The sequence below is a fragment of the Microchirus variegatus genome (assembly GCF_963457635.1).
Source record: "Microchirus variegatus genome assembly, chromosome: 1".
Lineage (NCBI taxonomy): Eukaryota > Metazoa > Chordata > Actinopteri > Pleuronectiformes > Soleidae > Microchirus > Microchirus variegatus.
Window position 1 is genome coordinate 20,394,989 of NC_139802.1, and position 144,179 is coordinate 20,539,167.

A 144,179-nucleotide genomic window follows, 5' to 3' on the forward strand; every position below is an offset into this window, starting at 1 on the left:
TCCTACCTTTCTCTTTCTTCTTTTTTCCCCCCTTTTACTGTCCACTTCTCAGAGCGCGTTGTCCGCGGCTGTTGTCCGTGCTGAGCATCTCTCCGTCTGTGTCGCCTCCTGTCCGCGCCTGCAGATCCACACAATCGGTGCGCTGCGCCCCCGGGGTGCAACGTTCACCAAACCCAGAGCGCAAAAACCATCTGCGGCGATTACACGATCCTCCTGCCTGCGTTTTTTTTAACCCCACTCTTTTGTGTGTGTGTGTGTGTGTGCGTGTGTGTATTTCTCCACCTTCGAAAGCGATCTCCTGCTCTATACGGTCTCCTTTTCTTTTTCCTCTCCTCTTTTTTTCCCAGCGCTCTACTCTATCGCAGCTCTCCTCTTCTTCTTTTCATTATCTCGTGAGATTTTCCTCCTCCTCCTCCTGCCTCACTGCCTGCCACTTCATCGATCTCACCACCAACTCTTTCTCCCTCTCCTCCTCATCCCCCCTCCTCCTCCCCTTGCTCACATTGACTCCCTCCTTTCAGTGCGTCACGGCCTTAAAAATCTGACAGATGTGCGATGAAATTCCTACTCCAATTAACCCTTTCTCTCCGGGGGTGGGGGGTGGGATGGAGGAGGGGGATGGAAGAGGAGGTGGAGATGCTCCCTCTCTCCTAACCCCACAGGTTAAAGCCTCCTTCTTCAGCTGATTGCAGCGCACACAACTTATGAATTGTACGTGGTCGTTTATTGTGGCTGATCAATGGAGGCTGCGGCTAATGTTCAGTGTAACAAGTGATGCCTTCACTGCGCTCATTGTCACCCGGGAAAAATAAAATGTAAAAAATTCTGCAACATAGAAATGAAGAAAAAAAACGTGTTGATTTGTATATTTCTTGAACAATAAATAACATTAACCAGGCCCAGAGACTCTGAAACAGCTGCATACATACAGGGTTAATATGCAATTATGCGTATCGCCTCACTTATTTATTGACTTTTACAGGCTTGAGTTTCCCACTCTGCTTTTCACCATTTCCACACCATGCCTGCGTGTGCACTGTACGTGAAGGCAGCACCATACGTTTTTATTCTCCCTGACGCTTGGCTGGAATTACAGAGATTAAAGACAATCCCACTTTGCAATAATAATAATAATAATAATAATAATAATACACACATGGATGGATGAATAATTAATTGAATAAATTAATAATTTACAGAACAGTGCAAACATACATTAAGAGATTTGGAGAGGAGACACTATGTTCTCTGCTGCGTGTGCACGTGCCTAAATGGAGGCAGTTGCGACGCGTGCCCACAGCTTTAATAATTATAATTATTACTAGTAGTAGTATTATAAATGCTGTATAAAGTGGGGGCTCTGGGCTTCCTCTCCAGCTCTTAATCAGCACTCACACATCACCGACACTCGAATCTGGAAAGTCCCCAAACCAGATCAATCCCACCTCACACACCCCCACCCACTCCCACCTCATATCCACACCTCAATCCTCCCAGAAAACACCGTGGAGCTGCTGCAGTCAGGCCTGCTGGGTGCGCGTGCACGCCTATATATGTGCTTTAAGAATCCAATATGCGCGCATGATTGTGTGTGTGTGTGTTTTTTTTTTTTTTTTTTTTAAAGAAGCATGAATGCATGCATGTCGTTATAGTTTACGTGGTCAGGGCCGTGCGTGCGCGCGCGCAGCCGGCCTCAGAAGACAGGAGCAGGGACTGAGGCAGAGCGCGCATACTAATCGCATCTGTCTGTCAGTTTAATTTTCAGAGATGAGCAGTTCTTGCGTTTGGAAACAGCGGAGCTGCAGCGCGGTGTGGGACCGCGGGCTTCCCGGAGCAGATGCTGCCCTATCGATCCGCCATGCGCGCGCTCACGCACGCACGCAGCCATGGAAGGAAGGGGCGTGTGTGTGTGTGTGTGAGGGGGGGGGGGGGAGTAGCTCGAGGTAAAATGGTCAACGGCTACATAGTGAAAAAAAAAAAAAAAAGGAGGTCGGGGTGAAAGTTCACCTTCTGTGGCTGGAAAAGGAATAAAAAAGAAAAGGCTGACACCCGAGCTGCAACTTTTCCCAATGATGACACCCGGTGGGGTGTTCAGGTGTTCAGGTGTTCAACAACACCCTCAATTCTCCATCATCATGATAAAAAATTATGATTACAAGCAGGGGCTCAAGTGAAAAAGGGGCACCTCCTTCGATTATTAATTGTAAATAAATAAATATCTATAGATATAGATATATATCTATATATATGACCCTCTAACCCCCCCTCGCAAACACATTTTTACTCATTTATTTTTACTACTTTGACACACATTTATAACACACATATATAATGTGTGTAATAATGGCATGGTTTTGAAACAGTCATTTCGCAGAATCTTGTTGGATTAAACATCTGCATAAGTGCAGCTTATATGAATGTTATAATATAGTATTATTTGAATGTATTTATTTATGGAGATATTCCACATGAATGAACATCAATATGGTTCTTAATATGTGTATGTGTTTGTGTGTGTATGTGTATATATATATATATAGCAAGGCCAATCAATCATGAAATAATGAGTATAAGCCCTTACTTACATGGGTACAGTGGCGTGCACAGATGTTTCATGGGTCAGGGACTCATGTGAACAAAAGGACACCGATAATTATAAAAAAATAAAAAATGACTCAATAAGTTTGTCTAAATAACCACAGATATGTTTAATAAACAGAACAAAAACATAATACATTCACACGTAATTAACTTTCATTCAAACCTCAGTTTAAGCTATAACCGTGTCACTTTATTTTAAATGAACTTTATTCTTTTCCCAACTGAAGTCATTTTTTTCCAGTTTGTAAACACAGACCCTGAACATGAATATGGACGACGTGCCCTCTCTCTCTTTTTTGTGGCTCATGAGAAAAATCAATTGTCAGTTCAAAAAGTGTAATAATGGCCAGAAATGATGATGATAAATATGAAGATTATAAGCTCCAAATATCAGTTTCCATGTTAAGGATTTTAGCCAGTGGTGTGCACAGACATTTCATGGGGACAGGGTGAAAAAGATGGCACCACACTTTTTTAAATTATGAATAAAGAAAAATAATAAAAAAGATACAGAGGCAAAAAATATATATATTTCAATAACTGCACACAGTAGATGTTTAATATGCTGACTCAGCAAGTTATTGTTTTAAAAGTCTAAAAATGTACTAACAGAATATAAACAATCATCACATTTTGCATTATAATGCTCATTATGATCAATATGACCACGCATTTCAATTTTCTATTTCAAGGATGTAGCCAGTGGCGTGCACAGATATTTCATGGGAGCAGGGTCTCAAGTGAAAAAGGGGGCTCCACACTTTTTTAAAATAGTAAACCAAAAAAATTAAAAGATATGGAGACTATTTTTTTATTTAATTTTATTTCTATAACTGCACACTCATGCCGATGATTGATATGCTGACAAAACCATTATTTTTTATTATTATTATTGAATATATATTTTAACAAAATTAAAGTCTAAACATTTTCTAACGTCTCTCGGAATTTAGAAACATAATATTGTGATAAATATATCATCCTTCTTTTTTGAAATTATTTGTTTCTATTTCAAGGATTATTGTACACCAGTGGCGTACACAGACATATCATGGGGACAGGGGCTCAAGTACAAAAAGGGGGCACCACACAACAAAAGACACAGAAACAAATGCACCTAAAAAATATTTTTATTTTTTAGTAACTGCACACTCACACAGATGTTTAACACCCTGACTCAACCCTTCTTTTTTGTCTAAAACTTTACTCCTATCTCTCAAAAATTAGAAACAAGCATCCAGGTCTGCATAATAATGATGAATATGACGATTACAAGCTTCAAATATTAAAATACACAACATCCTGCATCTCCACAGTGAGATGACACTCAGAAAAACACGGGCCATGAATAAAGTGAGGTAAAAACTCACGTTTGAGCCATTTAGCTGCAGCTCTTATCCAAAGTGACTGTGGCTGCAGAATAAGCTTTTAATCTAAAGTCAATATGGAGCGTGTTTAGATGTGAACCATTTAGCTGATGCGTCCCCATCCTGTGGGACACGCATGTGTATGTGTGTGTGTGTGTGTGTGTGTGTGTGTGTGTGCCTGTGGGGTCAGAGGACACGTGGCCAACGCGTGACCTTAAAGGTGACCACGCAGGAAGCAGGATTATTAAAGATGGAAATTATGACGTGGATTGAGAATTAGGAGAGAAAGTGACGTGTCATGGTTAAACAAAAATCAAATTGTATAAGACTGTGGGAGAAAAAGCACGGGTGTGGATGTTCGTGGACACAGTGGGTCCCCCACGCACAGGCCTGCAGACACGCCACTGCTGCTGCTGCAGTCACGGAAATACAGTGTCACATTATTCATCCCGCATTCACACTCGCCCCTCAAATCTGCTCTTTAATCAGCGGCTAAACGCGATCACTTGTTGGTAAATGATAATGGATGGAGCGCACGCACTCAGGCAGGCACGCGCACATTTGAATGAGATATCGACTCCTTGTTTTTTTTTTTTTTTGCATCTGAGAAGAGGAAGAGGAAACAACAAGAAGATGAGGAAGAAGAAGCCTATGTGACGGTGTGAGGAAGAATCTAATCTGAGGGATTAAAGAGGCAACAGCTGCCTCCTCTTATTCTCATGTGTGAAGAAGGGAATTATAATGATAATGCAAATAATAATTGTGAAGAGACTGAATGTGGTGGTGTTTCACTGCTGCAATCCTAATCTGGTGGTTTTGTCTTAATCTGATTTGGATGTACACACACACACACACACACACACAGGAATAAACACAAAACACAGGTATTTTAATCTGAGGACATTTATTGTCATATACATATACAGTGGATTATAGTCTGCTATGGACATATTGGTCGGCCATTTTCTTCTTAGTCTCTTATTTTGAAAGGAAATGACGCTGCAGCAAATTTCAGAATTGAATAGTGAATCATTGTACACACAGGTAATATAATTATAAAAACAATAACGTGTAGATTAAACGTGTTTCCTCTTTACTGTGGCTCAAAAAATCCAAAGTTTCCAAAGGGGATAATATTACATAATAAACATCATCACGGTAATCGATAATAACCGCGTGATCAATGCTGTTGATGAACGTAATCATGTCTCCACTGTCGTTCTTCTCAGTGTTGTTGCTGCAGCCTGTCAACATGTCGTCTCGTCACAAACAGCTTTACGGCAGCAGTGGAGTTTCTGTATCGAATATCGACTCATTTTACACTAATTTGTGTCTTTTTTTTTTTTTCGAAAAAAAAAAATCGAAATTTGTTTGTGTTTGTGACGCAAAAACAACAATTATTACAACAACAGGGAAACACACACATACTGAAACTGATATTTGCTCATTAAAACCAACAAAGCCAGTAATTATTGTGATATCAATAACATTACCAATATTATTATTATTATTATTATTATTATTATTTACAGTGATAACATTTAAATTCGCCCATTAAATACCTGGAGAATATCAATAAATAAAACAAATGTGTACATATTTTTTTTTTAATAATAGCTTGCTCTAAAATATAACTTGGCTCAAAAGTCAAATATTACAGCTGTGATATACATGTATTATTTAACTGTTTAAACACAGTGTGTCTATAAGTAAAGAAAACACAGTAGTGTCAATGCAACAGGCACCATAATGAGGATAAACGAGGAATTATATTTATAATTAAAACAATATAAATGGCAATGTTATATAAAACATACAATTGACTTGAACACATTTTAATTGTGACATTTAAATATTAAACTAATTGTAAACAGTGACGCCGCTGTTTTTCCTCTTGTCAAATCACTCGTTTCCTTCCATCCTTTTTTTTTCATTTCTCTCTCCCTTCCCTGCACGAGCAATCGATAAAATCAATTATTACAACGAGACCCGGTGATGCAGAGATCACAATGTGAATAATCGATAACGGGATTAATTTCACCTGATTACATCTGCTGCGAAATAATGAGAATAATAATAAAAACAATACAGTTGTAATACATCACACACACACACACACACACACTATGTGTGACTTAATATAATAAAAACATAAAATGGTATTATTAATACAACAACAATAATAATAATAATAATAATAATATTCTTATAATAATAATAATTGTAGAATTCAGGTCACATTTCAGTGTCAGTGATGCAAACACATGATGATGATGATGATGATGATGATGTTAAAAATAGGTTTTTCGTGCGTCTAATCTGATCTGTTATGCAACATATACAATAATCCAGTGATTAGCATGAGGATTACACACACATACACACACACACACACACACACACACACACACACACACACACACACACACACACACACACACACACACACACACACACACACACACACACACACACACACACACACACACACAGACACACACACACAACCTGTCTGTACAGTTAATCGAAATCAACACAATGTGACCTGCTATATGTGTGTATATATATATATGTAAATATATATGTAAATATATATATATATATGTATATATATAAACTTTTTTCTGTAATAATGAATTACTGAATGGGACATTATGACAAATGTTTGTCAGTATAATATTATTCAGTTTAAACGATTTTTCTTTGTTAAATTGAACAAAAAACGAGAACATGTTTTTAATCTGTACTAATCTGTAAACTAAGAGCTTGTTTAAAATAATTAAACATTTAAAAAAAATTAAAATAAATATCAAACTAGGTGACGATTAATTCAGTCACCTACTTTGACCCCCCCCCCCCCCTCCCACACAAAAAAACAGATGCAATTAAGGTGAATTCAGCCGTTTCCACAGTCAAAACTGTCTCCACCAGGTCGAACATGTAAATATGTAAATGTAGGCAGCTGCAGCTGGAAACTTTGTATCATCATCATCATCATCAGCAGCAGCAGCAGCAGCGAGTGCATGAATGATAATCACATCACCCCCCCCCCCCCCGTCTATAATTTGCAGATTTAGTCGCAGTAATGATGGTGCGCGCACGCGCCCCCGACGACGTGACAGAAAGTCGACTCCGCAGCTTGAATAATGTCGTTATCGATCAAAATCTGCTTTCATGCAAATTCTCCAGATGAGCCAATAAAAGCAGGAGGAAGAGGGAAAAGGCCTCAAGTGTGTGTGTGTTTAAATACATATATTATGTACAAACTAATACCTATACCTGCAAACTTTATATAATCATTGAAGGTAAAGGCTTAAATATTTTAAATACTTTATTTACTTTGGTGCAAAGTTTACTTTTTTTTTTTTTTTTTTAAATTATAAAAACAATCCTTGAACAATCACTGCTGCAGGGATATTTTTATTTCTTTTTCTCTCCCACAAACAAAAGCTTTTATTTTAGAAAGTTCTGCAATTAGAAGAGAGGGTGTGTGTGTGTGTGTGTGTGTGTGTGTGTGTGTGTGTGTGTGTGTCAGTATCGATCCGTGCATTTTAAACAGCCCTTCATTTGCCCTGCAACTTTTTTTTTCTTCCTTTTTTTCATATAAAATGTAAATATGCAGTGCTGGTAATTTGACTCGGCTTCTTTATGCAAATTAAATTATGTGGCAGCTTGAAACCGCAAGAGGGGGGTGAATTTATGCAAAATGCTTTAAGATAAATAAATAAACAATTAAATAAATAAATAAATGAATGAATAAATGAAGACAACGCAGCTCAGGGCGGAGCAAAGGTCGATAAGATGCAACTTAACTGTCTGAGTTTATTTATTTCCTCCCTCCTCCCTCTCTGCAGGGTCAAGACAAGTTTTTTTTTTTTTCAATTTATTTATTCAAAGTTTAACAATTAGCTTCCTCCATCATTAGTCACTCAGCAGCAGCAGGAGGAAGAAGAGGAGGAGGAGGAAGAGGAGGAGGTGAAGAACTCTTATACATCTGCTTATACAAGTGGAGTATTAATGTGAAAATATCCAGGTGTCACTTCCTGTGGGGTTTTGTGTGCTTTTATTTTCCAAACCAAAAAAATGAAATATTCTGTTCTGATTTGTGTCTTAAACACTAATTAGATCCGTTTCGATGATCAAATAAACTCAAGTTTTCAGTGATCTCGTCTTTACCTTGTCAGATTTTCCTTATAATCAATGAATCTGTCGATGGTTTTCCTGAACGTCCTCAAATGTCTCGTTTAGACCCCCCCCCCCCCCAAAAAAAAAAATCAGTTAACTCTCACAGAGGAGCAAATAACATAGAACATGTTCATATTTAAGAATCTAAAGAATCCCAAACCAAATACATGCAGAAATTACAATTTTATTTTTTATGTTAAAGGGCTTTTTTTGCTGCTCTGTAGTTTTCACCTTTCAAACTAAATATAATTATGATAAATAAATAGATTTGGAGTCACTTTAGTGAATAGATCATCAATTGAGCTTGATTTTGAAGAATAAAATGTTAGATTTGCATATATATATATATATATATAGGATATTGGCTTTAGATTTTTTGGGGGTAAATTCTAATTATTTCAACAACAAATGAATGTGACAGAATATAAACCAGATTTCAAGTGTTTATAAAGTTAATTATTTTGAAGTACGAGAGTGAGACATCTTTTTCGGGTTTAAGTGTTGAATCTAACCACTCTTGAAATGAGCTTCTGCCTCATTAGGACCAGGTTTTTGGGTCCACAGCAGAGTCCTAGTGGGGACATAATGTGTTCCCTAGACCCTTATCCTTACCTTAACTATTACAACCCTTAAGCTGAACCTAATTGTAACCCTAAAACCAAGTGTTTTACCCTTAAAAACCCCTTAAAAATCAGCAGGAGCAGCAAAACTGTCCTGTTTTGACACACACACACACACACACACACACACACACACACACACACACACACACACACACACACACACACACACACACACACACACACACACACACACACACACACACACACACACACACACACACACACACACACACACACACACACACACACACACACACACACACGGGCCTTCAGGCTCCATCACAACCACATTAAACACAGCAGGAGTCACAAAAGCTGCCACTGAACCACACGGCGACTGGGTTATTTCACTTCTTCATATGATCATAGTATCAAATTCAAATTCTGATTATTGACATCTGGATTCGAGTCTCATATAAATGAATGACCTCCAGGTTGAAGAGGAGCAGCAGGGGTTTGTGCTGTTGTTATTTTTGATGTTTTCCTGTATCTTCTGGAAGTGACGGCGAAACAATGACACTGTGCGGTCGCTGTAACACATTTACATAAACAGCTTTCTGATCCTGCTGCATCAACGCTCCTCCTCCTCATCATCATCGTCCATGCAAACAAACACGCAGACACACCCACTCGTATACAAAGCACACACAAAAAACACACACACACACAAATAAACAAAGTCTGCGTCCGCCTGCGACCTCTCCGTCTCCCCTCATCCTTCCTCCTCCCTCCATCTTGCCCTCCAACGCCTTCTTCTCGTCCCTCATGGAATTAAATAAACACATAAACAAATGAATTCCTGGCGTGCATTCCTTAAGAAATCCCTCAACGCCGGCTGCTTAACACGGCCACAAAAAAAAGAAAAGAAAAATCACCTTTCAGGAAGCATTTACATATTGGCCACACACACACAGGTTTGCACAGCTATTCTTCTGAGGACACTGCATTCACTTCTCATTCATTTGGACTCGTTCATGATAATCTTAGCCTAACCACAATGTTAAGATCTGAACTAGTTCAATTAAGAAATGAGGTTCTGCCTCATTAGGACCAGGTTTTGGCCTGCAAAACCAGCAAGGTCAGTGTATATGTCACATGACACACACATACACATACACACAGCAGTCTTACTGAAGACATAATGCATTCCCAAGCTTAACTGTCACAACTTAGCCTAAACATAATTCTAACCCTTAAACCAAGACTTAACCCTTAAAAATCCCTTTAAAAAGCAGCAGGAGCAGCAAGAAATGTCATTTTTTCCTCAAAATGCTGCAAATTACAGTTATTGTGGTCTCTTCACACACACACACACACACACACACACACACACACACACACACACACACACACACACACACACACACACACACACACACACACACACACACACACACACACACACACACACACACACACAGAGCTATTTCCTGGTACAGTAATGCAAGCATTAGCCTCGGCGGCCTGCCAGGCTTCAGTGTGGGTGCAGGTGTGTGTGTGTGTGTGTGTGTGTGTGTGTGTGTGTCAGTCTCTCCAGCTGCAGTTAGGCCACTGTAACTCAGTGTGAGATCAAAGACAACAGGGTTTTCCCTCTGCTTCTTGCGTTTTCCCACTCAGGTTGTTGCCCTCCCCTTCTACCTTCTACCCCCCCCCCCTACCACCACCGCAACCGCCCACCCACCCTCACACACCCCCACCACCACCACCACCACCACCATCCTCATCCTCACCCTCCTCCTCCTCTTCTTCTTCTCTTGCATCTCCTCCTCTTCCCAATCACTTCCCTGATTTTCCTCCCCTGCTCTCGGCTCTGTTAAATCCACTCTGCGTCGTCTTCCTGCCGCTCGGCCATGGCTGCCGCTTCCCTCTCCGTTCGTCCGAGGCGAGGAGTGTGTGCAGCCTCGTCTGCCTCTCCTTCACTCCCTCTGCCTCTCTCTCTCTCTCCCTCTCCCTTCTCTCTTTAATCAGCATGTTAATAAGAAAGGTAACTAATCAATACATTCAATGGCCTGGCTTGGGCGATTGATACCATCTCCATCCACCTCCCCCTTGCTCTCCACTGCCTCACACACACACACACAGCTGCAGGACTGTCGTGGATGCTGGGCCCTGAGCTGTAATTTAGTCGACTCACTTTTCTTTTGCACGCATTAAAAACGACAAGTTTGTGTTTTTAATAATGAAAGGGAAGGAGAAGACGGTGACACACGATAACAAACACGAGACAGCGCCTTGTTAAAGTCTCAACTCGTGGAGGCCTTTGGTCATATCTCGGCATATCCATGACAGCAAACACTGGGATGCAGTGAAACCGGTCCGTAATAGAAAGAATACACACACGCACACACACACCACAGTGGTTGTTTAAACACCAGCAAAGACCCACTTAACAAGACAAGGACCTCTTGTGGCCACGCTACTTATGGCTTTAGTCTCCCACAAGCAAATTTATTGAGTAGAGCCACTTTTGCCACTAGAGACGAAAACACACACACTCACACACACACAAATCTGGCTTTTATCGGCAGCATTCTTCTCAGGTCCATCTGGCTCTGCTTAGCAGTGATGTAAGAATGACACCCAGGTGAATGTGAACATTTTAAATCCACACATTCATTCTTCAAAGAGGGATCCCACAGTGGGGAAAATCTCAAAATACCAACCACAACGCTACTTTGGGGGGAAATGGCGATGATGATGTCATAATCCCGCCGTCTTTCTTTATTCGCATTACGATAACCTATACACTACCAAAAGATTGAAAAGATTCGGGTCACCTATCCAATTTTGTGTGCATTTTCCATTAAAAGTCACACTTTTATTCATCAAAAGAGTTGCAAAATGAATAGAAAATATAGTCAAGACATTGAAAAGATAAGAAATAATGATAGCCTATTTATTCAAAATAATAATATGCTAACATCATTGCACAAGGGTTTTCTAATCATCAATAGCCTTCTAACACCATTAGCAAACACAATGTACCATTAGAACACTGGAAATGGGCCTCTATACACCTATGTACATATTCCATTAAAAACCAGACGTTTGCAGCTAGAATAGTCGTTTACCACATTAACAATGTATAGAGTGTATTTATGATTCATTTAATGTTATATTCATTGGAAAAAAGTGCTTTTCCTTCAAAAATAAGGACTAAAAATAAGCGACCCCAAACTTTTCAACAGTAGTGTATTGGGAAGTATACTCTAATACTACTAATAAAAGCTTGCACAAGACTTCTTCTGTTTTTGGTGCAGCAACGTTACAGCACCACGCACAGGCCTGGCATATGTACTGCAGCATTCGTGTGGATGACAGCATTTCTTGAAATGATGCCGTCAGTGTTGGAGTTAGACTTTTATCTTTGGGCTATTTCAGGGGGGCGTCCACTGACTATGACATATATGAATTTGAACACAAACATGGTTTTAAACAGTGACTCATGAGGTAACAACCAGAAAACTTACTTTAGAACGAAGATTTCTCTGTCCATTCTTCTTCATCTTCTCCTTTCGATAAGACGTGCAGTGCCGTGACATGTCAATCGTCTGTTGTCTCCCCTCGAGCTCCGCCTCCGGATGCCATGTGTATGGAAAACCTTTTAAAAACAACAAAGACAAAGATAATTTAGGGAAAGTTCCTGTTTCCAGCGAATGTGAGTTAAGTTGAGATTCTGAGTTTGTAACCATGGTAATATTGTCCCCTATTGTGTTGTTGTTGTTGTTGTTGTATTATGGCACATTTGTGACAAACATGATAAAACGGAGACCGACCGCTGACTGCAGTCCATCTCCTACAAGGCAGTTGACGACACTGACGATTATTCTTCAGGGACAAAAATGACTGATTTGTTTTTTTTGTTTGTTTACTGAGGGAAGAGTTAACGTTCACACCCGAGAATGTGAAGCAGCATCGGGTCACTAAAAAGACTTCAGAGACCACTCGAGGAGATTTGAAGATTTGAAAAGGTCAGAGATGTAAGAAGAGGCCAACTCGCCTTTAAAACAAACAGAAAAAAAAGTACAATTTTAAAATCAATTCTATCCTTCACTGTGAGCTGGTGAAGAAAGGCCAGTGTAGAGTGAAGGATGACTACTTATAATACTATAGAAAGAATTGTAACAGTGATGCACTCATTATAAGCAAACCCTTTGCTGACTGCACTCTTAGAAATAAAAGTGCTAAGTAGAACCATATAAGGTTCTTCGGCTTGTCCTCATAGGAGAACCCTTTTGGCCGACAGGGGCAAACGCACTGCAAACTCCAAAACACCGGCAAGAAACAAAATGTCAGCAAGTAAGAAAACACCAGCAAATAAGAAAACACCAACAAATAAAACACCAGCAACTAACAAAACGTCAGCAAATAAAAAAAACAGCAAATAACAAAACACCAGCAAATAAAAAAACGCCAGCAAATAACAAAACAGCAGCAAGTAACAAAACGGAAGTTCTCCGGGTCTGTGGAGGCGCTGTCGAGCAGGTCTTCACTTACCATCACTTACCGGAATTTCAGTTTGGCCCAACACTGCGATCAACAGGTTGAAGACCTGCACGACAGCGACCCCAAAGGCCCAAAGGAGTTCAGTTATTTTTCGATAATGATTTTATCGAAAGAAATTTCTGTGTGCCACTGCCACGTCAAAATATTGGTATCAAGTATCAACCCAGAATTTCAAAATGTGTGCCTCATAAATAAAAGTCCTGATGACGATGCACAAATGAAGATAACCTTCTCCAGATTACTGGGTGATGAAGTAATAACTAAAGGTTGGGTACCAGTTCCAGTACGTGGGATTGAATACCGTTATCCATTGGTGCCTTTATCGCTACCTTTATCATAATGTAGAGGTGAAAAGAATGCTTTCCAATGATCATGTGAATATAATAAAACCAACTTCACAAAATGTAACACTCTGTCCTCACAGAAACAGAACTTCCCTGAAAGCAACATAGATGTGGGACAATAAATGTTTTCACCAAAGTGTTTCTCAAACTTTCTATACACCTTTCAAAGATGGAAATCTATCTTGACCCAAGTCATAACGTCAGTCGTGAAAAGATTATTGGTGAATGAATTAAAACTGTGTTTGGATAAAGCAGTAGAAGATGAATGGACGGATGTTTTATGCCTGCTATTCAAAATGTACACATGTAAATCTGAACTGAGGTTTGGAAAGACCTGACCCAGTGTTTTCTGATTCACTGGCTTACACCAACATTTTAAATGTTTTTACTCTGGGACTATGCCTAAGACCCTTTTCTTTCTTAATGGTCAGAAACTAAAACCTTTTCCAAAAGTAGCGAACATTGGTTCCATGTGGATAACATTAACATTAAGAAGTTTAAAACCACAATTAACTGGTTTCTTACTTTCTTTCAGGAGCAACCTGGCATTCATCGTAATTATTATTATTTGTATTTACACATTTTTATGTTATTGGGATAACTGGGAAGCCAAACTGTCAGACTCATTTGTCAAAGCTGACGCGAGGATCCCGATATGGCCCTAAAGATATCTGGCGGAGGATTTGAACACTCTGTTTTTTTTAACTTGTTTGTAAGACTTGAGAGTCAAAGATGACAGTCTCTTGTAGTCAACGACCTCATCCCGAATGTGTGGAACATGACTCAGTTTTACGTCTTTGGTCTGTTCCCTTTTTCCTCCTCTTTCAGCTGCTGTTAAAGGTATGTGGATATTTGGCCAGGGAGGTCTGTGCAGCCCTTTAGGGCAAAAGATAGTTTGTAGTCACAGGGGAAGGGAATATTTAAGAGCTGAGTACTCGCACAGCTTAGGGCTGCAAACAGAGAAACATCTCGCCCTTGTACCAAAGCAAACATCCACTTCCATCTCCCCACCTCACTCTCTCTCTCTCTCCCCAATATTATTAATAGATAGAAGGGAGGAAAACGCACCAGCACGCACACACACACACACATAAGACACATAAGTCGTCCCTCCTCAGGATATGGAACTCCAACAGACATGAAAACGTTCAGTCTCCTTCTGAGAAGGACATGAGAGGCATGGCACAGGATGAAGGGAAATCCTCCATACAGGAAGAACACAAGCAACAGCAAGAAGAACGCGAGGAGGTGGCCTTTCAGGGCCCGACGAGATGGGTTTCTCCCCATGACCTCTCAACCCGACACACAAACGCACAAACCTCACACACTTCTTTTCTCTTTTTTTTTTTTTTTGCCTTCTGGTAACTTTTCTCTCAGTGCAAAGCCTCCAGTGTGATGTAGTTCCTTTTACATTTGTCTCCCAGTTTATATCCACCCTCCTCCTCCGCCTCCTGCTGCTGCTGCTTTCCCTGCTTCTTCTCGCTTGCCCTCCATATCATTTTTCACTCGCACAGTGGAACAATCGATATGTAGAAAAGCGCCAAGGTATCATGTATCTTTGTGGAATATGTGATATAGATTAAGGCCAGTTCATGTTTACAGTATTTTTCTTTTGTACCGATCATATCAGGGAAGGTTTTTTAATGCTTTTTAAAATGGAAATCTGTGGCAGGAAAATATAAACATATATTATTTTATGAAATAAGGTCATGTCATTAGTCATACTGGCAGAAAAAGCCGTAAATGTTCTACTTTATCAGTTTAAATTATCATGGAATACCTTTGTAATACGAATACAACACCTTATTGCATTTTACTTTACAATATGAATGAACAAACATAGACGAGAAATTGTCTGTGATTGACTGAATTGCACACATCTCAGAGAATTGCTTTTGTCCCCGTAATGAAAACGGCACCGTGTGCTTATACTGTGACTGTGAAAAAAACACGACAATCCCTCATCTTCAAATTTAGGCAATATGTTTTGGACAATGACTATTTAAATAGCCCTGTTTTTAAAAAAATCAATATTTTCATACGGTCAACAAACCGTTGACCGTATGGTTTGCTTTAAATCACTCGGGTGGTGGGGGGGGGGGATCCATTCCTTACAGAAAATTCAACATGAAACCTGAAACCCGCCATAAAACTGAATAAACAGCTCTTTCTAAAATGTTATTCATCTACAGCGTACGTCATAAACACACAGCTAGTGGAACAAAGATGGCGGACGTCGCTCTCTCTGAGATTGTCTTTTCCTATATTCCCGCTCCACACTTGTCTTTCCCTGTGAGGCCAGGTCCAGTTTCATTGCATTATCTGCATGTCCGGAGAGCGTCTCCCAAAGGGCCCGCAGAATGACCAGTGGCCCCGCTGACCCTCAGAGCTGCTGTCACCCTTCATCACGCTGCTCTCCATCTTGGATGGTGTGGTCACCTAGCAACCGGGGCCAGGGTTCGCCGCTCATGGACCAGAGGCTATTGGGAAATCAATCGATACACCTCGGCCCAACCTAGTGAGCTGCCTGGCTGGCTGACTCCCCCGTCCCTCCCCCTCCTCACTCACCTCCTCCCCCTCTCCCTTGTTATGGCCAAATGAAGACGATGCAGTTCTCACTTTTCCACACCTCGCCGTACGTGGATATCCTGTTACAGGATAAGAAATGCCTCTGCTTGCCAGGGGCTTGTGGCTCCCGAGGCTGATGTATCTGTCCTGTCAACCCGGCCTCCAATTCCACCAATGTTTGGATTGAGAGGTGGAGAGATGGCAATTAATCAAATTTCAGATGAGGATTTCTTTCCCATCACAGTATCGGCCGTGAAGAAGTGCTGACCGAAGATTACACCCGTGCACAATTGCAGCCCACCCCACCCTTTACACCACGTTTATGAATTTCTTTCAGCGCGTTGGAGAGGTCCAATAACTCCACCAACCACGTTCCACATGGGTCCATGTGAATCTAATTAGAAACCTATCAGACATGAACGCAAAGATCATTTTCATTAGCAGAACAAGGATAAATGTTTGCAGGATTCCCAAAAAAATCAAGACAAAGACTTGCTGAACGTGTAGAAGGTCATATCAGTTCAGCAAGGACCTCTGTTTATTATGGAGGTTCCCCTCCACAGCCTTCACAATCAGGCTGGGGTCAGCAACCTCTGATCCCCTTCCGACCACTTTGGGAGGATGGGCAAAATTCGATCACCTTAAACAGTTTAAGATAGTGGGCTCGGGGAGAAGGAGAGGATGATGAAAGGATGGGGGGTGGACAGAGGGGAGGAGGAGGAAGAAGGAGAAGAAGAAGTGGAGGAGGGGGTGACTTTAGCACTGACAACAAACCAGCGCTAATCTGTTCTCCGATCAGAGCCGTCAAACCGAACGGCTCAGCTGAGGGAGAATCTGGTGGTCCATCTGGGCTGCTGAGAGAACCCTGGCCCCTCCCCCCTCCAACTCCTCTGCACTTTAGGGGATGAATTGTATCTATAATCACCTTTAACCTTTCACATACGCCAATTGAGATGTACAGTCAGAGGGATATTCAAACTGTAGATTAGTGTTATTCACAAAAAATTGTCCAAAAACAAATACTGTGGTTGTATATTGTTAAAATGAGGTTTTTCTGTATTTCTAGGTTTGTTCTGCCATCCTTGGAGGGCGGACTATTGACTGGCAATGTGACATCACAGTGGGCACTGGGTGGATTTAAAAAACGAAAAAGATAAGAAATGAATCAAAAGGGTCAGATCACGTGCAAACATTGCACTACATTGCATTAAACAGCAGATGCACACCACACTTGATGCCAAACAACAGGCAGCTGCTGTGCCCCCTCCCACTTTTTCCTCCAGATTAGGCTGACAGATTTCTTGACTTTTGTTGTTGCTCATGCCTGCAACTAAGACGACGACGCTCTTGTGGAGTTTGGCCGGATCCCCAGATGGTCATCCAGCACGTGGCCGGAGGTGGGCCATGAAATGACGCCCCAGCTGGACACTGCGGCCAGGTCACTGATCTCTGAGCCTCCCTTGACCCCCCACCTCCCTCTCCTTCTTTGAGGGCCAGCTGCCATCGCAGCAGTCCTATCCTAATGGTGTTGGATCACCCTCCCCTACAGCACCCAAATTGTGAGTGGCCAGGCCATGGGGAGTGTCCAGCTGCCCTCTTCTCCTCCCTCCCTGAATCCACTGGCCTTTCACTGGACACAGGAGAGCCCGAGGGGGTGGGTGCAGAGTGTAAAAGGATGGTTTGTCACCCCCCCACCCTTACCACACACACACACACACATGCACGTACACCCCAGTAAAAGAGAGGAAGAGGAGCAGATGAGAGCAATAGCCACAAGGATGAGCCATGGCCATAGAGGCATGACATTGACACACACACGAAAGAAAAGAAACCTTTTAGCCATAAAAGTGGTATAGTCGCCTCTGGAAATCGGAGGCGACAGTAAATGTGTTTGTGAGTGCCAGGGCGTCGCACACATTGTCCCCATTACACGTCCCATGGAGTGCAGGACAGACGAGGGGAGACAGGCTGAAGCTAGATGGGTCATGGGTGGGGGGAGCTTGGGTGGGGTGGGGGGGTGCTTAAAAGCATTCTCAGTGACATGCATCCACAGAAAAATACAGTTCAGTTGTGTGCAGCCAATGCGCTGCCTGTTTCCACTGAGCCCAATACAGTTGGATGACTTGGCATGGGCCCACCCGGCACAGGGGGAGATAAACCTTTGCTGGGCTGGAGCCTGGCTGCCTACTGAGAGAGGGGGGGGCGGGATTCTGGGTTCGCTTGCCTGGAGTAATGTCGATAAATCAATAGGACACACGTCACTGCAGGCCCAGAGAAGCCACATGAAACTGTCATTGATCGGCATAAGGTGGAGTGTGTGTGTGGAGGCAGAAGGGGGTAAAAGAAAGGGGGGAGGTGTTGGGATGGGAGGGGTGAGGCAATGGGGGAGGGAGAATCCAAACACAAGGAGCTCAAGGGTCATCTGTGTGCCCCCCCTCATCCTCCTGCTCTTCTTTCTTCCTCCTCTTCCCAAAACAATGAAGCAGGGGCATGGACGTGGTGTCAGAGGTCAGAGCGGTGGCCAGTGGCCCCTGAACAACACCGCAGAGCCACGTGCCTGTCAATAGCTCGCTGTCACAGCTCACAAAACACACAGAGTGCCTCTGGTGCTAGAGGATGACCGCTGTGTCTTCCAACAGTGGTGCAGCATCCCACTCAGCGACATGCTGCGTTCATGCTCGAGTTTCTCTCTGCAGGCATCGGGGGGAAAAATCCATCGCAGTCTGTGATTTGTCATTCATGACTGCTGCATCAATGAGAATGCACCGCAACACACCAGGGCTAGAGAGGGGGGGACCACAAAGAAATGGCCAGATGCATTGCACTCATGTCGTACGCTAGTCTTCGAAAAATTTCCCTCCACTGCAACATGTCAACAACCACAGGCGCCTCATACAAGGCCACTGACCGTAGCACGAAGCCACAGCTGACTGCCTTCCTTCCCACCCACACACGCTCTCGCACTCATTCCTGCATTTTCAGCAGCGGTTTCGATTGGAGATCAATACGGCACATGATCAACATGGGCCCCAGATCATGATATCCATCCCCTTCACTTAGGGACGACCCAGCTCTGTGCCACAGCTTTGGAGCCAATGAGCCTCTGGTTCAAAGGGGGCTGGAAGTTCAATGCCCACAACACTCAGACAGACGGAGATTCAGAGATTGTCTGGGTGTCAAGTTCTCCTGACAGTCTGTCTGGCTCAGCCTGCTGGTTTTGATCTGAAGAAAGCTTCAGCTAACCTCGACCAACAGCGCTGCTCCCTCTCCTCCCCTCCCTCCCTCCCTCCCTCTGCCTGCCTGCCAGCCAGTCGACGTTCCTCTCGCTCTCCTCTCCTGTATCTGCCCTGCTATATTTCTGTGCTCTTGTGACTACGGTTGCTCGTGGTGAGCTAATGGCCGGCACACATTGATCACGCTCGCTCCCTCCTCCCAATTGGGGTCAACGTTTAAAAAGAGGCCCCGTCTCCAATGTCAGGAAAACAACTGCCAAATTCATCTGTGCATGTTTTTCCTGTAAGTAAGCCAGAACCAAGGTGGTCGGATTGGCTGCGACCCGTGTGTCCTTCGACCCAAGCAAAGGAGGCCACTCAACAAATCCCCCCCCCACACACACACATAATATTTCACCTCTCTTTTTCAGCACACTATTAACCTCCCTGTAATTTCTTTAATTGTGGAAGTTGACTCGGGGCTGGAGCACCACGTCAACCTTTGCATTCGTTTCCCTGACACTTTCATTATCACAATAGGTATATGAAATAGACAGGTGCAAAATGCATGGCAGCCCTCTGTCCTTGCTCCGCCGGTTGCCATGGAAACGGCTGATAGAGTAGGTTATCGATCGCTGTGTCCAGTCCCCCCCTGCCCCCTCCTCCTTCTTCCCCCACAACCCCCTGAACCGACTTTTTTTCTGCGGTGATGGGCGTGGATCAATAGCCTGTATATTGTATGCTTTTCTTGCCATTCGTCCTCCATAATAGCAAAAAGAAAGAGAGAGAGAGAAAAGAACTGTACAAATGTAAGCGATAGCATTGCGGGGAAAATGAGATGATGAAATTAAAAGGGAAAAGGCCTGGAGGTGAACGACATGTAAATACAGCAAGGGTGTTTTTTGTCAGAAATAAATAGGGAAAAAAAAGGGATTACGTTCTATGGATAATGATTGATGGGGTTTGAGCTTGTTTTATTTACTGATGTGATTACTGTGATGTTTACAGAAATGTAGCCTCGCTGGGATCATAATTAAAATACCCCATAACACCTTCAGCTGGCAAATAATGACATGTGTGAGTGAGCTTATATATATTATATATATATATATATATACAGTATATATGTAGGTATATATACCTACATATATATATATATGTACATATATGAACAATGAATTGAGGATTGCGCCACAAGCAGAATACCCACAAATAATAAGAACAATGATGGACCATGTCCATACAAAGGCAAATGTGTTTTTGTCAGAAATAAAATAGGAAAGAGGGATTCTCTAAAGAAAGAAAGAAAGGGGGTTGGGGGTTGCAGGGGCCCTCAGCATTCCTTCTGTCGTTCCATGACTCACTCACACACGCCACATTTATCATACATGTCACGCCACATTTATCCACATATGTACAATTTTATATCAAATTATCCAAATCTTCCCCTATTTTATCCAAATAAATTCTACAATCAGCCATCAGAGGCGGCCAATTCACGTCTTTAAAAATGCGACGGTGAACAGAGGAGCCGCGGCGGACCTGGGGGAGCTCGTTTAAATCTCGCCTGAGGGAACCCTCGAGCGTCGGGGTCATGGTTGAAGTCATGGAGCAGCGGATTTAAAGGTGGGCACTCCTCAAGGTGTCTCTGTCGCCCCGAGGCACGGTCATCACAATTCCAAGAGAGGTGGAAAATAAAAGTGCACTGAGGACACAAAGGCTTTTGGACACTTCTGGAGAAATTAGCCAGCCACCTCACTGATGGTCAACAAGCCGGGATTAGCTCCAAACGGCCCCCACCCCCCCACAGTCTACCCCCCTCTAAACGACTCCATCCCATACATCACAACTCATCCCACCATTTCTCCATATGATACTGATATTACCCAGACAAATGAATGTGAAGCAAACACTTTAGCCGCAATAAAGTCAGGAGGAGTGAGCGACTCTAAAAAGAATGCAGGGGAGCAAAAAATAAAAAAGGGACAACGCATACATTTTGTCTCAAGTTCTCCTTACATGTATCATCGTTATAGCCCCATTCAGGGAAATATAGGAGACACGACATGTGCAGGCTGAGGTCGAGTCTATATGGAGAACCACATTGTCCTTCTTTCTGCCTCAGCACCAGCCTGATATTATATACAGTCTCTCCCCCTACACACATATGTCAATATGTTTGGTCTTCACTGGGAGGAATGTGCCCTGAGGCTCCCATATAAAATTAGCAGACCATTCCCATGTTGGCTCCCTTTCATGCTCCCACTTGCAAAGCGGCTGACGCCACTGTATCAATAATTCAGCCACAATTTAGTTGTAGTTGGGCCACATGTTATGGGTCAGTTGTAACCGGCGCTGTTGCCACTGAATGCCTGATCTGTCAGATGGGCTTGCTGGAGGTTTGTGGTCCTAATCGTGGTTGTTGACTACGAGGACTTGCATGGACCGTAAGCCTGTTGAGCTTTGAGAAGAATATTTCAGGATGTATCTAAAGCTCAGGTCTGTAAGTTGTTTCTGAAACATTTATTTTATGCCCCGAAATGTGTGGTTTTCCCACCCTTGTGACATCATACGATGAATCTTTCAATTCAGTCTCTCTTTGAATCTATTGTTTCAATGAATATAACATTAAATGAATCCGAAATACACTCTATACATGTGTTAATGTGTTAAACGACTATTCTAGCTGCAAAGACCGGGTTTTTAATGGAATATGTACATAAGTGTATTTGTGCCCATTTCCAGCAACCATCTCTCCAGTGTTCTAATGGTACGTTGTGTTTGCTAATCGCGTTAGAGGGCGATTGGATGATGAGAAAACCTTTGACAACCCTTGTGTGAAGTATATGTGAGGAAGAGGAAGACAAGTCCCTATAGCTGACTTTTGCTCGGCCTAGAAACCTCCATATTTTCTGAAGAAGTTGAAGAAACACTGGTTTAGATGATCCAAGTGATAGAACAAATTACATTGAGCACCGTCCCAAAGTTTAATAAAGTAAATATCGCTACAAACATTAATGCGAACAGCAATGCATGCTGAAAATGGTGCATTTCTGGCAACATTAGAGTAAAGGAAGACAAAATTACCTATATACTCAGTATACTACACTCTCCCACCTGCTAAAACCGAGTATTAAATGTGTTTTTTAACCAGTGAGAATCAGCTATAATAATAAAGCGGACCATTTTCATTCACACCACCATCATTGCAGCCAACATTTGTACAGACAATGATGTCCAGTATTTTGGGGGCAGAGTTCAGATCAGTTTTGCGCAGTCTACTATTTCAAGTTTTTCCAGACTGTCAGAGTCAAGCATTAACTGCAGATTATATTTGTATAGATCTGGGCAGTTATTTCTTGTACGCGCTCTGTTGCATTAAATGAACTCAAAAGCGTGGCTGCCAGGGTCAGTTTACTGTTTACCATGAATGCTGTGAGGTATTGCCAGCTTTATAGCGTTTAATTTGCGGACGTTCTTGAGACGTCTCCATGAGATTCTCAGTGACACGCCGCGATGTTTATGTTATTCAAATCTCTAATGAGGCTTTTGTAGAAACAAAATACAGAACATCATTAAAACTACAGAAGAAAAAGCCCTTGATAAAACTGGTGATAGCGTGTTTTTGTTGAGTAGAAATGTTAGAATCAGAAAATGGGATTATTGTGATGAAGACATTTGCAGAAATGTAACCTCTCTGGGATTACAATTATAATACCGACAGCACCTTAAATAACAATGCATAAAGGTAAACTCTGTGACCAGATGTGACCCTGTTGATAATTAAGACTTGACAGATGTATGTCTTCATGTAGCGAAGACAACAAAGAAAATCCCCCAGATTAAATGGCTTTCTCCAATATACGCCTGTAAACACAGAAGACACTTAATTTATCTTTTTTCCCCCCTTTGCAGTGCAGGGCTAACTAGATGTGAGGCCATCAGGTTGACAGCAAACTGACTGACACTTTCACACCACAGCTCATCCTAAACAAGCGCGTGTTTCGAGGATTCATCCATAAAATCCGCCGCGGCCTCAAACAAGTCTTGGGGGATCCTCTCCCCCGCATGCATCCCACCAACACTGCTGGTTGTCTGCCCTCCTGTCTTAAGCCAGCCTTGGGGTGGAGGAGCTGCTAATCTCACGCTATAGCTGAGATGGAAATCCACAGTGCGTATGTGCATGCCGGATGGGAGGAAAGAAGCTGCTGGCAGAGTGGAGAAGTGGCTGCCCTTGCACCTAAGCGAGATGAAAAGCCCTCAAAAGCCTGGAGAGGAAAAAAACACTGGCAGGGCAAAAGTCAAACTCCCAAGACCGTTGGAGAAAGACAGAGAGAGAGAGAGACTGGACCAAACTTTTTTCTGTTTTCCCTCTGGCAGACTGTGTACGTGGTCAAACTGTAGACCTGGTGTGGAAACTCTAAAGTTCCAGTAAATAAAACGTACATCCAAACTTATGGCCAACTTGTGATTGACTGCAAGACATGCAAGGATTTTACTATACGTCACGTTTTCAGACGTGCTTTACTGACCTGAGGGAAAATAAATACATCCATCACATAAAGGAGTGCTTTTTAAAAAAAAACTTAAGTGAAGTCAATAGTGAAATGTTTACTGTCTTCAATGCAGGTTACCCATGGTTCTATCAGCATCTACTACCCTAGAGCTGCAGCTAATGATTATTTTCATAGTCGATTAATCTGTCGATTTTTTCTCCAGAAAATGTCAGAGAATGTTAAAAAACATTGATCAGTGTTTGTCAAACCAGGAAATGACGATGTTCATGAATGTCTTGTTTTGTCTGAAATGATTCAGTTTTAATGATTTCTTTGTTATGTGGAGCAAAGAAACGAAGACAATATTCACATTTAAGAAGCTAAACCAATCAGGAATCTTGTTTTAATCATGAAAAAAGCTTCAAACAATTCATTTATTATCAAAATGGTTGACGATTAATTTAATAATCAATTAGTTTTTTCAGCTCTATATGAACCTGCCGTTATAGCTACAGAAATAACATTATTTACGATTTGTCATGCAGTTGTTTCAGTCCCATTATTTAAAAGTCTTCAATAAATTGCCTTTGTCTGTACTTAAAAACATTCGATTAAAGTATTAGGGCCACACTGACTAAAAAATTAAAGTTTTTGGGAATAATGTTGTAATATTATGAAAAAAAGTCAACTTTTTTCACTTTTTTAGTGGTAATGACATCAACATGACGTGGCTGCTAATTCCATTTTACTGCAATAAATTGCAACGCCATATGGCGTCAGATTATCAATGTGCCGTAAAGCGCTGGCTCTCTGGGTGACGCCCGACTATAAAACCTCTTTGAACAGCATTTGGATAGATATAACCAGCGGTAGCCGGACACTGCCAGCCATTTCCTCCTCCACAAAAGAGAGGATTTACTTTTCCAAGCCTGTGTGATTCTTACTTCGGAAGAAATTAATATTACATCTTGTTTCTCATTTTAACATCCCGACTCGTCTTGTGTTCTGTTTCCTGTTTTATTTTGAAATAATGACCATTGCCTCTCCTTTCAGAGTCTGCTTCCTGTTCTTCTGAGATTACCTGCCCCACCCTGATGTGTTTCACCTGTCCACCATTATCCCTCCACCTGTGTATTTAGCCTGCATGTTTCCTGTGTCTGTCGACCAGTAAGCATTGTTGCCCTTATCGAAAGATAGTTACTAATAGCCTTTTGACCGCTTGCCTTTGGGAAACCTGTTTTTGTCAGAGACCAGTAGAAGGTGTCTTCATTTTTCTTCACACAGACTGTTGGTGAGTTGGGCTTTTGAGTCCACCTCCAGTGTTCGTTCAGCCTGATAGGATTGTCGCCGCACAATCAGATCTGTTCCTGCACTAAATGTGCCCCACTTTCCAGCTCTTGGTAGCGCACATGACTCTGCCAAGGCCCAACAGTCTCTTCAAAGTGAAAAAAAAAACAGTTCTTCCTTCCTTGGCCAATATCCCATCCTTCCAATGATCAAACCATCAGACTGACACATACACTGATTTCCCTGACTGAGGTAAATATCTGTGTATACTAAAGTGTCACGAGAAAGACTGTTTCTCTACCACTGTTTTCTCTACCCGATAAAATGTTGTTTAAAAGGCAATGAAAATGCCCATGAAATGTTTTCTTAGGGTGTATTCACACCAGCTGCTTCTATATCATATCTGAGTTTGTTTGCTCGGAAAGTCCAGTTTGTTTGCGGGAGGTGTGAATGAATGCGCAACCGAACTCTGATCCGCACCAAAGAAGTGAACTCCGGACTTCGCTCTCGGTTCACTCTCGGTTCACTTCAAGTGAACCAAATTCAAGAAGTGGACTACAACTGAGGGCATTGTGGGTAAACGCAACCAAAAATATGCAAATGTAGAACGATGGCTGGGAGATATTGTTGCAGTGTACATATGTGTCGTACGTTGATTCAGCTCCATGTTTTGTTCTGCGTTAAAACAACAGATGAGCGACTTTTCTTGTTCATTGTTGTCTTGTCTTCTCCTGCAGTAATTATTGACACAGCGCCACCTCAGATGAGGATGGGAACACGTTATTGAAAAGGTTCAGTTCGTTTCACTAAATTGCGAAAGTGTGAAAGCCAACTCTGGACTGGCTGAGTGTTGCAACCACCAATCATATGGAGTCTAGCGGACGATTAGGTATGAATAGTCAACTCAGATCAAGATGAGACCAAGACTGGAGTGTGCCAAGACGAATACAGTGTAAGAATACAACCTTTAGAGACTGAGACCAAGTCCAACATAAGACCAAGAATCTGGTGGACTAATAAGTGTGAAAATGACCTAAATCTGCTGCAACATCAAGGCTTCTTCATGAACACACGGTTAGATCCATACTGGTTATATGACTGAGGGGACGTCTGTATTTCTGTTTTAGTTAATAAGTGAATCATCAGTAGTGTTGAGCAGCACCAAAGCTGTGGGTACATTTGTATGATGTGAAAGAAGAAACACTGTCTACCATTTAGCAAAGCCCTTACCAGAATATCAATACTATATCACAGGAGACCACACCATGACATATCGCATTATTGATTATTTGTCACGCCCCTTTAATAATTAGGGTTAAAGACGCTTAACTGAACATTGAACAATGACCCTTACTCATTTCCAAGCATATTGTACATATTTTAAACCTTTTTTACAGTTCTCTTTTAGTATTTCTTGTCTTCAGTGAAGCTCTATGCCTATGGTCATACCACTTTCCTCTTGATTGGGTCCCGCCCACTGCAAGAATTTCATCTTAGTTAAACATCTGCCTAATGTACCTGACTGTGCCAGAGAAAGCACTCAACGCCACATCAACATTCACCAAGGTCACTCCAGTTTTTCCCACAGTTTAGTACTCACTCCCTTATCTTGCAAAGTTAGCGCTTTTCCAAAGAAAATCCCGATCACCCCTCAAAATCTAATCTTTTCCTTCCTTTGAGCGATAACTTGTTGTTGTGCAGATGTTTATTTGTGGCCTGTAAGTATGATGATGATGATGTAGCATCAACTTTATTTTTCTCCATGCTCCATTGCTTGACTAATTCATGATACAAAACAACAGAATCACAAATGAAAAACCAGGTAGAGTTCGAGTTCCTAAGTTAAGTTTCTGGGATAACTTTATCGCTCAATCCAAAATCAAAATGATTCGAACAGGAAAACTTGAGAGTTAAACTTGAGAGTTAAACATGCTCATGCCTTAAGCTTTGGCAAAGCTGACAGTAAGAATATATGTCTTTTTTTCCCCTCCTGTTTTTCAGAAACTACAGTGAATTCAACCATTTGCGATGATCAATACACGGTGGGGGAGAAAAGAGATGCACTGTAGATGCCTGAACAGCTGGTGCTGGAGGTTAAGTGTTCCTGAGAACACACATAGCTACATAAACCCAAACAAATATGAAGCTCAGCTCTTATTTTTTTAGCATCAGAGTACTTTTCTGGTGTTCCTGACAAGTTGCTGCTGTGACTGGGTGGAAAAAAACACGTCTAATTAATCTAATGTGGCCTTCCAATCGCGTGACCATGTCTGTCATCGTAGGGCCCTTGACAGGGCCATCTTCGCGGCACGGCGACATATTGCGCAGGTATACGGCAGTGAGTAGTTATTCATCATCCGTAATGTTAACGATCACAGCATGTCGATAACAAACCTGCGAGTTAAATGAGTTTGTGCACTCAGCTACGCCTGCGCCGAGGCGGTTCAAGGTCACTCCCTCCCCGTGCCTGACAGGAGGGATGATTCTCGGGCCAGGCTGCAAGCACACACATCTTACCTCAAGGTCAAGTGTGCCACTATTTAGAACAAATAGATACATAAAACACTCAATCTTGTGGGTGGGTAAAGTATGGACGAGGACCTTGGGCTGGGATAAACTTGGCCGGCAGCTCGTATATTTCTTCCTGTACTTGTATTTCAGCTTGACACTTGGCCACCCCACCGCACACACCTCACACCCCCCCCCCCCTTTCTCCCTCCCCCCGTTTTGCTTTAACATCTTGAAGTCCCTCTGATGTGACTGAACACAGAAAAGTTAGCATTGATTTTTGTCAGCTCACCGGAGAGAGAGAGAGAGAGAGAGCGATGTGGACGGATCTGGATCGTCTCAGGATGACAAACTGTGTTTATCGTGCAGCCCGGTAGACAGCTGAATGTGGACTCTGCAGCTTCCTTTAAGCTGCTCTGTCAAACATGCCATGACCGGCCGCTGCTATTCACCTATGGATGGGTGAAGAAATAAAAACACAGAGGGGCCTTTGTGTTTGCGCAAGAGCAGGACAAGGCTTGGGCGCGTGGCGAGAGGATACACTTGATTTGGAGTCAGTTAGCAGCTCATGCCTATCGTTATGGACAATGGGGCAAGGGCAAGTGTCTCCCTCCCCTTAGCTGTCCTCTCTCTCCCTTTCCCTGTTTCTTGGCGTGCTTCCCCCTGGAGACACGAGCCGGGGGCTGGTAGCTCTGATGGCCAAGCGTGACATTTAAACCCCTGCCCTGCGGTTGCTTCAGGGAGGCTTTGTGGAGGAGATGGGGAGGCGGAGGGGGGCAAAGAGGTCCATCTGAGTAGAGAAAGAGAAACGGGGTGTACGGACAGAGGCTCACCCTGTCCCTCGATGCACATGCACCCCCCCCGATTCCCCCCCACACACATACATACGCCCTCCCCTCCGTTGCTTCCCCCCTGCAGAAATCCTAGTGTGGTGGGGGCCCCATTGTGCACAGGCCTGGTGCTGAAGAAAAGGGCCCTTTGGTGGTAAACAATTCAGCTGTCCACTCTGATCACAATGGGGGCACATCCCATTGCTTTGAGCATCTGTTTCGAGTAGGTACTGGTCCCCTCGCCACTCGTCAGCCGCTGACCGTAAATACCCGGTGAGCGACTAAATCCCTGAATCTGCTGAACCCACTACCACCTGCTCTCAGACTCCCCTCCTTTTATCATTCCTTTTTGCGTGTGTGTGTGGATCAATACTGTTGACTCCACTGCAGTTTTCTCTTTAAAAGGTGATCTGAATGGCCTCTCGTTGTCTGTCGCATGAGGATCTCGTGCTCTTTTGAAATTGTGTACAGTGTTGGAGGCTGAAACTGTACAAGGCTGATTAAAGCTTGCATGAGAAAGGAGATGATGACACCGCCATGAGTTTTCTGTCCAGGCCTCGTTCATGCAGCTCATTCCATGGCTACTTATCGCCCCCTTGTGGCTATTTTGGATATTGGATTCCTGCTTGTAAATTTCTGTTCTGCTGATGTAAACATACTGTGGAAAGGTGGAATGATACTAAAAACTTAAATCTAAACATGTAAGAAAAACATATATGACTCCTCATCATTAATGCGGATTTGCAAGAATTGTATTTTTAAAATTTGTTTTAATCAATATTTTTGCTGTACACCCTTGTGGCATTATGATCTTTGTTCTATGAATATATTCCTTATTTTATTGACTATATCTGATGTTATGTGGTGACCTGCTGTCATTGTTATTAGCTTCACTTGTAGTTTTGTTCTTTCGGTTTCTGTTAATTCTGTCGTTCTGTCCATTGGTAGGTGTCGTAGTGGTAAGGTAAGTCATTGATTTTTTTTAACATTATATTCTTTTTTGTAGACCTTTCATTTATGATGTGCTCTTTAATTTTTTTACATTAAGATGTAACATTTACTTTTTGGACCACTGGTTACTAATTTGGTAGAGGCTAATGGTTATCAATAAAACAAAAATAAATAAGCAAATGCTCCTCTTCAGGTTACAGGCCATATTCAAATTTTATTCTCGGCCTATTCCTGCAATCTGAGTCTTTTAACAAACTATATTTTTCAACTATTTATTATTTGTGCTTGGCCATATTTTAACCCTGCCATTTAATCCATCTTTTGCACATTTTACTACAACTCGTGTCTTTTTGCTCATTAAAATAAAGGTAATCTGTTTTACAGACCATATCATGTACCTTAGGTTGAGATTCAGCTGCATGTACTGTACTCACCCACATTTCGATTTTTCCCTGTTATTCTCTGCAAAATCAAAGATGCAGATCATCCGCTGTGGCGACCCCTAGAGAGGGAGAAGCCGAAAGAAAAAATAAAATATGACATATTATTGTAGTATTTTTGGAGACAAATGCTTTTGAAATCAATCCCATCTTCGAGGCATATTATCTTCTCTGTCTGAACGTATCGATTTGCGCGTCATTTCTGGACGTATAAAGCACAAAATAAATCCAAAGAAGATGTTTACATAGTCTAATCTCTACTATTATATCTTAATTAATACATTGATCTGTTGTATTATGACTACCACTTAAACAAATGTAACAGAGTGAAAGTATTTCGTGAGTTTGGACCCGTCGTAACACACAGTGCAGTGTGTTGCTATTCTGTCTGAGTGTGTGTATAAGAATGTCTAAATCTGAATTTACTCCAGGCTTGTTATGGCCCCCCACTCTATATTAGTTTTCTGGGAAAATAATAAGCAAATGACACATTTTGAGGATTTTTTTTTCCCTCCTCCAACGCCTCCGCTTTGAGCCAGATCCTCTGCTGGGGAAGCTCTAATCAGCTCGGAAACATTTGCTTCCCTTCTGGCAAGGTCAAATGGGTCACGGTCCCTGGGCTGGGTGTCCACTCCTGCCTCCGTCCTCCCCTCCCCTTTTTTGCTGTAAAGCCCAGCCCCACCCCCCTTGGGGCCCATAGGCCCTGCAGGCACAATCACCGCACAGCGACTATAGGCTCACAGAAGCTGGCTTTAATCTATACAGAGCCCTGGGATGGACTGCGGCTGTCTGTCCATCAGTCTGTCAGTGGGTCTTGCCTTGACCGTACGCGGGCAACCCTGGACCAAACGCTATCGACTCAGACAGAGCGAAACCCAGATTTGTGATTGGTCTGCAGAGGCGTCCGGCGAGCCTCCTCCTGCTGTTTGACCAACTGATTGATCTGTTAACACTGGCCACTGGCCGTGTGTCCCTGAATTTAATTTCAGAATTCATTTCTGGGAGATGTGTGTGTGTGTGTGCGCAGAAATGATGTAGAGTCCCAGGATCGGAGTGGAGGGTAGAGGATGGAGGTGAAATAAAAATGCAATTTCAATTCCTTTTCCACATCTATCGTTGCATATTTGGAACATACTGTACATACCTGACTGGTCTGCCCTTAAAGCTTATTCTTCTTCTATTGATTTCATTTTCAACTGAGAAATAATGGTCCTTACTCAGATCTACGTGTATCCGTCTTTCAATATCTGTGTTCTCAAATGTACATTTCTTTTAATTTTCCATGCCACTGGAGATGTTTTGCCTTTTGGGCTCAATGTATCGGTTCATTTCTGTGATATAGCATCGGTGTAATGTCTATGCCGGAGATATATGTTATCTGCAGTACATGACTGGACCTGTAAAAAGGTGCCTTTACTGTCATTGCATTTTATCACTTATCAATACCCGAGAAACCCCGGCGCTGTCAAAATAATAAAAAAAAGTGTTAAAAAATGCCACTGGAGTCGAGGCTGTGCAGGTTAGGTAACCCTGATTAATTTCACAGCTCATAAATAGCGTCGATGGTCTGATGTGTGGGTATTGTCCACGGTGGATTTCCCCGGTCTATTCTGCTTCTCTATTATCAGAAATATCCATAAAAACACACAGAGATGGTGAAATAAAAAGGAGCGGTCAAGACAATGGCCATGTTAGGAAGTGAGGGTTGATTTGATGGAGTCTCTCTCTCTCCCTCTCTTTCCTCTCCCCCCTCTGGCCTGCTGCAGACACAGGGAGGGGGGTAGTGGTGTTCAGATATGCATCACAAAGGCTTCCTGCAGTATTGATCCGCAGTGGGTTAAGGCAGTCTATCAGCAAATGTCCCTCTCTCTGGGAAAAACAATGGGAGATTAAAAACACACACAGCTTGCTGGGTGGGAGGCTGCTGATGGGCCCTTATCTGGGCCCAAAGGTCACTGTGTACCGATATAATCCACTTTCACTTAACAGCTTCATTTAAGAAACCATATGCAAATGGTGGCATTTCGGGATGTTTATTTAAAGATTGAGGTTTGTTTTTCGAGAGGCAGGTGAGGGTTTTTCCTACACAAGGACAGTTTTTGAAGGACGGCAAACTATAACTAGACGGCATATACTATACAATCTTGAATGGGTAAAAAAACAATTTCCAAGAGAGGTTTAGTAATTGAATTAAAACGTGTTATTTAAAACATGCTTATAAGTCTTACCTAAAATATTGGGATGGTTCGATTCCAAATCTTCTCCTGTGAATCAGTCTTAGGGAATCACTGTACAAAAAAGAAGAAGAATCAATCGTATGACATATACATTTACTTTGTATATTATCATCATTTAATGCAACTGTATTGTACCTGAATAAAGATCACCGAAGTTTGATTCAGATCAGTATCCAGCTCCACGCCAAAATCTACGTATTAGCTCTTCCTATACAAGTATGGTTTTTTATTTAATGATGTCTTTTTTTAGATGAAGATAATAAATCCTCAATTAAAACCCAAAAGTCATTCGACATAAACGCAGGTTTGCTTTTTTATTTCGACTTTGCTGCCCTGCTTTGTACACAACTAATAGAACTGTTGAAGAAAACAGAGAGAACCTTTTAAAAGTCTGAACACATTTTACATCTGTTTCTCGTAAATGAACTGTTAACTGAAACGACGTCTAAACCGGTAAATATGAAAGTGTTTCCAAAAACCACCACCAAAAAAACCCCCATCAGTGTGAAGTGAGGCAGTGCTGCTGTGTTAGCACGGTGCTGTGAGGTCAAAAGCCTTCCTTGGGCTCGCTGAATTTGCGTTTCTTCTGAGTTGCTGACGTGGACCCTGTTTCCTGGCTGTTGGTGATGTCGTACTGAGAAATCTGACAACAACAACAAAGGAAAAGGAAACAAATATCAGGCACATTTCTGTCTGAATGTCATCCGCGCTTAAGTATCTGTGAAATGGCGCAGCATGTGTTTTCTACCTCAAATTCAAATCATCCTAACATTCTTTACTCATGTTTAAGTAAATACAAAATCATTTAAAACACAGAACTCTTATGTAAATGTGTTTTCTTCCCACTGTATTTAATACACTTCTCAAACATACTGTATATTCTAATTCTGGAAAACCTGTTATTGAATAACACACTTCCGTTCAAAAGTTTGGGGTCACCTATACTATTTTTTGGTGTTTTCCAGTTAAAGTCACACAAGTTGCAAAACGAGTAGAAAACTTTGCTAGAACCAGCATAGAACCAGCAAAACAGTTTTCATCTGTGCTAACATCATTGCACAAGGGTTTTCAAGGGTTTTCTAATCATCCAATAGTCTTCTAACGCCATTAACAAACACAATGTACCATTAGAACACTGGAAATGGGCCTCTATACACCTATGTACATATTCCATTAAAAACATTTGCAGCAAGAATAGTCATTTACCACATTGACAATGTAAAGAGTGTATTTCTGATTCATTTAATGTTATATTCATTGAAAAAAAGAGCTTTTCCTTCAAAAATAAGGACTTCTCTAAGTGAGCCTAAATGGTAGTGTACATGTGGCTTAATATTGATAACTAATTAATTTCTTACCTGTTTTTCTGCTGATTTGTTTACGACGACACTTGTTTCCTGCACAAACACATGGTAAGACACCCAGTTATTACTGAAGTAATAAGCATCACTTTCATTTCTTTGCACAAAAAAAAAAGCTTATCGTCACATTGATACAACATGTATTTGTTACAGCCCTTAAAATCTGCTCTTAACTTGTTTTCTGCAGGCAAATACAAACTCTCAGTATCTGTTTTTAACAAATAACTAGCCTACGCTGTCGGGGGCCGACAGCAAGGGGTATATCCGAGAACTTGTCCAATCCTCAACTTTCCAATATACCCAAGTATACGCACTCGCACCTGCCACTAACTGTTTTAATTAATTATTAATAAATTCAACAAAATAACTGTTAAATATTATGATATAATGCTGACTACACTTTATACATGTTCAAAGTATCCATATAAACCCCGATATTGAACACAGAATACCTGAACTCATAAATTTCTCTCTAGTTTTTAATAAAACTAGTTAACCTATTATACCTTGTTAAATATTATGAATATTAAAATGCTAACCACACCTGCCATATCTTCAAAGTGTCCAAATTTCATGAAAAAGCATACACTATGTTTATTAAATGTCATGAAAAAGCATACAATATGTTCAAACTTTCCATTCAATGCATTAATAAAGAAATAGAGGCTTAACTATTTTTTATATGATAATTAATACATTTATATTATAATGTAATAAATATTATGAATAAGTGCTAAATACACCCATGATATCCTCAATGTGTCCAAATGAGCTCAATAATAAAGAAAAAATGCCTTAACTACTTTTTCTGTGTTCACTAATAAGTAACTTATTATGTAACTATTACCAATCATAGCCAAAGTAATAATGATTGTACTTGTAGATAGTTGTTACATGAATCATTGTACAACATTTGAAGGCAATATCTCTATCAGTCTGGAAGATAAAGCCGAAAATGTGTTTTTAGCATAATAAATTAATTAATTTGCTAATTAATAATAAACTTACAGAGATAGGGATAATTCTCAGGTGGTATGTGATGCCCATGCAAAATTTGAAGCCAATACCTGCAATCCTTTGGAAGATACAGGCGAAAATATGGTTATTATATCATTAATTAATTAACTAATTAATAATAATGGTAGACAGCTCAAAATCAATAGGGATCATCTACAGGTGGTATGTGACCCATAAAAAAATAAGAAAATTTATTCTCAAACGCCTTTTCAGTTATCGCGTTAACGGCTAAAATCTGCGGACGTGGACGCGAACGTGGACGCGGACGACGACGCGTATGACGACGCGGATCTCGCGGATATAATTAGTGCATTCCAGTTGGGTCAGAAAACTGGGAATGACATCACACCCAAGATAGGAAAGTGTCAGATAACACGTGAGTTGAATTAACAAGCACACAAGTGCTGAAAAACAGTAAAAAGCTAAAAAAAAATTCAAAGTGGATGTTTCAGAGCAGAGAGTTTGAATGAGTTGACGAATTCTGACTTCCAAGAACAACTGGAACACACTAATATATAATATTGTGTTGTATTGAATCCTGGTCTAGCACATTTCCATAATAAACACGTAAGAATTCAAACACGTAGCATTGTGGGTACAACTGGTGCTATTTCAGCCACAGATAAAGACATTCTGTTTATGAGTGCATATAGACAGGGCTTCTAAGAGCGACGAGGTTTAAGGTCAACAAGCTGTAACGGTAGAGCAGAAAATCGGTGGCCGTTTGGTGCTAAGTGGTTGACTGACCATGGTGGAGGAGATGAGGCGTCCACTTCTCATCCTCTTCAGCCCAACCTCCATGTCAGAGGTCCTCTTCACCAGAGTGTCCACCTGAGAGAGGAGACATATGGTCCGTAATAACACCGACCTGACCTACGCATGAAGTGGCTCTTTTCTCAAGGCCAACAGTCACTCTGCTGCTGATTACAGCTTCTCTTTGGATATTTTAAAAACGCAAACAAAGGGTTTCAGCACCTCATGATGAAAGAAAAAGGGAAGTATTTAAAAACTTCCAACTATTACCCATCAGATATTATAAATATATAATCTGGGTTAAACACCTTAGTTGGTATATGCACCCATTCCCCCTTACCTTCATCCCTTTTCTATATTCCCACTCGTTTAACACATCTTGTTTTCTTTTGCTTTGATTCACCGTCGACCTCCACTTAAACAACGATGACCCGAGCTAATAGGATTAGTGAATTTTAATGTGCGAGTCGTGCACTCGGCAGCCTGACGGGATCACGTGACCACCTACCTCTGTGATGTCCTCGCAGCTCTTGATCTTCTCATCACAGATACTCTGGATCTCTTGAAAAGAAAATGAAGATGAAGAGTCTTTACTGTCATGTGCAGTAAAAGTCTTACTTTGCCCGAACTACAACGATGAAAGGATAAGATACACAAACATATACACTTACTAATGTAACTAAATGTGCCTTATAACTTGATGCCATTTGTTCATACAAATAACTCCCAGACTGTTTAACTTGTTTAAAGCTGGTGTAGACGACATATTTTCATCATTACTGATCAATAATTCCATAATAAGCTTTCCGCTTGACATAAATCAAGTGATCTGAGTGCAGATAGACCGGGTGGGGCGAGTCATAAAAATTAATATTTCAGATTAAAAGCATGTTCAGTAAGGCATTATTGATGAGGAAAATGTTAATAATTGCTTACATAATCCACGAGTAGATTTGTTGTGCACCATTTGCACAGATCAAGGTCTCGAAATGTAAGAAAATAACTGGTGCAGGTAGATATTTAAGGTGAGAATGTTTCGGAGATTTGTTAGGGCTGGATATTGCTCATTATTTTCTGAATAACATGTGCATTGATATCCTGCATTTTTGTGCACAGCCAATAAAGGAGATGAGAAGTCGTTCTGGACATACCAGGGTTATCCAAGTCTGTGTTTTCAGTGTCACTCCGCTCCACGTCTTCAATCACATGGCTCTAAAGATTTAAAACAAGTTATCAGTTAACACTGGGATCGAACATAGTCAAAACGCTGACAACAAGAACAAACAAACAACACCTCTGATAAAACCGGGTGAACTGAACTGCAGCCTCGCTTGCTTTTTGCAACATCGACCTTGATGTCAGCCACGCACGGCAGTGGCTAATGTGAGGAGATGTTTTTGCGATAACAAATTCTTGGCATCATCATCATCATCTGTCTATGAGAAGAGCTCCAGCCATGGCATTAGTGAGGTCAGTGTGATTTACTGTACGTGCTCAATAATTCACTGAGGCTCCGAATGGATGTTATAAAAACTGAAATGGCCATTGACAGGAAAAGGGTTCCCTGCCCCTGATGCCGAGCACACGTCCTTTAAGCAGGAATAACCTGATGTAAACCTGAACATCAATTTGATTATGACTTGATTTATGCATCCGTACGATAAAGTGAGTCAAAAGCGCAGCTGTGTATGAACAAATCATGACAGAAATGGCTTTGTCCCGCTGCAGGTAAATAAGCTTTATGTCTCCGTTGTTTGTGTGCTGACCTGTGAAAGGACGCCCTGCTCCTCCATCTTCAGAACCCACTTCTCTGTCACCTTAACACTCTCCTCCACCTGCAGAGATTGAGCAAATGGACAGAGTAAATGTGACTTCTTACAAACACTCTCGAGTTCACTTCACGGCCTTCAAGACGCACATGACTTTAGAATAGAATGCCTTTATTGTCATTATACAAGTTGTACAACGAGATTTACTTGTACAACGAGATTTACTTCGTAGACGACCAACAAATATCAAATAAATCAAATATCAAAAGACAAATGAAAAGAGGAAGACAATATTTGACAAAAAAGTATGACATTACATTGTCAACTATTCTGATCATCAAGTTCCCCAATTTTTCAGCTTATCAGATATACATATTTTCTGGTTTCTTTGACCCATATAACAAAGCAATTATTAAAGCTGAATAATTTTGGTTTGTGGTCAAAACAAGACACTTTGGAGGTTTAAGAACTGTCTTCCACCTGCTCCAGTCTGTGTCTCTCTGTTGCCATGTCCATCTTCAGAGTGTGGAAAGGGGTGGAGACTTCGCCCATGGTCAGTTTCACTGGCTCTCTCTCAAACTCCATGGTGGCGCCGTCGGCCTCCTTGAAGCCTGGTGGCTGATAATCCTGAGGGGTGACTTCAAAATAATCAGACAGACAAACACAGACAGACAGATTTTATATCCTGACTCAGTGCAAGGTACATGTGAGGACGTGTTTCTACAGTCTAACTGAATCTAATCCAGCAAACAGAGGTGGATTAATCTGCAGATTCTCAGAGATCGGCACTGTCAATAATCCCAGATCCCAGAACAGATACAACTTCAATGAATCAGTCTCAAAGGACAGTAAAACTAATTTGTGTAAAGAAATGCTTGTCCACATGTTAAACACTAGGGGGCAGAGTCTGTGAATTACAGACACAAAACTCTTTGGAAACAAGGAGTGAATTTCAAATTGCAACTTGATGTCTAAAATGTGACGTGTGCACAACTTCATCAGCGCTGTGCTTTTATTGGCTCATATTCACCTTGTTGACTGTCAGCAGTGAAATGACAAGATGACAGACACTGATGTTTATCTGGGCCATGTTACTGCATAAGTGCCTCTAATTGAGTAAGTAGTTATATAAGAGGCTAAAGACACTCTAACTATTGTTGTTTGTGATAACATCCAATACGCAGACATATCAGGAGTGCCGATAACCATTTAGTCTCTTCTGTAGTGAATTAACATATTTTTCATGTCACAGCCAAAAAATGTATAGTTAGAGAAGAGTGCAAGCATACAATTCAAGGAGGTAGCAATCTATTCGGTCTATTGTTGACTATTAGTCATATTGGTGGATTTTGGCGTGTTTGTCAATTTCCAAAAATACATTTTAAAGCCTATATTGGCCAATATCATGCCAGCAACATCGTGCAGCCCTAATTGAAATATATTGAGACTGTATGAAGACTTAAATGATAAAGATTTCTTTGTGTTCAAAAATGACAAACAATGTCCCTTTCAGCTGTGGGCCATATTATTATTTTAATTTCATTTTAATTGTTGCGCTACCGTCATCATAGTAGGCTAGCTTCATGTTGAGGAAGACGTTGTCCGGCAGAGGACCCAGGTTCTGCATCAGAGTGTAAAGCTTCCTCACCAGGAGGATGCTGGCCTTCTTAGTGTCACCGCAGGACATTGACGTTTCACTGTTGTTGTTGTGACTGAAACAGACGTGAGGTAGCGACATCTGTTCAGACATACAGTACTAACAGAATCGGAGATACTTAATCAATCCCCGGGAGGAAATTGTGTTTTGTTAGAGCTACTCCTACTAAGAAGAGGGGGGGGAACCCATTCACAGATTCATAGCCACATAACTATAAAAGACTTGTATAAAAAGAGAATATTAGCTGAATCTAATAAAATACCAATGTACGGTATATTTTAACGATAAAGAAAACATGTGGAACATCGGTCTAAAAATAACAAGTGAATTAAAATGAGTGAGTTGGGTTTTAACCTACTATATACAAGAAATGTACACATGCACATTGTATACAACACACGGAACGTACAGTAATTTAAATGACTATGCATAAGACTGTTAAAGGCACATAACACAAGTACCAACAATAAATGTAGACTGAGACAAGACCACATTGGAAATCTATTGTTGCAGCGTTCCTGTTTAAAATGTGGTAACAACACGATACAGGAGTTGCCTCACAGAGCAAAGGTCTCCAACGCGTGGCCTGCGGGCCACATGCGGCACCCTAACTGATGTAATGTGGTCCACCACTTCATCTCTAGTTAGACACAGAACATGTTGCCAAGATGAGGGAGAGACAGCACTAATTATTTAATTAACTAAAGGGTTAATTAATGTATTCATATAGTCAATTAGTCAAAAGCATAGTAAATAGAAAAGTGGGCATAGCCTCCCAAAGCCAATCGCAAATAAAACATAGAGAACTGTCACCAGGGGGTGACTCTGCTGGTTGCAAACGAAGACTTGTTTGAATGGAAGTTATATATGATATTTATTTATTTAGGAATACATGGACCTTCGGTCAACATGGTGCTGGTCAAATCGCTAATCTTGTGGCTTCGAAGCATGAGATTGTGTTACTTCCTGATGTGTGCAGCGATGATTCATAATATGTTGAGTTTTCCTACTGTTGCTGTGCCTTGCACTGATAAGAGGTTTGTTCAATATCTTGTTATCTAACAGTCAAGCACGGTTTACTTGCACCTTTCAAAGTCCATCTGCACTCCTTGTGCGTTGTACAGGATCCTGAAGTGGTAAAACTCGGTCACTTTCTGGAAGACAACACATGACAACTGACAAATGTGAAGGCATGGTTATTATGTACAATTGTCCCTGGCTAATTTTCACCACAGGGACAATAAAAGTATATTGTAACCTATCGTATCTACACGTGAATCAGAACAGTTATATACACAGCTCATAATCTGATGAATAAAAATCAACAACAGCAGGAGGTAACGTCTGTCCATTACCTGGGCACTGTCTCGGTCAGTGTAGATCTAAACGGAATGAAAACATCAGCAGCATGAACATTTCTACATTTTTAATATCAACATAATTATATCTGTAAAATGTTACACCCTTACTGTGTACAGTATATTAATTTGAGTTTAAAAAAAATGAGTCACTGTCAAAAACAACATACTCACAGACATAACAACAGACCGGAGCTGGAGGGGAAAAAAACATTAATTTTAATAACATTACTCACAATGACACACAAAGGATGATGTGAATCAAGAGTCACGTTGCTGGTTTCGTGAAATCTCTCATGACTATCTTTCATGTTACAACAGATTTTCTGTCTGGTGTGTGTGTGCAAAACTGTGAATATGACTCACGTATTTCTTCTGGATGGCTTCAAAACATCCCTGCATCCTGGAAGAAATTGACAAAAACACAGCCATTACGCACATCCATCCGTTATCTGCAACCCCTGTGCTTTGACGGGTCACGAGTGGAGCTGGAGAATCGCGTGATGTGATTTTCTGACAGTTATTACGTTTGTAGTTTGATTTTACACTACACTTTTTTTGACATCAAGTTTCAGATTTAACAAAATGAGACACCATGGAAATATGAAACACTCCAGAAGATGAGATTTACAAATATGCTTCTGAGATAATTATTACACAATTAATTACCATAGAACATAAAACAATCAAAAGGAGAACATTTAGTACTTAATAGGACCTTTCTGTTAATAATTTTGGGTCATATGTGCTGCATAGCGCACTACATCGTGAATTGCAGCCTTTGAGATTTGCCAACTACATTTTTTCAAACTGTGATTTAGATTTGTAAACAATTGACTGTTAAGTCCTAGCATGTGCATATGTGCAATATGATATAGTAGACGGGTTGAAGACTGTTCACTTTTACAACATGTGGAAGAATAAAGAACATAGTGAGACAAATTGAATAAATTTGGACCATTTTCTTGGTTTCTGAAATTTCTTGACAGGCTGCGATTCTTCCTGTAAGTTTCGACTGTATCTTATGACTCAAAGTTTCGACAGGAATTACATCCTCTTTGGCAATCAAGTATTTAGTAAGTTAATTACCACTGGACAATCTGACTGGCCCCGGGACAGCTGCGGTCCTCTCTAAGGATCATCACTTTCTGATCTGTGAAAGGTGTGAAAGGTGAAATCACAAGTAAGAATCTTCTTTGTAAACATTTCTTAAACTTTAAATGATGTGTAGACAAATATATTTCCAACATCTACATCTAACCATCAACATATTTGTCCCCATATGCTTTCTCTGGGAAAAGGCCTCGGAGGTATGTGATGCCAGACACTGCGATTGCCAGAAGCTTCTTTATAACGACCAGGGACTGCTGCTCTGTGAGAACCTGTTGAGGCAACAGCTGAGTGTCCTGCAGGAGAGAATCAAATGAATCATGCATCTGTGTGAGTACTTACTCATCACAGTTAACACAAACAACATCGACAGCTAACAGCTGTGTTTCTACAGTGAGACTACAACATAGTTCATCACATATAAAACACTTATGAGAGGGTAAATCAATGTTTGCACGTTATAAAATGTGGCCTCAGTTAAGTCTATGATAAATAAAAAGCATAAGAGTATTCATAACAAAGCTCCACCATTTTATCAGCTGTACTGTGATCAGATGGTATTCACCGGTGTGTTGACTATCACACCAATTATCAAGCCTCATTGCAAAAAGATGGTTAAAAGGGGAAATTAACTGCTGTTTTTTTGTGGTGGATAATGGTATTAAAGGTTATGTCATAGATATGTGTGATTACAATTGTCTTATAATATGGGGATAACGATAGTAATCCCCATATAATAATGATAGTGTGACGAGCTGAAAGAATTCAGTGGATTTTTATGATTCCTTCGTGTTACCGTCAGAAAAGAACAACGTATATAGCAACACAACATTTTGATTTTATTCAACAAAATATTTAAAAATGTTCCCTTGAAAACAACATCATTGAACATCAATGTGTCATTAATTAATATATAATACTGATGCTTTTTTCATTATGGTTTTCCTTGTGTTTGCATATTATATTTTCTTTAACCCTCTGGTGCATAGCGGTCACTACAGTGGACAGCTACTAAAAAGTTACTTTCTCTTTAATGCATTGGTTTCCGTGGTGTAAATGCATATCAGCCTCAGGAGTGCTCTCTGCTGCCATAGTCCATTGAAGTAATTTCAGTGGTCAGTCGGTGTAATTGCAGGTATATTTCCTCTGAATCCGAGATGGCCAATAAACGGCTATACCTGCCGACCACTGCTGGCATTTCATGTCAATCCTTCTATACTAGAAGAGCCCCAGTGGTAAGAAAAATATGATGATATACAGTAACATCTAGGGAATGATATTATCTGTTTGGAATATGAAATTTTAATGTCTAATATGTAGAAAATTACAATTAACCATGTGTCCAATGAAGTGGACATCATGCATCACCCAGTATATTTTTTAACACAAGTGATATAATTGCTTCACTGTTTCCTGCGACTGTTTTGATTATAAGTCAGTGTATAATTGTTATATTTATAAGCTATTCATTTAAAATCTATATTTTTGTGCAGATTAGCTGTATTTATCTTATTTTGTCACCCAAGTAGCCTGTGGGGTCAGGTTTGCAACAGGATATCACTGGCCCCAACTCACTGAGGTGAAAAATACAAACAAATGCAATGATGCTGCATGCACACAGAAGACCAAATGCATCTGCATGCAATGCTGTCTGCCACTGTGCCCTGGATGCTTTGCGAACTTTCATACAGCTGAGGTGTGATGAAAATAGAAGTGTTCGGAGATGCAGAGACTAAAATATCAGTTTGTGTTTTCTTCCAACAAGGGCTTGGTAATACTGTCCTGCATCCTTATAGAACTGTGGAGACTCACAATAATGTTTCTCCTGTTGGGGATGGTTTGACACATTTAGGTGTAAGATTCACAGCTGTGAGTGGCATTGGTTTTCTTATTCAGGCCTAAACATTGCACCTATACAGTGTTGAAATTTCCCAAAAAAATGCTGAAATGTTTTTCAAAACATAAAAAGAAACAAGGGTTTGTATATTTACAATAGAACACAAGTTAATTAATTTTTACAGTAAGTTCACAATGTTTTATGTTGAGTGCTCAGGCGTATGTAGTCCACTGGATTGGACATGTCTGTAACTTTATGAAAAAAATCATATTTTTGTAAAAAAAAAAAATCATATATATATACACAATTCATATCCTGAGAAGAACATAATTTATTTATAATTTATGCATCAGAGGGTTAATGAGCATTTTGCAGTGCTATCCAGAAAAAAAAGGAGCACCAATAAAAGTAAGTAAGAGTCAAATAAATAACTAATAACATCCCACCACAGGATGAAACATACTTGGTACACCTATTTCATATTGATAAAGAGGTACAAAGGACCCTGAAACTGAAATGCTTGAAATCCTTGGCCTGTAGCTAATCAGATTGTTTGCAGAATTTTAAATCATTTAATGTACCTTTACACACCACATTATTACTTTCATTACTACTTACCTGTGAGGTTCTTTGACGTTGTACACAGGCCATTGTTTTCTAGAGGAGCCACAAACAAGGAGCTGCAAAAAAGCAAAGACGAGTGTAGTGAGGAGGTTTATTAAGGCACTTCAAGCTAACCCTGGCTAGTTTAGCACACTTACATTACTCCACAATTATTGTACAGCTGTGAACAGCCATTGCTAATTGTCCAGTTAATTTACCTTTAGGCGGCCACCTGCTGCACTGACACAACGAGCTGGTACTTACCTGGAAGTGTATTTTACCATAAAACAGACTAATCACTTTGTACTGATGACGTGAGGTTAAGCTAGCTGATGACGTAAACGAATCGTTCCCGCTAATTATTTCACTGACAGGTCAGAAACAAGAAGCTCATATCAAAAACTGACTGAAAAAAACAACAATATTTGCCGATGCCCCCCTTAAATTAGTGTTGGGAAGAATGTTTATTTACTGTAATATACCTCATTACATATGTGTTTCCCAGATGATTTTGTGATTGATTTGGGTTGATGCAGTGCGGCCTCCGCATCGCCCCGCCTTCGCACTGCAATATGTAAAGTCATTTGTCAATAGCCTGTCAGTCGCGGCCAAGCAGCGCCTTGCACGGCATCCTATTGGCTTTATGTGAAGCCTTGGTGCTTTACTATTGGCTACTGTACATGTCAATCACAAGTAAGTGCCACCTATCTCTCCTTCCAGTGGTGATGTCACACCTCGTTACGCCATTTTTGTTAGGGAGAGCAGTCGTGTTCAGAAAAGGAGGATAAGGGAACTGAGCACAGGTACAGCAATCGGCTCCTCTAACATCACCTCGTTCTGAGTTGTCTAGGACAAACAAGACACTTGCTTGTCCGCCACACTCGTATAATGTCGTCAGAAAACCTGGACCCGGACACTCAGGTGGACTACGAGGACGAAAAACAGGTGGGTTGCTCACTGCTGTCTTGATGTTGTTGGCTAACCCACCGAGCGTGCTAGCAAGAAGTGGCTAACGTCAGCTAGTGTTCGCGCTGGGCTCAGCGCTGCACCAAGACAGAGGGGGACAACCCCCGGGAGACACGTAGAGCAGAGAGGAGCTGGTGCTTTTTTTCCCCAGTCGCTGCTGTCACAACACACAGCCAGTTACCACTGTGTCACTTTGTTTTGTCTCCTGCCTTGTGTCATTGGCTGGTGAGACCACAGCAGCTCGGGCCTCATTGGTCTGTCCTCTGGGGGTGGGTGAAAGTGTGCGTGTGTGTGTGCGTGCGCGTGTGGGGTCTAACAACGCAGGGTTCGTATACAGACACCGAAGTTAGTTATTTTACTGAGTACGTCCTGTGCAGGTGGAACCACATGCAGTGACATAAACAGTGTTTTTGTTCCAGATGCCCCATAGTCAATGTTCTGACAGTGGCAGCATCTGCAGTGGACCTCAGTGCTTCAGATTTACAGATTTGCAGATGCTATAGCTCCAGCACATGGACCAGGATCACAGACTGTGTCGTTTTGTCTGCTAAAATCACCGTGGGTCACGTTTTTTTAGGCCCGGTAGTTTGTTTACACACTAGTTAGCAGTTCAGCCAACACAAGAAAGTGCAACAAATAAATGTCATAACCAGAAAAATAACTCACCAAGGCCCACAGTGTTGATATACACTCTACATCTCACAAGATTAACAATTGTTTAAATTAAATCCTGTATCTGAATTTGTGTCAACAAAGATTGCAACAAAAACATATTGAGTGCGTTTACATGCACACTAAAAAACTGATTACTGGCAATAATCAGGTAACTGGAATAAACCGTTTATGGTGTATACATGTCTCTAAGAAATCAGATTATTGACAGAAACCTAGGTGTGTTAAAAATCAGTTTATCGGTTTTCAAAAACCGATAAACTGTCCGTTTACATGAGCACTTGAATAACCAGACAACTACAAAAACTGGACAATAATCAGTTTTTTAGTGTGCATGTCAATGCACTCAGTGGTGACAATAATAATCACAACTTATTAAGGCAGTAATGTTGATCACATTACAGCTGCAGCAATTGATTGATCAGTGACGTAGTAATGAATGATCACCACCTGTTTTGGTAAGATTTATCGATTGAGCATTTATAAACAAGTTATGTGAGTTCAGATTCTTATATATGATTACTACATTCTGGTTTCTCTGCTTTCACTGTAAATGGAATATCTTTAATTGAGGCTATTTTTTAGGTTTGGGAAGGGGTTAGGTATAGGCTTCACAACTATTGGTTTACTTGATAAAATAATATAGTAAATAAAAAAAACGACTTAATGCTTGGAGCAGCTATCTGGACTTGGGGTACTATGAGTTGATGACTTAAGGGGAGGTTCTAAACTCTTGCCTAATTTTGCAGTCGATTTTCATTTAGGCCAAACCTAAACCACATGTAGACAAATTCTGAAAATGACAAATTACGACAGCACCTCAACCCACTGACCCCGAAACATAGCTACCACAAAAGTTTATACATAACTTTCATCAGTATTTTGCAATTTTTATCTATACTTTCCCACTGGCATCATTAGATGCCCTACATTGTTCAGTTTGATCCAGTAGATGCATTCAATACACAGTAAAAGGGATATTTCAGCTTTTCCAAAGTGTGTTTATATGCGGTATTGATACATACTCAGCTGTAGACTTTGTTTTATCTCACTTTTAGATCGCAATTTCCAGCAGGAAAGTTACGATTGTGTGACTGTGAGTTTGTGAACTGCTCACTCTCCTGCACCAAAGTTCATCGGAAAAAAATAACAATTCATCACACCACACAGGATTATTGAGAGTTTGAGTTTCAGTGGTTTAAATAGTTCGGATTTACCTAAAAATACAAAAACTTGTCAAACGAGGCAGCACCAGTTTCCTGCGCAAGCTAATTTAAATTTCAAAAAACTTTATCTTTGGTGTGGGAGAGTGAGCAGTTTACAAAGTAGGACAAATGTTGTCTCACAGTGGAATAATGCAATGAATATATTCCTAAGGCAGTGTAAGCTGGTGTAGAATTGATTAGGTGAGCCTTTTGTTAAGTGGCTTAAATCAGTTATTCCTGCTGACAGCCATGTTTTCACCAAGAGCAAAACTGCCAGGTCCTAGGCATGGTGGGCATGCACAGCACAGTCAGCCATGTCTATTTTCAGTACCGCATGCAGCCAAACTTCAAAAAACCTGATCTATCCCTTTAAGTGGCATCCAGCTTCAATATGGCTATGAAACAAGCAGGTACAGTAGATCTCCCTGAGGGGATTTCTACCTTGCAGGTTATGTACCATTGGATTTGCAGTTTCCCTGCTGAATATAGTGGCTCATAAAATGTCTCTTCATGGATTCAAGTGAATCAGCACCCTCAGTTCTACATGAGGGGGATCTCTTCATTGGGTTCTGTCAGTGTCCTGAGTCACATTTCATCCTTGCCCCAGCAAGCTTTGCAGGCCAAGTGCCCGATCATCCTTCTGTATAGTGGAAGTAGGCCTATGCTGCCCACTGCTCACTCCAGGTGTACGTGCAGGGAGTGTGCAAGTGATCTTTTTGTAGTTTGTGCATTACAGAAGTACATGCACTTTATACACATTACTTTGTGGGTTATTTAGCTGAAGGACTTGAACGACAGGTCTCTGACAAGTTTTGTTAGTGTTTAGTCTGTGGCAACAACATGAGTATCCACCTTAGGCTTGTGTGACCTCCTCTTAGTGACATAGTAACGAAAAGGTGTTGTCAAGTTATTGTTTCTAGATGTAGAAAAGACAGAACTAGAAAATGGGATTGTCAAGATATATCATTTAAGACATTGTGATTGTCGTTTTTAAGATGTGAAATTTATTTGACATTATTGAGTATTAGTAGTAGTAACACACTGAAACACCACACATTTGCCAAATGTGTGCAGTAAAAGCCCTCCTTGCTGCAGCAGTGAGCAGGATTCAGTGTTACCTGACTACTCGTGGGTCTGCATGATCACGTGACCTCTCACTGGCATCCTCCCTGCCACACAGGTTAGCCGTGTGCGGTGATGCTAGGTGATGGGTAGAAAACATTGAGACAGCAGCCTCCACAACTAAGTCTTTGAAATTGTTTTATCCTTTGCTCTTGCTTGTATGTTGCACAATTTACCTGTCTGAGTGTTTACCCAAGTAAAACAAGAAAAAGCTTGTTTTCCCTGAAACATTTAGTCAATTTTGTTATAATCTGGCAGCAACAGATTAATGAGTTTTGAGCAGACAATTAAAAGCAAATGCTTTAAGGATATCAACTATAGCCATGTAATTATATTTATTGTCATAAATCCCCCAAAATATGGTAATAGTGTCAGTGTTCATCTCCATTGTGAAGGTTGTTTATAAATGTTATTTATCAATATAAGAGTCACATATCCCAGCTCTTTCCACTTCTTGAGTTCCTTTAATTCAAGCTTTGTTGTTATATTAGAGCCTGGATTAGAAAAACCTTCATGCTGTGACTCATACTATCAGAACTGGCAGTTTCAGTTCCCACAACCATTTTTCTAGAGCAGTTTTAATGTTTTTGTAGAGTGAAGCAGCCCTCGAGCTGCACAGTTCTTGTGTTTTCTGCAAAATAAGTCGCATTTTTGTCCAAATAAATGAGCCCCTGTCACAAAACCAGCTGTTCCAGTTGTGTTTAAACCTGTTTAGTGCAAAAACAAGGTTGTTTATGTCAGTTTGTTATCGTCTGCTCAGGACTCCCAGGAGAAGAATGCAAACCCGGTGAAGGCGGAGGAGGCCAAGCTGAAGGCCAGATACCCCAGCCTGGGCCAAAAGTCCGGAGGCTCAGACTTCCTCATGAAGAGACTACAGAAGGGGGTAGGTGGCTAATGGTGGGAGATGAAAACAGGTTGAAGACATGGGTGTATTTCATTAAAAAAATCACATGTTTTATCCCCACTTAAGATCATAGAGCCCACACCCTGCTCCCCCACTTTTCCACTATCTGTTTTATTTTGTATTTGTACTTTTTATTTTTTTAGCCTGGCTAACTTACAGTCTAGAAGTGGATTGACTAACTGTGTATACTGGATGATCAAAATTGGATAGGCCTACATACAAACAGACCACTGATGTGGAATTGCGTATTCAGAAAAACAGGTTTTCTAGGAAAGATGGCTCCTAAAATTAGTTTCCTGACATTCAAGTTGAGTATTGCATCTTAAATCTAAAAGGTAGACACTTGTTTTGACTTTTTTTTTTATACCAAATAAACCTTTCTGATTCCAGTTTTGTTTTTCCTGTTGTCAGTTGAGCTCTGGTGAATCACTGACCCTTAAACAATCCACTGGTAAAACTTAAAAGACAGCTGCCCACTGCATACCTTTATTTCTTTCCCCATACCCTGTGATCTGTTATGTATTTTTTCTGTATCGTGCAAATAAGCGACCTCATGCAGGCGTATAATGACATGTTTCTACTCGACTGCAGTAGATTTCACTGTGGAAAATAGTGTATGTCACTCATCCGAAATATGAAAAACACAGGTTTCTTTTTTGAGCCTCCATTTGTTGTTCATTCTCCAGTCCTATAAGGCTAAATGCATCCAAGCAGAGAGAAAAACTCATTTCTGTCGTTCGCCAATGCAGCCAGATCCATAGCATCTGAAATACAACAGCCTGTTTGATGGATTGTTTTTATTTGTAATTTGTACAGCAGGACAAATCACACAGAAGCATCAGTCTTTCTTTCTTTCTCTCCTCTCTCACTTTTCCTCAACTGGAGAAACTGTTGCTCTCTCCACCTACATGTACTGCGTATATGCTACAGAGAGCTTCCACCTCTGGAGACTGCTGAAAGTCATTCTGGGAAATCACTGACAAGAAGTAGGAGTCGTCGAGGCAGGAGGAGGCTAGAGCCAAAGAGCAAATTGCAGTACTTCATCATCAGTCCCAGAATGAAAATCAACAGAGAATGATGATATCGAGCAGTTTGAGGATCTGAGAGTTGACTTTGTGTTTTGGTGATTTGAATCAGCACAAGTATGATTCTCAGATTGATTATTTCATTAACTGGTTGAAAATAATCATATCCCAGTCCATCTTTTGCTGGTCATTTTGTCTCTCCTCCCTCCTGTATTCCAGATTAAGAAATGCACTGTATTTAGAATGTAAAGAGACAAATGCCTGCCACTGTTGCTTAACTGCAGAGGCTTGCACTAAAGGTAAATGATAATAACACTCTTTATTTCATGACATCTGTTGTTATGCTCAGGGACGCTCAAATCCATCATATAAGGCACACTTGTACACAGGATTTTGTCCTTCATCTTTTGTGCCAGGATTTGTCTTTTTTTCCACGTTCTCAGCACTGATCTACGCAGAAACTACGCAGACTCAGTGCTTCTCCAGTTTGAGTCCTCACAGGCACAACACACAACACTTTCCAAATCCACTGGTGGCTACACGTGCACATTCCGTCGCTCAAATAATACAAGGACATTCAAATGAGGGGGGGGGACATCTGCAGAGAAATAACCACAACTGGAACTGAACACTGAAAGTATGACCTTGCCTTTAGAAAACACGCACAGGAGTGATATTTGCCTCTTCTCTCTTTTCCCACACAGCAAAAATACTTCGACTCCGGCGACTACAACATGGCCAAAGCCAAGATGAAGAACAAACAGCTTCCCGTTGCGGGGCCTGACAAGAACCTGGTGACTGGCGACCACATTCCCACACCGCAGGACCTGCCACAGAGGAAGTCCTCCTTGGTGACCAGCAAGCTAGCTGGCTAGCCGTCATCATGCCAGAAGCAGCCTCCCCCCACCCACCTACCCATCCCTCCCTCACTCCCTACGGGGCTCCCAGCAAAGGCTTCCCCGCAAAAGTCCTCACCCGTGTCCCCAACACATCCACCTCTCCTCCCTTCTCTCTTCCCCTTACATCCCCAGGCGCCACTGGCTTTAACATGACAGGCAGAGTTGTATAAGTTAAAACTCCATTTGCTTGTATGTAGGTGGGGTGGGAGGAAGGGAGGGAGGGATGGATGTTCAGGCGGCCCACAAGGTTGCAGTCTTCTCTACCTTCCCACAACGCACCGCTCTGCGCACTCTGTTCTGCCGCCTCCCTCATGTCTTGGTGTTCGGTGTTCCAAGATGCATCACAGTAGGTGTGTGTCATCGGGCAGGGGTTGGATGGGGGTGAGTTAATGCACTTTGTATTCTGTATAGTTTGTTTTTGTCCTTTTTGTTTGTTAGTTTTTGCATCCTTGATGACACCAAAACAATGTATGTAAGGGAAATAGGAACCATGATCGCAGTGTGTTCTTTGATCTTCGCTGGTGGCAGGCTACTGTGGCAGGTGTTGGAGGACACGTGTGAATAAATGCTTGCATACCAAATCTGTGAGGGTAGCTGCCTAGATAAAGAGCTGTTGAATGGAGGCCTCCTCACATCTCATCCTCCATTTACCTTGTGTCGAACAAAACCAGTGGTCACCTGCTACAGCTCAGCCAAAAAGGGATTTTGAAATGCCACCTTTTCTTTTTCTCTCTCTGCCCCTTTTGCTTTAATTCTCAACTCCTTTTGCTACTGTTCTCTCTAAATATGCTGCATGATTGTAACATGTAACAAAAAAAAGACATTTAATATGTTTTCTAAGGGGAGTGGGGCACCTGCTTAGTAGTAGGATGCATCAAAACAAACACAAGAAGCTCTGAAATGTCCGCAGCCTCACTTCCTTGCTTTCCTTTTTGCTGTCCTGACAATCCATGTGCACACAGTCTTGTTCGCAGCCCAGGACAAGAGCCAGCTGAGTACGTCCTCGTGTCATTTTTAAACGCTGGGACCCCCTGCCAATCTCTGACTTCAGTCTGAGTTTGGTTCCTGTTGAGTTGCATTGAGATGTGTGTTTACTAAGAGCCTAAAAAGATTTTTTTGTAGGGGGGTTGGCGCCCCTTATAGAGTGTACGCTTCTGTAAATAATACTCCAACAAACAAACACATTAGTTTGTGATAAGCTCGGCGCTTTTAGGACCGCTAGCATGCCTGAGAGAAATGGTAGTGCTAAATTGACCCACTTTGGATCAAATACTATGATTTCTGACTTGTACTTTACCAACCAAATTTTACCCTGCAGCTATCCGGCTCAGAGACGGCAGATGTGTGCGTTAGCGTCTAATCCTCATACTGAGCTCATAGCGTGGTGAGGCAGGCTGCAGCCCGAGCTACTCTGGCTCACACTGACGTGAACGCCAGCCCCGCGACGTCTTACTTTTCCGTAGTCTCTGAATGCAATTTAAATGTTTGTGGTTCCCCGTGAAGTGCAAACATGTTTTTCAATGAAACTGCCCAATCCCAGCACTAGTCACAATAAAAAGACATTGGTAGGTAGAGTCATAGACTTTGAAGTCATAGTTTCCATTTTTGGTACTGTTGAAAACAACAGCTTATTGTTGCAACGACTTAAGGATAAAGAAAAAAAATGGATGTTTGTTTCTCATTTGACACTTTCAGAATATGACATGCAGACAAAGTGGTTCCCTTGACATCAGCTTGTATAAAATACTAGATCTTCGAGTATAGGCCTTAGTATGTCCTTGGAACACAACCTTTCTTTTTCCCTCTCAAACTCGCACACAGACTGATTTTGTGTCAGAGACGGTAAACCGGCAACCCGATTGGTGCAGGTGTCGGTGCAGCTCTCCGACGATGTCACTTGCAAGCTTAAAGTGGGACGTTTGCATGCATGTAGTCATGTGCTCACTCTAACACTTGGCAAAGCAAAAGAGATTGTGTAATATGCGGTGAGGGGGCAGAGTACGAGTGGGTGCTCCGCGATCGAGTCCCCACCTGTTAATGTGGTTCAACCTCTGAAACGGGTCACTGGAGCGATCACCAAAATAGCCAAATTAAAACCTGCGCAGCTCCACCCACGTGTTCAACGGTGGAAAAAGTGGATCCTGGCGCTCGCTGAGATATATACTGCTTCAGGGAACCTTCACTAATGCACACTCCACCACACAGACGAGGTGATAAAGTGCACGCACCATCACATTTTCAGCCTTGTTTGTTTTTCAGTGAGATTTTAAACGTGTCAAATTAGCGGTGGGGTGAAAAAGACCTGACCTGTACATGTTTGTGTGTGTGTGTCACGGTGCTGTATGACTGCACTGCTTTTTTCTGTTTGAGCTGTTGTAAATAACTGGGCAGAATTCTGTGTGGTTTTTTTCCCCCCGCCGCCATCTGCTTTTTACTCTTTCATAGCCTGAGCTATTTTGGATTCAATGGTTCCTCTCCTTTAAGTTAAGTAAGTAACACTACTTCTGCTCTATGTTAATGTATGGCAGAGGCTGATGTGAATCTGTATCATATGAAAATATGTGTAAATGCTGCTGATTCAGGCTAAGACTAATGTAAGAGTTGATGCCCTGTAAAGAACGCATATCCTCTCGAACCTACAAGTCAGACTCTCCTCTTCCCGCCCAAGTATCTCTCTATCAGACTCCTGTGAACTTCAGTGCAAAGAAAATGTACTTTTATAGATGCATTATTACAAACTTGGTCCAACTATCGGTCTGTGTAGAAAGAAAGGAAAAACGTTGTGGGTGGCTATAATTGACAAGATGCATTTGGGACAGATAAAGTGATGTCTTTCCTCTTCAACTTAGACTGGGACAAAAAACAAATCCTCTTGAATATGTCATTGCCACACCGAGCACCTCGGTTCCTCGCGCTCCTGTTGTCCTTACATGAAAGTCAATTCAAAATGTCTTTGTCCTCAATTATATCAACAATGTCATACGGATATGAATGAACAAGCAGACAGGAGGATATACCAACCACGATGATACAACGTGTAGTGTGAGATTACTACAGCAACTAAGACGACAACAAAATCTCCCAAACATAAAAAGTGTTGAGCAACGGAATAGGCCTATATATTTTAGTTTTGTTGTGTTTTTGACGACAACGGCAAAACAGGAGTTCTTAAACGCTACTTGATGTTGGACTTTGCACGCAGCAGTTCAACGAGAGGAAAAAGCAGGGTATGTTTAAAATCCAACACACAGGGTGTCTCTCGTTCAGCTACGACAAACATGTGCCAGAATGTATAAAGAAATGACAAGCTGTGTGCTCAAAAGTACTATTGAGCTGCTTCTTTTTTTTTTTTATAAACCATAAACTGATCTCTTGTTGTTTTTTGCAAGTGGATATGTGTTATTGGTTTGTTTGTTTTTCTTGTGTTCTATTATTGCATAATTACTATATTTCATCCTGGCCCCAGATAACTGCGGGGAAATCAAGAGAGAGAAAAAAAATTAAATAATAATGATAATATGGGTTTACATGGAAAAAAAAAAAGAGGATGACTGGAGAACACAAGGATGATTTTAAGAATTCAGAGAGTACAGACGTACTTGGAATGTTTCATTTGTGTGTGGGAGTAGGTGAAAGGATTTTTGTCAGTATTTGAAATAAACTTTTACATGAATAACACATCCCTGCTGCTGCTGCAGTTTCATCAAAAATAGTGATTATTGTGTCATTATCAATAATCACTGATGTGTTTGTCAGCGATGACATGTAATAGGTGACCACATTTACGGGAGTACATCTTATCTACCACTAGGGAGCAGCAGAGTTGTGACAATGTTCAACTACTGTAGTGGTAAATGGGTTGAATATTTGTAATTTCCTCCTATAATAAGTGTTTTTTTGTTGTTTTTTTTTAAACATCCAAATTACACTTAAAACCAACTTGGGTAGTTTTTACATACATAAAATCATTGAAAATATGTAAAAAATTCATCCTTTATTATATTTATTATCTTGTATCTTGTATACAGTGAAGAGCACACATGCACAATTGACTACTGATATAATTGTTTACTTTGAAAGTATTTTATTGAGCTATTTTACATTTATTTGACAAAAACGTTAGTATTCGTTGAATACTTTGATAATCGATTATTCGAGTGATTTCTAAAGAATTAAAACCAGTTTCTGTGATTTTTCAGCTTCTTAAATGTGAATATTTTCTGTTTTCTTTGCTCAACATAACAAAGATATCATTAAAAACTAAAATTGTTTTGGTTTGTGGACAAAACAAGACATTTGAAAGCATTGTCATTTCCAGGTTTGACAAACACTGATCAATATTTATCAGCATTTTCTCACGTGTTATGGACCAAAGGATTATTAGAATCGTTAGTTGCAGCCCTTAAATGTTATTTTCACAGCTATTTGGCCCCAAAAAAATGGGATTGTGGGTGTACCTTTATAGATCCATTATTAAACTTAATCCAACTTTAATCGACAAGAACAGACCAGAGCTGACATCGACAAGTAGTTTTCCAAAAGAAAACAGGAGGATAATGTCTGATAAAGTCTTTTTAAACTCCAAATTACTCCTAAAACCCACTTGGGTAGTTTTTAGAATGCTAAAATGGCCGATCGTTGGTGACTGACGTAGCTGCGCGAGTGACGTCCTTTGCTACGTCACTCGCCCACTACCGTATAAAGACTACTTCACTTCCGCTGGTTCGCAGTGTGGAAACGACTTTTGGATGATATGTGATCGCCGTTTTTCGGACTTGCTATCTCCAGAACTCTCCTATCTGAAATTCAACCACAACAACAGCGACAAAGAAGAAGAAACTTCCACACTCACCGACGAAGATGAGCATCACTCCAACGAAGCGGACCGCCTTGAATGTTACAACCGGAGTTATGAGCTGCTTTATCCTTCCTCAAAATGGAGGCGTAGCGAGAGCGATGGACTACCAAGGTAATGCCTCCTCTCATGTAGCCGCAACATCTCCCATGGATAATCACAACGGGAATGTTGGCTCCACTGTTGATAACCCGAAGCGGCCGAAGAACTTGCAAGTCAACACGGCGAACGGCTTCGTGGCCAAGGCCCGCCTGGAGGACAGCGAGGTCGACGTTGGCTCTTTGCCGTGCACCCCGGAGCTGCAGCCGGACACCGAGCTCCACGGTCCCAGCTGCACAGCAAGTGACCACGTACTGGACAGTGACACCAGGCAATTGGTCACGCAATTCCTCACAGACTTTACCTTGAGCTCTGCACCTCGGTGGAGGGAAAGTAAAGCGCTAACGACGATGAAAAGAGTCGTGGACAGCCTTTTGGAGAAACACCAATATGCATATAATGGTAAGTTGCTACCTAGCATAGCTTGTTAGCTCTAGCCAACGGCTGTATCCACGCCATTGAATCCGCAACGCAGAATGCACGTTTTCCTTTAAAAAAGCGGCAGCTGCGGCAAACCTTTACCATTCTGTTAAAAGATAAAAGGCAACGAGGCCAATTTGGAACACCGTGGGAAAAGGAAATACTAACGGCAAACTTACCTCTGAAGGCTAATCAAGTTAGCCGTTAGCTTTCAGTTTAACCGTTAACATTAGCCTTTAATGTTAAGTTAGCCGTGTCTTTTTTTTTTTATAAAAGCGACTTCGAAATGTAAATATAATGGACAACCTATTAAAGTGGCAATACGAACATTTAACACTGAGGAAAACTTTCTACATGTTCATGTTTATATTATTATTCAATGTTTTCAATTCTGTTATTACTTCCCAGCTCACATCAATCCCACAAATCCCTCATTTTGATTTTATTCGTAAAGGGATTTTCTTTTCTTAACCTATGAAAATTATTCTGATTACCATGTAGGATATGTTTTAAAGGGTCAATATTTGTGTTTTCTTTACACATTTTGACCAAAACCTAATTTCCTCCCCAGGCATGATCAACAGACTGTCATTAGACAACATTGGGGATGATGTGGCTTTCATCAGTTCGGTAGCCAAGAGCCTCTTCAGCGATGGTACCACAAACTGGGGTCGTATCACCAGCCTGGTGGCTTTCGGGGCTGTGGTATGTCAGCACTTGAAGGAGACAGGACGACAGAACGCAGCTGAGCTGGTGGGGCAGGAAATCTCAGCGTACCTGCTGTGTCACCAGAGAGACTGGCTCCTGAAAAACAACTCATGGGTAAGTTACTATGACTAATGTCTGAGTGACAGAGTGCAGCAGAAAAAAAGTTGCATAACTGCTGGCATTGTGCAATTGAATAGACATGTCTAGTGAATCAGTCAATTTTTTCCTTGGTGCCCATACTAAATTTCTTCTCTTTTTTTCCAGGATGGATTTGTGGAGTTCTTTCGAGTAGAGGATCCAGAGTCAACATTGAGGAAAGCTCTCCTTGGCATTTGTGGAGTTGCTGGACTTGGGGCAACACTGGCTTTTTTAATAAGGTGAATTTGGACCCTTTTTGACACATGCTGGATGCTTCTTCTCCTCACAACCTGTGTTCCTTCGGTTTGGACTAAAGAAGATGGAAATGAAAGCTTGGCTTAAGCTTAATTTATAAGATGGTCACATGTTGTGACTTATCTTTTTATTTTCTGGGCTGCCTTCCACCCACACCCTTTAAAATAAGTACATCTTTTCTTGTTGACACAAAAGACTGGACTTGAATGTTGGTAGTCAACTTGTAAACAATTAGGTTTTATCTAATTTACAAAGAATTTTATTTTTCTAATGAATGTAAAAATAATGCTATGCAATGGTAATGGGAAGTCACTTGTGACTTTTTTTTTCTTGATTTTTCTTTGTTTACATGTTCTTTAACTAAGTAATTCCCTGGCAGTAGGGTGTTATGGCCCAGGCAAAAGCAGGAAGGGAAGAAAATGTTTAATTTTTTTTCCAAGTCATGCAGCCATGACGCCCATTTCCATAGAGCCCATTCATATCCCCTGGATCATTTGTATGGATGCCTCAAGCACGAGCAGGGAGGGGGATTTGCATGAAGTGTAGCTCTGTTTCCTTGTTAGGAAAATGTTTCGTCTGCACTAGTACCACATTCTGGACTATTGGCTGTGTACAATAGCATGGAAAATGTGAGTCTGTTGGACGAAACAAACGAGGACTGTGAAGTGGGATGCTGCAGCTTGAGCTGTTGGACTGCACCAAAGCTGACGGAAAGCAGTCATTGTAAATAGTTTCAAATAAGCTAACATATCTGTACAGGTTGACATAATAAATACAGACAAATATAATTCACATGATTTGACCTTTTGATACTTCTTTTTTTTTTTTAGGGATTGTTTTTCTTGTTTATATTTGATAAGATAATGGTTGTGTTGAACCTGGTGCTCTTGTGCTGAAATAAATCACCCTGCACTAAACTAAACTTCACACCTCCACACTTGGATGTTTATTCACACCGCAACCCGAGAGCGAGCAGTAGCTGCCGTTTCCTAGAAATTTGATGCTGCGGTGACGCCCCAGCCTTAGCACCGAGCTTTCAGCTGCAGCCGCTGGTTGCAGTGCGAGTCTGACAAAGTGCCAAAGTTCTAGTGCACAACAATACACCAGCATCGGTTAAGTTGTGAAACTAGGGTAAAACGCGGTTCACAGCGTCCTCAGAGTTGCAGTTGGTACTTCCTGGGTTGCTAAATATTTCTTGCTGCTTAGAAACAGATGACTAAATCATCTGGTTCGTGTGATTTGGTAACTGGTGTTTACAGATTCACAAGGAAATTTGAGTCATTTTGTTTTAGCCATAAACATTGTTTGACATGGTTTTGGTAAGACGGCAACTCTGCCCAGAGCTAGGCCTTTCTATAAAATATAAATACTGTAATAACCTTCCACTTCCATCCACTGAGCCACAAGGAACCAATACCACTCTTGGAGTCTACAGCAATCCTTAAGCAGGGGAATCCTTGTCGATGATTCGTGGCAGCGCCCTTGTTTGTGCAGATCCTCCTGTTGTCTTGGGTAACGGGCCAAACACAACCCGCATCAAGGTCTAGGGAGGAAATGGGGCTGAGCCTCTCCATGGTGATGATCCACAGCAGACCTCCGCAGGTCCTCTCCTGCGGCCGTTGATGTGAGTCACCACCCTGGTTACCCTCTGCACACTTCAGTGGGAATAACAGACACCCACACGATGGGGACTTTGGCAGTTTCATAGAGCAGTTTCCACCATACACGAGTGGATTGTGGATGGTGAAAAAAAAACAGTCCTAGTGTCTTGGGGCAGGTGTTTGCTTTGGATCATCTGTCAATGACAAATATTTTGTCATGCAAATGGAGTAGTGTATGATAACTAAAATTTAGCTACAGAGGGACTAGTTGTGTAAAAGAACTAATGAAGGTAAAGTAATGTCAAAGTATCTCTAGGCTATTTCCTGTCATGCTTATAAATAAAACAAGACTTTCTAGAACAATGTAGCTCTGTTTGGCCTAAATAAGATTAGACTTGTGGTTTCTTGTTTCCAGCAGGATTACTGCAGCATCAATTGAAATAGAGTTGCATGACAGGGTCTTCAAAAAATGCAATGTTGTATTTTGGCCTTTGAAGTTTATATTTGTAAAAGATGAAACAAATGTATGCATTTAGGTGGGATTTGATTGTATATATACCATACGATTATTTAATTCAATAGATCTTGTTTTTGTCCTCTTTCAACACAATCTACATTAGATTATGAAATTAATACCAGAACAAGAGGGTTATAAAAGGCTATATTGAATCATGAGGAAGTGTAACTTGGGTTAACCGTTTTATAGCCAGTCCCTCACGATCTTGATCTTTAAACTTCGCATTAAGACTCCACACGTTGTAGTTTATATGCCAGGCCTCTATGTAGTGCTGTAACAGACGCCAAAAAAACAAAGAAGACCTGGTGCATACGCTTAAATCTTGTCTATGCGACATCCAATGGGGTTTTTTGGGGTTTGAGGCTTGGTTATGACCTTCTCCTAATGTTAAATATACATCTATACATGAAAGTGCATGGAATGAAAGGCATTTTGAGAAACGCAGTATGCTGATTTCATGTGGACAAAAAGGCGATACGATTCAAAACTTTCTCACATTCTTCATATCTACTGTACTTATCGTAATATGAGCTTGAATTAACTTTTCTCCTGCAGCACTAAAAAGTAACATTACAAGGCTGCTGTCAGAAAAAAACGACAAGAGTTTTCATATCTGCAGCTGCTTTTTGTTTTGCTTTTTGCCTTTTGCTTAAATCGTGTTGTGGTTGAACAAACCTGTGCGACGCTAACCGTGCGGGATCGGTGCAGTGCAGAAAAGTGACTGTTTGCAGTGCTTGCAGAAAACAATTCAGCAGGTGAAACGCATTCCTGTTGTGGGATAGTTGTAGGTGTGGAGCTTCTTTTTTTTTTTTTGCTGCTCTCATCCACCTACTCGGTGTAGATTATATGCCAGACGTGTTCTGCACAACAACAATGTACTTCTGTTCACTTTTAGTGTCTGCACTTTTAGAAACCACCAACTTTTAAAAATTAATTTTAAACCTTTTCTCAGGATCCTGAAAGCAATACCTGTTGATACACATTAGCAAAACCCTGAAGAAAGTGTGACAACAAATTAAGTATCTGTTAAAAGTCTTGATAGACCTCACTATGTCATTGTTTATTGCAGATTTCTCCCCCCCTCTCCATTCAAAAGCTTGTGTGTAAACTGTCATGTTGCAGCTTCATCTGCACTTTCAGTAACTTGAGCTCAGAGGAACAGCTTCTTAAGCCAGTCAGAGCATATTGGCCCTGAGCCTTTCCACCTCCCCATAGCAACAGCCCGCCCACACAGCTTTTAAAAAAAGCAACAGTTTCTGGGAAGTCAGCTGACGCACAAGTTTATCGTTAACAGGAACCCTCTGCTGAAGTTACCAGTTAAAAGTCATTGATATGTAGAATTTTGACCCTGAGATGCAAAGATAGGCAGAGGCTTTGCGATATGAAGACGTGCTGTGTTGAAAGTGATCCAAATTTTGGCATTTCAATCTTTAAAAAGTACTCTAACTTCACAAGTGTCTCTGGAGTGGCTTCACTGGGGAAGAAATAGAGACCTGCAGCGTCTGAGCTTCAGAGAGAGTCCTTTAATTACACCTCAGCCTACAGTCTGCGTTCTGCTACTTGAATATAGAGACGTTGTTTGTGTGTTCGTGCAGACTCTTACCCACAAAGCGTCTGCTCATCGCTTCCCTCTGTTTCTGTGCTTTTGAGCAAAACACCACTAAATGTGTCTCTTCATGTTTGGTCCTGTGTGCTCTGTCCACTTCAGCGGCCTTCAGAGTCAAGGTGTTTGGAAATCCTTTTGTGACTTTTGTTCTAATGTGTTTCGAGTAAATCCCTGATTCTTGTTTTGTAGCCAGAGTTTGAGTTTTTCCCTCAAATGCTCTCAGATAGAGCAGTCACTTTTTTGTCAGCGGTCATGGTCGTGTCCTCTTTAGAGGCACAGAAGCAGCTTTGATGTTGATAAGTGTCGATATGTTCTGTTTGCACACCGGGAGGTCAAACTGATCCTGAACCAGTGAGAGGGACATTTCAAATGGTCTCCATTTGAAATGTCCCTAATATAACCAGGTCTGTCACAAGCTGATGTTTTGCATAATGCAAATCTGAGAGTGTTTTGAAAATAATATCAAAGGTTCCCAGTGTGTTTGAAGAATTAGTGACATTCAGTGGTGAGACTTGAAACTTAAGACTCTTCTCGTGTTGTGCCCTTGAAAATGCAGACTGGTTTGTACATTCAGTTCAGAGTTTTGTACAATGTGCTTATATTATGTAAACAAAACGAAGATAAAATGACAGTGCAGGGAGAAGCGAAAAAAACACCCGTACAGACAACTATAAATGAGGCACAGAACAATGTTGAAAAAACTAATACAAGTGGTGGCACAGTGATAAAGTTTAATGGAGAGGCTGGTGGAGCTGCAACTAACAATTATTTTCACTATCAATTAATGTCGATTGTTTTCTTGATTAATCGGTTGGTCCATAAAATGTTAAAAAAAACATTGATCAGTGTTTGTCAAACCTGGAAATGATGATGTTCTCAATCCAAAATGATTCAGTTTTAATGATTTCTCTGTTATGTGGAGCAAAGCAACCAGAAAATATTCATAGCTGAAAGATTCAGAAATCTTGTTTTAATCATGTAAAAAGCCTCCAATCGTTTATTAGAAGAGTTGACGATTCGTTTAATGTACAGACCGCTCCAGTTTGACTGTAGGCGCGCTAACCGTGCTGAAGGAGCTAATGGAGCTAACTGGTAAACAGTGCCTGCACTCCGGTGTTGCGGCACGTAAACATGACGTCTTTTTCCCGTCAGTCGTCATGGAAACGTGTCATGTTAACCTAGTGCCCAGCACTAGTAAAAAGACTTAGTCTAAGGCTACAAACACTGCCGGGCAATAATTCAATAGCGGTGAATAATCTGTGGTTATAGTTGTCTTTCACTATCAATATCAATAAAGCAAAGGTTCATGGGGTAAACACACCCTGAGAGGCACGTAACATTTTATTGGACTACTTTCTGCCCGTAAACCCTCTTAAAATGTTACATACTGGAGCTTTAAAGCAGCATTCTTACAGGTGGGGACTGCTCCTTCCTGTCGTACATGGTGATATCATGTGTGTATAAAGAAAGAAAGAAAGAAAAAAAAGCCTTCGTGGTGAACAGTATTGTGTATTGTTATGAAAACAATAGCTTTAAATAGAAGCATAAAAATAGTCGTGGATCATAGGTCAAATGTCACTCATTCATCAAACCGCTGGTCATTACGCTCTGTATGGCTCTGTGTGTGGTTGTGAGCGGTTGTGTCATGTTTTATTCTCGGTGTCGTCGCCCTCCCACTCTCTGAACGTTTATTCTCTGAGCGATGACCAACGCTGCAGTATTAATAGACCATGACTTAGCCATGTTAGCAGTTGTCACGCAGGCTGTCCTCTTATCGTCTCTCGCTGCACCCTGGTGTTTCTGTTTGTGGTCACTTTAACCTTGTTGGTGCATATCAGTGTTCTGGCTGCACCAACATCACCGTAAACATCCATCTGTCTGTTATGCACCCGTTTATTATCTATACTGTGCGTTTGTTTCAACAGAGCCCGGCGGACACAAAGCGCGGAGCCGTGTCCATGCCCGTAAGCATTCGTTTTGAAAAGCTTTGCAGTTCTCGCCATTCGACAAAAGCTGGTCCGAGATTTACTAGAGGTGTGTGCATCGCCCCTCGCTCGGTCAGAGAGGCTGCCACGATGAATGTGTATAATAATGCTAACGTTGCCTTGATCTTACAGCCAGTACTGGTGTGCCGCATGTCTTGCTAGACCTCAGGAGACCTCAGGAGACTTCACGAGACTTCAACGAGACCTCCTAATTCTCTCTGGGTCGGCCCTGATCTTGCAAGGTTGGTTTTCTGCTAACAGATAGCATGAAGGAGTGCAGCGAGCCTCCAATTTACCCATCACAATGACTTCGAAGCTGTTGAAATACTGCATATTTCCACTTTACAGTGTTACCAACATGCTAAATATACCTTTAGAGCAACTCAACAATCGCTTGGCAACCACTTGCAGATCTTCAGTTGTCTACGACGTTAGCTACCGAGCAGGACAGTTCAGTTCATTTTGGTATTAATTTGCGTTTTTGGCTGTCAAAAGCAAACACGCACAGCACAGTCACCGCACCAACACACACACACACACCAAGAGAATAAGAAAGTGAAAGAGGACCAGTGGTAAACACAGGCGGTTTTATTTGGTGTCACTTTAGTTTCATTGCACTTTTGTTTGTACAATGATTAAAACACGTTGTCTGAGTTTTCAGCTGCTTAAATGCTAATAAGATGAATCCTGTTGGTTTTGTGGACCAAACAAGACATTTGAGAACTCAAATACTCGATGAATGGAGAAAATAATCCTCGACTGCAGCCTTAATTACACTGCGTGATCATTTTCAACATCATAATGCCTTTGTGCCTCCCTCGGTGAGATGTTACCGTGAATACTATGGTCTGCGTATGTCGCAGAGTCACTGTGGCCTCTGTGCTACGACGGCTATGTGTCTTCGCTCAAGCAGAAGTTGTTGCAACACACCGTGTTCTCTACAGCAGGCTGCTGGAGGCCGTCCATGCTTTTGTTTTCATCGTACAGGAAAGTGCACTGAAATGTCTGAAAGGGAGGGGCGGCGGCGATGTTCCCACCAATATTCCCCAGGTTATTACAGGAGGGGAGGAAGTCACACAAGAATAAATAACCCTGTGTACACATGGCACACCTAAAATGTCATGTCATGTGCTCAGCTATTTATTTGCTCTATTATGCCAGTGGGTTGTTTTCTCTTCAGTTCCTTTATTGAATTAAATTCTTCCTTCCTCTTCCAGTTAGTGGAGAATGAATTACTCATCATCAAAAGAGTTGCAAAATGAATAGAAAATATAGTCAAGACATTGACAAGATTAGAAATAATGATTTTTATTCAAAATAATCAGTTTGTCCTTTCATCAAAGAACCAGCAAAACTGTTTTCAGCTGTGCTAACATCATTGCACAAGGGTTTTCAAGGGTTTTCTAATCATCCAATAGCCTTCTAACACCATTAGCAAACACAATTAGAACAATGGAAATGGGCCTCTATACACCTATGTACATATTCCATTAAAAACCAGACGTTTGCAGCTACAATAGTCGTTTACCACATTAACAATGTATGTGTAACAATGAGTGTATTTCTGATTCATTTAATGTTATATTCATTGAAAAAAAGTGCTTTTCCTTAAAAAATAAGGACATATCTAAGTGAGCCCAAACTTTTGAACGATAGTGTACATCCAGAAATACTGTGTGTGTGTGTGTGTGTGTGTGTGTGTGTGTGTGTGTGCGCGCGCGTGCACATCCGTACAAAATAACGATAGAATCAAACTGAAACCAAAACTAAAACAAATAAGCTTAACCAATGTTTGACACAATAAAGAAACTTAACTCTCTTGATTTCTCAATTTTGACCTCAAAGCCTCACTGGTAAAAAAAAAAATACAAGATTTTTAACTCGTCCACTTTGGAAAATTGCTGTGAGAATAATACACAACTCCTTATATGGGGGGTGTGTTTTTATAGGTCACATATTCTGGCTTTAAAAAAATGCAGGGTTTTTTGTCTTGTGTAAAATTATGACCCTTTTTCGTTAACACGTTATAATGAGTACAAACTATTAGCATTAGCTAAGCATTTCTAAATATTTAATTCATCATTTATAATGCATTCATTCTCATTCGTGTGTAGCTTATAAACACAGTTCTAAATGTTTTACTCATCAGTACATATGCTAACATTTGTAACTGTGTTATAAACTGCATACTAAAGTGTATTCATACGTTATAAATGATGAATTAAATATTTATTACTGCATAACAAATGCTAATAGTGTGTACTTATTTTAAAGTGTTACCCATTTTTCTTTTCTTTTTGTTCATAAAAACAAGCCGAGTGAACTTTGAAAACTGCAACGTGTTTCCAAATTTGACAAATTCAATCCGATTTGAAACATTTTGAGTCATTTTTGCTCAGGTGTGTTTATAGAGGGGTGACATTTTTTTTTTTTTTGCACATGTACGTTTAAAATATAGCAGCCGAAATGCTCTGTGTTCTGAAGGTTAAAGAAAAGATCTGCTTCTGTATAAAACCTGAGTATGACCAGCTCTGTGAAAGCACAGATTTGACAGGAGCATGGAATCAAATCCATGAGCTTCAAATTAGTCCCGAAAACACAAATGGGAAATCCAGCCGATGTTTTATATTGTATCATTTTTAAATAGGACATATTATGCAAAATCAACTTTTTAATCATTTAAATCCTTATATTTGGGACACTGGAGGCCCTATGAGTAGGCAAAGTGTGAAAAAAGATGACTCAGTCATGTTTTTGTGGTCCTCCTCAGTCTAAGTACAGGAGCACTCATTGCTACGTCACAATGAGACATTCCTGGAATCCGCTTTGTCCGTAAAACACGTGAGAGTGCAGGCGAGGGCAACAGTATCTGAAAACCAGAAGTCCGCTAAGTCCATGAAAAGTTCTATTCTTGGCTCCACAGTGCAGCACAGAGTTCTACACAAACTTCCAGCCTCAGAGGATTTATCTGTCCAGTGGATACATTTTGTATATGACGGCAATGTGCCGGCAAGAGCCTGCAAATACTTGCAGAGCCTGCAAAAAACTTTTCCAAATGCTTTTTTTTAGGTGGACCTAAAGAGATACTACTAAACAGAGTGTTCTGAACAGGGCTGTTTTGGCAGGGTGATTGAACTGCTGTGGTGCTTCATCCTTAAGGTATTTTGACCAAAGCATGTCACAGACATGTTCATTAGGACACCAGGGAACTAGCTTAACTTGGAGAAATATGGTATAATAATCCTTTAACATCCTTTTTTGTTTTTTGCCCTTTCTGTTCGGGTGACACAGTTCCCCCCCCAGCAACTCCAGTGCTATGAAACTGGGTGACAAACATTATGAGAAGTAGGTCACGAGTTTCCTTTATTTACCTCTGAACTCGCATGAACTGTGTTACGGAAGACGGCGCCTCCTGCGTCGCGTTTTAGGCTGCGAGGCATCGCTCTCTCTGCTGACTCGTGGTATGTCGGGGTGGCGAGGGTCAATATTGTAACAGGTCTGGGCTTGTTTGACCCGAGTGCTCCCAGGTGTGGTGGTGTTGTTATGTCTGGATATCAGGTCAGTCGGTCAGTGTCAGTTACACCTTCGCCCTCCTCCTCAACTTCACCTCGACCGTCTTTCCCCTTTGTTTGGAAGCCATATGTTTACCAAGCATTGATGGAGGTTGCGTCGACGTCTCATGCCTCCAACACTCTGGTCCAAAGGCCGTTGAACTCTGAATGAGTGTGTGTGTGTGTGTGTGTGTGTCCCAAAAAAGAGAAGAAGTAGAGAAAACAACTGCTCTGCTGATAGTCATCCTTTTATGTAGTCACTTGGAGAGGCTCAGCAAGTGCGTCATTCATATGACCAATTATGATTTCGCCACGGCCAGCGAGCAGTCATGCGTCTTCGGGGATCACATGCTTTTCCCCCGTCGCAACGCCGGCTGAATGGATGAGTTTGTTAAAAATCCTTGTTTTCGGCTCAGGAGATAACTTTAGGTCAAGTTCAAGAGATGACCTCATCATGATAATTATAGAGCCCCTCTTCCACTCTCGTCTGAAGCTGGGATCAGCACTTGGTCAGCAAAAAAATCAACATGTGTCCAAGTCCCTGTGTCTGGATCAAAATTTACAGCGTAAGCAAAGCCACAAATTTTAGGTGGCCGAGGAAAAATCACTGACAAACATGAGTCATGACATAATGTCTGCACTTCAGACAACTTGACTCACTTTGGCTGAATATGTTCCAGTCCTGGATGTTTCTGGTTCAAGCTGGGACATAAAATAAATAAAAAACAAGCTCTGCACAAAAAAAGCTTACTTGTCTGTTTCCTTTACATATTTGCAGCAGATGATTTTCACTGGAAATGACTTGCACTCAATTGTGCAGGCCACACTACTACTACTAATAACTTTATTTGTATAGCACTTTTCAGAACACTGATACCAAGTGGTTTCCTCTGAATAAAAGACAGTACAGAGATAACATGGTAAAACACCAATAGCCCAAGAAAAGCAGTAGAATAGTAGAATAAAGCAAATCAAACAATACAAACGTGGTTAAATTGCATTGTAACAACCATAATTAACCCTTTTTCAGCTGCTTTTTTCCATTACTTTGTTAAACCTACAGTTTATACAGAGGCTATAAGAATGTGGAACATAGTGTCTTATATCCTTTTTTCTGATAAAAAAAGAAGACATTTTCACCAATTATATGAACACAAGCGAGCAAAAAGTATTCAGAATGTTTAAAATCGGATTGATTTTGTGACTTCTGCACAATTATTGCTACGTTATATCATGACTTAAAATGGTATATGAAATGAATCATAACTTTGATTTAAACAAAGAAATCAAAGTTTTTTTTGGGCAACACAGATTTCACGCCGAGAGTCCACTGTTTCTGTTACGGACATGTTGATGGACATCAGTGTTGAGGATTTGCAAATTTAATCCCGTCCAGAGAGTGCAGATTACTTTGAGTTGCCCTTTTTTCCACAAAAACAACGCAAATCAACAACAAAACAGGATGGAATGAATCTAATGTACTGTAACTTTGAGGTCGACTTGATCTCATCAACAGCTGATAAGGCACGTCACCTCCTTACATCAGGTGACAGTTCTGAGGAAGGCAGAAGATACGTACGCCCAAACAGTAGATGTGATGAACTTTCACAACATATTGATCTTGTCAACGTGATCCAATCACAGGTTGAAAGGATTCATATTCAGACTGCTCTTGTTTTTTAGCACACAGTCTGAAAGATACATTTATTGATGTTTTCAGTCATTTAGTTCCAATAAAGCAGCTGTTGACCCGTGTTGTTGTCGAGCAAAAGGCCAAAACAGAGAAAACTACTGTTGTGTGTGTTGTCTTAAAGCAGAGATTTTATGGATGTTTGGAATGGGCCTCCGACACAGTGACTGTAGCAACGCAGCAAAACACAGCAGCACAAACAGAGTTTATTATTATTATTATTATTATCAGAAGTGTTGATCATTTTCTGATCCCCACGTCGAATTAAATGGTGAGCAGCCAAAGTTACGAAAAGCCCTTAATAAATCAAATGTTTGTTTTGATATATTATTCATTGTGCTGAGCACGCTAATGGGTTAACAGTGGTTAACGTACATTTGCGAATGCCGCGTTTCCATGACGACTGACCGGAAAAAGATGCACGTGATGTCATGTTTACGTGCCGCTGCACCGGAGTCCAGGCACCGTTTATCAATTAGCTCCTTTAGTGTCGTTAGCGTGCCTACAGTCGAACTGGAGCGGTGTGTTTATTAAAGGAAAAGAGCAGCGCTACAAATAAACAGCTAACTGTGTACTGCGTATGTGTGCCTCTGTTTTTAAAGTTTAGCGTTACTTTAGAGACTCATTTTATTAGGAGTCACGTAAAACATGACGTCACGTGTGTGCTTTTCCGGTCAGTCGTCATGGAAACGCGGCATGCGTTAATGTGCATTAACGTTGACGCCGTTAACGTGCCCAGCACTAATTGTTTACAATAAAAAAACACATTGATGATGCAAAACTTAAATAATAAATCATTAATATGTATATATTAAAAACGGGCCGCATGAAATCGATCTAAGGGCTGCTCACATGTGGCCCCCTGGGCCGCGAGTTTGAGATCACTGCTCAAATTGACCGTAAGTGTGAATGGTTGTTAGTCTCTGTGTGTTATGGACTGGCGACCTGCTCAGCTGGGATTGGCTCCAGGCACATCGGTGACCCTCATGTGGAGGATAAAGCGGTTAGAATGAACGTATGAACAATCTATTAGTAATATACACAGATCAGGATATTGTGAGGGATTAAATGGAGGGGTCAAGTGTCTTTCTCTGGGCCACAACAGCAATAGATAGTGATATTAAAGAACACGACATGCCCTCTGTCCAGGTTTTCACCCGATACTCGGCACAAACTGTTCTAGCTGTGCGAGGAGCTGTGTGTGTAATCTGCAGACAATGAAAATGACCTGGTGTCGGAATCTTCGGTGTAGTTACCAGCTCTGATTAATGTTTTACCAAGTGGATGAAATTACTGGTTTCAATGTTTCCCCTGTTCCATGCCAGCCCCGGATTGCACCTACCCTCCGATATAAGAAACAAAGCACTAATTAGGGACTTTTTTAATATATATATGTAAGCTTTGCTATTGTTTTGTCTCTCTAAGGTCTTTTCTATGAATTTGGGTCAGGGCTGTAGACTTTCATCCTCCCCCATAGGTGACGACTGGAAGGATTACAGCACAGACAAAATAAGAGCTCAGCTGATAACCAAACACACAAAGAGAGCTAACCAGCTCCAGCCAAAGACTTGTTTGGCATGACAAAGAAAAGGTTGCCGGCCGTGTTGCTATATGAATATACAATCCTCTCAAATTCTTAATGGATTTTCAGAGTTATTGTAAATATTTGTGGTTATTTTTGTTCCAGCTTAATCCAATGTTTTAGACACTAAATCCTTCCCGAGTAGAATTCAATCAAAGTTCTGCTTAAGCCACAAAAGGTCAGATGTGTCATAAAACAGCTTCCTAATACATACTTAAGGTTAGGTTTTTAATATTACTATTTTTAAAAAATGGTAAATCTTTGTATTTATATAGCGCTTTTCATAGTGTTTGGTTTCATGGAAACACCAAACCCAAGGATCAGTAAAGTAAAATAAATGGTTAAAAACAAGTGAACAGTTTAAGTCAATAAGACTGGACATTAGAGCTATTAAAAAGTAGGACTACAATGTACTTAAAATAATAATAATAATAAAAAAACATAAAGTGAACATAACGAATGTGCTCACCTACGTCACATGTTGACAATTTGAAAATATTCTTACAACAAAATTGTTCTTCTGCAAATGTGGCCGCCATCTTTGTTGAAAAAAAAAAAAAAATCAGCCAGCGCGCTGAATTCGCAAAGCATCATGGGTAATTTAATCAGGGTTAGGGCAAAAATTGAGGGTTAGGGGAGGTATTGGGATGGGGCCAAAGGAGTAAAGATAAAACAAGCAGTGAATTAAAGACCTGCTCACCAGACTCACGAGCACACCTGCACGTTGCCTCTGCTGCACATAACCAAACAAACGCACAATTCACTGAAAGATGGACAAACATACATACTACGCTTATCTTAAATCCCACAAACACACAATCTTAAAAAAAACATAAAATATGTCCTTTTATCAGCTTGTAATCAGAGTTTTTATTGGAATCATTTATGACTTGTTTGGATGTAACTGAACCGAAAGCGTTAACTGTTCACACGAATAGACTCTTTGATTTCCTCATACCTGTTTGAGGCGTAAATGGAACAGGAAGAAATTTCCAACATTGGCAAATTAAGTCAGTGTGACTATTACAAAAAGAAAAAGCCCTGCGGTAATTCCTTTTATTTTATTTAACATCACTGATGTTAGTTTTTTTTTTTATTATTTCTTCCAATTGAAGTTTATCAAGGCTTTAAATCAGATCAACTTGGCGAGCATGGGATCAAAATCCCCGTGAAATGACTGCGTGGGTGTTGTGTGATTGTAATGTTAAGGGCATGTAAAGCAATAACGATGGCTCCGTTTCAGTGAAATTAGATTAATGATATGCCTCTTAGTTTTTTTCTTTTTCTTTTTTACTTTGTCTGGGTGATTAAGCGCCGTTTTGCGTCGCTTTTCAAATATACGTGTCAGTGAAATCTTGTGTAAATTGGAAAAGGAATCTCGATTTTCTATTTTTTATTTGTGTAACATAAGCATGAAGTCACGTGGTGTGATAATATACAGTCAAATCTGTCTGAGGCTTAAAACGTTGTATAACAAATCTCCTTTTTAGTATTTTGCGTCAAGCTTTCGGCCAATATTTACTTTGTATTACATTTAAAACGCACAAGACGCCATCAAGAATATGAACTACTCTAATCCAACAACGAGAATAAAGATATATAAACGTGTAACTTTATACATTTTGCCTCGAAATACTGTCCTGCTGCCTACACGCACACTAACACACTCACTTCACAATGATTAAATTGCAGCCTTTGCCAATTGCTAACTGCGTCGTTTCAGATTACCATTAATTGTTCAGCCCTCGGTGCACACACTGTATGTTTAGTCTCAGGCCAGCGGGGCCACACGGTGTGTCATGTAACCTGAGCGTCTTTGTGTGGATGCTGCCGTTTGTAATTCATTATTTGTTCATCAACAGAGGTGTTTCCAGGGAGTTTGGGGGCCCAGGCAACAGGGACAGGGAGGGGGGTGGGGTGGGGGGGGGTGTTTGCAACTAAACATTTCTACTTTATACGGTATCTTCCTCCTCCTGCCGCAGCAGGCTCGTCGTATGGGACCTCACGATCGAGGGGTCTCCTGTACATGAACGTAGAAATTAACTTCAACTTCAAGAAGTTGCCTTTGCCGTTTCTCCCCTGTGGCAACGCCCATGCACATCAGTGAGCCAAGGGGTATAGTCACAAATATTTATTCAGTATCAACTAGAGCTACGACTAACGTCTATTTTTAAAGTTGTCATAGATAATTAAAAAAATTATTATTCAGCTGGATCCCTCAAACCTGTTTGAGTTCAAAATAATACAACCAAAGAACAGAAAGCACATGGAAGCATGTGATGTCATTATCAAACTCCTGCATCCGTACCCTATTTGTTCACAAGAAGACGATAACAGTGATGATTTCAATGGAGGACACAGATAAGTGTAAGATAAATGTGACGCCAAAACATCTGGAAAAATGCCGTGTGGACGTTTATTCTGGTCACAAACTCGACTCGAAGTGACGTAAACGATTCAGTCAAGGTTCCACCTCCTCCCCGATGACCTATGAACTCACGCTGTGTTGTGAACGATGATTGGTCAGGGGTCATACTCGAAAAAAGACATGGCAAAAAATCTGATCGATAATCTGATATCGTGACCATCGCGAAAGACACAAATGTTATAGAGTCTGATCCCGGCATCAGTTTTTGACTGAGGACTGTGGGAGGAAGCCAGAGTACAGGAAGCCAGAGTACCCGGAGAGAACCCACTTACAGTTCTGGAACGGCACGGCATGACTCAACTCTTTTTTTGCTTTACCATTAGCGATAGTAGTAGTTTAGTGCTGGGCACGTTAAGGTGTAAACTGCTTTTAACGGTGTCAACGTTAACGCACATTAACGCATGACGCCTTTCCATGAAAGGCTGGAAAAGGATGTGCGTGACGTCATGGCACTGGAGTCCAGGCACCGTTTATCACCGTTAGCTCCTTTAGTGCTAGGAGCGGTCTGTTTATTAAAGGAAAAGAGCAGCGCTAACAAATAACCAGCGTACCAGTGTACTGTGTATGTGTGCCTCTGTTTTTAAAGTTTAGCGTTACTTTAGAGACTCATTTTAACAATCGGGAGTCACGTAAACATGACGTCACGTGCGTCTTTTTCCAGTCAGTTGTCGGCGTTATTGTGCCCAACATTACTTTTTATTAGTACACTATAAGGGAAATAAGGGTTCCAAAAGTGTTCTTCTACAAGGGCTGAGGACCTGGAACCATTTACTTCTGAAAAACCCTTTCCCCAAAGAAAGGGTTTTTCAAGGGTTCTTGGTGGAAACCTCCAAAAGGGTTCCAGGTGGAACAAGCCAAAGAACCTTATATAGTTCTACTTAGCACTTTTATTTCAAAAAGTGTACCACTTAGTGGAACAAATCTAGAGCTGCAACTAACGATTATTTTCAGAATCTATTAATCTGTCGATGTTAGGAAATGCTGAAAAAATGTTGATCATTGTTTGTCAAACCTGGAAATGACAATGCTCTCAAATTTCTTTGAGAATCCACTATTCTGTGCACAGTAAAATATTTTTGCACAGCATTTCCAGTGAAAAACAAAAAAGAGAAGGGGAAAAAAAAACCTAAGGAAAACAAGTTTTCATGTGACCATCACAAACAGATGACTGGCATCAGAAAAGCTATTTTCTGATGCCAGTCACAAGTTTTAGACAGGAAATGGATCACACAGTACCACATTATCATTCAGACCTCAGACCGCAACAAACCCCAGAGTCATGTACGGCCTCATGGAAGTCATATTCCATCCAGTTTGCATCGTCACGACAGCTGGAAATGGAAAATGTAGCTAAACTGGATGAGCTGGGAGAACAAAGTGCTGCCAGAGAAAAGGTGTGCTGCTGGACGACGAGCAAATTCATGTTATATTTGTTATATTCAGTAGCTAAAAGCTCATTTTAGACGGAGGCTGTAGACGAAACAAGATTTTATTCCGTTTGTTTTTCATTTTTTCGTTTGTTTCAGTTTGTCTTGAGGAACCATCTCACGGCAGATTTTACTGAGAAAAACACTGTCAGCAACAATGAGAATCATCTTATAGATCAGATATAACACGTCCCCCCCAACACACTTTCTGGACGGCTGTGGATCGGCGGTAAAGCGGGGTTGTCTAACTGTAGTCTACTGTATATGCTGACATGTCCCGAAGCAATACATGTTCCCGAGTTACTTCTGGTGGCTGCGCACCCTGGCACGATGTGAATCAGAGCGTGGATACCTGAGCCGAGTCTGTCTAGACCTGATGTGGTAATTTTAATCTCTTTTTCCGGAAACGTAGAGTGAAATAGAATGAATTCAAATGGCATTTTTTGTTTTTAAAAACTTTATTAAAAAACACAGTGTATACATTTAACGATCTATAACAAGTGAAATGAGTCATTATAACTACAAACTGATCAGTGATTGAGTCTGAAATTTCATGTTTGGGGTCACCTAAACATTTTTTTTTGTTTTCCATTAAAAGTCACACTTTTATTCACCAAAAGAGTTGCAAAATGAATAGAATATATATTCAAGACATTGACGAGATTAGAAATAATGATTTTTTACTCAAAATAATAATTTTGCCCTTTCATCAAAGAACCAGCAAAACTGTTTTCAGCTGTGCTAACATCATTGCACAAGGGTTTTCAAGGGTTTTCTAATCATCCAATAGCCTTCTAACACCATTAGCAAACACAATGTACCATTAGAACACAGGAAATGGGCCTCTATACATATTCTATTAAAAACCAGACGTTTGCAGCTAGAATAGTCGTTTACCACATTAACAAAGTATTTCTGATTCATTTAATGTTATATTCATTGAAAAAGAAAAATAAGGACATTTCTAAGTGACCCCAAACTTTTGAACGACAGTGTCTAAGGATAACGTTTGACATTTGCCTTCATTGTAAAACAAAGGCGAGCAACCGCCTACATGACAATCGGAGAAGCTTTCAGCTGAGGCCTGGTTCACACCGGACGCGTCATGTGTGCACTGCTGCGCTGCGTTCCATCATGTTTTTCAGTTTCAGCATCCATGTGAATAGATTCGAGTGATCACAGTGCATCTCAGATGAGTCTCCCTTTTGAGTTTTTGGCCCTTTTTTCTTGTTGGCCCTAACCCACTTGCGGTTCCCAGCTGTTGATCATGATACTGACATTCTACCAGATAACACCGACACCTGTCATTGCAGCTTTTAGGCGTCGAGGCTGAATATGAGCCTCCCTCTGTCTGAGTAAACAAAAAAATCCTGTGACCTTTTTTTTTCCTGTCGGAAAGCAGAGTCATAATCACATTTGTGGTTTGGCGAGATGCGGGGTGAAATGCGGCAACAAAAATAAATACAGGATGCACGTTGGGTTCGGTCAATATTTTCTGATAGAGTGAATGATTGAAGCGAATGTGTGTGTTAATGGATGAACTGTAAAGCACGTTGAGTGGACATCAAGGCTTGCTAAGCCTATTACAAGCCATTAACCATGTCCTGTCCTTGTGCTAAGCTACGCTAACGGCTCAAACTATTCATTCTGTGGGATAACAAGTGAAACACCTTCAGTGTGAACTGCTGGACCAACAATCGTCTCTCTTAAAGGCTCAAATGAGCCGAGAACCACGATAAACTCTCGCCCTAGTTAACGTCACAACATTTTATCTGCGAACGCTGTCGCTAACACAGTAACCACAGCGGAGGATGTTCTCAGATGCTCAGAATATCAAACTCCTACATGACACCGACAAAGGAAACTCTCTTACAAGTGTGTGAGTGTGTGTCGGAACTCATGACTGTACCGAAATGGAATTAACACCCACCCTGAGTCCCTCCACACACACACACACACACACACACACACTTCAAGGACACAGGAAGACAATATCACACATCACTCAGGACTCGAGCTATTTCTGAGCTTTATGACCGAGGAACAAGTGTTCACACCATACCACAGTGAACCCACCGGAACTGTTCACACCAGTTCATTGGTTATTAACCAATTACTAAATTAAAGGAGACATATTATGCAAAATCAAATTTTTAATCATTTTAATCCTTATATTTGGGACTCTGGAGGCCCTATCAGTCGCCAAAGTGTGAAAAAAGATGACTCAGTCATGTTTTTGTGGTCCGCCTCAGTCTAAGTACAGGAGATAAAACACACGATGTTGACTTCTGCACTCATTGCTACGTCACAATGAGACATTTCTGGAATTGTTGTCTCGTGGAGCTCCACTTTGTCCCTAAAAAACAGGCGAGTGCAATAGTATCAAAAAGAGCGGAAGTCTGTGAAGTGTTCTATTCTTGGCTGCACAGTGCAGCACAGAGTTCTACACAAACTTCCAGCCTCAGAGGATTTACATTTTATATATGACGGCAATGTGCCGGCTAGAGTCGGCAAATGATGGCTTTTCCAAATGCTAACTGCTGTTAGCTGCCAGAGCCTCAGTGATGCTGATGTGTTTCCTGTGTCTCATTTGCATTTAAAGAGACAAGCACTCAAAAGAGAGCATTCTGAACAGGGCTGTTTTGGCAGAGTGATTGAACTGCTGTGGTGCTTCATCCTTAAGGTATTTTGACCAAAGCATGTGACAGACATGTTCATTAGGACACCAGGGAACTAGGTTCACTTGGAGAAATAGGGTATAATATGTCTACTTTAAATTGATTAAGCCCTGTTATTTTGCAGATTCTCCCATGTCAATATTTTCAGTTTTCTTTGCTCGTATGACACACAACCACCTTTATTGCTTCGTCAGGTTTTTTTTTTATTGTTATCTTCGTGTTGCTGACTTATCTCACACTGTGGTGCAGCATTTTGAACGTTATCTTTAGACCTTTAAGCGCAAAGATCAGCTTTTAAGCTGCAGAACGACCCGTCTTTGATATTTTATCTAAGAAGTATCTTCAGCCTTAATAAGTAAATAAGCCTAAAAAATGGTGTGATTAGATAAATACACTGAATTCAAGTCAATGACACTGGTGCATATTTCCATTCTTTGCAGTGATATGACTTGAGGAAATAGGTGTCGACTGAAACCGCATCAGGTTTTGCCAATGAAACCCGAGAAGCGTGAGACAGACGGGGGAAAAGCTTTCCTGAGAGAACGGTCCCCGTGTGACGACACGCGGTGTAACGTGCACTGATTAATAATAGAGATACATGTCTGTCCTCGGGGCCGAAGGAAGACACGCCATCGAGGACGTCCACACGCACGCACACACAAGGTCAAGGCGGTCCGAGCTGAAGCCGTCAAACTTTATTGACATACACTTGAGTATAATCCAGTTTTTTTCCATTTGTTTTCTCGCTCTACACACACGTACAATATATATATGTATATGTATATATATACCCAACAGCTTAGATGAGTTTGTTTAGGCAGAGTTTGTGCTTGTTGTAGTCTTGTTTTTCAGCTTCGGGGCAAACCCCCCGACCCCCGACTTTAAAACTCAGAATTATGACTTTATTCCCGGAATTCTGATTTTAAACTCAGGATTCTGACTTTATTCTTGGAATTCTGACTTTATTCTCCGAATTCCAAATTTATTCTCAGAATTCTGACTTTTAAAGGGACACTGTGTAGTATTTATGGGTTTATCTGACCCAAAATCTACTTTTTTATACATATTATGTGCTCCTGCATTGTCTAGTCGCTGTATAATAGTTTTTGTTTCATTTTCGTAGTGTTTCAAAAAGTCATGTAAAATAACATGGTCGCGGGCCGCGGTTGCTTTGCCACTGTTAGCAGCGAGACGCCATGTTTCTACCTGAGCCTGTAAGGACAAACGCGAGAGAACAAATCAAGGGTCGCTTTACTGGTAGCGGAAGTCCCGTTGTTCATGTACAGAATCTGAAGAGATTTTGGGGGATGTAATCTCTCAGGTTATGGTTTCTTGTTTGCATGTTTCTTGTTGAACCCTGACCCAGCAAATTGAAATAGAAATCTGGGCCCTGGTCCAGTCCCTGGTCAGACTTTTGTGGTTTTGCAGACTTTCATAATTCCCTGATGATGATGATTTTTTACACTTAAGGTTTATTGTCGTGGTTTCTATCCATCAGACTTGGTGGATTGTGATAAAACTTGAATGTTTTGAGCCACATAAAATCTCAAATCTTGCCTTAAATCTCGCTAAATTTTGATTTAGGCTGGTCTTTAGCTCAATTCCCATGAAATTTCATTTGCGGTTGGTGTCATGGTTTGCGCTCTTGCCTTCGCAGCAAAAAGACCTGCGTTCGCGACCCCGACCAGAACAAGGGCTTTGCTGCACGGAGTTTGCATGTTCTTCCCGTGGTTTCCTCTGGGTTCTTCGACTTCCTCCCACAGTCCAAAGACATGCAGATTTGGGGATAAGGTAAATAGGACACTCTAACTTGACTATACGCGTGAAGGTAAGAGTGGATGGTTGTGATGGACTGGCGAACTGTCCGCCAATCGCTGTATGTCAGCTGAGATTGGCACAGCGGTAAAGTGGTAGAAGATGGGTGGATGTTCACGTTAGGATGAGCTGCCCACAAAGGCTGTACTCGATTATCAGAATCCCATTTAGCATTTCCTGAAATTGTTTAATGACATTTAGTGGCTGGAGAAGTGAAAGCTTGTTGCAGGCATTGTGAGTCTCTCTGGGGTGGGGGGGGGCATATAGAATCTGATCCATATACATGACAGAGCAGCAGGCAGTCGGGTCCTGCAGGTGTGTAAACCAACCTCAGGTTTTCTGTGTCCTGGATTTCACCTGACAATCTCAGGTGATCTGGCATACACTCGCAATCGGCCGCGCTGCATTAGCTCAGTGATCCGAGGTGTTCCCAGGCTTCACTGACAACCAGCCGCGAGTCTAGAAAAACAAGAGCATAGCGTGAAGGAATGCGGTGAGCACCTTCGATGGGCCCTGGAGAAGGTCAGCGGTTTACATAAACAGAGAAGGAGCACTGTTGTTTGGTTCCTGCACCTGTACCTTTAGTGGAAGGAAGGGCTGACTTGTCTTGTAACAAAATATCGTGACACAGGTGAAGGAATGTCAGGTTTTTTTTAGGCTTTACTTTTTTTTACGTGTGCTTGTACTTTCTTGTACAAATAGTCAACACAGTTTGCACTGTGTGTGCACTCGCTGTGCCTGGAACCCTTATCAGACAAGTAGACGCTGTCTTAAGGCCACATTATACTTCTCCGACTGCGTATGCATTATCCGACTGCGTCACCACGGAGACCACTCGAGCCTTTATACTTCTGCGTCGTGGTGACGGATAGGCGCTGCAATTTCCCGCCCGATCAGTAGGGGTCGCTGCGCAAGGTTGTTGTGCTTCTGGCTACAGTGAGCAATGGCGTCGAGAGAGAAAGAGAGAGAAAGACTGTTGTTGTTGAAACAGTGGCAGTTTCTCACTTTTCTGTGTCACGGAACGCAGTTTTAAGATAATTTGAGGCGAGAAATTGGCCATTTAGAGTCTAAACATGTGCTGTGTGTGTTAAGACGTATTTATAGTTTGGCAGCGACGTTCTCGGCGGGGATCAGCTCCGCCTCTGCGGACGCTCGGTGCTCACTGTGAGCCGGCAAAGAGCAGCGTTATCTCGGCCTGTCCTGAGGACCAATCGCAGCTCTTGCCGTCTCTGTTGTCTCTTGACGGAGTGACGGACACTTAAAAAATATTTTGTGCAGTTGGAGACAACGCAGAGGCTCTTCGACAGGCTCTGCGTCGACGCAGAGTCTCTGCGTAACCTACGCAGAGACTCTGCGTAGGTTACGCAGAGTCTCTGCGTAACCTACGCAGAGCACTTTACGCAGGAGTATAAATTGGGCTTTAGTCTGCATTTGCAAGTGACTTATTTGTGGGTTGTCGCTCCAGGATTTTAGATATGGGTCCTTTTCGGAAGACAATGAAAACAAGGGGATGAAAAATATCAGGTACCGGTGGCAACGTATCAGACATGGGTTTCAAGACCTTTCGTGTCAATGCAGCCTGAGTGAAAACATGGCTGCCAGCAGGGACCGTAGCCACTTAACAAAAGGCTCACACAAGTTAATCTACCTCAGCTTAAATGTAGATAGATATAGATGTACACTACTGTTTGTGGTTTGGGGGTTTGGGGTCACCTATACAATTTGTTTGTGTTTTCCATTAAAACTCACACTTTTATTCATCAAAAGAGTTGCAAAATGAATAGAAAATATAGTCAAGACATTGACAAGATTAGAAATAATGATTCAAAGAACCAGCACAACTGTTTTCAGCTGTGCTAACATCATTGCACAAGGGTTTTCAAGGGTTTTCTAATCATCCAATAGCCTTCTAACACGATTAACACAATGTACCATTAGAACACTGGAAATGGGCCTCTATACACCTATGTACATATTCTATTAAAACCAGACGTTTGCAGCTAGAATAGTCGTTTACCACATTAATAATGTATAGAGTGGATTTCTGATTCATTTAATGTTATATTCCTTAAAAAAAAGTGAGCCCAAACTTTTGAACGGTATAGAAAGGCAGCAAAGTCTAAAACAAGTATGTTACAAACTGGAAACTGAAGTGTTTATTTTTGCACTCTCCTCCTTCACCAAAGTCCATGGAGAAAATGTGTTTTTTAAATTATTTTTTATTATTATTGTTGTTATCTTGCATCTACCCACGCACACGCACACATTTCCTCTATGGACTTTGGTGCAGGACGAGTGAGTGGATTACATAGTCTACAGCTGAGAGTCTGCTATGTATCTGTTTTTCCCTTGCGTCACCACTGGCAGTCGTGTTTTCAGCTGTGTATGAGACACTGACACACGTCAGTCACTCCCACAACAACACTATCCGCCGAGACGTCGGAATAACACTCATTTTAGAGGCTTCATGTCTCAAGCACAAGGTATGTATCTCGGGGCTGCTCCACATTTAAATATAACCCACTCGAGACGGTTTGTTTACCAGGCAGAATGTATTTTGTCGTCTCTGTACGATAAGAACAGGCACAGTCATTTCCTCACCGTGGCCTCCAGTCATTTCCAGAGAAGAATGTTTTCCTGACCGCGTTTTTGTCTCATCAGCCCCCACATAGAAAAAAAAAAATTCCCCTGCTTCACCTGCACAAATCTCACACCTTCTGTGTGTGTTTTTTTTTTTTTTGAGAAAAATGTTGGCCAACTCTTGCCTCCTACACACAGACACACGTCTTAATTAAAGGACTGGAGCCAGAGGATGGGGGGAAATACACAGCTCTGTTTCGAGAATGTGATCTTTCTCTTCCCACATTCTTTCACTCGCCCACGCTCCTTAAAGAAACAGCGCCCTTGAGTTTCACCTTCAGACAGCAATGAGTGACTCTCTGCTGATAAGAACAGCTGTGTTAAAGTGCTATTCCTCCCAAAATTGAATTGCTGTGGTTTTAGTGTCTTGGTGGTGCACACATCACTGCTTTTTTTTCCTTGAAGGTTCAAGGCCCAGCAGGATACATCAATCTTTATTGAGGACAAAGTTTTAATCCAGTGTGGATATAAATCTGAGGCATTCTTGAGGTGATAGCTGAAAACCCTTTACTAATTTACTAATGAACTCATGCAGTGATAATGAATGATATATGATAAACTAGAAAAGCACTCGGAGAGTGCAGACCTCCACCATGGCAGCTCAGTGCCTACAAAATACACCCTGCCGGTGCGCCTGGGTCAGACATCGAGTGCTGTAACTTGTGATAGCGTCTACGGATCACGGCCAAAATGTAATCTTGTTCTTGTTCCTTGTCCCATTTCGGGCATTTCCTGAAAATTTCCTCCAAATCCGTGTGTGACTTTTCGAGTTATGTTGGTCACTAACAGATAAACAAACAAACTCCGGCGAAAACATATACCTCCTTGGCGGAGGTCAATAATCTGGTGACCATCGTGGAAGACACAAATATCGTATAGTCTGATTTGATACATTTAGCAATGGACTAATGCCTCTTTTCCACGACACAGTTCCAGCACGGCCCGACTTGGCCAACATTTAGAAAAGGAAATATTTAAAATATCAACATTTAACAGAGGAGTCTGGTGTATTTAGTGAGATTTCAGATTTCCTCTCGCCATATTTCAGTTCAGTGACTGTGTCGTGCAGGGAGTACTGAACGATTCTGTGAACATATCTATTTAATCGACTGACTCTAATGATTCAGTTGCACTGAAAAAAAAGTCACTCGTCACCCGTTTGTTTGTGTCGAGTTTGTTGCAGTCGTTCTATTACGAATCTGACCATGGAAAATGACACCAAACCGTGTAGAGCTGAGCCGAGCCGTGCCGTGCCGTGCCAGAAACCGTGTCGTGGAATAGTGTTGTGTTGGTCATGAGTGATTCGTTCGAAAGTACGAATCATTTGAGTGAACGAACTGACTGGGATCACTTCATGAACTGATTCGTTTCTTTCATAGTTCAGTTGAGCTCAGCAGCGAGCGTGGCGGCTGGGAGTGGAACTGCCGCGTTCTGTGAATCACTCGTGAAGTCGTTCGCGGACGCCGTCAATCACTCGTGAATCTTCGGCAAACGACGCCAGCCAACGTGCGCCGAGCGGGGAGGGCGTGACTAGTAAGAAGAACTGTGTCTGCCGTGCTGCTGTGATTCGTTCGTGCTGTCAGTCACTGACTCAGTCATGATTCGCGAACGAACTGACACACAGAGAGCTGGTGAACTGTGGCTGTGGACTTGAATCTCATGAACGAACTGAGAGCTGATGAACTGTGGCTGAGGAACGAACTGACACGCAGAGAACTGGAGTACTGTGGCTGAGGACATGAATCTCGTTCGCACTGTTACTCACTCACTGACCCGCAAACATACTGCACTCAGGGAGTACGTGAGTCATGTAGCAGGGCACTGGGCTCCTGTTAAGCACTCAATGATTCGGTGAACAAATCTTTTGAATGAATCATTTTAATAAACGGATTCTGGTGATTCAGTACACTCAAATCCCATCACTATCGTGGAAAATCGGCAGTCTTTGTATACAATTTGGCGGGTTTGACAGGTTTTTAACTGTGTTTGCTGATGTTCAGAACAGAACGGAGACAAACAGGAAGTGTGAGGAGAAACATGTTACACAGCGACTTCAGGACTGGTACAAATGACGAGTGTAAAACTGTCATACTTTTTCTGTCTGAAGCATTTCACAGCCAGTGTCGTTCAGTTCTCTCTTCTATTCCGATAGTCCTTTTTTGGCTGTGACTTCCTGCTCAAACGTCTCTGTAACAGCACAGTGTCGCTCAAGCAGCGATCTGTCGCCTTAGAGAATGGGGAGAGCGAAAGATAAAAATGTCGCCATGGTAACGTTATTGTTATCATAGTAACATTGTTTCTGATCTCGGCTGTGTTTTCTTAGTTTTCCTCAAAGAGACTCAAACCTCACCTCAAGCAGACAACGGGAGTCACCTGAGTGTGTTGTTTGTTCTATTTGGGAAGAAAACTGGTACATACTGAATAACCGGCACTTCACTTTGTGTTTGAATGTAACAGGTTCTACGAGCCGATAAATAAATTACAACTACACAGTTACACACTTAAACTGGGTAAACTCATGATTCACCTTTGTCTTTCTTGCTCATTATGGATGAGTGCACTGGTGTGTGTGTGTGTGTGTGTGTGTGTGTGTGTGTGAACTGTGCCCTGCTTTACAGTCACGGAAACTCTGCATTCTTGTCCTGTGGTCCAGTTACTGGACAAGCTGACCAAATCAAGTTAGTCAGCGACAATGAAGAATGTGGCTGAATAATGCAGTTGGTAACACAGTCTGCAGGAAACAGGTGACCTCACCATCACCACCTCCTTTTTCTGCAGAGTTAGGACTCCACTTCTCGCTCATTGAAGCAAACCGAATCAGGTTACATAACAAGGTTTTTTTTGTTACCTTTGTGTTTCATTTATGAATGTAACTTCCCAAGATTGCTCTCTGCTTCCTCTTTTCTGACCTTTTCGGCTTCCTTGTCATGATCATCTGCTTTTTCCAAGTCGCCGCACGAAACTGTGACCACAGTCATGCTGGTTGGAAAAAAGTGTGAGAAGCTTGATGTCATTTACAGACTCTGCCTTCCTCTTTCCCAGCCTGACTTGGTTTGCTTCCCGTCTAAAGTCAATTTATTCTGTGATGCGTTTGAAAGCCACCTCACAAGAGCAGACTTGTCTTTGGCAAAGTCATATACCTGTAAATGCATGTCAGCTAAAAGCCTGCTCTTTCTTTCTTTCTTTCTTTCTTTCTTTCTTTCTTTCTTTCTTTCTTTCTTTCTTTCTTTCTTTCTTTCTTTCTTTCTTTCTTTCTTTCTTTCAGAAACAGCATTTCAGTTTTGAAATTCTGAGTTCGGCAGAAATAGGAAGAATTCAGGGGGAAAGTAAATTGTTTTCTGGGAAGATTGAGTGTTTAAAAACTGAACTGTGCAGCTTTTGAGTTTGTACCGCGCTGATTTAGCCTATCAGCGCCATACAACTCACGTTGGCCGTGTGATATTCTCACATGACACACGGGACGTGAACATGAATATGATTTATGTCAAGACGGGTGAAGGCAATGTCGACACTGTGCTAGTAAAGGAAACATGCTCCCTCAGTCTGGTCTGATAGTATTGCTTGTTATTCCAGATGAAGGAAGCAGCTAAGAAATAATGTTCAGGGTTTCCCAGGGTGTCCTTGAAATCCTTGAAAGTTTTTCAATAACATGGGTCAAGTTGATATTGAGATAAATGTCTCACTTGTTTGTTATGACGCCACCTACTGTTTCCTGCCTTGCATTGCTTGACGTACGTAGACAAGGCCTAACGTAGAACAAACGTCGTTAGTACTACACTCTTAGAAATAAAAGTGCGAAGTAGAACCATATAAGCTTCTTCGGCTTGTCCTCCCCCCTTTTTGGCTCCAGGCAGTTCCACCAAGAACCCTTTTAAATCCCTTTATTCAGGTAAGGGGTTTTAAAGGGTTCTCTGGATCAAAATGGTTCTTACTGGAACCATTAGTGTTACCAAGAACCCTTGAAAAACCCTTTCTTCGGGAAAAGGTTTTTCAGACGCAAAAGGTTCCAGGTAGAACCTCAGCCCTTGTAGAAGGACCCTTTTGGAACCCTTATTTCTAAGAGTGTAGCGGTGTTGTGCACACTCTCTACTGTCTCTCTCTTTATCTCTGCTGTTGATGTGACATGAGCGAGTAAAGTTCAGACAAGAGAGAGCAAATGACGATGTGATGCCTGGGAAATTCCAAGATCTCTGTCTCATCAAAGACAAATGACAAAGACTGACTTCTTCTGATCCCCAAAAAGGACAAGCGTCAGTGCTGCAAATCAATACAAGTGGACGCCATCGTGGCCGAAGAGGCTCTTACAAGTTGTCTTCCTGTCTTGAGCTGTGTCAGCACATTCAGTCTTTCGTGGGAAACCTGGACTTTACATTGTGTCTGTTTTTCGAAGACCAAACATCATCAACAACAACAACAAAATCATCAAGAGTCAAACACACACTGCTCCACTTGTATTACAGTGGGAACCACCTGGGCTGGATTTCCTGTTTGTTTGTAATGAAAAGAGGGGATTGTGTGTGTGTGTGTGTTTGCTTGTTTGGAGGCGATTTGAATGCAGCATGGTTAAACAGGAACAGCGAGCAAGCTTTCACTTCAGCTGCAGTTCTTAAAGCCTTTCAGCCTTGGCCTTTGTCCCTGCTTTGAATAGCAAGGTACATACTTTGGTAACAAAAAAAAAGAGAGACATGAAATGAACCCAAACCCAACCAAAGAACAGCTGGCAACACAACTGCCGTTAACGTCTGTCAAGTCAAGATCCAACCTGCTCTCCACTTTTACACTCACCCCAGTTCGGTTTTTCCAGTTTTCCTTTTGTTTTGAGTACACAGTGTGTGTGTGTGTGTGTGTGTGTGTGTGTGTATTGCCTCTTTAGGACCTTTTCTCTGGCATAAACACTGACCTTGTCAGGACCAGTAGTCCTCATGGAGATGGCCCCTAATGAACTGGTTAAGACGTGGATTGTGGTTATGGTTAAGGTTAGGGATAACACTTTGTTTTGGCTGTTCACATGAATGGGTTAGAGTTAAGGGTGAGTTAGTGCACTGCCCCTCAGTGCACAAGTAGAATAGTTGCACAACCCTGTGTGCGTGTATTTGTTCCCGTGTCGCTCCAGTCAATAATATTCCCACGTATTTCTCTGGAAAATGAACTGACTGAGTGACAGAGTGAGTGAGCAACACAGAGGAAAACAACATCAGCTGACTGTGAAGGCAAACAGCAGCAGATCAAAGGGAGCACGCCCGCCGCTGCACATAACACATGTCCTCCAGCAGTTTACTCTGCATCTGTTGACATCCAGGATTAACTTCACCTTCAAATGGAAAGTAAAGTAAAGTCAAGCAGGAGATGCAAATATGCAGCAGTGGCCAGCAGCACATTTGACCTCAGTTTTCTTTTTCTTCTTCTCAATCCTGGTCCTGGATGTTTTTTATTTTTTATATTTGCTTCGTCACCAGGGTTCTTGGTAACACTAATGGTTCCACCAAGAACCGTTTTAAAATCCTTTATTCAAGAAATGGGTTTTAAAGGGTTCTGTAGATCAAAATGGTTCTTACTGGAACCATTAGTGTTACCAAGAACCCTTGCAACAAATGGTTCCAGGTAGAACCTCAGCTCTTGTAGAAGGAGCCTTTTGGAACCCTTATTTCTAAGAGTTTACAGGACCAGGATTGAGAAAGATTGTTCTTAAGGGGCCACTTTATCCATAAAATATATAGGGTTAAGGTTAATGTAGGGTTAATATAAAATATATATGTATATTTGATACTAATTTCCAGATATAAATGTGTTATTCGATCACCAGACAGTGCATCTGAGATGCATGTCTCATTCCCAAAACAGCAAGAGGAAGTTGGGATTGAAAGAAAGAAAAGAATAAAAGCCCCACACTGTTCGTCACTGTTTCTGTCAATTATGACACGTTTTATGAGTTGAAGATCAGTAAATAAATAATAATAATTTAAAAAAATCCACAGGTCAAATTTAATCCAATTCTATATTAGAATGTGACGTAGCACTATAGACGGAAAATGGTAAATTGCAAATAGTCTGCGTATTTCACTTACTAAACAAAAGAAAAGTATTAGTACTATTCTAACTTATTAAACTGACATACAAAAAGCAGCATCCCTGCTCCAAGTGTAATTATACATACAAATAAAACCAAGTTTGTGCATAAATGGCAGAAAACAGTTATAAAAGGTAATTTACTTGCTGCGTCTCACTATCTAGAACTATCACTAACTAGATTTTCTAACTTACGACAGTCAGACAACCTAACACACGTTACAAACAATACCAATTTCGGAAGTCAAAGAACATGTCCTGGTCGTGCAGAGGGACATATCAGCATGTCGGCTATGGCATGTAGATGACATTTGGGAAATCGAACCCACAACTGGTTGAAAGACGACCCAACCGACCACTGAGCCACCGCAACGCTAGCAGGTGGCGCCACAACTAAAGTAAAGACCAGGAAATCAAACCCTAAGAATAGTCCAAGACACAGTGAAGAGGGGGCGGAGCCTGTTGTCATAACAACACATCATTTTGACCACACTACTTCACCATTTAAAAGCCCCCCCCCCCCCTTCCTCAAAAACTGTGAAGTTGCTCTATTTATGATCAAACCTTTGCTCACAGAAACAGATTCTGTCTCCTGATTGGTCCTCGTTGGCCTCATCTCGTCAGTCAGCTGTGAACGACGAGCTTAAATAGCAAACAACTCTCAGTATCACCCGTTTGAGGCCTGCAGATTTGTGTTGATAAGACACTGAAACGATAACGAAACGATAAGAAAAAGTGACAAAATGACAAAAATGCAATGTATTTTTATGTGCACAATAAAAAAATAAGCTCAGTCCTTCAGAAAGGAATCGCTGAAGCACCCCCGAGTATGAGAATGTGTGTGTTTCGACTTCACAAAATGTCAGGGTGGAGCACCGGGCTGCAGTGGCCCATATCAGCTGCTGGCTTTTTGGGGTTTTTTTCACTGCAGAGGAAAATACCCAAACATTTGCCATCATTTACAAAAACCCGAGATATTTGACTTGCTAATTTCTGTGTCTCTTTTCTGTCATCGAGTGAGAGCGAAATAATGAAGATGGGAGGCGAGGGATGAAAAAAACAGCATCTCTGTGTTCAGATTATTTCCTATGTATCAGAACGTTTTTTCAACATTGACGAGTTTTAAAGTCAAAATTCTGCATTTTAAAGTCAGAGTTCTGCATTTTAAAGTCTGAATTCCGAGTTTTAACGTCTAAATTCCAAGTTTTAAAGTCAGAATTCTGAGAATAAAATCAGAATTCTGAGTTTTAAAGTGAGAAATCTGAGTTTTAGTCAGAATAAAGAACTCAAATATTTTTTTCCTGTGAGGAAGTTTAATGTCAGAGTTCTGAGAATAAAGTCAGGATTCCGAGTTTTAAAGTCAGAATTCTGCATTTTAAAGTCAGAATTGTGAGAATAAGGTCAGAACTCAAATGTTTTTTTCCTGTGTGTGCATTATCCTCTTCCGTACTGTTCTCACTCCCAGTGATGAATCAATAAGAAGCATTTTGTGTGGGTCTCACCCCCTGCAGAGCAGCAGAGCTTGACAGCTGAGAGAGGAACAGGACTGCATGACAACATGATCTTCATCGAAAAAAGACTCGCGTCATGCTTAAGTGGGATTACGCAACGCGTTAAAGACCACTTGTTTGAATTGTTGGCGTCATCTTGTGCAGCTGTTAACCTATATTTAGTGGGACAAGTGTTTCTGCTGACACCTTCAGATACTTAATGCTGGGATTACACGCTGTAGACTCTGTGTCTCTCTCTCTGCCATATTATGTGATTGTAGAGCAGTGAATACGCAGAATGTCACACTGTTTATTAAATGTCTATTTCGGGTATGTGTGACACTGAATCTCAGGAAGTAACACTAGTTATCACCAACGCTAAAATTAGTGCACTGGACGCGTTAACAAAGGAGTCTCTTAAGTAACGCCAAACTTTAAAAACAGAGGCACACATACGCAGTACACATTACGCTAGTTTTTTGTCGCGCTGCTCTTTTAGTTTAATAAACAGACCACTCCAGTTCGACTGGAGCACTAAAGGAGCTAACACAGCTAACTGGTAAACGGTGCCTGGACTCCGGTGCCGCGGCGCGAAAAACTGCGTTACTCATTGTAACAATCGGGAGTCGCGTAAACACGTACACGCACCACAGTTTGAGAACCATGGCTCTAGAGCGCATCGGCAGTAGCTGTAGCTGGCACGTCTCTTTTAGTATTTTTAATATTATATAATATGTCTACTTGTTTCTTTCAAGTTGTGAGGACCAGCCAAACTGACCTCACAGAGATGATGTACATTTGAATTAAAGTTGAAGTAAGTAGTTTATAGTGCCATCTAGAGGAGAGGCTGAAATTTACCCCCTCCCTTCCCTGAGCGATACGGTATCCTCAGCTGGTCAAATGTCGTCCTCGTCCTCTTTCTCCGTGTCAGCAGATGAGGTTCGTGAGGTGAGGGAGAGGGCGAGCTACCGCGGCCGTAGCAGACGAAGCGGAGAGAGAGGAGGCGGGACTTCTGCTACAAGTAAAGAGACGCTTGATTTGTTCTCTCGCGTTTGTCCTTACAGGCTCCGGTAGAAACATGGCGTCTCGCTGCTAACAGTGGCTATGCAACTGCGGCCCGCGACCATCTTATTTTACATGACTTTTTGAAACACTATGAAAATTAAACAAAAACTATTATACAGCGACTAGACAATGCAGGAGCACATAATATGTATAAAAAAGTGGATTTTGGGTAATATAAACCCATAAATACTACACAGTGTCCCTTTAAGACTTGTCCTCCACAGCCACCACAGTACAGACCATACGGTACACACACACACACACACACACCTTAAACACAACCACGCCAAATGCCACTTGGCATCAGAACAGCCGGGTGTGCACAAACTGTAAATACATGAACCGATGAAACAGGTGATCTCTGTGCTGCGTTAGAGTCACGTGTGCAACACGCCCAACGCTGCCACGCTGACAGAGCATAAAAGCTGCATTCACAGGCAAGTTTGGTGCCTGAAAGCCGGATGTTTACAGCCTTTACAACTGAACAGTGACTGTACTAATACTGTTGGTGCCAGTACCTGACATGAAAACACACCTGTCACTTGTCTTCTTATCAATCTCAGGAATCATTTATTTTCTCAGCAGTCTCTGAGATGGAATGCATGACTGGTTTCATGTTTATTTGTTCAAATGTAGGAGGTTTTTAACTGCCTTTAAGTCCAGTTCCTGCAGGTGGGCAGGTAACCAGTGTCCAGTATCTGCTGAGGAGTCATGTTGTAACGTTGTGTTTCCTTGTTTTTTGCAGATAAACTCTTCATGAAAACATCACCTGAAGAAAGTTACCCAGCCTGCGTTTCACACACACACACACACACACACACAAACACCCACACACACACACAGACTGACTGGACTCAGTGACTCAACACTAACATATATAAAATAAAATAAAATAAGCCTCTCAAGGTTTATTTGAACAAATATGTTATCTTATTTAATCTGTCAATCATTTTCTCGGTTAATTGAGTAACCGTTTGGTGCCTTGACTTCCTGTCTTTGTCTGCTTTCCCACCTGTCATCACAGTCCTGCCCTTATTTGCTCCTTCGATTACTTACCTCGAATATACATATGTATGTATATAGATATATTTGTTTTGATATGAAATGATGTACAGTTCATAAAGAAAAAACATATTTATGATACAAAATGGATCCAGCGTCTTTAGCTCCTAACCCTTAGCGCCGTTATCGCGCCTACAGTCGAACTGGAGCGGTCTGTTTATTAAACGAAAAGAGCAGCGCTACAAATAACCAGCGTACCTGTGTACTGCGTATGTGTGCCTCTGTTTTTAAAGTTTAGCGTTACTTTAGAGACTCATTCTAACAATCCGCAGTTACGTAAACATGACGTCACACGCGTCTTTTTCTGCTCAGTCGTCATGGAAATGCGCCATACGTTAACGTTGACGCTGTTAACCCACCCAGCACTAATATTTAGTTAATTTAAACATGTAAAACAAAGCCTGATTTGTGTTAAACATTTATTTTGATACCAAATGCATCTGTCATCTGTAAGATATGTCCCAATGGATACACTTTAAGGAAAAGCTGCTGGGACAACTTTGTAATAAAGTTGCATCTTTTGCAATGCAATGCATGTATTTTGTAAGTGACTGTGGCAGTTTGCTGATTTCACGCCTTTAATTCCACATCTGTTCGGGTGGATGTGTCTCATTTTGCAATGAAAACTCCTCAGCCTCTTTGTTCCCATCCCATGTTTCCATACAAATGTAAATAGGGTTTTATCCTGACTTTGGTTGTTGCACACTTCGAACAGACTTTCACCATTCTTTTTTAAATCCCTCCTCACATCCTGAAGCGAGAAACAGACGTGTCGCACCCCCAAAAAAACCTTTTCTTTTGCCTCAAATGTTTTCAATAGACACAGAAAAGAATCCTGTGGGCGGGCGTATGTTTTTCTCTCTCTCTCTACAGTTGTTGAATGTCTCGGGGGAGTCTGCTGGATTATGGAGGGGATTTCAGGGAAATAAAGACAACTGTTTTTTCTGCCCTCCTATTGCATCAACCAATCCCAAAACTCACAGTCCCTGACGTACACATAAGTGCTGTTTACATGCATTTTTAACAGTGCACATATCAGCTGTGTATGAAGGGGAGAGTTGCGTCACTCATGCAGGACCATTACTTTGGCAGTGAGAACATATAAGCCCGTCTTAAACAGCGTTGGCCTAGTTTTTGTTTGTTGTTATTCAACCTAAGCTGCTCCAGTGTCTTTAGTGAAGGTTTCTATAGGAGGCAGGTGGTGTCATCAACACAACGTCGAATGAACTATTAGATAATGCAAAGAGCAGAACAGCATGAGGCGCCATTATGCTGAATTTAACAGCAACATAATGACAAAATAAACATTGCAAGTTTGTTTGAGTCACTTGTCTAACCAGATATCTAGCAATGCCAAACACTATTATACTAAAATATGTCTAAATGTTAAATCCAAATGTTCTTTTTGTTTTTTTGTTGTTGTTGTGGTTGTTTGTCTCTATATGTGGTCCTGCGATGGACTGGCGAACTGTCCAGGGTGTACCCCGCCTATCACCCAATGTCTGCTGAGATAGGCACAGCACCCCCCGCGACCCTCTGGTGGAGGATAACTCGGTAGATAATGGATGAATATTGTTTGATTGATTGAATTCTGAAACTCAGAATTCTGATTGGCTACTCGTGGCTCAATGCTTGTTGTTACACTGCCTCCTATAGGTTTGGCATGATCATGGCAGCACTTGATATCATATTTATGTGAGCTCATGTCACACAATGTCGCACATTGGTAAAGTTAGGCAGATATCAAAATTACCAAAATAATTACTTAGGCAATTATTCTATTAGGCTAACGATATGTACATGCACATGTGGTCTTATACATTAAGTGCGTCCTCAAAAATGGACAAAAGGGAAACATACAACTGAAAACAAAAGTTCCACAACTCTGTGGTCAGCAAAATAAAATTTTGTACAATTACACATATAATAATACACATAATAACAAAATGACACAATTAAGTGAAAAATAATGTTTATATGTGCTTTAATAGTAAGTATTAAAGTACATAAGTAATACAAATAAAGTAAGAAATCATCATCAAAGAGCACATAGAAAACATGAACATGCTGCATGTAGAAAACCATTAGACACAGGTCTTACAGGGACTGCAAGAGTTAACGCCGGGTCACACTGCAGCCTCGTGTGAGTGTTTATGCTGCTGTGAGAGGACGTGCAGGCCTGGAGCTTGTTTGCTTGCAGCCTGACATTCCTCATCAGTGCTGTGTCAGTGCTCTGGGAACATCTTGTTCTGAAGGAAGATTCCTTGCTTTGAGCTGCTTTAAAAAAGTGCGCATGTCTGGACTTGTTGTCCAGCCTTTTACGTAAGAACTGGATGTGATCCAAGGAGACGGCTGGGTCTTCAGATAACATGGGAGGGGGGGGGGGGGGGGGGGTAAAATTAGCTAAATGATATGTAGGAGCTTTTGCTAATATGTAATATTTGTATTAGTCCGATTCTGGTCAAAATCACCCTCCAAAAAACAATATAATATATAATATACAAAAATAATATAAACTAGAAAAGCACTCGGAGAGCGCAGGCCCATCTTTTTTTCTGTGCATAACGAATGTGGTTCTCGGCTGCAATAGGCAGAGAAAAGATTTGTCGATAATGATAGTGACACACCTGACAGCACGATGATATGAAACAGACACCTTTCGTAGTACGAGTAAGAGTCTCAGACTGAATCTGAGTGCATGAAAAACATAAAATATTACATATATTTATGTTTTCTGTCAGATAATCAGAACGTACGGGGAGCGAGAGTGACAGAATGCAGCGCATCCGGTGGCTTTGGGAGAGGTATCATCAAAACTGAATTGACGTAACGTGCATCAGCACAAAAGTATTTGAGACACTCATTATGTAACATCAGTATCTGTGCCACAGCATGGCATGTACATATGTATATACGTATATGTACATTTACATAATACTTTGTCAGTGGCTCAGGAGACACGGACTATATTGTCATACATAGGATAAGAATTCACAGTGATGTTAATAATTAGCTTTTATTTCAACACATTTTATGCTGAGCATAGGCTATGTTATATCATATTGTACATTTTATCAGCTGAAGAAGCTGATACTGATGAATAAAGAAGGACAAAATCCTTTAAACTTTCCTTTCCTATATGATGTGTGTTCAGTTTTTACTTCTTGTTTCGAGACGCTTGCATGACGTAGCACAACAAATATGAAAACAATCCTAAATATCTCATATTCCACCTTTACAACTGTAAAAGTTAGACGACGATGAAACTGGATGTGGCCTTAAAACATTAAAGACAGGATGAGATAATCATGAAGTCTTGTATATATAATTGACAAATTGACAAAAAAAAAAGGACAAATGTACCAAATATCCCTGTATCAGACTGAGGAAATTTGCTCTCTGGGAGAACCTGCAGTGCAGAGAAACTCACACACACATTCACAGAGAATGCTAGAGTTATTTCCCTGTGTGCGTCAAACTGGGCGAGGACCTGGAACATTGTGTTCCAGACGATCAGCTGAAGAAAAGGGACACACCTTCTAACTCAGAGGCTCTGATTGAGTGGAGAGACAGCAGCGTGTCTTTTATTTAGATTATGTGTGGTTGTTAGGTGTCACCAAATAGAACTCTCTCACTCTGTGGTTGTGGAAACAGCTGTGACTGTTTTCATGTCTGACCTGACCTCATGTCTGTAATGTCTGATTTTGAAGGACTCCATCTGTCTCCATGTCTTATCTCACTCCTTCTCTGTGTATACCCTCATCTTCCTTTCCTTCACATGTTTTCTTTGGATGAATCATAACAAGACATATAATGATTATAACGTTGAGTGCTTTCCTTTCCTGGGCATTTTCTAACATTTCTATGAAAGTTCCCCCATAGAGCCGGTTATCATAAATTAGCCAATTTCTTTTTTTTATTTCCTTTGAACAGTTCCTTTCTCTTTCATACACCCTCTCACTTTCACTCTTAATCACTGTGTTTCGTTTGGTCAGGCATAGAAAAGTCCCAAGGGAAAACACAGACAAAAGCGTAATTAAGAATGATAACAAAAACTAGATTAAAAACTACCATACTTTGAAATCTGAAATTGTGAACTGACGAATCTTTCGACGTTACTGTAAAATAAGAAAACATGTCTGTCGCCAATTTGGATTTATATAGAGATTCTATATGAGTCTAATGTTGATTTAAGTCACAGTATATGTAAACTTGGGTGTCATCAGCATACCATTTTTTTCCATGCATAATGGAATCCCTTCACCAGTGAGCTACCAAAAGATGAGGTAAGAAAGGCCTACATTTTTGACTATCCTTGATTTCCATTATCGTCAGTTAGGGATCAATATATCGTTAGCCTAACAGCATCATTGCGTAAGTCACTTTTTTGGTTACTGTGATATCTGCCTAACTTTACCGATGTGCTTGCTAAAAAAAATGTTTTTTCTTGTTTCCTGAAAATGTTCAAATATGACTTAGGCAACGATGCTATTAGGCTAACAATATGTCATTGCCACACCCTTTCCTTTTTTTTTGGTACAAACTCATTGGAAAAGTGGGTTCAGACATTTTCCCGAGTTTGCCATTCAAGTATGACGATCACAGTGGCTGATTATCTGGGTTAAATACTTTCACAACAGTCGGGAACTTGCCCAGAAAAACAAAAGTTGAAACAGAAAATAGGACGTTGGACATTTTGTGGACATTCTACACTCCTAGAAATAAGGGTTCCAAAAGTGTTCTTCTACAAGTGCTGAGGTTCTACCTGGAACCATCCATCCATCCATCCATTATCTACCGCTTTATCCTCCACCAGAGGGTCGCGGGGGGTGCTGTGCCTATCTCAGCTGCCATTGGGCGATAGGCGGGGTACACCCTGGACAGTTCGCCAGTCCATCGCAAGGCCACATATAGAGACAAACAACCATTCACTCACACTCTCACACCTACGGTCAATTTAGAGTGACCAATTTGCATGTTTTTGGACTGTGGGAGGAAGCCGGAGAACCCGGAGAAAACCCACGCACACACGGGGAGAACATGCAAACTCCTTGCAGAAAGGCCCTTGTTCCGAAGTTGTCCCAAACGAGCCAAGAACCCAGGAACCCGGGTTCTTGGTAACACTAATGGTTCCAGTAAGAACCATTTTGATCCAGAGGACCCTTTAAAACCCCTTTCCTGAATAAAGGGTTCTTGGTAACACTAAGGGTTCCAGGTGGAAGCTTTATAAAAGATTCTACCTGGAGCCAAAAAGGGTTCTCCTATGAGGACAAGCCGAAGAACCTTATATGGTTCTACTTAGCACTTTTATTCCTAAGAGTGTACTGGTTGGAAAAGTTCTGGAAATGGTATTTGCAGTTAGCACCCTCTGTATTTCTAACTTGCTAAATGTTGTCCTAAAACTGTCCGGGCTTCTTTCCTGATGTTATTTGTCGCATTATTTCCGATCTTATCACCTCCAACCACCTGTTAAACCATATCTACATTCCCTTGAACTATTCTCAGGCTAGTGGATGTCCATGTTTTCTCTCTGTGTTCTCTCTCTCTCAGTCTATTCCACTAACCCCCCCCAACCCCCTCCATGTCTGATCTACATCAGACCCTGTGTGTGGCATGTGGTTTGGAATCCTGCCCAAGGACTATTCAGAGTGGGAGAACAAGGCCCCCCAGTGTGCTCTGTTTTCCACATTCCTGGGCCCTGACATCAGCGGGCCTGCAGGAAGAGCGCTGCCTCCATAGCGAAGCGGCTGTGTGCGGGAAGAGGCCGCCCCTGACCCCGGCAGTCTGGCTGGCGGATCCTGGAGGAGTAGGGGGCCCCACTCCACCTCTGACAGCAGAAGCCCCAGCAACAATGTAATCAAAGGGATGCTTTACATACCACACATGTTGTTTTGCCGTATAAATTAGATGGCGATGCCCGGCGATCGTTAAGATGGATTATCCTCCTCCGCCCCGATAGATGGGCTGCATGAACATTTAGGTCACATGTTGAATGAAAATATTATGGTTTGCAAAATTTCCGTGTGAGTGCAGCTGTAGAATGACGGCTCGTTTGGAGTTTGGAGATTATATACATGATTAATCAAAGTGATGGTCATTGCAACCAAATCCACAAATGTCAACACGATGCTGTGTCTGAACTATGACATCACAGCGATGACTGGAACCTCACAGCTCACACTAATAACCTGTTATCATGAGCTCTGACCTAAAAGGCTGTTATGTCCAGAAGACCTTGATCCTTTAGGATTTACTCGGAGCTCTGACACCAAAACCTTTTGGACACATTTCACCCCCAACAAACACCCCAAACAAAGACAGATACACAATTCATATTCATGCACTTGTAAATAGCGGAGCTAGCGTCCAAGAGGGAAACCAGTGGTCGATAAAGGTTGAAACAACATAGGTGCCCTTTCTAAAGTACTCTAAATGTGTTTTGCATGAGCTCACACAATGGCCCTGATGTTTTGCTCCATACTGCGAGAGGATCACGGCTTCTGAAATGAACAACACATGTTTGTGGGTAGAAAGCTATTTGACAAGAGGCTTGTTTGACCCGAAGAAAAGATTACGATAACAGAGTTTAGTATTGCCAAATTTGGACAAGGAATTCAAGAATGCTTTTTGTAATCCTTGGAGAAAAAACGAGATAACATTCTACAAAAGTGAAATGAATCTGCAGTACTTTTGTTGTCTCCTTTTTTGGACACAAGGATAAGGGATCCATTTTAGTTTGGGCCTGTTGCAAACCTTTAATCCTGAGCGTTTATCCCATGCAGTCATTTGATGAGTTATTCTGTCTCATGGCCATGTGTTCACCTCCAGATGCAGCCTTGTGTCAGGTTTCCCCCTTAGACCAAGTGTGTGTATGTGTGTGTGTGTGTGTGTAGCTGTGTGGGCTGTTGTGGGGGGGATGAGGGCTGCAGAAAACGGGGAGGAGACATCAAAGACAAGGGGAAATGGGCTCCCCTCTAGAGACAAAGGCAGGCTGCGGGGTTCAAGTGAAACGCGATCTCCCATGTGACCGTGAACGCCACGCATGCCTCCCTCCCCCTGTCTGGCTCCATTCAGCTTTTCGCCCATTCAACATTATCAGGCCCCCGCTGCCACGTCAGGCACTTGGAACAAGCCTAAATTGTCCTTTTATAGTTTTGTTGCGGTTCGCTTGTTTGATTTAGTTTTATTGTCCATTGTTCCCGTCAGTTTTTGCGGTTTACTTTGTTTAGAATGTTGTATGTGTGTGTGTGTGTGTGGGAGAGGGGATTTTTTTCTGGGTTTCTCTGTGACTCTTAATTTTAGTCAAGTTCATGGTTTCAGCCAGGCCTACTTTCAGTTACAAACATAAAAACCCCCATCCTGTTTGTTCACCTGCTGTCTGTGAGCGGATCTTGATAATCACTTCTCTGTGAGTCCAACTGAAAACTGTGGCAGCTGGGCATTGTTGTCAGTTTAGTTAAATTAGTTAGTTAGGTAGGTGGGTGGGTGTTTGGTTGGTTGGTTGTTGGCTAGTTAGCTAGCATAGATAGGTAGGTTGGTTGTTGGCTAGTTGCAGTTAGGTAGGTTGTTGGCTAGTTAGCTAGCATAGGTAGGTAGGTTGGTTGTTGGCTAGTTGCAGTAAGGTAGGTTGTTGTCTAGTTTACTAGCATAGGTAGGTTGGTTGGTTGTTGGCTAGCTAGTTAGCTACCATAAATAGGTAGGTTGGTTGTTGGCTAGTTAGCTAGCATAGGTAGGTTGGTTGTTTGTTGGCTAGTTAGCTAGCATAGGTCCATCTTTTAAAATTACTTTTAATGTGTAATGGTTTTAACGTCTTTGTATGTTTTTCTTGTCTCAAAGAAAATGGTTGACAACTTTAAAAACATCACCGCAGTTTAAAACCTAAACCAAAAAAGAAGTTATATGAAGACAACTTAATAGTTTAATATGAACTTAATTCATTTAGCATTTAGATGTTACCAGTTAAAGTAATACTTTTAAGTTTGTCAAACATTTTCTTTTTTTGTTGCTTATTATTGTGAACTTCTTTTTGTTTTATGCACTCTGAAAAATGAGAAAAGGTCTGTCTAATTGAAGAATATGCTCCTCAATTGTAGGTAAATCCTACATGAATTAAGTTATTTCAAACTCAAGTTTTGATAAAGACAACTTTAGCTTAAAATTAACTTTTTGGTGTTATGTTTTGAAGTGGTACTGACCTTATTTCAAAGTGAAACAAATGTTGCTAATATTGTGAAAGGGAAAAAAAAGAAAAAAATTACTCCACGGGTTTGTATGCAAGTCTGTGAGAAAATGAGCTTCTGCTTCTCCCTCGGTTTATAACATCAATAATTCATTTTACAACTTCCAGGTATTTTTCCAACACAGCTTGATGTCAGTTTTATACATGGATTACACAGATAATGATAAAGCATGGTTTGTATTGAAGGCATGGACACTGGTGATAAAATATTACAAGCGAGGTAAGGTCTTTGGTGCCTTCAAACAGGACTGGTGTTCAAATTCATCTAAAAATTATATCACCATTTTCTGTCACAATGGTGTGAATAAGTTACCGTATTTGTCTGTAACACTTCCAGGAAAGACTGGGCCTTTTATTTTCTTTACATTTTGACTCACCTCTGTCCCTTTCCATCATATCCCTTTGTATCCATGAGCCATTTAGTGAATATTTTATCTAAATAACCATGACCAAGTTATTTATTTAGTTACTTAGTTACTTATCAAACCAAACCAAACAAAGCACTATTACATGTTATTACATCATGTGACATCGACAGGCACAATTGCTCAATAGACTCGCTGCTCAGCAATGCAGTTGTGAAAAAGGTGACAAAGCGACATGTCATGATCAAAATGATCCGCCTCGACATGTCTGAGATCTTTCTCATAATGACCTACAGCCACGTGTGTCCTCACCTTTACACGCACACTCTTACCAGGGATAAAGGCCACGCACATGTCTGATTTACTGGGGTTTGAGTCAATTTTATTTCTTCTGAAGGCGTTATGTTGTCCTCATTCTGGTTTACAGTCATGACTCGTGAGTTTTTCCCAAATTAACATTTTGTCCTTGCTCTCCAGTTGTCTTTTATGACCTTTCATGACCTCTCTATCTCTTCAGCTCGTAATTCTGACATTTCATTGGTGCCGAGCTTGCAACAGTGTGTACCGGAAACAGAGCCAGAACGTCCAGGATCATTATGTCACTGTTCCACAACAGCTCACAGCCTGAGTTGACAAAGGGAACATGATGCAACAATCTGGAACATTTGAGATTGAGGCATCGATCAGTTTTCACTCATGACAATGGAGACTGTGATGTTGAGGTAAAATAAACCAGACAGGGCTCTGTGCAGGCTAGTCAACTTCCTCCACAACAAAGTCATCAAACCATGTCTTTATAGTCCTTTCCGGGGCAAAGTCATGCTGGAATAGAAAAGGGCCTTCCTCAAACTGTTGCCACAAAGTTGGAAATCCTTCATTGGTGTGGCCAAATACTAGTATTTATTTTGCTTTATGTCTGATTCACAGAATTTGGATCAATAACATTCCTCTATCCATCCAACCTTCAAAGTTGGAGATTCAGACGTGTCTCCACCACCATCATGAGATGAAGTGAAGGCATTTAACTGTTACTCTGAAAGGTAGTGATTGTACAAGTATGTTCTTTTATTAGTGACAGTAGTAACACAACCAACAAGAATTACATTTATGTTGTAGAATTAAAAAAAAACAACCTTCAGATTAAGATACAAATAAATGGGTTGCAAGACTTTTTTTCCCTCTGGTTTGCAGAAAAATTCAGTTGGACTATCACTATTCTATTATGGTTTCATCCTTACAAACCCAGTGGTCAGTGATGTCACTGTGGGTTTGGCAGGTGTGGTCATGGATTCATGAGGTGAGAGGTCATCTATATGTGACAACATGTTCCAGAGAAACCGAGTCTGTGCAGAAAAGTAGGTTAATTTTAGATGATTAAGTCACTTACATGAGGCTGTGTTGTTTTATAATGGGAAAACATTAGTACAGTACACACAGTAGGTGGACGAGTGAACAACCTGGAGGTCAGTTCACCGTGTTTAATACAGAGAGAAAGGTAGCAAAAACAATGGGTCAATATAGTATTAAAAAATAAATTACAAAAGTGATTGAAAATGATATATATCATCCCAAAAAAAGAAAGTGTTTTGAAGATTATGGTGGTGAGATTCTGTAGTTTTCCTCTTAGATTAGAACATGAGTTTTTACAGTGCAGGACATGTTTATAGCACTTCCGGGAGCAGTAACCCACATGATCAGATTTTATTTGGGAAATAAAAGCATAATGTGGAGGCGGAAGGCTTTGTAGATAAGAATGTAGCAATGGGAGAGTAAAGATAGTATAGATAAAGTACCTGAGGTAATCAGTGAGGTAATCACTAATAAGTAAGATGATTTTGTTTGTTTATCCGGTTGCATTCTAATTTGTTTTCTTGTATAGCTGTGCTTTCTGCACTTTATCATAATGTTTTTTTTATACTATTCTTATACTTTTCCTTTTTGTATTACTGATTATATCTTCTTTTATGTCTTATTTTATTTTTGGTTAAACATGTATCTTCTGTTTCCTCTTTAAAGACTTGTAAATTGCATGAAACGGTGTTGCTGTAACACAATAATTACCCAATTTTGGAATCTATCTATCTCAAAGTTTCCTAAATTGAGAGGATCTTTAAAGTCAGGTCCTGCAGACATGGGGCAAGGCTAACAACAAACATGCTATCAGGCTAACAAACAAGTGTGTGTCACTGCATCCTTAATTAATTAATTTATTGATTGATGACCAGGTGCTTTTTAAAACATCTACTTGGTAGAAAAAACATGTGGATAATGCTTCTTGTTCAGTGTTTTTATGTTCATTTTTGAATACACTGTTTTGTATTAGCCATTCTTTATGATAATTAGCAACATCAGCTAACAACCGTGGCCATTACTGCTCAAGTTAGTGGTTTTTAGCTAGATTATTAATGTCAAATGATACTAGCATTTAAGTATTATGCCTTCAGATGACAAATGTATGGATAACATTTACAATACACATTTTTTAAAGCATTAAAGCACAAAGGATTGTGGGTACTGTATTATAAGTCAGCTCCTTAACTGTTGTCGCTAAGGGGAAACATGGACTTTTTAAGCTAATATTAGGGATTAAAACATCTGAAACATCTAGACTTTAGAGCTGCAACTACCGATTATTTTCATAATTGATTAATCCGTTGATTATTTTCTCGATTATTCAATTAGTATTTGTTTGCTCCATAAAATGTCAACAAAAATGATCTGTGTTTCCCAAACCTCGAAATGATGATGTTCTCTGATGTCTTGTTTTGTTCACAAACAACTAGTTGATGATTAGGAACACTGCTGCTTCCCTCTGTGCACAGCCTCTGATAAAATATATAACTCAACATTAAATACTCTCTGTAACATGATATTGTCAGGCTTCTCATCCTAATGGGAGATCAGTGTAGTGAATGTGAAATGTGTCCTCCTCTAAACCAGGGGGCGATATGCCCACATTTAAACTCTGGATTAAATGGGTTTTTTGACCCAGAGAATATTGTATTACCAGTTAAACCAATTAAATTGTATTATATAGCAATGTTACAATGTTTTACAACTATCAATCCTTCGAACAAACCTCTGACCTCTGATCAGATGAGGCTGCACCTTGCTGATATGTTATCTTCTCATCAGCTGAGATATGCAACAGTCACCACAGGACTTTATACAAGCTGATATTGTAAACACGTCAGCACCACTCCTCACGGTATATGTGCCGATGCCTTTTTTTTTGTCTTTTTTCTGTAGTGAGAGGAGGGCAAATACTTTAGCGCCACTACACACAGGGAACACATGCAGCGGCCTGTGCTGCGACAGGTTAAGACGAGCTCTGCGGTTGAATTAGTCTAACGTGATGGAATGTTTCTCATGTGGTTTTCGTTTGATATTCTCTCAGAGTTTGTGTGCAAAGTGGGAACTTGGTACATCACCAACTCAGAGTGAAGTCAGTGGAGGGCAGGGCTTGTGTTTGCTGTCAACACATATGTAATGCTGTACTGCTGTACTGCTGTACTGCTGCTGTGATCCTGCTGTGCTTGTAACGCACACCCACGCACAAAGTACAAGCAGGAGAGTGGCTTGAATTCCTCATGAGACAAAGGCCTTTTGTCTGAAGCTTCCTTGTTATCTCCTCACCCCCCTCTAGTGGTGGAAAATACACACACACAGAGAGATGGATTTACAAAAATTCCATCTATGTATTTCCCCTTTTCAGTAAAGGAGGAAGTAGGTATAGTGCAGTGGGATGTCCGTCACAGAGAGGAAACAGTGCTGACGCACATGTGAAAAGGACAGAGACCGTACATAACTGTGATCAGTTATGGCCAGAAAAAAAAGCAGAAGAGATAAGAAACAGAGGCTCAGTTGTTGATGATTTGGTTTTTCGTCTCTATTGACTGCTCTGCGAGCTTGAAAGAGCCCACACTACACTGACTTCCTGTTAGAGCGGGAGAGCCCCGACTCACCTCCCTTGCTCTTTTAAATTCAAATTTCAAGGTGTTCAGATTCAGTATAGTATGTCGTCCAAAATTTTACAAAAACATCATCCTTGAGAATGTCGTCCAAATTTTTTTTAATAAAATTTTTTGGTCCAAAATTTGACAAAAATGTCATCCTAAAGTATGTCCTGCATGCCATTTCTTCCCTCTCTGACTCCCGTTTCCTGTCTCTCACAACTATACTGTCCATTAACGGTGGAAAGAGCCCATATAAAAAACATAATAGCCTACTATGTTGTCCTAAATTTGACAACATTTTTGAAAAATAAAATTTTGGTCCAAAATTTGACAAAAACGTCACACTATGTCGACCAAAATTTTTTTTTTCAAAAAAGTTGTCACATTTTAGACGACATAGTATAGTATGTCTCAAAAAAACCTACTTTCTTTGACAAAAACGTCATACTATACTGTCGTCCAAAATTTGACAACTTAAAAAAAACAATTGGTCCAAAATTTGACAAAAACGTCATATATACTATGTCTTCTAAAATTTAAAAAAAAAATTGGGCCCAACATTTGACATAAACGTCATACTATACTATGTCGTCCAAAAATGGACAAAATGTCACACTATAGTATGTTGTCCAAAATGTGACAAAAGAGTCATAGGTTAGTATGTCGTCCAAAATGTTCAGCTTTCTGAATTGTTTTTCTTTTTATAAATTAATTAAATTTGAAATGGTTAGGGTTGTTTGAAATTTGAAATAAAACTTTAAAAAACAACAACAACAACAAAAAACAGGCGTTTCGTTTACTATTGTGGTCAATGGGAAAACTGCCTTTTGGGCCGCTTTAGTATTTTTTGTTGCAGTACCACGAGTGGCCGCCATGACAATATTGTCTTCAAGGCAGAGGGGGCGGTGTAAGCAATTCCAATTTCCATACTACTCTATAGAGAAAAGTGAAGACAAAAATTATAAACAGTTTATATTGTGTATGATAAACCGTTAAAGGGATAGTTTGAGATTTTGCTCAAATAACAACTTTGAGAAGATTTACTCTCATTAGACCCTTATGTGGATATTAACCCCCTCTAACACACACACACACACACACACACACACACAGACACACAGACACACACACACACGCGTCTCTCCATCTGTCTGCCTATGTCTCACTCACTGCTCGACTGCCTCCTTCCCCATTAGGTGACCCATAAAAACACACACACAAACACAACAATACACAAATCCACACACTACATTTTCTTCTTGTAAGAAAATAAATAATCAAATAGATAAATAAAAATATAAAAAAAGATAACAATCAACGGCCAGTAAACTGTAAGCCACTAGGGAAAAAACATATTTTTATTATTATGATCATTTGAACAACTCAGAAAATGAAAGAGAGGGTGGAAATCTGACCTCGAGTGGGAACAAGAACATTTTTCCTCTTCACAAAAACCCGTGTTGTTAATCTAAGAGACAGACTTTAGACGGAAACCGTGTCTATAAGTTGACGCCATCGTAACTGTTTGACCACATTCAGAGGAAATTTCAACAGAAATCAGAAAAAGATTAAAGGTCACCAAACTGAAATAATTATTATTTATTATGTACATTTTCTTTTTGAAAAAAATAAAAATAATTTGGCAAAAACATCATACTATATACTATGTCTTCCAAAATTTGAGATTTAAAAAAAAATATTGTTGGTCCAAAATTTGGCAAAAACGTCATACTATACTATGTCGTCCAAAATTTGATAACTTTTTGAATTTTTTTTTTTTGGCAAAACGTCAGAGAAAAGATCTTTTGTTACACTGCTGCTGTAAAGTAACATACATTTCAGATTTTGTGACAGATCTAAGAGACAGACTTTAGACGGAAACCGTGTCTATAAAGCCCAATTTATACTCCTGCGTAAAGTGCTCTGCGTAGCTACGCAGGGTCCTCTGCGTCGACGCAGAACCTGTCGAAGAGCCTCTGCGTCGTCTCCGGGTGCACGGAATATTTTTTAAGTGTCCGTCACTCCGTCAAGGGACTACGGAGACGGCAAGAGCTGCGATTGGTCCTCAGGACAGGCCGAGCTAAGCTGCTCTGTGCCGGCTCTCAGTGCGCTCCGGGCGTCCTGACAGAGGCGGAGCTGATCCCCGCCGATAACGCCGCTGCCGAACTATAAATACGTCATATCTTAACACACACAGCACATGTTTAGACTCTAAATGGCCAATTTCTCGCCTCAAATTATCTTAAAACTGCGTTCCGTGACACAGAAAAGTGAGAAACGGCCACTTTTTCAACAACAGCAGTCTTTCTCTCGCTTTCTTTCTCGGACGCCATTGCTCACTGTAGCCAGAAGCACAACAACCTTGCGCAGCGACCCCTACTGATCGGGCGGGAAATTGCAGCGAGTGTCCGTCACCACGACGCAGAAGTATAAATGCTCGAGGCGTCTCCGTGGTGACGCAGACGGATAACGCATACGCAGTCGGAGAAGTATAATGTGGCCTTAAGTTGACGCCATCGTAACTGTTTGACCACATTCAGAGGAAAATTCAACAGAAATCAGAAAAAGGTTGAAAAGGTCACCAAAGTGAAGTAGCACATTGACATAAATACAAGGGTTAGTACAAGTAACAAGTACAAAAAAACTCCCCAACATTGTAAATAAAGATGTAATAAAGATGACGTGTGAATTATCGTGCTTTTACATCATCTTGATTTATTTTCGACTGGATCTGTGGTGTGAAAACACCTGCATAATTTCTCTAATTTGCTCGCCACTATCACCGGACTCCCCCCTCTGTGTGTCGTATTTTCGGCGAGCTTTAGGTGGCCCTTTAGGAAACCGACCAAACCATCGTCGCTGAACTCACCACATTCACACACGCACAGGAGCTGCAGGTGAGACAGATCTTATCAGGACCTTGAAAGAAAACAAAAAAAAGTGCACATCTGCAAAACCACACAGATGGAGTGTTTACAAAGCACAAAAACAATGTGAGAACTCAGGGGTTTCTCCCTTCACACTGTGTGTTTTTTACGAGGGTGAGCAAAATGAAAATTAATGGATCCTGAACACACCTTTGTTTGTCCCTGGCGTCTTCATGGAAATGTGTGAATGTGGAGAATGTGGTCGGACAGCATGATCACTGATGTCTCACACTTAAGATGTTTGAGTGACATTCCGTCCTCTGTGATAAGGTTTAGGGTTTGGTGAAGACATTTGTCAGAGAGAGGACACACTCCCTGCATCGTTGTGTCGTGAATAATTCATCAACCAAACAAATAATGCATTCATTTGTCTCATAATGAGCTCATTATCGCTCGCTGTGTGTGTTCGTTCTTTCCCCTTGATTAACAGCCAAACACTGGAGGGAACTGCACTAGAAAACACACTGTTGCCTGTTCCAGAGCAATGATTTCATAAGCACCTCAAAGCAAGGTCAACGTTAAGGCACTGCTGTCCATCTGCTGCCATCTAGTGGGGGGTAAAAGAGCAGCCAAGTGCTGTAAATGATTAGAAAATGCACACTTTCAAGCACACTTGCAGTTTTGATTCGGAGGGACTCGAGGAGTGTTCGGGGAATTACGATGGAAGTTTGGTGAAGCCATGTCGTCATTCATGTTCCCGCCGGTGAAAAAGGTTTACCGTCGTGTGCCTCTCTGCGATGAAAAAAAGAAAGAAAAGAAATGAAGCACTGGTGGTAATGGCATGGAGATATGAGACAGAACTGTTACTGAAATACACAAGGAAATTGTGAAGTGAGGATTGGAAGAGTTGCATAATGTTTTGGGGTCATCAGAAAAGAAAAGAAAACCTGAAAGCAAATCTGACTGCCAGAATGTTAAATGAAAACATTGGCGTAATTACAACAAGAACTAAAGGGAAAAGCCACCAGAGATCAACACATGACGACTCTTTGGAAAACCTCCTGCCAGAAAGCGAACTCTGCCAAAGCGAGTTCACTGAACACTTCAAAAAATACGTTGGCCGGAATAACAAAAGGAACAGGTGCAGCTGTACGGAAAATGAAAATCAACAAACATTAACTTCCTTTCACCCCAACCGGTCTAGGCAGATGGCCGCACATCTTTGAGTCTGGTTCTGTCAGCGCTTTCTTCTTCTGTTCTTCTTCGTCATTGTGTGAATTGTTAGGTTTCTCTGCTCTGCATGATGTTGTCAATGTACAGTGCCTTGAGATAATGGATGTTGTGATTTGGGGCTAGACAAATACTATTGAATTTAATTGAATTAAAGCTCCCATAGAGTGATCCTATGGCACATATATGTGAGTTATGGAGGTCTACTTACATACATTAACTTGTTTTTATGGTCAAAACCTCCTAATTGCTGCAAACCAGCCAACCGAAATCTCTCCTCACTGAAGCTCTCATCAGTCGCGCTGTTTCAGACCAAAATCTCACCCCCAGAAGACAGACTGAGTTGTGATTTGCCAGCCAACGAGAGCTTTCTCAACAGTCTTGTGATTGGCCAGGTACCTGGAAATGACGTAATTATAGGTTAGATTAAGCACATAAGGAGTTTTTTTGGGGAGTTTGAGGGATTTCAGGGTCATCTTTTTTGGAAAGTGCTACTCAGTACTAACCACTAGATGTCAGCCTTTCTCTGTCTCAGTGGATTCAGTCAGTTTTAATTGAAGGACTGATGAGCTTATGAGTTCATGTCCCTCTAACCCCACTCCTTCACCCTCTCCCCCTCAGCCAAAATAATAAAATGCTGACTTCTCAAAGTGCTGTCACTTTGCCTGTCTCAGCATAGAAGGCCTGAAGCCTGACACGAGAGAGAGGGAGTGAGAGCGAGAGAAAGAGAGGGGAGTGGGGGGGGTGTTTGAAAGAGAGAGAGAGAGAGTGAGTGAGTGAGTGAAGAGGGTAAGAGAGAACAACTTTCTCCGGTTTCTTACTGCTGAGAGGCTTCAGCACTGTGCTTCTGTGAAGGTAGGTGTGAGGCTGTGTCCCCTCTGCTTCTGTGTGTGTGTGTGTGTGTTTTTGGGGAGCATGTTGGGGTAATCCCAACTTTAATCTGAGAACGAGAGAGAGAGGGTGAGGTCACGAGAGAGGTGGAACAACGACTATGTGGAGAGAGTTTCTGGAGCGGGACAAAGGTGAAGTTGAACTCTTTAGTTTCAGGTGATTCTTCTTATTAGGGGCAGTTTGTCCAGGATGAACCTCTCAGGGTTGGAGGCTTAAGCTGTCCAATAGCTGTGGAGTGCATTCGTCACAGGGGATTTTGGAGATGTTTTCTCCATCTGCTGCTACATCACCTCCTCCTCCTCCTCCTCCTCCTCCAGCCCTGCAGGATCCCGTTCAGTGTCTGACATTTGTGTGTTTGTCTCAGCCACTGGATCAAATCGTCTTTCAGGGACTCTTGGCATAATTGTGGTGAAAGATGAAGAGGGAGGGACTAAATTTAGCTCAGTTGCAGTCAGGGAATTTGGTTCTTGTTGCTCGCCGATATGAAACTCTGCAAAACAACAACAAACAAACATAACAGCGATATAGGTTTGGAATTGGAAGCAAAAAACTTTCTCTCCTGCCCATTCCCTGTCGAGAAGCAGCTCAAGCTATGGCTGACTTGCGAGGCTAAAATTAAGCTGAAGGCTGATTTGGAATGTTACACTTGGGCGGTAAGACGTGGAGAAGATCGACCTGCCGCATGGTGACAAATCTTCTGAGCTGTTGGTGGCAACTGGCTCATTTAGAAAAGCCTCTCTTACACACACACACACACACACATCTAGTGTGTCTTTTATGGAATAAAAACAGTAAATCTAAAAGTAAAAGACAGAGTTTTTACGAGAGCATAACCTTTGTCAAGGGGAAATCCAAACCCTTATAATGGTCTTTGGCTCATAAAACACCCAGTAACTCCTCTGTGGTTCACTGAGAGTTACTCAAACAACAGAAACAACAGATTATAGCCACTTAAACAAAACTCTCCTCTGATAGAATCCACATCAGCTAAAGCTCGTCTTGCTTTGTGAACTGCTCACTATCTCGCACCAAAGTCCATAGAGAAAAAGCTGCTTTTTTTTTTGTTTTGTCTTGCAGGGATGAGCCTCATTCCGTATTCTAAATTCTAAATTCTAAATAAATGTAAATATAAAGCCTGGAGAGTATTATGAGTATAAGATTATACAAATCACCTTTTTACCCTTCACACTAAAATTTGATTTGAAAAAATTCCCAGCATGTGTTCCCTGTTTTGGTGTGAGCTCTGCACTCATAGAGGTCAGAGGTCACGTTTGTTGAAACATCAGCAGTGATGCACAGTGCGTTTAGAATTTCAGTTCAGTTTCGGGTTTGATCATTATTGATGCGGTTTTATATTTACACTACCGTTCTATACAATTTTGTTGTGTTTTCCATTAAAAGTCATACTTTGATTCATCAAAAGAGTTGCAAATTGAATAGAAAATATAGTCAAGACATTGACAAGATCAGAAATAATGATTTTTATTCAAAATAATAATTTTGCCCTTATGTCAAAGAACCAGCAAAACTGTTTTCAGCTGTGCTAACATCATTGCACAAGGGTTTTCAAGGGTTTTCTAAACATCCAATAGCCTTCTAACACCATTAGCAAACACAATGTACCATTAGAACACTGGAAATGGGCCTTTTAAAGGGTTCTCTGGATCAAAATGGCTCTTACTGGAACCATTAGTGTTACCAAGAACCCTTGAAAAACCCTTTCTCCAGGAAAGGGTTTTTCAGAAGCAAATGGTTCCAGGCAGAACCTCAGCCCTTGTAGAAGGACACGTTTGGAAACCTTATTTCTAAGAGTGTGCACCTATGTACATATTCCATTAAAAACCAGACGTTTGCAGCTAGAATAGTCGTTTACCACGTTAACAATGTATAGAGTGTATTTATGATTCATTTCATGTTATATTCATTGAAAAAAAGTACTTTTCCTTCAAAAATAAGACTCCAAACTTTTGAATGGCAGTGTCTAATAATAATATCCTTGAATTGATCCTATTTTAAAATCTGCGTGTTCATAGCTGTCACTATGGAGGTGAATCTATCGACGTCAGCTGTATCGGTCGCAGGTGTTTTCAGTTATTCTGATGAATTAGTCCTTAGGTCTTACTACAGTGAGCAGTGAAAAATGAAAATCTTCATAGGTTCCTCTGTTTGTATACGGCAGCCATCACCAAATGATGGTTATTTTTACGTTGTAGACATTTATTGTCGTCCACGTTCTTAGGTTGCACAGACAAAAAAGACCCAACATGTGTTTCTGTTTAAAGTTAATTTTTTGACAACAATAACCTCGTCAGTGAGTGATTTTAGATACTGGGACATACTGCAGGTATTTGTTTTTCTTAATTTTTTTCCAATACTTCTACATCAATTTCTATTATGTCTTTAATTTGATTTGTATTACGTCTAAGTATAAGTGTGACCTAGTGTGATAATCACTCACAATCTTACCGCTGAGGCAGCGATGACTGTGATGAGAAATTCTCTTCTGACTTGTTAAGAAATCACACGTACGTGTGTTTGTATTATGTTGTACAGCTCGTGCAATAAGAGCTGTTATCTTGGCGTTATTGGAGAATAACGGCGGTCAAGCGATGTACCGTACAAATAACACACAGCAGGTAGAGCTGGATAATAAATATGGATAATAAAATGTAAAGCTGAAAGAGACTTGGTTTACAGAACGGCTTCATTACAAATCCAAAAGAATAAATAGAACATTACTCACTTGTTATGTATCTTGTTTTTCCACACTGAGGTGTTTATTAAGAATCATCTGCTCAGAGGAAAACTATCCATGACCGAATCAAACAGCTAAATGCTAACGAAAGAAACTATTAGGGACAGGGGGACAGTTTCCTTCTAAATGGTGTTAAGAAAACCAGTTAGTTGTTGTTTTAGATCATGAAAATTCAGTTAAAACAGTTATAGTTAGAAGTTATATGAATTCACATTTAGGAGGATTTGTTTTTAACCCTTTAACACAGAGCATTTTGGCAGTATAACGTGTCTTAAAAGTATTTAATTTTCACCAACTCTATAAACACACCTCAGCCAAAAGTACTGAAAATGTTTTAAATCGGATTGAATTTGCAAAATTTGGAAAATACGTCACAGTTCAACGTGTTTTTATGTACAAAAAGAAAAGAAAAACCCTCAAATTTTGTGACTTCTTCACAATTATTGCTACTTATAGCATATAAAATGAATCATAACTTTGACTCGACAACATAATAAGACAAAAAAAACCCCACATTTTTGAAGCCTGAATATGTGACCATTAAACACACACAACCAGGATGTCCATATAAGGAGTTCTGCATTATTTCTATGGCAATTTACCATGGGTGCACCTGCCGCATGAGCACTAAGGGTTAATAATAGTGCTGGGCACGTTAACGGCATCATAGTTAACGCACATTAACGTGTTTCCATGAAGACTGACCGGAAAAAGATGAGCAGTGACGCCATGTTTACGCGACTCCGTATTATTAAAATGAGTCTCTAAAGTAACACTAAACTTTAAACACAGAGGCACACATACGCAGTACACAGATATACTGGTTATTTGTAGCGCTGCTCTTTTCGTTTAATAAACAGACTGTAACTCTAATGGCGCTAAAGGTGCCAATGCAGCTAATGGAGCTAACTGGTAAACGGTGCCTGGACTACGGTGCCGCGGCACGTAAACATGACGTCATACGCGTCTTCTTTCCGGTCATTCGTGTGCATTTAGCGCCGTTAACGTGTCCAGCACTAGTTAATAAAACAAAAAAACATGCTTTTCTTTTATAGAAAAAAACGTATCTTAGCTAACTAGCGTAGTTAAGATAAGATCTTGGAAGTTGGGACATTGTTTGTATTTATTGAGAGATATTCTTCTTACACTGCAGCTTTTGTCATTCACCCATTCACACCCCAACATGGGGTGAAGTGTTAAGCTGCCAGGAAGCCAGGAATCAAACCCACAACCTTCATTTTCAAAGACGACTCGCTCCACGTTTACAATGGCAGGGCCAGACTCCCATAGCACTGAAGGCAGCTGTCATTAATTAATCACATCCAGGTGAAAATGTATGCGTACATTTACGAGCTCGTGTCCCGGGTTTCCGTGCTGACGGCAGCTACAGGTGGAAGAGATTTTTGTTGAGAGGTTGAGATTTTTGAAGTGGAAAATGAGACGTCTGCAGCAGCAGCAGCAGGTGACACTGACGACAGCAGCCCAGTTTCCACTCCTGGGTCCACCGTGGGGGGGGGTACCAGTAATGCGTAATGTGATGTGATGTAAATGTTTGCATGATTCAATCCAGTAAACATTTACATGATTACTGGATTGAATCATGTAAATGTCCCATTTAGAGAAAAAAAAATAGATGATAGAGAACAACTCGTGTGATTGACAGCTGGTACTGTCTTGTTTGCGGCTGACGTCGGTGAAAATGTAGTAGTTTCAAATAGTGACAAAGCACAAGGTCAGGCTTTTACAAAACAGGGAGACTGCGTCCATGCTCATATACAGACCATGGCCATGGTTCTCAAACTGTGGTGCGTGTGCCACCAGTGGTACACAAGCTTCCTCTGGTGGTACTTGGGAGGACAATAAGAAATACTGTTCTACTGTATATACCGTAGATATATGTGATCGGAATTTTGACCAGAGTGCATGGAAACCGAAACAAATACGCACATTAACGCATGACGACTGACCGGAAAAAGACGACATTTTTTATATGACTACCGATTGTTAAATGAGGGGGGAAGGCGATAAAGTCAACCGTCAAAACACATAAGTCGACAGCGATACATGGCGTCACAATTGATGACACAAAAGTCACCCTGCGCATGGATGGCACTGTACGTAAAACTATTATGATGTTTGGTTTCAGGCCGCTGGTATGCAGTTGTCTGAGCCATCGCTCGTAACTCAAGGGTCAGAAAACAGCCAACAATAAAGAGAGGATCAAAGGCTTCACTGCAGTCGAACACAGACACGAGTTCTGGGTCACAGTCGCAGCTCAGGTCACCTGTGGCTCTCTATGAATCACACGCAAGAGGCAATCAGGGGTTTCACACTCAAATGAGCTAGGGGCCACTGAGTGTCTAGTTTGGTCACTCATGTGAAGAAAAGTCCAACTTTTTGAGAGAAAGACATCAAAATAATAAAAGACATTTGACAAAATTTCAAAATAAAATCTTTTTTAATAGATTCATAAATACATTTATATTGTGAACTAACTCCAATTGATTAGGGGGCCGCAAGTTTGAGATCTCTGATTTGACTCTTAGTGCTCACATTTACAGGACATATCTTCAGGCTTTACAAAAAAATTTAAAATTATGTGTTGTTGAGTCAAAGTTATGATCAATTTTATATCTCACATTTTTATCCAAGCGACCTTTGTGATTTGGAGTTTGCTCAGGTTACAGCTGAAACCGTCAGCTATTTTGATCTGTTTGAAGCTTTTTTTCATGATTAAAACGAGATTTCTGATTGTTTTAGCTTCTTAAATGTGGATATTTTCTTTGTTTCTTTGCTCGACATAACAAAGAAATCATTAAAACTGAACCATTTTGGTTTGTGGACAAGAAAAAAAGACATTCGAGAACATCGTCAATTCCAGGTTTGACAAACACTGATCAACGTTTTTCTTTTAAAACATTTTTCTGACATTTTATGGACCAAATGATTAATGGATTACAAAAATAATCGTTAGTTGCAGCTCTAGTTAATTAAGCACATTCTTATAGCCTCCGTGTATATACTGTATACATTTGTTTAGCAGCAAAGACCAGCTCCATGTACAGTATCGTACAGTATAATATTGCGAGTGGTTATTTAATAGAATGCAAAATAATAGGTCATAAATTGTTTGAAACTAAATTACCCACACTTTGAAAGCTGACGTGTTACGTAATATAACTGTATTTTAACTGTTTTGCTTGCTTGCATCTTATTATAACACGTTATATCATTCTATATAATACGTAATATGCTTTAGAAAAAAAAAGAAAAAAAAAAAGCTCTGCTTATTAATAAACTCAAAAAAATTTAATAAAAAAATAACGTGATAGTGTAACGAATGAAAATGTCAGGAGAGAGACCTCTGTCCCCCTCGTCATCCTCTCAGTCTCCTCCATCTTCTTTGACACTCAGCTGCATGATCCAGTGTTTGTGTTGCCGGCTTTACACATTAGAGCCACACACAGCACTGAGTGAGGAGCAGCCAGCGTCGCACACACAGACACACACGCATGCACGCACGCTCACACACGCACACACAGTTTAACTGAACTTTTACTGAATTGAATCCCTATAGTTTCATAAAAAAATAGATGATAGAGAGAACAACACGTGTGATTGACAGCTGGTACTGTCTTGGTTGCTGCTGACGTCGGTGAAAATGTAGTAGTTTCAAATAGTGACAAAGCACAAGGTCAGGCTTTGACAAAACAGGGAGACTGCGTCCATGCTCATATACAGACCACGCCCATGGTTCTCAAACTGTGGTGCATGTTCCACCAGTGGTACGCAAGCTTCCTCTGGTGGTACTTGGGAGGAAAATAAGAAATACTGTTCTACTGTATATATGATCGGTATGTGATCGGAATTTTGACCGGAGTGCATGGAAACTGAAACAAATACTCACATTAACGCATGGCATCGTTTCCATGACGACTGACCGGAAAAAGACGCTCATGACGCCATGTTTATGTGACTCCAGATTGTTAAAATGAGTCTCTAAAAACACAAAATCTGGTTTTCATGCACAACTAAATAAAACATTTTGCTTTTCTTAATTTAAAATTGTTAATACACTATTTTAACATGCAGTAAATGGTAAATAAGTGCCAGATATTTCAATTTATAATGGGGGAAATTGACATTTTCTGGCCCTTTTATGTTTAAAATAAGCAGACAAGTCCAGGCGGACATTTTGAGGCTTAGATGTTAAAGGGTTAATCTCATACCAGTGAGTGTGAAGTATATGCGAGGAAGAGGAGGATGATGAAAAAGCAAATTATCTTATTGGGAATAAATCTGCCTCCTGTGAAAAGTCCGTAGTCGACTTTGCTTGACCTATTTATGCCATTGTATTATAGTAGAAATATAGTAAATAGATGCATAAATCCAGTTCGATGTCATATCACTGTATTAAATTAGGCTAAAATGTAATGACGTCGCCACTGATCAATAACAACAATGACATGTTGCCCGCCCTACCTTTAAAATCTGCTATCATTCAAGTTGTGTTTGGTGATGCAAGAGAGATATTTCTGTAAAACTGCGTGTTGCTATGCCAAATCAAATCGATAAACATGACAACATAACGAGTCTTGCCATGGAAACGCAGATGTTAATGCTTCTTGAAGACTCGGAGCACATTCTGTGACCTTGAACTGTGACGTGGTTTCTCCGTTTGGCCAAGTTTGGATGAAATCTGGACCGTGGAACCTCTTAAAGCTGATACGTGCATTACTCATGATTGTGACCCACACGTATGTTATCGTTGTGGTATTTGAGGGCAGACGGTTTGAACTAGGCTTTTGCTGCATCAGAGGCCGCTCTGCATTTTGTTGTTCTTTATCCGTTTGGTCCTTTCTCATCACGGAGGGTGTGGATGAGTTTTTTTCGGGCGGGTCCGCTACCGTACGAGCGAATGTCTGTCAATGATAAACAAGGGATTCCACCCCTTCTCCTCCTCGCTCCCTCCATCCTGCTATTCTTAGCCCAGTGAGCTCAGGGTTTAGAGTTACAAAGACCTAGCTTGCTCTCTCTCTCTCTGTCTTTCCTTTTCACTTTCTCCACTTGACTCTTTTAAACATTAGCTGGTGGAGGCGGTTCAACTCTAATGTGTTTTAATGGGGAAAATGAATCTGAAAAATGAAAATGAGCTGCAGAACATTTAAATATGGACTCTGTGCTCCCGCGTACAGCAAGCGTCTATTATTATTGCCGCGCTGTGCAGAGCACAGTATCAATCTATTGTAATATGATGAGGTTTATGGTCTATAACATACTATGCAATACTAATATGACATATTAATTAGAAATAAAGTAAAGTTTGTTCAAGAGGGAGCTCATTTAGCTCTGCAAAGTTGACTTTTCACACAGTGTGGTATTATTTAGCTGATGAATGATTGTGTGTATTAAAATTAGGGCTGCAACTAACAACTATTATCACTATGGATGAATCGAGTACTTGCTTGGTCCATAAAAATGTAAGAAAATGTAGAAAAATGGTGATCTGTGTCACTGAAAATCTGGAAATATTGTCCATAAACCAAAAAAATAATTGAATTTGAATGATTTATTTGTTACATTGAGCAAAGAAATCAGAAAATATTTATATTTAAGACGAGGAAAAATAGGAGAAACTCATAGATTACCAACATAGTTGAGAATTAATTTGGAAATTGATAATAATCGGTTAATTAAATAATAATTAAAATAGCATCCGATACACATACTGTATTATGTAGGAAGTCATCACTTTATGTTAAATAGACGTGTTTTACTGTTTAAAAGATTAAAGATTATCTTTTAATTCATGAATATGATGAAAACGCTTGTTTTTTGCTTTTGTTGCTTGTCAATATTTCAGTTTTGTTTTTGGGGTATTGTTGATATTTTTGTGTAATACGATCAATTGTACAGGCAGGTTAGGCCTTGAGCTTCAGTCTATTCCTTTTTTCCCCTCTCTCCACTGAATATTTTGAGAAATTAATGTTAAACCATTTTTCTTTCAAGAACAAATGAGACCAAAAATAATAATATATACATTAATTAGTCCATTCATTATGCACGACTGTTCACTTCAAGTAAGATAAAATACCAAGTATGGACCAAGTCAGTGCTCACACAATAATCACATTTATACTGTATAAAACTGCATAATACTATTCAATTTGTCACTGAAAAGATGATAAAAAAAAAAAAAATACAAACGAGATGTTTCGGTGCCACATCAAAAAAAATAATAATGAAAAATCATTATAACACTGGAACATCGAAGGAATATTTCTGTGCTGTTGATCTGCGATAGGCTTTCTTGCCTTGGTGATTGAGGAATTGAAACGAAATGAAGTGTACTGTAGTTTGCCACTACAGTATTGTTGTTCCTTTTCTCCCTTCTCTCACAGTGCCCTGCAGCAGCAGCAGCAGCGTGTGTGTATGAGTGAGTTTGTGTGTGTGTGAGCCGCAGCCTCAGGAGCCATGTCGGACCCCAGGGACATCGACGAGGATGCCATCCTCAGGGGCCTCAGTGCCGAGGAGTTGGAGAAGCTGGACTATGAGCTGCAGGAGATGGACCCCGAGGTACAGAGAGGGGGGAATCAGTTAGTCTTATCACCAGGTGATGGTGTCTCTGATTACTTTCTCTGGTGCCTGTCGGTTTTTTGTTCCGTCAGGTGATCGATCAGCTCGATCCTCATCCACCAACATTCAGATGTGACTAATTATGTGTCAGAGCTTTTTTATGTAAAAGGTAACACCAATCGGTTTGTCTATGGTGTAGCGTATCTCTAAAGTTTCAGGTCTCATTTTCCACAGTTTTCACTGTACATTTAAATATCAGGTCTTTTGTGGCCTCACATAAAGGGACAATGGCAGGCAATCAAAAAAGGCAGGAAAGCAGAGTAAGACCATAAAATAATAAATATTGCATTACCTCTGATTACTTAAAATCGAGGAGAAGCTTTTCCAATCGGCGCCTCTCTACTCATGAAGTGATGTAGTGAGGAGGGAGGGGAAGGCTAATTGGAGCTAAGATGAATATAATATCCAGTTTTAGTATTGGTCAGAGAAAGAAAAGAAAGACGTAAAATCTTCTTCCTCCAGTAGCCATTTCCACATATCCACATCAAACCCCTTGTACCTGGCATTATCATAAGATATTTGTGATGTTTCCTTCCTCGTGTTCTCTGCCCAGGCTCTTAACATCGGTTCACTGCTTCTTCTTGATGCCACGGCAACATAACATTTGACCTCTTGTCCTCCCAGAATGACATGCTGCCAGCGGGTTACCGGCAGCGTGACCAGACAAAGAAGAACCCGACTGGGCCGTACGACCGCGACGCCCTGATGAATCACCTGGAGAAGGAGGCCATGGAGCACCCGGACAGAGAAGACCTTGTGCCCTTCACTGGGGAGAAGAAAGGTGATCATGGATAGCAATTTCAAACTGTTGGCGGCATTGACATGACATGTGAAAGACATGGTACTATTATATCACTGCATTGGCAGGATAACATGATATTAACTGGTGGGTTGCATGCAATTTGATTGGAGGACCTAATAGGACAAGGTTGATTGAAGACAGCTATTCAAGTCCAACACTTGTCCAAACATCCGTATGTGACACATATTAAATGTACAGTGATGAGTCCAGGATTGAGTGGAAAACCAAGTTTATTGGAGCTTTTCTGAGAATCTGTGATCGGCCTTAGATTACTCCTGCTTTGGGAAACTTGATCTGAACAGGGCTTTTACCAGAAGAGAGACACATTTCAAGTAATTCATGCAAAGGATAATATATCGTCTCTCCTATACTTGACTCTCCTGTCAATTTGCTTCCTCGTAGGCCTTCTGTGTGCCATGTTTTCCTCATATATTTATAATATTTTGTCTATTTTATATATCTGTTCTTTGCATTTGTGTCCAGGAAAAACCTTTACACCCAAGAAAGCACCAGAGATTCCCGAGCATGAGCAGGTGCTCCTGGAACCAGAGCTGGAGGAGGCTCTGAAAAACGCCACTGATGCAGAGATGTGTGATATTGCAGGTCAGAAACAACACTATTTATACATCCTCTAATCCAGTGTACATTGGACATTTTATGGACCTACCCACTAATCGATTAATTGAGGAAATAACTGATCGATTATGAAATCTTTATTTCATAATTTCCATTACACCTGTGCCATTTCCTGCTGTGACTGAAAAGGTTTAGCTCTCCCTGTGATGTCAGACGGGTTAGTCCTCATGCTCTCTCGCAGCAGCAGGTGCTTATTAACCCATTATCAGACACACACACACATACACACACACAGTGCAGTTTGACCTCAGTGTTTTCATCACAGTGTCTTTGACCCACATGTAAAGAGAGCTCTATAATACAGACCCTGTTATCTGCCCGCTACTGCTGCTTCATGTTGTTGTCCCCATAGATAAAGTGAGAGCAGCTCAGTGGAACCCGGGCTAACAGACATGGCCAAACATGCGACAGGCTCCAATTCCCCATGCTCAGCAACACAAAAATAAATAAGCCTTCACGGCCCTCAGGCTGCCAGAGGATGGGCGGGGTAGACGCGAGGATAGTTGGGGGCTAAGATACTGTATCTCTTTAAAACAGACTGTGTGTGTGCTGTTGTCTTCTGGAAGTGTGTTTTCCTTTTTAATTCATGTAAAACACATATTCAGTATTGTAATTAAAACAACTGCAGTTACAGAATTATACCTAGATAGTATAGCCGTTTGGCTAAATCTATTTCAACATAAACATGTGTTAGCTAAGCTAAGAGGAACGCTATTCTATACACGTTATTCTGATTATTAATGGTACATAAATAAATAAATAAATGTGGCTTTAACATTCACTCGAAGTATGCTGATCATAAATATCAGTCAAAAAATAGCTTTAGCATTCAAATTCTCGTAGAGGGAGATCAACAATTGATAAATGTACAATAAAAGTAATGTCTCTAGTTGTCTTGTAAATATTTTAACTCACTTATCTCAGAACAAGAAGTGTGTTTTCCTTTTTAATTCATGTAAAAAAATATTCAGTATTAAAACAACTGCAGTTACCAACACTACTGTAGCTGATAGTTAGCCGTTTGGCTAAATCTGTTTCAACATAAACATGTGTTAGCTAAGCTAAGAGGAATGCGATTCTGTACATATATATATATTTTTTAAAGCGTAGAGTCGTAATTACAGTTGTGGACACTGTCTCTCTGTGCCGTTGACGTGAGAGTCCATGCAGCGAGTAACGTTAAGCAAGAGATGCCTTGAGAATGCAAATTCCAAGATCTCTGGCTCACCAAAGTAAATCACATAGACTGACATCAACCAAATCTCAAGGACAATCACTTGTCCAGATGCAGAGCGTGCTGCAAATCAATAAAAGTGGACAAAATGGGCAAAGCGGCTCTTAAGCTGTATCAGCTCATTCAGTCCTTAAATTTTAAGGGAAATTGGTTCTGGAAAGTCCTTGAATTTTAGGAAATTGGTTCTGGAAAGTCCTTGTTTTAGATGTCAACCAAGGTGTGGGAACCCTGTAGCAAGCTCCACCTCCCATTAGCCTTCTTGTCAAAGTTCCACCCCACACACTTGAAACCATTGTGCGTAATGGAACTGTGAATCTTACTGCCATTTTCCGTGACGCGTCTGCTAACTTCTGGCTATTGTCGCTTAGGCATCTCATTCAGCGAGAGAGGTGACAGATTACTGACAGACACCAGCCAATTATTCCAGGAACAGGAAAATAATTTGTCATGTTAATCGCAGATAACTGCTTTTATTTATTGATGGTTATCTGGATGTGATGAGGATCTCAGAAATGAATTACAGAGCCTAGTTTTAAAACCAAACAATTTAAACACGGCTTGTTGCTGTTTAGAGACGGATTCAGGAGATGATCAGTTTTACCGGATATACAAAAGCTGAATAAATGTGCAATTAATTGTGTGAGCCAGTCTTAAATTACTGGTGGTGGAAATTGGGTGAGAGATTAGGAAATTACAGGCCACACTAGAAAATCCATTTCATCTTATCGAGTGTGACTCATTGAACGCAGTGAAAAAGCCGTCCACACAGGTCAAACAGGCTGGCCCACATCTGCAGAGGCAGAGCAGAGCAGCCTGTTTGTTCGGCTTCATTAAAACCGTGGACACGGTCCAACCACAGGATTTAAACCTCAGTCATCCTTTGTTGGTCTTTTGTTTGGGTTTTTGGCCAACGGACTAAACGGTGAGGAATAGTCTGGCGAGCAACTACATGAGCTCAGAGAGAGAGAGAGAGTGTGGAGCCAACAAGTCATCTATACAGTATATATGATATCCACCCGTTGCTATATCAGGCCATTTTGGTTCTCTCTGCTGTAGAGAAGCCTGTGCTGTAAAGCTACCATGGGTTATTCTCAGGACCAGTCTAGATGACACCCACACACGCACGCACATGCACGCACACACACATGTACGCACGCACACACACACACACACACACCTCGACCCCCGATCAGGCCGGCAGCTGTCTCCCTGGCCTTCCTCTCCTCAGTCAGCCCTTTCCATGGTTCCCCCACACCGGGTCAGGAAACTGGTGTCAGGGTGGGAAGGTAGGAGGAGGAGGAGGAGGAGGAGGAGGAGGAGGAGGAGGGGCTCTGGCAGGTTGCAGAAAGAACAGGAATCAGTAGTTCTGCCCCCTTCTGGACAGAACGCATTAGAGCAGGAGGACAAGAGGAATCCATCAACATCAGCGCAGTGGTTTTATTTATATCTGAATTCATGACACAACAGTGAAGATCATTCAGAATAAATCAAAGACAAATGTGTAAATAGTCAGGTCGGCACTACAATATTTTACTACTAAGTTTTCAGGGGGAACTATTTTGTTCATGTTTCTAAAGTTCTACTGTAATGATTACTGGTTTTAGTAAATTAAATCCCATCACCCCAAAGCTGGTGTTATAAAATGCACAATACGTGTTGACCCTCTACCTTTGTATATTATTGTTTTGAATGTTGTAGCTTTGCAGACTGTTCTGTGACAGTGCAGTCGACAAAAACCAACACATAGTTGTGCCGCTCTCGCGCCACAGCAGGTATTTTTATCTGAACTGCTTCCCTGACACACGTTTTCACAGTATTTATTGTTTTGTACTTTCAGCCATCCTCGGTATGTACACGCTGATGAGCAACAAGCAGTACTACGACGCTCTGGGCACCACGGGAACCATCGCCAACACAGAGGGCATCAACAGTACGTATGACCAAAATCTCTCTTGTTTCTCATTTTGGGACTAAGTTAGGAAAAGTTAGGTTTGATATACACTACTGTTCAAAAGACACAAACAATGTTTGTGTTTTCCATTAAAACTCACACTTTTATTCATTAAAAGAGTTGCAAAATTAATAAAAAATATAATCAAGACAAGATTAGAAATAATGATTTTTATTCAAAATAATAAAAAAATATTTTTTAAATAAAATAATTTGCTTTCTTCTAAGAACAGTAAAACTGTTTTCAGCTGTGCTAATATCATTGCACAAGGGTTTTCTAATCATCCAATAGCCTTCTAACACCATTAGCAAACACAATGTACCATTAGAACACTGGAAAAGGGCCTCTATACACATATGTACATATTCCATTAATAACAAGAAAAGGAGAGCACAGACCTCCACCAAGGCAGCTCAGCCCCCCACATTTATTAAGGGTGTTTATATAACCTAAATAAATTAATTGAGTTAATATATTAAATAAGAGGCTGAGAAGATTTTAACTGTAATTGTTTGTGATTATTTCTTAAACTGTATTATTTATTTGTGATTATTCCAAACAATAACGTGATTATTTAAAGGTCTTAAAGACATACGTGCCACAAAAGAACAACACAAATTAAACCAACAACGTTTCGCCATCAGTATCACCCGAATGTCAAATTGAAGTCAGAGTCAGTACTGGACTGATCATTTTTGGTGTATTATCACCGTGTAGCCATCCTAAGCTGTGATGTTATGTATCATTCAGGTGTAGTGAAGCCAGATCCCTTCAAGATCTTCCCCGAAGAACCACCCAACCCCACCAACGTGGAGGAAACCCTGGAGAGAATCCTCAACAACGACAGCAGCCTGATAGAAGTTAACCTCAACAACATCAAGGTTCGTTCAACGGGGGAGCAAAAAAGAATTAGATCAATGAGTGTTTCATTTTCCATGACTTATTCATCTCCAATCCTCAGCTGTATCGATTGGTTATCATATAAAAGCTGCCTTAGCAGAGCTTTAACGCGCCTTTGTCTTTGCTGCAGGACATTCCCATCCCAACACTGAAAGAGATCTTTGAGGCGATGAAGGGAAACTCTTGTGTAGAGTATCTGAGCATCGCTGCGACCCGCAGCAACGACCCTGTGGCCTATGTGAGTCCATTGTCCCCAACTTTAAACCCTTCAGTCAGCCTGTAAATACAACTTGCACTTCATGTTGTGTTCCTTGAAGTAAGGAATCCACTTGGATGAAACTTGGGTGACAACAGCTGTCTCTTAACAGGTTATATTCTTGTTTCATGTGGACCGCACCGTACGGGTCCTGACACAGGATAACTGCAACATTTTGACAGAGCATTTGTATTTAAACTGGCGTAGTTTCCAGCCTTTAAAGCACTAAAGGTTCAGGAAATAAATGACAACAGTCACCCAATCATATAATGACTCGGGGCCACACTGGAAGCATTAGCAGAGCATCTACATCACTGAACATCTTGCTTAATTTCGAGCCGGAATTTTATCATTGCAAATACATGTATTCCCGCGTATAGAGATGAGAGGATTTAAATTTTAATGATGTCTTCAAATCTTAAAGGAGACTACAAATACTTATATTTGGGACTCTGGAGGTCCTATCAGTCGGCAAAGTGTGAAAAAAGATGACCCAGTCACGTTTTTGTGGTCCTCCTCAGTCTAAGTACAGGAGATAAAACACTTCCGCACTCATTGCTACGTCACAATGAGACATTTCAAGAATTGTTGTCTCGCGGAGCTCCGCTTTGTCCCTAAAAAACACAAGCCCGCAGGCGAGGGCAATAGTATCCTGAAGAGTGGAAGTCTGCAAAAGTGTTCTATTCTTGGCTGCACAGTGCAGCACAGAGTTCTACACAAACTTCCAGCCTCAGAGGATTTACATGTCCAGTGGATTCATTTTATATATGACGGCAATGTGCCGGCGAGAGTCGGCAAATGATGGCTTTTCCAAATGCTAACTGCTGTTAGCTGCCGGAGCCTCAGTGACGCTGACGTAGTTTCCTGTGTCTCATTTGCATTTAAAGATACAGGCACTCAAAAGAGAGCGTTCTGAACAGGGCTGTTTTGGCAGAGTGATTGAACTGCTGTGGTGGTATTTTGACCAAATCATGTCACAGACATGTTCATTAGGACACCAGGGAATAACATAGGTTCACTTGGAGAAATAGGGTATAATATGTCTTTACATAATTTTCTTTGTCTGTGTGTATGTGTAGGCATGTGCTGAGATGCTGCAGGAGAACACCAGCTTGCAGAGTCTTAATATCGAGTCCAACTTCATAACCGCAGACGGCATGATGGCCATCATCAAAGCGATGGCCAACAACGCCACACTGATGGAATTCAAGATCGACAACCAGGTCTGCAATGAGTTCATCCTGTAGCGTGTGTGCAAGACACAATTATACGTTCCACTCTGGCAACAAATGATTTCTCATAGTATGTAAATATTAGAATATTATTTTCAGTGCTTTCCCACTTGCTGTTTTCCACTTTTCTCTCAGGTTACAAATTGCCAAAACCGTTGTAGTTCATAAGTACCTGAGGCTAAATTCTCACATGAAGGTGCCGCGTCACACAATTCAGACGTCCTGTCACTGATTTTTTTGCGCTAATGAGAACGTTCAAGTATGAATTTCAGCGTTTTGATTGTTTTTAGCTTCTTAAATTTGACTATTTTATTGTTTCTTTGCTCCATAAAACAAATAAATCATTAAAACTGAATAATTTTGGTGTGTGGGTAAACATTTTAGGGGTTTGGGAAACACAGGTCAACATTTTCAGTGATTTTCCTCATTTGAGTCCAAATGTCCACAAGCAGTTGCAACAGAACCACGTTGAATTGCACATTGCTGACACGTTTTCTAACATCATTTTGAGGGCACAAACCTGGAGTGACGTTCTCCTGTCTTCCGTCTGTTGCAGAGGCAGAAGCTCGGCGATTCGGTCGAGATGGAGATCGCCTCCATGTTGGAGAACAACTCCAGCATCCTCAGGTTTGGCTACCACTTCACGCAGCAGGGGCCCCGCGCCAGAGCCGCCTTTGCCATCACACGCAACAACGACATGAGTGAGGAAAATAAATTGTTTCAAATTATGCATGTGCAATTTCTACAAAAGGGTTATTCAGCTTTCACAGTGGTTCAAGTGGTGCTGCTGCTTATATAAATGACATCATAGTTCTATAAACATGTCATCCCTGTCTCTAACTGTCCTGTATAAACTTATCACTTCATACAGTCTGACAGAGATTTATTCTTCTGTTAAAATGGAGTTTTTGAGATTATGCATGTTGTGATTTGGCACTACACAAATAAAATTGAATTAAATGTTCTTGTGTTCCCTCAGTTCGCCAGCAGAGATTAAGATGAAGCATCAGAGAGTGAACAGCAAGTCCACCAGCAGCCGCAGCATTGGCTCGTCCACTGACGTCAACATCCATCCACGTTCACAGGAAACCATTTCATTTTCATTTTCCCGCAGCCACCCTTTTGTAGACTGCTCGGTTCATCCTCATAAAGGCATGTAGAGGTCACAAAGCAAAATGTGAAGTGTCTTTTTTGTTGTGCTTTTAGTTTCTCCGCCTCGCCCACATCATCCCCAAACAAAGAGGTTTACTCGTTTTCATTGTGGTGCTATTCATGGGAAAAAAACAATCTGTAAATACTTTATTAAATAAAAAAAGATATATATGTTCAAGTATTTGTTGTAAATGTTTGGAAACTTTAATTTTATGGTTTGTACTTATAGCATATACTGTACATGAATTAGCCTCAAGAAATGGCAGACTTTTCCGTTTTTACTGCTCAAATTTGGGAAAGAAAACGCACTATAACCCAACTAAAGTAACTGCCTAACTACTATCAAAATGCTTATGATAAATATAAAAATATGCTATAAACTTTTAAATAAAGAAGAATTTAGAGGTGAACCATCAACAGAGAAATTCATTTATACCATGCTTGTTTGCAAATTGTGTTCAGATGGTTGCAACATGATACTACAAACACAAAGATACGATTTTACGATTGTGTAGCATTATTTTTTATTGTTTTTTTTAAGAATCTTCATAATGATGTCCTGAAATGACAGCAGTCAAAAAAAGAGAACACTCAACCTCATATGAACATGTATAAAACATTCCCAGTGGAGCACAAATTACCTTCTAAATGATGTAAAGAAATAATGTCGCTATGACAACATAATCTGACATAATTATATCAGGGTTACTCATCAAAAAATGCAATAAAATCTTTAGCGATTAACACCAACTCTGTGGTCAAGTTTGACGCAAACTGCGTCATCAGTTTGGACATGAAGCCTTCGTGGAAGGAGTGGAACCACTTTAATCCCTTAACGTCGTCCCTGATCCTGTGACTTCCCACGAGCTCCTGAGCTATTTTTACCCACACCCCCCCCCCAACCTTCTCAACCTGATGGGAAACCACACCGAGTCGACGAGCTTAAGTTACCTCGTTCCAAATATAAGCCCCGACTTTAAGAGGGTCGCACCCATAAGTTTTATGAGCAGAAACAGCTGTTAACCTCGGAGGATTCTGACAACATTGCCGAGGTTCCTGTCCCCCTTCCCTTTATTTTCTTTCATCCCATTTCCCCGTTTCTCTGACCTAATATCGATGTTTGACATTACCGCCGCAGAAATGAGCAGAAAACTCATTTTCAGGCCTTTAAAAAAAGGTCACTTTTCTTTCCTCCTCGAGCCAGGCAGCCTTGACTGACATTTTGAAAAGGTGAAATGATTCAAAGTTGCAGTGGAGTCTTTCTTTGCTCTGCTGATTGTTTTACAGTAAAACACAGGTGTGACGGACACATATTGTGTTCCATTTGTTGAGAGCTGCAACTAGCGATTATTTTTGTAATCCATTAATCTGTCGATTATTTTCTCGATGAATCGTTTGGTCCATAAAATGTCAGAAAATGTTTAAAAACCAGGAAATGACGATGTTCTCAAATGTCTTGTTTTGTCCACAAACCAAAATGATTCCATTTGAATGATTTCTTTGTTATTTGGAGCAAAGAAACAAAGAAAATATTCACATTTAAGAAGTTAAACAATCATAAATCTTATTTTTATCATGACAAAAGCTTCAGATTATCAATTATCAAAATAGTTGACAATTCATTTTGTAATCGATTAATTGTTTCAGCTCTACACTTGTTTTTTGTTTGACTTTGGTCATATTTGCATCACAGGACTGTGGAAAATGGTTAGCGTTTTTATTTTATTCGGTTGATTCTCAAGTGAGCTCTCGACAGGTCTCGTTACACTATTTATCACTCGTTTCAGCTCTTCTTCAGTGGAACATATACAATGTTGTAAACTATGTTCCCATTCAAAGGAAATCAGACAATAAAGGTAGATAAATAGGATAGGCTAATGATGCCTAGGTGATATTAATTAATTTCCAGGTTGCAAAAACTATAGATAGAGCATGGTAGAGCTCTAATTGTGCATTCTGAAACAGACTACGCAACTCACTCTTCTACTTCTATAATGTAACCTTTGGCTTCACTCCACAAAGACACTGTCTTTTGTTACTTTATTCTGATATTTTAGGTTGCATGCCACAGCTGACAGTCGACAAAAGAAAGTCATGTATGATTGAGTGAAAAGTTGATGGTTGGTTGAAGTCCTTGTCACGAGGGAGTTGTTATTATATAATACCACACCTTGGCTTGAGTGGAATGTTCCACTTGGGTACAAGTTAATCTGTGTTTTCACACAGTTCTTAGTGTCTCTTCTCAGTAACGTGTGGGCAGTCAAGGAAGTGAAGGAGGCTCCTCCTCATCCGAATCAAATTCCACATTCTCATCTTTAATCCAGTGGCCACTACGGTCCTGTATCCACCCATCACTATGAAAAAGATGAATGAGTGAATACTGATGTCAGTTTTAGTGAAGAAAATGTGAAAAAATAAGCAAGACTCAGTTCACAAAGAGAACTACAGTACTGGGCAGCACAGACACTAGTATACATGCTTTTGGGTGTTTGTAGCCCTGTGAATTAATCTCACTGAATGCTCACTGACAGCAGCTTTAATTTAATTTTCTATTGTGTTTTTGTCTGGAACGTTGTGTTTAATTTTATGTTGCTGCCTGTTTTGCCCAGATTTCTGTTGAAAATGAGATTCTTAATGTCAAAGGGGCTTTCCTGCTTCAATAAATGTATAATAATCAAAACAAATAAGACATTTAAAATACCTTTTCAGTTTGAGGTAGCGCTCCAGCTCTCTCCTCTTCTCTGCTGTGATAGGCTCTGCCTCAGGTGCCACGGGGAGCTGAGTTGTGTTTACATCTTGTGATGGATGTAACTCTTTGTTTTCTACATTAGACAAAATGTCGCTATAGTTAAAGCACGATCAGGCTGCTAAATCATAATAATAATGATAAAAATAATCCTGTGACACAGAGAAGCTGAGACTTTACCTGCTGTGATGTCGTAGCTGGAGCTGTTTGGCGCCGTTCTTTTTGAAGCTTCAGTTTTCCAACATGCTTCTTCTTTCTCAGATGGCATTTTACTGCAGGCGTCGCTGCTAAAGCCTGAAGTGGTGCTTGTCGTTCTTTTTTCAGATTTTGTGCTTAAAAATAAAAAGGCTTTGATGATTCTTTGAAGTGCGGTTGATTGAGATTTTGATGCATATTCAGAGTCTTTGACTGTACTATGTGTACCACAGATTAAAATCACATCACAAAAGGGTCTCTGATTAACAGAATACACTGAAATGAGTATCTCTCTCCACTCAAGGACACACTTTATCACAAGGATATCCAACCCAGCCCTCGTGCAACAATCCAGAAATGACTGCTGGGTTTGTTCACATCAATTGACATGGTAATTTCAAGTTCTAAAATTGAGTCACGTTTTGTTGTGTGTTGTAAGCATAAATAAAGGCAACAACCACTGTAACATTCAGATTATGGTTCAGTTTACTCTGACTGTGTCAGGTACTTGCCAAGCTTGGACTATAAATGCAGGACACGTGTCGGGTTCAGTCAATATTCTCTTGGACGCGGTCATTTTCGGACAGAAAAGTGTGGCAGCCATGTTTTAACTGAGAGTGTGAGTCAGCATGGCTCTTGTAGGTTCTATGTGCAGGGTAAGCACACAGTTGTCAACAAGATGCCGACTATGTGGCAGTAAGTCATACAACCACACTGCTGACTTTTCTGCAAATCAGCATCACACTCACCTGGTTTTCCGATGGCAACTGTTATACGGTGTAGTCTTCAACAAAGCGTGACGTGTAATCTTCCTTGTTTGCACCAGTAACGGGGCTGAACTGGAACTGGAACTGGAGGCTTCCTGAAACCACAACAGCTTTTATGTGTGGAGTGTAGAGATTTCTCATATGCTACTGGGCGCTCATTCAGTTGCTGACTCTATCAAATGCTTTGTCTGTTGTCTCCACAACAGACAACAGGGTTAAATTGGATGGCGGGATGCGATTCGTCAGGGTCATATGACAGTCACAAGCCTGGAACACAATGCTCTGACAAATCCCAGTCAGCAAAAGAAACAAGACATTCAAACACCTCATGTTGCTGATTCAAAAACATGATTCAACAACTTAAAGACACAGAATACACAGATTGCCAACCTGCGTTCTGTCTTCAGCCTGGACATAGTTTTCATGTTTCCTTTTTGTTATATCATTCTTCAGCTGTGATTTTCTGCCATAGAAAGATTTCATCCCTGAGGAAGCAGAACATAAAACAGACACATTAAACTCGCATTGCGTTGTGTGATTTGTGCATTATTTGGATTAAGTGACTCATCAGGAATATGATTTATTTCATGAATTGGCCAAACAACAAACTAATAATTTTGCAGTCATTAAGGTACAACTTTTTACATCGTTTGTAGTACCCTAAATATAGTGAAGTTAGAGGGCATGCTGCCAACTAAGACTAACCACAACCAAGAGGAATGGGGAAAATACATTTAAATTATATATACTTATACAGTAAAAAATCCTCCGTTTCTCACCTTCTAGGTGCCTTTTGCCTTTTCTGTGAACTGTCAGCATATCAACTGTATCAAACACAGGACGATAGGAGCACACAAGGCAGGTGTATCTACAGGGTGCAAATGAACAAATAGTTCACTTCATGTCATCAGCGATTGTATAGTTAATCTCATTTTAAATCAGGATTGCGGGTTAATTTCACCTTCCATTTTTCAACAGAGCAGCTTCATCCTCCGGAATGAAATTCGACAGAAGATCCGCCACACGTCGCTTCTGTAACAACAAATAAGTTGACCTGAGCTAGCAGCAAGCTAACCACAACAATGTGATCTCGAGTAAAGTATCCACCAGAAAAACAAACCTAAAAAAATAATAAAATCATACCTGCAGGATGTTCAACTGACTCTTGTCGTCGCCTTCTCGTTTAAAAGACATTTTTGTTATGTTTAATTAATCTGAAATAATGAAAGAGTAGCTAGCTCCTTCTAGATTAGCTAGTCTCTATGTTGATAGCCGTGCTGCGTTCATGGAAAAAATGGAAAATACGAACTTCCTGATTTATAAAAAAAAAATACAAATGTGGGTCGTACAATGTTTTAGGCATGAATTAAACTCATGTAACAATTAAAACGTATAGACATAAAGTTAAATAGAATTTATCTTGATTACATTTTCTTATGTGTTTTCTAAGCGTAATACAACGACTTCAGATAGCAATTCAAGTTGTTTTTTCCCCAACAGCAATGAATGCAACACGGCAGCCATGGCAACATTATGTCAGGTGGTTACAGCCATGACTGCAACTTTCTCAACACTTGGGCGTTTGTTTGACAGAAGTAGTTAAGTAAACATGGGGCTAGGTATGTCAATTTGATATGCTATTGACAGGGACACGGCAGGTTAAGTTAGCAAGAGACAGGCGCAGTTTTGCAGCCAAAACAGCGACGTGCGTCAATGGTTATTAAGTCGTAATAAAGCTAATAATTAGGCTAACTAAGCTGCTAGCTTGGAAGTTGGACGCAGCCATGATGGTAGACGCAGGTGATGTAAAGCACGTGAACGTTTAGTGGTATCCGTATTCTACTACAATACTTTGGTCGGTTGGCAAGAGCTACGTAGTTCAGGACCATGTCCGGGAGAGGAGCGCCTTTGCCAGTGGATGGGAACGGCCTGCTCCGCGGGAGCCGCAGTCGGTCTTACGGCAGCTTGGTTCGGTCTCCGGTCTCCCCGGCTCAGCAGAGACGCGTTGAACACAAACTTCAGCCAGGAGAGACACTGCAAGGCCTGGCCCTGAGATACGGAGTCACAGTGAGTGTGAACTAGTTGCGTTTTGATAGATAAACCTGCAGCTGTGACTTTCCTCTATTTATTTCCCCTTCTCCCTCCTTCACCTGCTTTTTTCATAATGTGATATAATTGATATATTGGTTCGTGACAATAAGTGTCTTTAAACATGTTATATTTCCACAAAATGACTTCAAAATGCTGTCAAGCATGCCCTCATACATTCCGAGTGTTTTATTTTGGAGTGCCACGAGGGGGAGCCTACGTCTTTCCATTCATTTATGTCTGCTTCTAGTCAAAGTTCTGCCCCAACCCCCTTCTTTGGGTTTATCGAGTATATCTATTTGCACAAACACGGAGATGTATAAATACCAGTGACCTAAACTGTCATAAGGAAGCAAGTTCAGTACTAATGCTAATTTGAATTCCATTCAAAAAGACTGTTGTCTTTGCATGTTTGTTCCAGTGACGGCATGTCCGGAAAAGGTCTTGCGGTGTTGCTGTAGTTTGTTTAATGTGTTTGTCTTGTGTAACAGCATCATGTGGTTTAGTAAAAAGAATGTCAGAATGTCACCACAAGGACAAACAATAATTGAGTTTGTGTGTTGTCCTTATGAGGATATTACATTAAGTATTACATGCTGTGTGTGGGTGATGAACTGAAAACAAAGGCTGACATTGTCATCGTCTTCCAGATGGAGCAAATCAAAAGAGCAAACAGACTGTACACCAATGACTCAATCTTCCTGAAGAAATCCCTGTCCATCCCCGTGCTGTCGGACTTGGACGAGTGCAATAACGGGGCTGATTTGGCTCAAGAGGACAGTGGAGGAGGTGATGCTGGCCGAGCTCCTACCCAAAATGGCCACACTGGGAGCTCCTCGGAGAAGAAGGAGAGGGCAGAAGACATTACTCCAGAGAGTTTTTTGAAAAGGTTGGATGAGTTGATTAACCGGTCGAAGCAGACTGCTGTCAAAGGATGTCAGGATGCAGAGAAAAGGTACTGAACGCTGGACGCTCGTTTGCTGCTTGCTTTTTTATGTTTGCACTAGTTGTGTTCACACACCCGTGCTCTGTTTGAGATCGCGTGGGATGTCGTGTAATTTATATTTGTCTGCACTGCTCTGTCAAACACATTTTGTTTATTTTGATCTCGTCCCAAAGGTAACAGTTGTCTCCGGTTATGGATCTTTTTAAAATATTGATCCACTGTTGGTAAACATAAAAAGCAAATGTAAAGCGACAGCAACTATAAAAATGTGCATTTCTTGCTGTCTGTCTTTAAATGTCCACACTTTTATGACTACATTTTCCACTTCCTGTCCTGAACACATCTTCAGATCTGATAACTCAAACTACTGTGTGTGTGAAAGCAAATCCATCCTCACGTACACATGAAAGAGAGGATTATCCTCAGCGGACTTCCTCTAAGCGCTCCTTCACACCTGAATGATTTTGTTGAGTATCATTTTCACTCGTATACTGTTTTATTCTGGATGTGGTTTCCATATAAGCTCCCACAGGTTTCCACTGCTCCCTCACTCGTGCTCCTTTGCCATGCTAAATGTGTGTATGTCTACGTAGCAGGGATGTTCATGATTAACCACCAGTCGATCAATTGCCATTAAGAATGACACCAATTTAGGATAATAATTAACCAACAATATGTCCTTTCTCAGAGCATCTCATACAGTGTAGTTACAACTTAGACTAGCAGAGGGCACACATCAACCGAAGCGCTAACACAATTAGCAGTAGAAGAAGTCACAATGCTACTTTTCAACATGCTATAAAGAGAAACGTTCACCGCAACAATCAGATGGAGCATTAAATGTTGATTATAGCTAGGTAAAAGACTGTTTTGGACAAATTTTTGTATCTGTACATGCTCAAGGTTTTCATATCAGTATCATATTGGACACCAAAAAATGGTTTTAATCACTACTTATAATAGTCTCTCTCAGGACGGCTGTCAATGCCCAACCTGAGCGAGACCCATATAGAGTCTGTTGTGCCTGAAACGTTACGCCACCAGCTACAGTTTCTTCATTCTCTTTCACCACTTCCTGGTGAACAAGAACGTGATTGACAAACGGCTGCTTTGATCTTTTTCCGGGTCTCGCTCTCAAAAAAAGCACAGAGCAAGCCTCTCAAATACAAACGCTGACTGATTTTTAGTGAGTCATATCAGACTCACCCCCACCTTCTCATCTGTTGTCTTCACAGGGTTGCCGCCCTGGAAGCCGCGTGCACCAGTGGGACGTCAGACCAACGGCCTTTTACAAGGTCACACAGTGTCGCGTCTTCCTCTAAAACGCAGCAGCAGGAAGCAGCATATGTCGCAGTGCCGCGCACCATCACCAAACTCACCAGGAAACTGAGAGACAGGGAAGATGAGATGTTTGAGCTGTGACATTTTGCCTCTGGCCTCATTTTTATAATTAAAGACTCATTCCCAGAAGGCCCTGTTTCTCCGGGATAAGACATCACAGACAAAGGAATGGATACCTTGTTATTCCCTGCTGCTGTTTGGAATTAAAGAATAAAATCCATCAGTAATGCAGGATAATAGACCTTTTAAAAAAAGTTAACGCTGACCTTTACCATGTCATTGCACTCCTGTAGCCTTATTTATTTATTAGGTAATGAAAAAACGTACAGTGGCCAACAACTGTGGAGGTTTTTCTTCTTTCACAGGCAGGAAATAGGAGCGTGAAATGTTAAAAATGTGAATTTACTATCACATGTTGGTTTAGTCATATGACCCTTTGATATGGTCAACTGCCCATGTTTGTGTGTAATTCTACCTCAGACAGAAACACACTAAAACCTAACTACAAACATATGACCATGGTGTATTTTTGTCTTTCACGACTGACGATTTCATATAACCATATCATTATTTATTATTTATTCACAACAATAATTTGTATTGTTTGTAAAGGAGATGCGTTTTATTTATTCAACTTTTGCATCGTTTATTTTTTCTTTATACAAAACCAAAGTTTTGATCCCATGTTTAGGGTAAAAGTTTACACTTCTATTTATGTATATTTTCTGTTTCAAACAGGTGATTCTCATTGAAACAGCTACTCCAAAAACTGTTATGGTCTTTAAAAAAAAAGCAACTTCCTGTAACTGAAATCTCCATGTTGCTGCTCAAACAAAGGAAAAAAAACACTCTGCAGCTAAACACTACATGACAGTATTTGACTGATGCAGAGCCATGTCCACACAGGACACAACTTTACCCTTGTCTGTTAAAATCCAGTGCCTTTATTTTTGGAAAAACCAAAAGAAAAACACATGTCTGAATCTCAGCCAATGAATAATGGGATAAACATTCACACTTGCACAATCAACAGCATTCAGGAGTGGGAGCCATTGTCCACTGTGCGGTCTATAATAAGCTCTGCATGTTTTCAGTAAACAGCTCTGTACATGGAGTTGCTCATGCATGATCCTGACCACCAGATGGCAGTGCTGTACTACAGTGGCATTGTTCCAATCCTGCTGATTTCCCTTTTCTTTATATCAGTAGAACATCAGTAGTAAAGGGGTGAAACTTTTCTAGGTTTCTCATCTTAAACATTAATTGACTTTTCTTTGTCGAATAAAACAACTGTACATACATCAATTTATATTCAAGTTTGTTGTGTTTCTTTTTCTTTGGACAAGTATATATATATATATCACCTTTAAACTTAAAAAAAAAACTTGAGGGATGACTCAGCCATCTTAATTTTAATCCCATGTTCTCTGAGAACAATTGGGCAGCAGATTTGTTCTCATGTCACCTGTCCAACACTGCTGGTCCTCAGCAGCAGTAAGACCGAACTTAGTCCAACAGTTCAGAGTCTCAGGTGAGTCTGCCTGTAGATCTCCCAGTGTCTGACTGACGCTCTCTGTTGCTTCCTGTGTCATATTGTCCCGTCCTCCACCAGTTTGTTCAGTCCTTTGCAGATCTTGGTGAGGTTGGGTCTGAAGGGGCCGTCAGGCTCGTACAGTTTGGTCAGCAGCTCCGGGTCTGAGTAATGGTTGAAGACGTGGTTGATGCGACCGTGGGATTTGGGCGTGAGGTGGAGGCTGACCAGCTTCAGCAGCAGATCCCTGCAGCTCTTCAGGATGTCCGCCATCACTGTCTTGTCAAAGGTGAAGTCCACCTGCGTCGGTCAGGAAACAGGTTTGTGAAGGAAGGATTTTATATCATCACGGGTGACATTTAGGGATTGGAGCTCTTTGTTCTAAGATCCTCCCATTAGATACAGACAGACAGATGGACGGAATTCATAAGCAACACATGTCTTAGTCTGTTTACTTTCTTTTAGACTCTTTCTTATTTTACGTTGTATTGTAGGCAGTATTTGACAATGCTAAAATAACCACCTTTACACTGAAGGGACGTGTATGAGCAGCAGCTGCTTAGTAGAGCAGCCAATAGGAGGAGCCTACTCTCCCTGTACTCCCCTGTGATTGGTCAACATCTTCTGTCAATGGCCGGATTTCTTAAAGGCTGAAAACAGAGTTTAGTGCCAGAGCGAAAGTCGCTTTCGCTCTAGAAATCACTTGATTTACATTAGGTAGAAAGGTCTATATTTTTTTTTATTTTTATAGAATTGCTGATCAATTACAACAGTGATATTCTGCCTACCCCAGATTTTGAACTGGAGTCATTAAACTTAAAGGTCCAGTATGTAATATTTATCGGAAATTATATTCATTTGTCTTCATTCAATGATACAATTATTATATTACATACAATTGCCTGGTTTTATGAATTGTTATTTGTCATTTTCTCACATGAGTCTTTTATATGTTTTTATCAGGAGCTAGGTTAGCTCTATGGGGGCCGCCATTTTGGACCACCATGTTTTTACAGTAGCTCGTAATGGACAAACGTAACATCGTTTGAGTTTGAACAGACATTCTGTGACACAGAGAAGTGAAGGGTGATGGATATTCAAGGGGAAGGATATTCAGCTGCAACATGAAACTTCACAAGTAAATGTTGTAACTTTTACAGCGATGTTGTCTGACTTTTAGCTAACTTCCTGTCTGTTGCTGATATTAGCATCTCCTCTTGAACAAGTTTGTTGAGGTAAGATATATGTTTTTTCAACATAAAAACAGTAAATGTGTCCAGAGGTAGTAAAATAAAACAATTAAGCAGTTATATAGTTTTGTCAGGAGCAAGCTTAGCTTGATGGGAGCCACCATTTTTGACCACCATGTTTTTACAATAGCTTGCAATGAGCAAAACTAACATCGTTTCAGTTTGAACAGACAACCTGCGACACACTAGGGAAGGGGTGCGGTGAAGTATATTCAGCTGCAACATGAAACTTCACAAGTAAATGTTGCTAACTTTTACAGCAATGTTGTCTGACTTTTAGCTTACTTCCTGTCTGTTGCCGATATTAGCATCTCCTCTTGAACAAGTTTGTTGAGGTAAGATATATGTTTTTTCAACATAAAAACAGTAAATGTGTCCAGAGGTAGTAAAATAAAACAATTAAGCAGTTATATAGTTTTGTCAGGAGCAAGCTTAGCTTGATGGGAGCCACCATTTTTGACCACCATGTTTTTACAATAGCTTGCAATGAGCAAAACTAACATCGTTTCAGTTTGAACAGACAACCTGCGACACACTAGGGAAGGGGTGCGGTGAAGTATATTCAGCTGCAACATGAAACTTCACAAGTAGATGTTGCTAACTTTTACAGCAATGTTGTCTGACTTTTAGCTTACTTCCTGTCTGTTGCCGATATTAGCATCTCCTCTTGAACAAGTTTGTTGAGGTAAGATATATGTTTTTTCAACATAAAAACAGTAAATGTGTCCAGAGGTAGTAAAATAAAACAATTAAGCAGTTATATAGTTTTGTCAGGAGCAAGCTTAGCTTGATGGGAGCCACCATTTTTGACCACTATGTTTTTACAATAGCTTGCAATGAGCAAAACTAACATCGTTTCAGTTTGAACAGACAACCTGCGACACACTAGGGAAGGGGTGCGGTGAAGTATATTCAGCTGCAACATGAAACTTCACAAGTAGATGTTGCTAACTTTTACAGCAATGTTGTCTGACTTTTAGCTTACTTCCTGTCTGTTGCTGATATTAGCATCTCCTCTTGTTGAGGTAAGATATACAGTTTTGTCAACATAAAAACAATAAATGTGTCCAGAGGTAGTAAAATAAAACAATGAAACGGCAACATTAAAATTAAGACAACTTCTTTTACTTTTTAATGTTAAGGTTTCACTGACAGCAGCTTTAACTATAAGCAAATAACTATGCCATATCATGTATATAGTGGCCCCTTGAATGCAGAACTGAAAACCATACTGTTGTGTGGTTCCTCTTTCTGTTCACATCTGATTTTTTGTTAAAATTAGTATTAGTTTTCTGGTTTATTGTATGTATACCCTGTTTTAAATTGGAAATCACTGAATAGCTATCCAGCATTATAAAAGCTTACACTTGTATCCTTTAAGATATTAAGTTGATTATTATGTATATGACACTAACCTCATAGAAACTGATGGCCGTCATCGCCCCCTGGTGGAGCTTCTTCTTGAAATCCTGGGCCACTGCCAGCTCCTCGGTGCTGAAGCGGTTGTTCCTGAAGAGCACGCCGATCTTCACCGCGATCTTGACCAGGTCTTTGATCACTTTCTGAGCCTCAGATTTATTCCCAGAATACTCCTTGGAGATGCGGTACAGTTCGTCCAGGATCTCGCTGCTGGTGTCGTCGATGAACATCTGCACGGAGCTCTTGCTGACAATGGAGCTGAGGATCTTCTTCTGCGCCCTCATGGCCATGTCCTTGGAACTGAAGGAGTCCATGTTTGACTGAAGTGTAAAAGAAACAAAACAAAACAACGTTGACAAAGAGCTTGGTTGTAATGATCACACAATTAAGCAGTTGAATTTTCACAAATAATTACTTAACTACTCTCTAAATTAGCTGATTAAATCAACCAAAATTAAAGCTTTTACTACCCAAGCTTTCTCTGAACAGACTAGTTGCCCTGTTGCTGTGTATCATTCAGTTTTTATTTCACAAGAGTTTGATTTTTTTTCTCTTCCTGCACCCACAAAAGATTCCCTGTCACCGTCCACGTCTGCCTGCAAATTAAGCGTGCAATTTCTTTTCCTTATTAATCAAATCTGCAGACTAGTTTCTTGATTAATCCTTTAGTTCTTTGATCCATAAAATGCCCCAATATTGTGATGCATGACAGAATGACATCGACAGAGCAAAGAAACTACAAAATGCTTAATTTATTATTATGTTTCACCAATTTAACATCCCTCTGTTGGATGCAATATACAATTGGTTGTTGATTATCAAAATTGTTGATGATTTATTCAGTAGTTGATTTGATTAATTGATTTTTGTCGTCCTAAAATTTTGCCATTTTAAAAGTACAAAATGTAAAATGAGTGTTTGTTCAACCATAAAAAAAAGGATGTATTTAAAGTGTTTTTACTTTGCCACAGCCTCACTCCTTTGCTGCCAGACAGTGATTACCTCCAGTGGAGTAGGTGGAGGTTAAGTGTTGCATTCAAGGACAAAGCATTTTGCTCCTGTGGAGGCTGGGGAGAAGCTAACACATGTTCACCTCTCTCATCCACATTTCTGATGTAATCTGGAGGTTTTGAAGTGGCGACTCTTACCGTCATTACTGCGTCCCTCTCTCTCTCTCTCTCTCTCTCTCTCTCTCTCTCTAGCTAACCTTCAGATTGTCATCCATTCTGATGCCTCATTATTTCTCGGTCACCTTTATGAGTGAGAAGTCAAATTGATGAATCAGCATTGGCATATTATAGTAGTATTTGCATATATTTTTAGTCTCAAAAACTTGATAAATGATAAATGCTGCAGTCTAGTGGAGAGCGTTGTTCATTAAGCAATCACTATATATTGACTGAAGTCATTTGTAAAAAAAAAAGACTGACATTGGCCGTAGAAACGGTTGACCTCTATACTCAAGCGCTAACATTTATCCGTTGATAACAGTACAATGAAACCCCCACAGTGCCACAGTGTGTAGAGTACGTTGTGTTGTTGGAAACCCCGGCTCGTGTCACGTTAGTTGCAGTGTTTGTTTTTGTTTCTTGCATGTTGCCAAAAGGGAAAAGTACCATGGCAGGAGACTCCACTGAGGCTTTTAGCTTCTCCCAACTGAGGATTTTACCCACATGAATCATCCATCACTGTGAACCCTCACAGGAAGTCATCAACACGTACACAGAACACAGTGACACGGAGAACTAAAAAAGAGCCACACTGTTTATCTTTGATGGTCAACACAGACTGAACTCATTGTTCTCTTCTCATTAGAGATGGCGAACAAGTGAAGTGAGGTTAAATCAGGGGTGTTTTTAAGGGTCTTTGGGGGCAAATGGAACCCAAACCCTGAGCATATTCAAGTCATTTTTCTTTTTCTACCCTTTCACATTTTCTCTCTATTTTGGCTTCCTGGTGAACATTAAAGGTGCATTATGTAATACTTTTAAGCAACTGGCCATAAAATCCTCCTAATATGTCACAGAGACTCGGGAATGATATTCATATAACAAACTGAACTCACCAACAACAACAGTACAGACAAAATATTTGCATTAAAAAAAACATTTTGCAGACTGCAAATCATGTTTATGTTTTGAAATCATGTTTTGGCATGTGGCGCCACCTACCGCCGTCTACCAATCATTGCAGTCAGTAGAGTCTCAGCTCCCCAGCAAACACGGGTTGCCAGTTACGTCAGAAAACGAAAACTAAAAGACCTCGGTATTTTGAATTTGAATGTAGTAACCATTTTTGGCCATATTCTTACATATTGCACCTTTAATGCTGGAATAGACTATGTTTTTGGCATAAATTTGAAGATAGATTGATCTGTGTTTCATCATCTAGCATTGGCCATTGACTCATTCTTTGCAGAAAGGCAGAAAGGTAGTGGTATTACGGAGCGTGTCATTGAATTTGAAGGTCCGCTGTGTAGCATTTAGGAGGATTTATCCTTTATAATTATGTTCCCATGTTGCCGTGTCATGATTTTACAGAATAAACATATCAAATCGGGAGGGGTTTTGTTCATGTTTTTATGTTCTCACAAGCGAGAGGAATTACGCTAGTTTCAATATATAGATTCACCTGTAGAGGCCACTATATCCGAACACGCAGCTCTTTTAAGGGGGTTGACAAGCTACTGTGGACTCCTGCCTTCTCATATGTCATCAACAAAACAAATAAATGATTGTTGCTATCAGAGAAATATGCAAGACATTAACTCACACCTGATAGAGTATGTTTGTGTAGCACGCATCAGTGCCACTGAGACACCTCCCACTTCCTGTGTCCTTGTGCCTTTTTTTATTATTATTATTACACGCACAGACCTAGTATTAGCAAACAGGGTCTGGAATGCAAAAGAATATTTACTGAGCATCTTTGAAGTGAAACTTTTCACATCGAGACCCATTTTTACAGCTTGTGTGGACAAGCATTCGAGAGGAGCAGGTCGGCTGAATAGCTGAGGCAGGTTCGTGCCTGCTGCTGCTCGCTGATTGCATCAGTGATGGGGCAAGAGCATAGAGTGAGTGCTCTCAGCCCATGGGCTACTGTAATTACTGCCCTGGGGTCTAAAAACAACAGCTTCACTGTTACTGAAACTTCCCGGCGTTAGCAACAGCAGCCTGTCAGTGAGCTGTCAGATATAACGGCTGTCTGATTGAGGCTTTAAATGCGTGACTGTAATGTTGGGCCTGTGCTTAATAGACGGCGTTATTGATATGATGGTCCTCTCATAGTTCAGCTTTAGTGATGCACAGTCAGCACTTGGAGCTAACAACTCTGCAGCTCACTAATAAACGGGGGGAAAGCATGGTTCAGTCACATTAATGATCACATCATGCAAATAAGCAGCGCGTGCTGTAACTCTACCCATCCCTGGCATTCACCCCAATCCCAGCTGCAACAACCATAATTACCAACTGGTCACTTTTATAGGTCTATCTCGCTAGGTTGTGTTTTACACGCGCAGCCATTCATTTTGAATAAGCGTGACATCTCTAATGGCTCGCTTTGTTCGGCATCTCTGTGGGGAATCAAGCACATTCATTAGATTAATTTCCCTTAACGGTGATAATGGAAGTGGAGCAGCGTGATAGCTATTTCAGATTCATGCTTCGATCTCATTTATTCGCAAAAAAGACTACAGGGATTTGAGGAACGCCCAGCACTGCGGGTACTCATCGGGCAAAAATCCAAATGGTGAAATGTAACTCCCTCAGTTTGAGACAACTCATCGTTCGGCTTCTGGCGCAACCGTATTGTTTGTTCCATGCAGCGCTCTCAGAGCTGAGATACTCGTGTCATCACTTTTTCTTTTTTTCCCTGTAATGGACGTTGTTCAGTCGGTCACATCAAGAACTCTTTCCAAAGTTAAGCATCACTTTTGCTGGTACAGATGGACTAACAAGGGCCTCTAAACATTGGTTTGTTGTTGCCATTCGCCGGGGAATGACTACATTAAATGTTCAATTGTCTGTTTCCATTCCAAACGACTGCTGAAGAGGACACCTGTGTACTGCGTGAGCTCTAACACCATCATGGGAACAAAATGAGCAGTGATAGGAGCAGAGTCGGTGCTATCGCAGCACAGAGATGGGTGTATTTTTGTTTGAGAGTTACTATAACAGCAGGGGATGAGGAGTCTTTGAATGTGAGCATAATGGACAGTCAAAGAGAGAGTGATGAGTGGTGGTGGATGCATGCAGGCAAGCTGGAGAGGTAAATATTTAGCATTCCTGAAATGACTCCAGCTTTGAGCAGCAGGGTTTTTCTGCATGTATGAACATGTGTGCAGCTTCTGAGTAAAAGTGTTTTTTTTATGGGGGGGTTGTGTTCATACATTTTTTTTTCAAATCACAGAATGTCTCATAAATTAAGGGGGCTTTGTATCCATGGCCTTTCCAGTTTATAAGAGCGGTGGTGCCTTCAAGTGCAGGATGTTTACAGTATGTTTACAAGAAAAAAGGTGGAGCCCATGGAAGTTCAGAGTTTGTCTCGAGAACAGTTTTCAACCTGAGTAAGTCTTTATTTTGCAGACTTGTGTGTCATGTTGATGTAATAGGACATTTCAAACAATGACATAAAGGCATTGGACGTTACTTCTCAGTTAATCGCGTTCACGTTGAGAAGCAAATGCATCTCCTGTCCAGCCATTGTTAGCAATACCAGTCAATAACAATGATCTACAATGATCAAAATGGAACAGTATTATGTTTATGATTGATATGCAATGAAATTAATAAGATAGACCTGCAGTGACACTCTTAAAAATAAGGGTTCCAAAAAGGTCCCGCTACAAGGGCTGAGGTTCTAAGTGGAACCGTTTGGTTCTGAAAAACATTTCAAGGGTTCTTGGTAACACTAATAGTTCCAGTAAGAACCATTTTGATCCCTCTAAAAGGGTTTCAGCCCAAAAGGGTTCTCCAAGCCGAAGAGCCTTATATGGTTCTACTTAGCACTTTTATTTTAGCTCTTGTATACGAGTGGCAGACATCGTGGAATCCAATGTCGGGGTTCGTGAAGTTGCTCCAACTTTCCGAGCTGGAAATTTGACGTGACCTGTTTAGCATGAAGAGGCGTGGATGCGTTACAGGGGAATTCATGAAGCCCTCCCTCTTTAATTCAACTAAAGTAAATGTGCCTTGTACAGTGGATTCAGGAGAAAACCTTGTTCATTACATCTCTGCGCCTGGGGCTGGGTTTACTTAGTTGTAGCCGGTGAGAGTGAATGGAGAGGGTCAGCTCTTGTTTAGCAGCCTGCAGCCTTCGGTTGGGGAACGATGTCAGAGTTCCAGAAGAGCACAGGAAATCCACAGCAGCAAGCTTGCTTCTAGACTTCTGACTTGTTACTATTCTTTAAGACTGTAAGATGTTATAAACGTGATCATGAGATGTTCCTGCATGAAAAATCACTTCCGTTGGGTGTACAGCTGGACTGTGGGCTGATGTGCACATCTTGTTTTGCACTCCCAACTTCTTGTGTAACCCTGGGTTATCTCACACCAGAGGCCTATCGGATCATGCATAAAGGTTTATAAGCCAGTAAACACCTTCCCTATTTAAATATTTCCTCTAAACAAGGAATCCTTTTTTTTATACCAGACAACCAAGCATTTTGAAAGCCTCATAAAACACACACATATTACACATTATTATCAACATTGCACAACTCCTCTGAATAGCCATTGCTCAAGCCCTACCACCAACTAAAAGGGAAGCGAAACACTCAAGAGTGAGTGTCGCCACGGTGAAAAAGGCCCCGTGGCCCTTCTCCGTCCCCTCGCATCTGCACCGATCAGAAAGTGACTTCCCAACCTTCCACCGTCTTTGGCTCTGGCTTCAACGTGCTTGAATTCAAAAGCAGGCCAGTGAGGAAGGGAGAGTCCACTGCCTTCGGGATTTGAGTTGAGCAACTCGCAGCCTGTGCAAACAAAAGTGTGAGCTCCACATCTGTGTGTGTCACTGTACTTGTTCCAGCATGACTGTGAGCATACATGCACACCATCAACCAGCTCAAGTTTGAGATGGGGAAGTGAGAGAGTCAACACAGGTTGTTCCAATCATCCCTCTGAGTCTGTCTGTGTGTGCGCGCCAACGATGACTAAATCTTACATTCTTTTTTTTCCCAACACTAATCTGAACGAGGCAGATTTGTCTTACCTTTGTGTGTGTGGTGTTATGTGTCTGCTGAGTCCCCCTCCCTCCACTTCTGGGTCAAATATGTCTCTTGCCCTCTGCTCTGGTTCTCAAGTTGACAGCACAGGCCGCTGGTTTATCCAGATCCCTCCATCTTCACCAGAAGTAGAACCAGCAAAAAGTCAGAAAAACACTCCTCCTGCTGCGCCTCTGTCAGTGCCTGCCACACTGTCTTAAGATAATGTTGAGTCTTACTTCCTTGAGGAACTAAATTGCTATGACACACCCCTCAGCCTGTGAGTGTGTGTGTGTTTCTCTCTCTCTCTCTCTCTAGTCCACCTTGTGTTTCTTTCTGAAATTCAAACTCTTGTAAACCTCTGTGTTCCTCTCCTCTCCTGAACCTCGCTCATCACTCTTTGCCCGTGGTCTCTCTCTAACTCTGGCCGTCCCTCTGTCTCTCTGTGTCCCTGCTTATTCTGTGTATTGCTGACGTTCTGCCTCTGCTTGTTTTAACAAG

General features: G+C 40.9%; 7 protein-coding genes across 9 annotated transcripts; 4 read left to right on the plus strand and 3 right to left on the minus strand.

Annotated features, from left to right (window-relative positions):
* Positions 1 to 32,474: 32,474 nt before the first annotated feature.
* Positions 32,475 to 55,407, minus strand: hormad1 (HORMA domain containing 1). Of its 2 annotated transcripts, none has more exons than XM_083890068.1 (16): positions 55,266 to 55,407; positions 43,636 to 43,697; positions 41,332 to 41,476; positions 41,160 to 41,223; positions 40,437 to 40,473; positions 40,245 to 40,265; positions 40,068 to 40,094; positions 39,799 to 39,866; positions 38,616 to 38,767; positions 37,536 to 37,693; positions 37,053 to 37,121; positions 36,438 to 36,498; positions 35,795 to 35,847; positions 35,281 to 35,364; positions 33,514 to 33,552; positions 32,475 to 32,798 (listed from the first exon to the last, which is right to left on the minus strand). In XM_083890068.1, the coding sequence occupies exons 2-16, from the start codon at positions 43,666 to 43,668 to the stop codon at positions 32,703 to 32,705; spliced, it is 1,107 nt and encodes a 368-aa protein (XP_083746194.1). In that variant the 5' UTR covers positions 43,669 to 43,697; positions 55,266 to 55,407; the 3' UTR covers positions 32,475 to 32,702. The 2 variants fall into 2 exon arrangements, with proteins under 2 accessions (XP_083746194.1, XP_083746195.1); XM_083890069.1 differs by lacking the exon at positions 55,266 to 55,407 and adding an exon at positions 44,579 to 44,719.
* ensab (endosulfine alpha b) lies at positions 44,383 to 54,043 on the plus strand. The gene is made up of 3 exons (XM_083890101.1): positions 44,383 to 44,565; positions 48,346 to 48,468; positions 50,219 to 54,043. The coding sequence occupies exons 1-3, from the start codon at positions 44,509 to 44,511 to the stop codon at positions 50,387 to 50,389; spliced, it is 351 nt and encodes a 116-aa protein (XP_083746227.1). The 5' UTR covers positions 44,383 to 44,508; the 3' UTR covers positions 50,390 to 54,043.
* On the plus strand, positions 55,155 to 89,902 carry mcl1b (MCL1 apoptosis regulator, BCL2 family member b). The gene is made up of 4 exons (XM_083890088.1): positions 55,155 to 55,769; positions 56,359 to 56,609; positions 56,760 to 56,872; positions 89,775 to 89,902. Exons 1-4 carry the CDS (start codon positions 55,274 to 55,276, stop codon positions 89,776 to 89,778), a joined length of 864 nt encoding a protein of 287 aa, XP_083746214.1. The 5' UTR covers positions 55,155 to 55,273; the 3' UTR covers positions 89,779 to 89,902.
* A 17,546-nt stretch (positions 89,903 to 107,448) lies between these two features.
* Positions 107,449 to 125,374, plus strand: tmod4 (tropomodulin 4 (muscle)). Of its 2 annotated transcripts, none has more exons than XM_083888983.1 (10): positions 107,449 to 107,603; positions 116,796 to 116,970; positions 117,655 to 117,811; positions 118,316 to 118,435; positions 121,540 to 121,632; positions 122,404 to 122,534; positions 122,684 to 122,791; positions 123,889 to 124,032; positions 124,598 to 124,742; positions 125,021 to 125,374. In XM_083888983.1, the coding sequence occupies exons 2-10, from the start codon at positions 116,869 to 116,871 to the stop codon at positions 125,041 to 125,043; spliced, it is 1,023 nt and encodes a 340-aa protein (XP_083745109.1). In that variant the 5' UTR covers positions 107,449 to 107,603; positions 116,796 to 116,868; the 3' UTR covers positions 125,044 to 125,374. The 2 variants fall into 2 exon arrangements, with proteins under 2 accessions (XP_083745109.1, XP_083745110.1); XM_083888984.1 differs by lacking the exon at positions 107,449 to 107,603 and adding an exon at positions 107,749 to 107,770.
* Positions 125,375 to 125,511: 137 nt separating this feature from the next.
* On the minus strand, positions 125,512 to 130,176 carry scnm1 (sodium channel modifier 1). Its single transcript, XM_083889004.1, has 8 exons — positions 130,045 to 130,176; positions 129,863 to 129,933; positions 129,681 to 129,769; positions 129,292 to 129,386; positions 128,884 to 128,996; positions 128,120 to 128,271; positions 127,895 to 128,015; positions 125,512 to 127,547 (listed from the first exon to the last, which is right to left on the minus strand). Exons 1-8 carry the CDS (start codon positions 130,093 to 130,095, stop codon positions 127,454 to 127,456), a joined length of 786 nt encoding a protein of 261 aa, XP_083745130.1. The 5' UTR covers positions 130,096 to 130,176; the 3' UTR covers positions 125,512 to 127,453.
* Positions 130,177 to 130,521: 345 nt separating this feature from the next.
* Positions 130,522 to 133,948, plus strand: lysmd1 (LysM, putative peptidoglycan-binding, domain containing 1). The gene is made up of 3 exons (XM_083885799.1): positions 130,522 to 130,968; positions 131,640 to 131,944; positions 133,171 to 133,948. The coding sequence occupies exons 1-3, from the start codon at positions 130,789 to 130,791 to the stop codon at positions 133,355 to 133,357; spliced, it is 672 nt and encodes a 223-aa protein (XP_083741925.1). The 5' UTR covers positions 130,522 to 130,788; the 3' UTR covers positions 133,358 to 133,948.
* An 889-nt stretch (positions 133,949 to 134,837) lies between these two features.
* On the minus strand, positions 134,838 to 143,804 carry tnfaip8l2b (tumor necrosis factor, alpha-induced protein 8-like 2b). The gene is made up of 3 exons (XM_083885810.1): positions 143,687 to 143,804; positions 137,473 to 137,796; positions 134,838 to 135,107 (listed from the first exon to the last, which is right to left on the minus strand). The coding sequence occupies exons 2-3, from the start codon at positions 137,788 to 137,790 to the stop codon at positions 134,865 to 134,867; spliced, it is 561 nt and encodes a 186-aa protein (XP_083741936.1). The 5' UTR covers positions 137,791 to 137,796; positions 143,687 to 143,804; the 3' UTR covers positions 134,838 to 134,864.
* Between the last annotated feature and the right edge of the window lie 375 nt (positions 143,805 to 144,179).

Bases quoted from the DNA above. Each gene is read 5' to 3' on its own strand.
- hormad1 (XM_083890068.1), bottom strand. From the start codon at position 43,668: ATGGCCTGTGTACAACGTCAAAGAACCTCACAG. The intron at 39,867-40,067 runs GTAATGGACAGA...GTTGTCTTCCAG, and splicing joins CTGACCGAGACAGTGCCCAG to AAAGTGACCGAGTTTTACCA. The intron at 33,553-35,280 runs GTCAGTCAACCA...GTGTTTGTGCAG, and splicing joins GCCTCATCTCCTCCACCATG to GAAACAAGTGTCGTCGTAAA.
- ensab (XM_083890101.1), top strand. From the start codon at position 44,509: ATGTCGTCAGAAAACCTGGACCCGGACACTCAGGTGGACTACGAGGAC. The intron at 44,566-48,345 runs GTGGGTTGCTCA...TCGTCTGCTCAG, and splicing joins ACTACGAGGACGAAAAACAG to GACTCCCAGGAGAAGAATGC. The intron at 48,469-50,218 runs GTAGGTGGCTAA...TTTCCCACACAG, and splicing joins TGAAGAGACTACAGAAGGGG to CAAAAATACTTCGACTCCGG.
- mcl1b (XM_083890088.1), top strand. From the start codon at position 55,274: ATGAGCATCACTCCAACGAAGCGGACCGCCTTGAATGTTACAACCGGA. The intron at 55,770-56,358 runs GTAAGTTGCTAC...TTTCCTCCCCAG, and splicing joins ACACCAATATGCATATAATG to GCATGATCAACAGACTGTCA. The intron at 56,610-56,759 runs GTAAGTTACTAT...CTTTTTTTCCAG, and splicing joins TCCTGAAAAACAACTCATGG to GATGGATTTGTGGAGTTCTT.
- tmod4 (XM_083888983.1), top strand. From the start codon at position 116,869: ATGTCGGACCCCAGGGACATCGACGAGGATGCCATCCTCAGGGGCCTC. The intron at 118,436-121,539 runs GTCAGAAACAAC...TTGTACTTTCAG, and splicing joins AGAGATGTGTGATATTGCAG to CCATCCTCGGTATGTACACG. The intron at 121,633-122,403 runs GTACGTATGACC...TGTATCATTCAG, and splicing joins CAACACAGAGGGCATCAACA to GTGTAGTGAAGCCAGATCCC.
- scnm1 (XM_083889004.1), bottom strand. From the start codon at position 130,095: ATGTCTTTTAAACGAGAAGGCGACGACAAGAGTCAGTTGAACATCCTG. The intron at 129,387-129,680 runs GTGAGAAACGGA...CTGCTTCCTCAG, and splicing joins AGGCAAAAGGCACCTAGAAG to GGATGAAATCTTTCTATGGC. The intron at 128,272-128,883 runs GTGAGTGTGATG...TTTATTTTTAAG, and splicing joins AGTTGCCATCGGAAAACCAG to CACAAAATCTGAAAAAAGAA.
- lysmd1 (XM_083885799.1), top strand. From the start codon at position 130,789: ATGTCCGGGAGAGGAGCGCCTTTGCCAGTGGATGGGAACGGCCTGCTC. The intron at 130,969-131,639 runs GTGAGTGTGAAC...ATCGTCTTCCAG, and splicing joins CCCTGAGATACGGAGTCACA to ATGGAGCAAATCAAAAGAGC. The intron at 131,945-133,170 runs GTACTGAACGCT...TTGTCTTCACAG, and splicing joins TGTCAGGATGCAGAGAAAAG to GGTTGCCGCCCTGGAAGCCG.
- tnfaip8l2b (XM_083885810.1), bottom strand. From the start codon at position 137,790: ATGGACTCCTTCAGTTCCAAGGACATGGCCATGAGGGCGCAGAAGAAG. The intron at 135,108-137,472 runs GTTAGTGTCATA...TGACCGACGCAG, and splicing joins CGGCCATCAGTTTCTATGAG to GTGGACTTCACCTTTGACAA.